At 42.9% G+C, this 144,179-nt stretch overlaps 1 protein-coding gene and 1 long non-coding RNA gene across 4 annotated transcripts; both read right to left on the reverse strand.

The window, feature by feature from the left end:
* Positions 1–28,006: 28,006 nt before the first annotated feature.
* On the reverse strand, positions 28,007–109,633 carry LOC146302845 (glutamate receptor 3-like). Its single transcript, XM_084697315.1, has 16 exons — positions 109,555–109,633; positions 108,823–108,981; positions 81,329–81,568; positions 68,619–68,806; positions 60,045–60,098; positions 59,243–59,404; positions 58,223–58,390; positions 57,809–57,913; positions 54,934–55,041; positions 52,794–53,000; positions 45,741–46,114; positions 44,874–45,072; positions 37,507–37,754; positions 36,419–36,533; positions 31,147–31,394; positions 28,007–30,810 (listed from the first exon to the last, which is right to left on the reverse strand). Exons 1-15 carry the CDS (start codon positions 109,631–109,633, stop codon positions 31,149–31,151), a joined length of 2,652 nt encoding a protein of 883 aa, XP_084553441.1. The 3' UTR covers positions 28,007–30,810; positions 31,147–31,148.
* Positions 109,634–137,133: 27,500 nt separating this feature from the next.
* On the reverse strand, positions 137,134–139,188 carry LOC146302846 (uncharacterized). 3 transcript variants are annotated; one of them, XR_014758133.1, is made up of 6 exons: positions 139,141–139,188; positions 138,265–138,315; positions 138,083–138,153; positions 137,638–137,815; positions 137,442–137,544; positions 137,134–137,247 (listed from the first exon to the last, which is right to left on the reverse strand). It is a non-coding gene; the product is annotated as an uncharacterized LOC146302846 (long non-coding RNA). The 3 variants fall into 3 exon arrangements; XR_014758131.1 differs by lacking the exon at positions 139,141–139,188 and adding an exon at positions 138,647–138,701 and having other exon boundaries at positions 138,083–138,145; XR_014758135.1 differs by lacking the exon at positions 139,141–139,188 and adding an exon at positions 138,647–138,700.
* Between the last annotated feature and the right edge of the window lie 4,991 nt (positions 139,189–144,179).

A 144,179-nucleotide genomic window follows, 5' to 3' on the forward strand; every position in this document is an offset into this window, starting at 1 on the left:
AGGTAGAGAGTTTCCGGCTAGATATAGTCGGCCTCGCCTCAACGCACAGCATAGGCTCCGGAACCAGTCTCCTTGAGAGGGGCTGGACTCTCTTCCACTCTGGAGTTGCCCTTGGTGAGAGGCGTCGAGCTGGGGTGGGAATACTTGTTTCCCCTCGGTTCGGCGCCTGTACATTGGGGTTCACCCCGGTGGACGAGAGGGTAGCCTCCCTCCGCCTTCGGGTGGGGGGACGGGTCCTCACTGTCGTTTGTGCTTATGCACCAAACGGCAGTTCAGAGTACCCACCCTTTTTGGAGTCTCTGGGGGGGGTGCTGGAAAGCGCTCCTCCCGGGGATTCCCTCGTCCTCCTGGGGGACTTCAATGCTCATGTGGGCAATGACAGTGAGACCTGGAGGGGCGTGATTGGGAGGAACGGCCCCCCCGATCTGAACCCGAGTGGTGTCTTGTTGTTGGACTTCTGTGCTAGACACGGCTTGTCCATAACGAACACCATGTTCAAGCATAAGGGTGTTCATATGTGCACCTGGCACCAGGACACCCGAGGTCTTAGTTCGATGATCGACTTTGTAGTCGTGTCGTCGGACTTGGGGCCGCATGTCTTGGACACTCGGGTGAAGAGAGGGGCGGAGCTGTCAACTGATCACCACCTGGTGGTGAGTTGGCTTTGATGGTGGGAGAAGACGCCGGTCAGGCCCAAACGTAATGTGAGGGTCTGCTGGGAACGGCTGGCGGAACCCTCTGTCAGAAGGAGCTTCAACTCCCACCTCCGGGAAAGCTTCGATCATGTCTCGGGGGGAGCCGGGGACATTGAGTCCGAATGGGCCATATTCCGGGTATCCATTGTTGAAGCGGCTGACTGGACCTGCGGCCGCAAGGCGGTCGGTGCATGTCGCGGTGGTAACCCTCGGACCCGGTGGTGGACTCCGGAGGTGAGGGATGCCGTCAAGCTGAAGAAGGAGGCCTATCGGACTTTATTGGTTGGTAGGACTCCTGAGGCAGCTGATGTGCACCGGCAGGCCAAGCGGTACGCGGCTTTGCCGGTCGCGGAGGCAAAAACCCGGGCATGGGAGGAGTTCGGCGAGGCCATGGAGAATGATTTCCGAACGGCTTCAAAAAGGTTCTGGACCACCATCCGGCGGCTCAGGAGGGGGAAGCAGTGCTCTGTCAACACTGTATACGGTGCGGATGGTGCGCTGCTGACCTCGACAGGGGACGTCCTGGATCGGTGGAAGGAATACTTCGAAGACCTCCTCAATTCCACGTGGAGGCAGAGTCTGGGGACATCGGGGGGGGCCCTTCTATCTCTGGGGCTGAGGTCGCCGAGGTGGTTAAAAAGCTCCGCGGTGGCAGGGCCCCTGGGGTGGATGAGGTCCGTCCGGAGTTCCTTAAGGCTCTGGATGTTGTCGGGCTGTCTTGGTTGACACGACTCTGCAACATCACATGGACATAGGGGACAGTGCCTCTGGACTGGCAGACCGGGGTGGTGGTTCCCCTCTTTAAAAAGTGGGACCGGAGGGTGTACTCCAACTTTAGGGGGATCACACTCCTCAGCCTCCCTGGGAAAGTCTATTCAGGGGTCCTGGAAAGGAGGGTCCGTCGGATTGTCAAACCTCGGATTCAGGAGGAGCAATGTGGTTTTCGTCCTGGCCGTGGAACAGTGGACCAGCTCTATACCCTCCGCGGAGTCCTGGAGGGTACATGGGAGTTCGCCCAACCAGTCTACACATGTTTTGTGGATTTGGAAAAGGCGTTCGACCGTGTCCCTCGGGGGCTCATGTGGGGGGTGCTCCGAGAGTATGGGGTACCGGATTCCCTGATCGGGGCTGTCCGGTCCCTGTACGACCGGTGCCAGAGTTTGGTCCGCATTGCCGGTAGTAAGTCGAACTTGTTTCCGGTGAGGGTTGGACTCCGCCAGGGCTGCCCTATGTCACCGATTCTGTTCATTACCTATATGGACAGAATTTCTAGGCGTAGCCAGGGTGTTGAGGGGGTCCGGTTTGGTGACCTCAGGATCGGGTCGGTGCTTTTTGCAGATGATGTGGTCCTGTTGGCTTCATCGGGCCGTGACCTTCAGCTCTTACTGGAGCGGTTCGCAACCGAATGTGAAGCGGCTGGGATGCGAATCAGCACCTCCAAATCTGAGGCCATGGTAATCGACCGGAAAAGGGTGGAGTGCCATCTCCGGGTCGGGGAGGAGATCCTGAACCAAGCGGAGGAGTTCAAGTATCTTGGGGTCTTGTTCACGAGTGAGGGAAGAATGGAGCGCGAGGTCGACAGGCGGATCGGTGTGGCGTCCGCAGTGATGCGGGCTCTGCATCGGTCCGTCGTGGTGAAGAAGGAGCTCAGTCAAAAGGCGAAGCTCTCTATTTACCAGTCGATCTACGTTCCCGGACACCCTGCGGAGAAAGCTCATTTCGGCCGCTTGTATTTGCGATCTCGTTCTTTCGGTCACTACCCATAGTTCATGACCACACTTATGGTCATGAACTATGGGTAGTGACCGAAAGAACGAGATCGCAAATACAAGCGGCCGAAATGAGCTTTCTCCGCAGGGTGTCCGGGCTCTCCCTTAGAGATAGGATGAGAAGCTCGGTCATCCGGGAGGGGCTCAGAGTAGAACCGCTGCTCCTCCGCGTCGAGAGGAGCCAGCTGAAGTGGCTCGGGCATCTGATTAGGATGCCTCCTGGACGCCTCCCTGGTGAGGTGTTCCGGGCACGTCCCACTGGGAAGAGGCCCCGGGGAAGACCCAGGACATGCTGGAGGGAGTATGTCTCTCGGCTGGCCTGGGAACGCCTCGGGGTCCCCCAGGAAGAGCTGGTGGAAGTGGCCGGGGAGAGGGAAGTCTGGGCCTCCCTGCTTAGGTCGCTGCCCCCGCGACCCAATCCCCGGACAAGCGGCAGATGATGGATGGATGGATGGATCTTACTATTGAGATAATAAACTATTATTGTGCATTTTAAGTTACTTGTTCTCCTTGAAACGTATCTATCATGCTATGGTGGTGAAAACTTTGATCTAGTCTGGTTGATGCGGCTAACTGATTATAAACATAGACTTTTGAAGTAGGTTTTAACTTAAGGCCTCTGAGTCACTTACAGTGGATCTCCACGCTCAGAAGGAATTTGCCGGAGCCTCTGAGTGATCGGTTTACATTTCCTACTAGGTTGGTGGTTAAATCCATATTATAGTAGAGATAAATGACTGATTAGTGAACATGCATACTTTAGGATCGATGCTCTGATCAAGCAGATTATTTTTACCTATGCCAGAGTTTCATGTAATCAACGGTTTAGCGCTCAAGGTTACAGGTAACGCACTTGTGTACATTTCTCAAATTAGAGTCAGATATTAACGAGTCAATTATCTCCCTGAGAATTGTGGTGCCCAAGCCGGTGACAAACACAAAGCGTCTCCGGCCTTCAATTCACCACCTACACCCCTATAATTAACACATGGGCGAAGGGTTCCTTCCTTCTTCTCCACAAAGAAAAATCCGGCACCCAACAAAGAGGAAGAGAGGCGGATGAGACCTGCAGCAAGGGAATTGGTGATGTACAACTCCATAGCCTTGGTCTAAGAGAAGACAGGGAATAGAGGCGGCCTTTAGGGGGCGAAGTTCAAGGACGGAGGGGAATTGCACAGGGACGGTGAGGAGGAAGAGAAGAGGCCCGAGACTTGCTGAACACTTCCTGTAAATCCATATATTCCTTCAGAATATCAGAGAGGTCAGCAATTGCCTGCACACTACAGTCTCGTCAGCAGAGGCAAGCTGCGCAGACCTCAGGCACTTGGTATGACACTGAGGGCTCCAGCCAGTGATAGAACCAGTGGGCCAGTCAATAGTTGGATTATGACATTGAAGCCATGACCAGCCAAGAACAACAGGCACATCAGGGGAAGACACTGGGAATAGTTGCAGGTACTCACAGTGATTGCCAGAGACCCGTAGCTCCACCTGAACAGTGATCTGGGTGATGCGGCTGATGGAGCACCCATCCAGTGCCCTGGCCACCACAGGCGTAGAGAGAGGGTGCGTGGGAATCCCAAGAAGCTCGACCAGATCCCGGTGGATAAAACTTTGTCAACGATCAATGATCACTTTGACGGAACAGGATTGAGACTTCCAGTATAATAGGCCGTAAAGAGGAGCACGGGCAGAGGGAGACCAGGGAGTCTGAACGTGAACCACCAGTATACCCTTGCCGACTGGTGAGCCTGACCTTTTAAGGACACATAGATGAAATGTCCAGTTTTGCCACAGTACAGACAGCTGCGACCGGCTTTGTCTCTCTTTGTGCCGGCGTCAGTGAAGCCCTCCCCAGTTAAATAGGTTCCATTTGCCATAGTTCGGCTGACCTCGGCATCTCTCGGGGGAATTCCTGGAAACTGAAGCGACTTCTGGGTTGCTGGTTCAGTGCCGTATCGGATGGCGGATGTTTACCAGAATGGAGCGCCTTTCTCTCTCGGTACCGTTCCCGCAGACGGCTGTCAATTCAGACAGCAAGGGATATAAGGGAGTCAAGAGATTCGGGGAGTTCCCGCGCTGCAAGCTCGTCCTTTATAATGTCGGATAATCCATGATGAAAGGCGTCGAAAAGTGAACTGGAATTCCATGCACTTTCTACGGCTAGCGTACGGAAATCAATCGTGCTACCCCACAAGAGCCTTGACAGAGCAAGAGGAGCGTCCTAGCTGCTTCTCTGCCTGATACAGGGGAATTTAATTTATTTAACCTTTCTCAATTCAGCTGTGAAAATCCTCATAGAAGTGGCAGATGGAGGATGGTTGCTCCCATATCACAGTAGCCCATGCCCTCGCCTTACCCAACATCAAAGTGACAAGATACGCTATTCTGGCGCGATCTGTCAGAAACGTGGATGGCTGGAGCTCGAAGATGAGGGAGCACTGCAAGAGGAATGAGCGACAAGTCCCAGGATCACCGTCGTAACGCTCCGGAGGAGGTCAGCGGGGTTCTTTGGCCGGGTCAGTTGGGTGGACAGGGGGGCTGGGATCAACAGGAGGAGATATGGGGTTCGGTCCAACAATCAACATCCATCATTGTTCCATTAGCTGGTTGAGTGCCCGGTCATGACGATCAGACATGGTCTGAAGTCCTTCCATGACTCCCTGAAGCAGTACTCCTTGTCTTCCGATGGTGGCTCCCTGGAGACAAACAGCATGGCGTAGCTGCTCTGAGTCTGCTGGGTCTGTCACGGCCAGTTTTAACTGTCGCGGCTCACGCACAGAGGTAGACTCAGATGCAGACTCAGACACAAGGGGGTGGCTTCCAAGAACAATAGGATTTATTTAAGGCAGAGAGTAGTCGGGACAGGCAGGTGGTCTGTACACAACTGGCACAGGACAAATATAACCCAACTGACTAAATACCCTACTAACAAGCAGACGAGACACACCTGGGGCCTGTACTATGAATCAAGATTTGGCGTTAGCGAGGTAACTTCAGGTTCAACCCAGGGTTTTCTGTACTACGACGGTGGATCACTTGTTACCGGGGTAGATCGCCATGGTAACACATGCTGAACAGCTAACCTGGTTGGGAGCAGGTTAAGTTGGAGATCAGAGATCAACCGGTATATAAACCCCGCCCACTAACTCATTCTTGACGATAATGTCGTCACCGTTCATAGAAGATCCTGTGGAGTTTGGTGCGCGGATAGTCAGAGGTGCGCTCAGAAGAAACAGAACATTTAGAGACAGACAAAACCCTTTCGCATTCCCTCATGAGTATCTTTCTGAAAGATATAGGTTCTTAGCAGAGGGAATTACGTGTATTGCCAGCTTCTTGAGCTGTATGTTGCCAATGTGACACATTAACACTGTGCACTCACAGTCCCACAGACTGTATGCTTAACGTTTTGTTATTTCGCTACGGGTACTTTTAAAGTGTGGGTGATGCAGTGAACCTGAGCAAGAACTCGGTCTGCCGCGCAATTTGCAACAGATTTTCTTTATTAATGGCTGTTGCCACCATATTCTGATTAATGTAGTGATGAAAAAGAGATTTCCAAAGTGCCCTTTGTAAAAACTTTTGACTCTAATATGTTGACAAAATGAAACAAGGTTTTTCACTCAATGTTCTGATTTCCGTTCTGGAAATGTATGCAAATTTTACAAAAAATCAAATTTTACAACTCATCGTCATTTGCTCATTTAAACATACATTTACAGGAAACTAGTAACGAAAACAATATTTGACCGAGCCGACTATTAGTTATCAACTGGGGAGGTTTCATGTTGATATATTATCCCTATTCACTGGAGTGTCTCCCCTTAACCCATTCTATTGTCCTTGGGTTGCTTTGAGCCATTTTCTAATCATTTCCATATCAGAAATGTGTTTTTTTCCCCAACCAAAACCTTTCAAACTAAAAAGAACAATGGATATCTGTACAAAGCTCTTCACAAGTGATACATAAATGATCATTTCACAACTTCAACTTCATTGAATTTTGATGTTTCATTAACTTTTTCTAGCATTTTTAATAATAAATAGGACATTGAAAGAGGTAAGTGGTGAAAACCCCCAGAAAAGATTCAAAGGCACAAGAAGAAAGCCACAAAAAGGTATTAAAAAGACCAAAACGTAGAACAAAGTTTAACAAATACATCCTCATGTGTTCTCCCTTCCCTAGGAACACAGAAAAATATGTCAGTGTAACCAAGTTTAGTGTCATTCATTCAGTCAATTACTATCTCTTCTCATATTCCAGTTTTTCTGTCTCCAGCCTTGTTTTTTTATTAAAAACCTCTTATAATCGAGCTCCAGGTTTTTTTTATACAGGGCCCCTCACATTGTCTGCTCCAACCTGAAACAAAAGAACATTGGGCCTCATTCACCAATGTCTTCCTAAGTTATTTCTTAAATTTGTTCTGAAGAAAGTTCCTAAGAAATATCTACGTGTAATTCATGAAGTGATTCATGCGTTCTTAAACCGCAGAATTGTTTGAAGGTGTGTTCTTAGAATGATGAATCCCAATATTTCGTAAGTTGAAAGATCGTGCCCCGTTGCTCCTATTTAGCATAGGTAAACGCCCTGTTCATTCCCATAAAAGGGCACGATATGGCAGGGCCGTGTGTACACTCAGAGAAATGTCAAAACAACGTGGTAAAGACGGTGAAGGCCTTGACAAAAAATAGAAAACCGTAATAATAATTCTGAAGTGGAGGTACAGCTGCAAGAAGTTAACGACAAACAACACATCATATTTAAAAGCGTCAGCTGTGGATACAAAGCAGTACATAAAACCTATGCATATGCAATTACTCATGCAGTGAATGCTGTATCTGGAGAAGTGTGCAGAACTGATAAAGTGGAAAAATAACTTTATTTTTAACTTTAATCTGAATTCTTAAGCAAAAAACATCAGTTGACTGTTACAAATATCCATGAGGACTGCTCTTGGTAGCCTAAAGCGTTCCAACAGGTAGCCTACTCGTCGCTCTCTGCAAATACATTGGTATAGTCAAGGAAGATGTGATCCCTCCTCAGGGAACGATCTGCAACATTTTGCAGCAGCAATAAATACACCATTGTGTGGTGTAGTCCTAGTGTAAGGAATAAGCCTACTTAGGGTCTATAAATACAGTGATAAGTCACTTATTATTTGATGGCAAAGTTCCCTGTTAACATAATTGATATAAATCGAAGGCAAAGCAAGTTTACAGTTTTTTGAATGACCCATCTCAGAGTAGCTTTATAGAATGTACGGTTACTGTATTGAAAAAGAAGAAGACATAACATAATTGCTGCAGTAAAGGCTTCATTTGCAACAGGACAAGAAATATGCAATATAGCTTCCATTTACAGTATTACCCTAGCTCTGGCCCTTCTCTGAGCGCCACCACACATTCTAACTCCTCTCCCTTGTCCCACTCCTCTCCCTTGGCCTGGTACTCGTCTTCCTCTCCCTTGTCCTGGTACTTGTCTTCCTCTCCCTTGTCCTGGTACTTGTCTTCCTCTTCCTTGTGCAGGCATTACTGTATTCTTACTTTCGTGTGTTGCTCTATATTGGTCTTTTTCCACACCAGATCAGCCCAACGAGGTCCTCTTTAATGTCTATACCAAAAGGTCATGCAATTGAAAGAACCTCAACAGTGTTTCCTAGTTGGGAATCAGCTGTGATGTACAGTATTTGCATAACTTCAGCTGTTTCTCAGTAGCAATGGAATAAAATACAGGGGATATATTTCTGTTTCAATTCACAATATAAACAGCTGTTCACTTTGACGTTAGCCAATAATTTAGGTTTTGAACATGATGTTATCTGTTTTGCTGACAGTGTGAAAGCATTAATAAATTGGGCAGTAAAAATCGATTGTTTTGGTCTTGGTTGAGCTTGTGTGTAAAAGAAGTTCAAGCATTTAAATGTGTATTTACTCTATGCATTTTGTGTCAAAGCAACAAGAAATGTGTTAATTGTACAGCCTACACCTAGACGGATGTTGTGCTCACTGTTTTAAGAGTTTAGGAAACTTGTTAAAGGTTTTGAGAAAACTGTGTCTTATGTTGAGACCACCACCATTACTTACCATAAGTCATCACAGACACTTCAATCACAGCCACACGTTCACACACTCTCACCATCTGTGTTGCAAGTGATAAATACAAGTCAAAAGTGTACTCCCAAAATGAGCAGGCAGACACAGTTTCCTGATCATCTAGGACCTCCACTTGAGAAAGTAAATGGTATATTGGATCAATATTCAGCAACCACATATGGCATACATACTGGCGTATGACTATGACTATTAGTTTCACTGTTACCTTTGTATGGCACAGTGGGACGACAGTCACTGCAGAGAACAGTAATACATTTCACTCCTACATTATTCATAAATAATTGTTGAATGAACATGGTCACATTACTTGATTACTTGAAACATACATATGCCTGGGCTTCGAACCTGCTGCCACCAGGGTCTGAGGAAATGCCCCCTTCCATTCCTTCCATCATGGGGTGACCCTGATACATATCCTAAAGAAGGGACTAGTTCAGGCAATTCAGCCTTGTACTTGTTGGCCTTAAAATATGCATAAGTACTGTCTTACCGTTTTGAATTATGGTTTTATTTTTTATTTGCTCCCACAATCGTTTGCCACTGCAGGGTTGCCACTGCAGGGTTGCAACTAAAATAATACAGCAACAAAAGTTTAACGTTGTGGAATGCACACGTGTAATTATGATCAAATTTTCAATAAGTCATTTAGCTTACGCATTTACAGCGTCTGCTATTTTCTGCCAGATTGGCAGCAGCGACTTTGTTGAATTTTGCCTATATTATGTCTGTATTCCTGATATGCTTGTATTACAATATTTCACGCAGGAGGAGTAGACAAAGTTTGTAAGATTATTGTCTGCTCCTCCAGCGTGAAATATGCGGCTCTTGTTTCGTCCATGTTTGCGATTGGACATACGATGCAAACACCGCCCCTTTATGTGAACGCGCACGTCTCTAGATTGGAAAGATCTGGGTTGAGTTAGAGAATTGATAACCGCCGTCGTAGTAATGATTATCGTGATTGCGACTGTTAGGCTTCGCGTAGCCGGGTAACTGAAAGTAATCCAGAGCATGTTGATCTTGATTCGTAGTACGGGGGTATTCCAGGTAGCGGGTTTAACAAACTCTGAGATTAACCCTGAACTCTGAGTTGAGTTACTCTAACATCATGTAACATGGGAAACTCCAAAAATTCGCTTCCAGAAAAGCTGATATGAATTTGCTAACTCAACTCCGAGTAGTCAACTCAGAGTTAAGCGCAGGCATGAGAACTATTAAAAGCCAACATCGATGGAGCTCCGATACTAGGATCCACCATGGCACCCGGCGACAAAAAACGTTGCATACTCCACCAAACTTCAGATACAAATTTTATTTTGTGTTTATGGTCGAGCACATATTCCGGGAAAAAAGCAACACGGCTGTAGCAGCATTTACAAGTGGCGTGGGAGACATTGCTGCCGAGTCAATGCATACATTTGAAGGCAATAGCCAGTCCATATGTTGAACATTTAACCCCACTGTCTGTTAATATTACAGGAGAAAAAGTGTTCAATGTTTTATTAAATGTAAAACATACTACGAACAGGTAACGCATATTTTGCTTAGGCTTAGGCTGTGATTGTAGCCTCGATGTCACCTTAGTTTGAATCATATTCGACATGATACTAAGTAAATATCAATTGGTGCCTATTTCAATTTGAAGTAGCAGTTTCCCCCAACAGAATGCTTTTCATCAAAAGATGATGATTAAGATGACGAAGAGACATTGACTGCTGCTGCAGAAATGGATGCAGATAATTATTTATGGTAGCTACTGGTAGTTTTCTCCCCATGTACTTTTATTTACAGGCTTGTGCGGAATTGTCAGTTACACTGACGTTGTGAGAATAATTAATATTTAATAAACGATGTGCACATTCTGATCCTGTTGAACAGAGCATGGATGCTGTATGTAGTGAGATGTTAATTTAATGGCAGGGGAATTTTGCATGTGGAACTGTGAAATGTAGCTAATGTAATCTCATGTATACCCAGTTACAAGTAAGTGAGTTGTACAAATTGCAGCTCATGAAGAAAGTGCCAAAAACTGAACAAGAGATGGTGTAGGCCTACTTAAGGTAGAAGAATAAAGGCTAATCTCAATATAGATTTACTGGAACACCAGTTATGAGAGGATGCATATAGGTGATGTTAGTTGTAGGAACAATAACCTACATTAATATTAATTGTTCAATTTGCTGAATTTATATTTTGTACTTCCTCACCTCATGCTTTCTATCTCTGGTTTACAATAATCATGGTAGAGTAGGCAGAAGAGTTAACTTCATTGATTGCATTCATTTGCAATATGATAAAATGATTATATTATTTAACCTTAATTTGACCATTCTTGCTCTGATTTAACCCAAAGAGTCAAATAACTGTAATTCCATTGTTATTGGAATTATTTGGTTAATGTTAATACACTGTTCAGTTTCCCATCTTCCTTCAAACCATAGGGGACTTAGTTTTGGTTGTTTGGCCAATATATTGACCCCCAACAATGTTGAAATAGATTTGCTGAAACAACAGTTACAGGACCGTAGCCTACATAATGTAAATTGTAGTGAATCATATGAATCATGTAAATTGTAGGAACAATGGCTGATAGAAATAGGCTACTGTACTCATTGTTAGATTTGTATTTATAGGCAATAAAGAAGACCAAATACAATTCAATTATTTGTCTTTATTTCAGTGCGAAAAGGCATTTGGTCAATTCTGAGTGCAAGTCCACTGCGAGTAACACTTGCGATGATGACCCAATAAGGGCTGAGAATGTTGCTAAAATAAATTACAGATTGTGACAGGAAACGGTAATGTTAACTTAAGTATTCATCAGGGAATTAAAGTAGGCTACATCAAACCGCAGTCTTAAAATCGTCTCCCAGCGTATAACTAAGCAAATTACATTTTGTTCGAGATCGCTCAACTGAACCAGGAAATGATATGCCGTGTCTGCCAACGCTATCAGGCTCATAAAGTGGGAGGGGATCGGTAGAAACCAGAGTTTGGCATGGAAAACCTGCTAGCGAGCAGGTTAGTTTCAAGGAGTAAGTTACCATTGAAACTTACCAAAAGGTTTCGTTACCTCTCTTTCTGGAATGTGGAACTCGGAGTATGCCTCTTTTCAGGGTTAAACAACTCAAAGTTTTCACTAAACCCGCTACTTGGAATACCCCCCAGGCCCCTGGAGGGGGCGAGGCAAAACAAAACAGGTCAACACACACACAGGATATGACACTCTATCTAACAGTGAATTGATTATCTGAAATGTCCATGTTTTTTTCAATTACTTGCATTTGGACTTGCCAATTTAAGGCTTTCAGGAATTAACTCTCACTGTGTCTTGCTACCCCTGCTCTCTTGTCCCACTATACCAATTGACCCTCTGACCTTTGAAGCTGCCACACAAACACACACAAACCCATCACACATCAAGAAACAACATAAATTCTAGCGCTTTCTCAACATGAAAGCGCATTGATGGTCAACAGAGATATTTATGGTTTCCGTTTCCATCTCTGTTTGACAGGTAAACTCTGGAGGGGAAGGTCATCTATTCCTTGTGTGTGGAAAGTAGGACATCAGATCTGTATCAACCTCAGGGTGCTGATTGCAAGCGTTGACACTACACAGCAGTAGATTTAATATTTCAGCGTGTAAGCATTTTCCTGTTTGTCAGCTAGAAAGCCCCCTGCTCACTATCAGGAAAACCATCTAAAGTGGTCAAAGTTAATTTGGTAATTTCGCAACTAACAAATGTCACTGGGTTAGCAACTACAATTGTACTGCAGAATGGCTCAAAACGTTACATAGCTGTTCTCAACTGAATAATTCCGTGCATGTGCAGCAAGACAGCTTTTGTGCACTAAAGGGACATTCCACTCAACTGTGAGGATAATTACAGTTTTTCTTAATTGCAAGGACACATTTCTTTAATGTGTACTGTGTTTCCTCCAAACTCTAAACACATATCTTCATACTTACTGTTTTGCCAAACCCTTGACTTTTGACCCAAAATCACAGTCGTCAAAACTGTATTATCTGTCGTAGTCTCGTAGAAAACCAAACTTTGCATTCAAAATACACACAAAGCCCTCAAATAAATTCATTCTGAATACCTTTTACACACTGCTGGGAGGAATAGAAAACACTATTATAGAAAGGTATTCATGAACCATTGACTATAACGTGTCCCTGAATTTTAGATATGTTCCACCTCATGATTTTGACATGATGTAAATCATAAAACTCACAAATACTGTAATTGTCCCTCTTACAGTCTATTTATATTGTATTTACGTTATTGCATTTGGAGCTCTTGTTACTGTAGTGTTCACAGTATACAGTTCAGTTGTTTCCAGTTGCTTAGGTAAATGGTATTTAAGGTGTGCTGTGATTGAGTTGGACCTGGTTAAGAGACAGATTCAGGGCTTAAATGTGATTTTCTGGATTTTCAAATATTGTAATGCTTGTAGGTCAGGATCTGAGATAAGGAGATTATGGCCAATATCGCTACAGTCACCGATACTGTAGCAATATTGTAGGTGTTGAAATAAATGCAAAGGTGTTACAATAAATAAAAACAAAGGAAGACAACCTTAGTTATTGTCCATTGTTTGGCAGCAGTGTGCTCGATCAAACCGAAGACAAAGATGACATGAGAAGCTACAGAGGATTCACAGCTTTTTTCAATTGCTTACGCACTAAAATTTAAACGTTCCCACAATTACCAAAACCTTACACCTAAGGAGCAAAACACCAGCCTAGATTTGCACAATTGTAAACACATTGTCAGCTTTACACTTTTTGCAAAACATTACACACAGAGATTTCCAACACAATATGACCTTATTCCGGAAGTCACAATGGGCGCGGCCATCCGGGTATTCTCATTTCCGGTTTAGATACTTTCCACTTTATAACGGTGCTAAAAGACAGTGTCTTAAACAGGCTCTGGTACTCATTTATGGCTAATAGAGATGTCCAGCGTCAACTGCAGTTTGTGGCTGCCATAACAGGTGGAGAAGACGGAATCAGACCCTGTATTATCATTGTTTTGGCCATGGAAAAAAGAGGTCCGAGTGTTGTGGGCCGACATAATTTGCATCGACCTCCAACCAAAGTTGAGGATCTGCGTCCCTGGCTGAAGGCGCTGAAAAAAAAAAAACACCGAAGTTTCCTTTTGTCTGCTCGTATCAATAAAGGGTGTAAAGTAACTATATTTTAGTATGTTTTAGTGATCTCAATTCATGAAATAGATACATGATTATAACCAAATGTATGGGCATGGCTGTGGGCAAAACAATTGCTGCAGTGCATCTAAGTTTAATATAAAGCTTTTGAAACAACGCAGCAATCAAATTATTTCATGCGTCTTTACAATTGCCATTAGATAGGAGGGAAGATGCATATTTTGTAAGTTTTAACACGTTGCATATCGCTTGTACCAAAGCCCCTCGATGAAAAAGTTGTTACTATTTATTATTACAGCACAATTTGTCACTCATAAATTTGCAGTTTATGGCTAAGCAGAGACCTGATGTAAAAACTAGAGCCTCAAGTAGATAAATAAGAAGCTAGCTAACGTTCTACTGCTCGCAGTGCTAGCTGGTCGGTTTTGAGGGGAAGTCTCAAATACATGTACTGACTGTAAAATGTATCCCACGAGTGAATCCTAGAGTACCTAAGCTTTCAAAAAAATTTAGCAAATGCCCTGCAGTGAAAACGTTAGAATATCTTATGTTTGTGGCTAATGTGATGCCTGCATATCGCAGCAGAGTGCAGGGCAGCGATCTGACCGGCAAACGAATTATATCAACAAAGTCGTTTTCAAGCCATCCAGTGAAAGGGTGTACGTGTAGACTTGTTGTAGCACACGAACATAGCACATCTTGCACAAATCCACCAAATGATTTAATATTTTAGCAGTTGGACTTCTCAACAGTTCTCCATTGAATTGAATGATATCCCCGGTAAAGCGGAAGTGCAAATACAACGGAAGTGCAAAAACATGAAAAAAGTGGGCAGGGCGGAATAAGGTGAATACACACTGCATTACATTTGAGACAGAAAATGATCATGATGTCATTTCCTTCAAAGCAAAGGCTTTCAAATGAACACACCCATTAACCAATTGGTTAAACAGTCACCAGGTGTACACACTCACTGGTGATTAATTGTAGACACACCTCAATCAGGTTTAAGCACTATAAAAAGAAGGGATGCACTAATCCAGATTTTAGGGGTTCGGCCGAATACCGAAATCCACTGGTTAAGATTCTGCCGAATCCAAAACCGAATACCGAATCCAACTCCCATCCTTTGTCCATTACAATTTTTTCTGATGGCTAAAACACATTTTTTGTAACTATTGGCTATTTTGCTAAACTCTACACACAAATAAAAAAAACCTTCACCAAATCGGCAACACATTGTAATTCTCTTGCAAAAGCTAATAAACCTTGCTTAACTCTTCAAACCTTCGTAAACATTTTATTTTTGTATCAAACAGTTGACACAAGCCATCCCATTAATAAGCACACAATGCGCTCATCCACAAAAAGCTGCTCATGACCCATGGCATCTGCCTCTAGCTCCATCACTCTCTGGACAAGACAAAACAAATGCAGCACATCAGGCCCATGCACAGCACTATGCACTTCCAGATTCAGTACCAATGATACTATAGCTTACCTGCACATAGTCATATTGCAGTTGTTTTACACGTTCACTGTTTCTTTAAAAAGGGACTCTGTAGATTTGTTTCATTCGGATTCTGTTGCGGGCATGTACACGAGATAATACAGAAATGCTCACATTGTGTATGTTTTGGGAGGTGTTGTCGTCCTCAATTATGAACTGCTGTATTTCTTGTAGCCTTATAGAATTATTTGCAATCACCATATTGACTATATGGGTCTCTTGTTCTGCAGTGAAACTTCTTCCTCTGCCCCCAGCATCTGGACATCTAGCAATTCTGTAAAGTAAAACAATTTCTGTATTTTTACATGTATGGTATTGTTGTGTTTCTCATTAGAGTATAGCAGTGCTACAAAACTTAGTGCAAAGTGATTGTACTAACCAATTCTCATTTCGAAATGTCCTTATGATGCATGCTACAGTGTAGCGGCTTAAGTTAGGCCGAACCCGTTGGCCAACTTCCCTCAGGGTCATTCCATGGTTGATTACATGGTCCACTATTGTAGCTCTGATGTCATCAGTAATCCTATTTCTTACTCTTCTTACCCTTCCTCTTCCCCCTCCTCGTCCTCCTCTTGCACCTCCTTGTCCTCTTCCTCTAACTTCACCTCCTTGTCCTGGTCGTCCTCTCCCTCTCGCTTCTTCACCTGCTTGTCCTCTTCCTCTAACTTCACCTCCTTGTCCTTGTCGCCCTCTCCCTCTCGCTTCTTCACCTCCACATCCTCTACCTCCTCTAATCCTCACTCTTCCTGCTCCCTCCATTGTACTCCACACGGACAGCTTACCTGTGGCTTATTTATAGGCTGATTGCAAAGTGAACTAATTATCTAAAACATTTTTCACATGTGACAGTGTGCCAGACAGTTGGCAAAATAGTGTAAATAATAGCAATACAAGTGTATAGTTTTGCTAGGAGTAATTTGGAAATTGAGTGTAAAGTAGTGAGTTGTGTTTACAGTTCCGCAAAAAGAGTGTTGTGCAGTGGATTGTACCTACAGTTTTGCAAAGTGTGTGTTACAAAATTGCAAACTGAGTGCAAAGCAGTGTTTGTGCTTTTAGTTTTGCAAACTCAGTGAGTGGTTTTGCTATGCGTATTAATCATTTTAGACATTGTGCTAAAATAATTATGTTTAGGGTTTAAGCATTCAGAAAAAACTGTAACACGGTAAACACATTAATGAAGTTAATAACGTCCAAAGCAATGTATTTTATTTAAAACATTTACTGTAAAAAAAGAATAGGCAACATTATGCCAGGAAAACAAGTGAGATGAACTATTTTGACAATTACCATATTCCTGTTTACCCTCAACATGTTTACATCTCAAGATCCAATCAATATCCCAAATATTAGCCTTTTAGATTTCTTGAATTTCTTTCGGATGTTTCATACGCAAATGTTTTAACGGGAGATATTATGTATTGTTTAGGGTCCTTGCCACAACGAGAAAAATTGGCATAGCAAATTGAACATGTAGCTCGACTTGAATCGCCTTCTTTTGACTGAAAGTTCTGCCAAACAACACTTTTTTTGCACACAAGTTCCATTTTCACTTTCTCTCAGCCTACTGCATTGAACGGTTTACCTACATAAACACCTTCCCGTAATCAACGGCGGCTGCATTTTGTTGACCAGCGTAGCGCTGGTGGAAACCGAACCCAGTCAAAAAGCCCAATATTTGGCCGAATCTGAAACCGAATCCTGGATTTGGTGCATCCCTAATAAAAAGGCAACAGGTTAGTTCACCTGTCTTAATTTTTTTTTATGATGTCAGAAGAAGAGGGAGAGTTTAAAGGAAAGGTGGAATCCGGAGAGAACAAAGGAAGAAGCTAAGGAAGAGGGAGAGGAAGAGGGAGACGAAGAGGGAGACCTGGAGGAAGGGTAGGACATACACAAAGAAGAAGACAACCAAATCTGTGTAACGAAATGTGTGCTACATTTGTGCACCATATAATAAACCACAGACTAACACTGAGGGAGGCTAACGTAAGCAGGTACACGGTGGCATCAATTGTTCGGACATTTCGTCAAGAGCACAGGTGAAAAACGTATCTTTTGTCAACAGAAAATACATAGCTTACTGCATATACTATATTAAGTTTTGGTATCTATTCCTGTATCATTTTACAGTAAGCTACATGTATTTTGTTTGGCCAACATAGGATTGAACGTCGAGAACACCAAGGAGGGAAGGGCCCCATAGTCACACAGGATCAAGAGAGAGAGATCATAAACCTCGTTTTGGCCAATAATGCAATCAGAATTAGAGAATTTCAAGCCCCCAGTGTCAATGATCACCACATTTTCAATAATGTCCAACACGTCTCTCTGTCAACAATAGCCTGTATCCTTAAAAAAAAGTTCTGATGAAACAAGTGCCATTTTAGAGAAATTCAGATAGGGTGGAAGTCCTGCGGCGTGAATATGTGGTGGTATGTTTTGTTCACCGACTGTAGTATTGTGTGTTGCACATATAACCTTTTTACTGTTCATGTAATTTTATTGTATAGCAGACCTACAATAAGTTGATCTACACAATGTGATCTTTTGCTGTATTTCAGAGAGTTTTGCAAATGAATGCGGAGAACGTCCCGCATGAGTTTATTTGAAGCTGGATTTAACCTGAGAACAGTGAGAAGAAGGGGAAGAAACTTCATTGGCCATAGGGCTATTGTCAATGTACAAGGTCAACGTGGGGGTAACATTACCCCTTTGTGCTGCCATTACACAGAATGGGGTCCTCCACCAACTTGGGTTCTTACAACTTAGACCTCATTCTTACATTTTACTGTAAAACAGATTACACAATATTATCACAGCAGCAAACCAAAGGGACCAGATGCAATACATTGTCGTCTGAGACAGTGTAGCTTTCCATTGTTTTGCTCGGTTCACAACTGGTTTCATCAACACCAACAATTTACAGTTCAATACCTTCCACCATACTCCCCCTTCCTAAACCCCATAGATGAGTTCTTCTCAGCATGGCGGTGGAAGGTTTATGATCTCCGGCCCTATGTCCAGATGGCCCTCATTCAAGGTATGGATGAAGCTTGTGATCAAATTGAAGCAGCATCCATACAAGGGTGGATTCGTCACTCCAAGAGTGCCTGGCAAATGAAAACATAGCCTGTGACGTTGAGGAGGCCCTGTGGCCTTTTTGGTACTGAACTGGAAATGTTAACTGGACATGCAATTTATGTTACAGTATTACTGTAAGCTTACAGTACAATGGTATGTTCAGTAATACTGTATGAAAACTGGAAAAAGTTTCAGTTAAAATGTTCAGTATTGACTGACTTGAGGACATGAAAATAAATACATATTTTCATTAATCTACACATTTAGTGTCATATGGTGTTGGTGAATATATTTTTACACTTTCTCTGTGTAAATGGTCTGATTCTGCTTTAAACAGAATCCATATGATTGGTTGGGTTTATGTTATGACAACAAAATACGTTTTTTATGAGACATTGTATAGTTTTGACAAAAGTGTTCCATTTTGCAAATGGGTTAGGGTTAGTGCTACTAGGGTGTTGTGCTACTTTGGTGTAGTGTTGTGCTAATTGTGTGAAGGGGTTTGAAAAACCGGGCCCTGTTTTCAAACTTGTGCTTGAGCAATTGAAAAAAAACTGGAATGAGATTGTTATGTCACCATACATTATATTTTTGGTCTTTGTGAAGCAGGCCATGACCCTAGCATGATGTCCTCTAAACAGCCTTCTTGTGCCAAGTTCCATAGCACTTCCTGTTTGGTGTTAAGCACAGGGTGACAGAACAAGTGGTGCCAGTTATCGGGAACTTCATGTAGCACAAATCGCAACGGCGTTTCTTCTCACGCACATCCAGGTCAGCAGTGATTATCTCTGGCAGGTGGGCAAAGATGCTGTCGGGAGTAGAAGATGCTCCAAAGTCAGCAAGCTCTTGAATGAGTAGCTCTCTGAAGGCAAGCTGTGTAATATGCCCCTGTTCTTAGCCACCTGCTGCTTAAGGATAAAGGCATTCAGAGCTGCAACGTCAACAAAATCATAGAAGAACGTCTTGTCTTGTCTTTCCTTGTCTTGCCGAGAACACTGTCGTAGGCTACCAGCGCGTCTGACAGGTCAGCAGCTCTTGTTTGCTCCTTACTCTCCTTCACAGCAGCAAGCCTGCAGATGTTATCCCCACCGAATGATTTACAGTGTGAAATTTTGTTTTAGGCCAATCTTAGCTTTTGAGACCATCTTTCATTCTCTGACAGGTTTCTTGCTGGCTGACAATAAATCCTGCAGGCCTCGACGATGCTAGAGGAAAGAGGTTGGATTTTGCAGAACCTGTCAAAACCTGCCCCACCTGCAGAACCTGGCTGGGTGTTGAGATGGCACCAGATACTACATTTACATTTATTCATTTAGCAAATGCTTTTATCCAAAGCGACTTCCAAGAGAGAGCTTTACAAAGTGCATAGGTCACTGATAATAACAACAAGATAGCCCCCAAAACAAAGAAGCACACATTATGAACAACCAAAAAATAAGTGCCAAAGGGAAGAACCATAAGATCATGGAGTTAAGCAAGTTACAATTAAACAACATGAATCTCTAAGTGCAAGTGTACCTGAAAAAAAAAAGAAAAAGATTAACTAAAATAGAATATTTTGCAGCGAATACAACAGTTTAAATCAGTTGCCACTAACCAACAAGAGCAATACGTCTCTGAGCAAGAGTCATTGTGATCCTTGAGGAAACTAGCATTGGGTTCAGCAAATATACTAACAGGAGGGGGAGTTGTAGACTCTGGGGGGTAGGAGGAGGAGCCATTGGTGTTCTGGTAAGGAAAAGGAGCTTCCTTGGAAATTGCTCCCAAATATCATAGTGAGAGTCCTGGTCATTGTTAGGGGTCCAAATAAGTTTGGTTAGAACACCCGTTTACAATGTTGAAATAGTCACCAGAATTGTGAATACACACAACAATTTAATTGTTCTGTCTATACAGTTAGATCAGTTCATATAACAAAAAAAGCATAACTTTAAAACAGGCCAGAACACTAATACAAAGTGGTGACCAAAGAGTAGTTTTTTTACTCACCAATCTACAAGAGCAGCCAGTATGTCCAGAAACATATCTTTATTGCTGGAGTATAAACTGTGATAACTCTCCAGCTCTTCAAAGTCACTCTCTTGTTTTTTCTTTTAGATGTTTGTGTTAGCTTTTTTTTGTAAGTTAGATGCACCAGACAACATCTAGCTTGTTCTCCTCGCTTACACTATCGAGCAGTGTCCGTGCCCGTGATGCCCATGCCTGTAATGCAAGTGATGAAGACTTTGGTAACAGTAGTCGATTTGGTATTAACTTAATTGGAGTTCCTGCACACCTCTGAAACTCGTTTTAAAGTTTGTATACAGAAATGACTTCGCATCCACATAGATTATCAGAGACAATTTTCGTTTTGGTAAAATATTGTTCTACTAAAATACTGTTCTATAGCTACATATTATCAAATAAAAGAGAAAGAGAAAGCTTGATGGTCTGGAGCTCTTCTGCTGGATCCAGAGACTTTCAAAATGAGAGGCACACTGAAAAAAAACATCTACCACAGCATTTTTCAGTGTTTCACAGCATGTGAGGCTGTGGTGGAAGCTCCAGGCTGTGTCACAACTAACCTAGACGAATAGAAAAAATCATGAAAATGCCAGCACTGTCTCCAGACAGTCTCAGTGGTTAAGGAGGTGTTGATGATTGAGGAAACGTCTAATATGTCAATATGTAATTGTCTGTTAGGGTATGCACATTTTAAAGTTAGTCAGACTTTCCTGGTGCATTCCCTCCCATCATATCAAACTGATTCCCCACTCAGGAAAGAGCCAACCACATAGTTCTTGGCTGTTCTACAAGACCACTCTGCTTCTCTCCCTACCTGCCAAGCTTCTGTTCTTTGTCCTCCTGGTGAGGAGTCTGCTAGAGGCAGTGAGCACACAGCCCTACCCCAGCTCAGAGCCATGCTGAATAAACTTCATGCTGTACCGCCTGGGGGTCAGAACACTGGAGCTCCGTGAGACCGCGGGTGGAGGGGGGGCAGCCTCCTCCTGGGCCTGGTCAGGGCTTTATGGGGCTGATGGGAAGTAAGAGGGGGTGGTACAAGCGAGTCGGGCAGATGCTCAGGAGACCAGGGTGATGGGTTGCAGAGAGAAAAAGAGAGGCTAGGAAAGGCTGGGCAGATGGAGGAAGAAGAGAGAGCATGCGAGCTGCAGTTTGTCAGCCCTCATGAAACCTCTGTATGTTCCTTCCCTGCGTAGATGTGGAGGCAGGGCAAGGTTGATGTATCTGTAAAGCCTCTTATTTGTGCCCTAATGAATACCATTACTTGACTCTAGGGAACTGTTAAGGATGGCTGTGACCTTTGTGGTGCTCATGATGAAGAGATGCTATCAGGTATCTGTCCTACTGAGTCTGTGACAGCTGCAAGAAGCTTGATGATAAGGAGGGGATGTTGAGTTACAGGTGGGGAATGCCTTACATCCTCATCACCTTGAATGTGAAAATACAAATTACAAACCAAACATCTTGTGTGAAAAGGCCAATGAAGTTCTCCAGGAGGAAAAAGGAAAGGATTCAGAGGTCCTGGCTAACGGTAGTTTGAAGTTGAATAACATTGTTTCCAATGGGAACACAATTGAAGGAAACAGGAAACACAATCTGTTGTAGGAAGTATGGCACGGATAGCTAAGTACTTGCTGTCCAAGCTGTTTTGAAGGAATCAATTTGCTAAAGCCTTGCGTTGCTGGATGAAGCTTTTGCTTGAGGTTTGTCACACCTTACTGTGTGTGATATAAGATGAAAAGTAAGGGTCCAGATGTGACCTGATTGGTAGTTTCTGATGGTTGGATGTAAAACAAACAGTGGTCCATTGTTCCCTCTCTTCTCCTTCAAGCTCCCCTTCTTCTTCTTGGGTTCTTCTGCTCTGTTGAACAAAGTGTAATAAAATGCCTTCTAACTGAAAGATAAATACCTTCATTTTGACGGTTACCCGTCTCTCCCTTTATCTTGGTCGTAAAGCAGCTTTCAAGTGGTTGCTTAGTGGTCCTATATACGTAATTGCAGGTTGCTTGTCCGTTCTGTCTCTTGCCCACACGCTCATTAAACATGCAGCACCTGAAAGGCCTCTGCCCACCCCATCTAAATAATTCACACACAGCACAATCTTCATTCCATTTACTTTTCATGGGGCATCCGTGCCCAGGAGAATGCAAGCCTTCTTAATGATCAACCCTACAACGTCGCCCTCATTCTTTTCCCGTTATTAATCTACATTAATGTGGCCGCTTGTAAAATACAACCTCTGTGTTTGTGTTCTTTCAGGTTTATTTTTATTTTTATGGACTCTGAATGAGCTCAAGTTAATTAGCATTGTTAGGATGTTATTTACTTAGCTGAACAGCGGCAGCGTTCACCACCATCCTCAGTGAATAATGGAGTCTTTTATTAGAGCACATGTATGACTTACAAGACAAATCCAAGGTCAGCTCATAGGATGATGGAGAAGCCTGCCAGCATGACTACACAAACTGCCCCAGCTGCCTCGTGTTAGGTGCTTCAGCAGTGACATTTTCAAATCGTCGAACACTATTGGCTGTACCAACACTATTAATAAAGACGTTGCTAAAACTTTGGACGGTTTCTCTGTTGTCCTTGTGACAGCATCTTCTCCGATAACCCTTATTTCGTCCCAAGTAAAGCCATTTAAACAAAGGTTCCATCTAGAAACGTTTCTTCAATTAAATGTACTGCCAAGAACAAAATAATGCTGTAATTTTTGGGGCTTCATGTCCCACAGGGACAACCAAAGAATCTGTTTGTAAGCCAAGACAAGACCACTTTTGCTCACAGTGTCAGATTGAGGACTGCTCATCTCTGTGCGGAGTCACCCGCCTGGGTGATGCACCACTCTCATTTCTCCCATAACGTTATTAAAGTTGGGGCCTTGAGGCTGCAGTTTTAGAAGAGGGTTATTATTTCAAGCTCCCCGACAAAATAAATCAAACCTTTATCAAAGTCCGAAGTCTCTATGAACTGTGTAATCAAATTGAACAGCGTTGCGGGCTAGTGTCGCGTTAGTATTCTATTAAATTGAGCTATTTCAGAAGGAGATGGCTTGAAAGTAACCCTCTCGCCAGTACATGGCTGTTAGAAGACAATTGCGCCTAGCCCCATCAATTTGGAGGTGTAAAGCAGTTCTTTCAAGGGATTCTTTTCTCTGAAGGTTCTTTCTCTCCATTACTTCCAAAAGGCCATCGATATCATGAGTTAATGACTGCAAAAGAATCTCACTCCGACATCTAGCACCTTTTCCTTGCTGGGTAGTGTCACGTCTGTGCATGTCCGCCGTTCTTCCGGAGGGCGACGCATATCTTAGGAAACCCCTTCACCTTTCACCTGTCACTGATTTCCTAAGGACAGGAAGGCCCTCCTCATTCACTCCATCATGGATTCTCATGAGCACATGTGAACTGAAGTAGGTGAGAACGCTGCTGCCGTGAATTACTGTTTCTTTTGTCTGATTTGGGGAAATACCTTTTTTTCGTTGGGGGATTATATCATGGACTATACTTAGTGCTCCGCTCTGGAAAGCTCACATTAGCCAGATAACTTTTATTTGTTTTTGTTTCCTTGTGGATTACCCTTTGTTGATTATATTGCCTGCTCTGTTCCGAGGAGAACCCAGGATCAATAAACTTGTTGAACATTTCACCTGCATTCTGCGCTTGTGCTTCAGACCTAGCCTGATAGGTAGTGCTCAGTAATTTCGTCCATTCACCAGTTGCTATGCCATCTTGCAAGTGTAGGGACTGAAAATTCAACTGAGAACTTTTACCTAAATACATATGACTATGTTACTTGGCATTCATAGAAGAAGATGAACATGTAAATTGGCAGTGATAGAAAAAAACCTTGTCAATCTTTCCTGATAGCATTTTGAATGTTCAGAGAGCAGTGAAATAGGCGTCTAGCTCTTTCTGAGGGTGTTTCTCCAACATTCAGAGAAAATGTATTCCCCAAACCTATTACTATTGCTGTATTACACATTGCTGTAATGCAATTTCTGAGCAACAATATCTCTCCCGCTGGTCTGTCTCTCTCCTTCTCTCTGCTCTCTCCATTTCATTCTTACCCCCATCTCTCTCTCTTTCTCTCCGGGCCTCTCTCTATCTTTTTCTGCATTTCTCGCTCAATCCATCTCACCCACTTTCTTCCTCTATTCTCCTCTTACTTTCTCACCGCTCTCTCTCAGGGGTCGGCGTAACGGTCTTCAGGCTGTGATTTGGTGAAAGCTTCTTGCAAGCCTCTGCTTTTCCATTGAGCCAGTCCCAGTTGAATAGCAACCCGTCAGGCAGTAGGGAGGATGAAGTGTTTCTGCTGTTATGGTCAATGAAGGAGATGACAGTGTATTTGAAAATATGCTGATGGCTCCACTTGAGGAAAAAAAGCAATCCTACTGAATTTCGAAGAGTCCTTGAGGCTGCTGCCAAGGTTTACCAATCTGGATTTTCATGGGATTTTGTGTCCTCTGTGATATCAGGTCATTATAGTGATACAGTTCATATGAGGATGATAAGGGGGGTAAACGTGTGTGAGCATTATTGTCATGCTGTCCTGTCTATCATATCAGGTAACTGTGGTGCCATTAGTCAGTTGAAATGCTTTCCCCTTTCAAAAACACACATTTAAAACCAGTGGGTGGTTGTGTTTTAGATATGATGGGGTGGTTGGAAAGAGGATAGGTAAAGGATAGGGTGGAAGGGAGGCAGAAGAAAAAGGAAGAGTAGGAGAAGATGAAGATGATGAAGAGGATAGAGATAGAGAGATGCATGTTGCTGGAGACTCTAGCAGACCGTACAAGTACTCTGTCTCTTTCTTTGTCATTAGGAGACAGGGTGTGTGGGGGTGTGTGCATTACATGCTATTTAAAGTAGACAGTCTTTGAACTTTTCATGCAAGCTCAAAAGAGTTTAGAGGTAGTTTTACATACCTGAGTTGGAAAACCTAGTCTTCTTTACCTTCATACTGCTAATTAGCTTCAGGAGACATGGCAGTGACTGTACTTCTCGTTCAAAGAGATACACTTCGATGCGACTGCTCTGCAGTGCCTATCTCACGGTAATGAGCAGGGCTGATAACCCCAGTTTGACTCATTCCCACTTTATTTTTTCATGCCGTCACATTTAGAAGAAAGATCAAAAAATGGGGTATGTGCTTTAAAGGTTTGTCAGATTCAGGAGAACACAGGCAGCGATCTGTAACTGCTGTGTATTAGGAGGAAAACATTGATTTGCTAGTGTGAGGTCGCCCATCCCTCCTACACACACACACACACACACACACACACACACACACACACACACACACATGCCATTGGTGAGTGGCTCAAATTGTGCATTTAGTTGGTGATAAATTAAGACGTAAAAATAAATAGGTCTTCATATTCATTCATGTTCATCAGACTCACGCTACGTACTAAGATTTTACGAATTTGTTTGAAGGAAACAAAGAACTTAATCTATATTCAGAATCAATTATACAGTATTTACAACAAGGAAAATTATTTTTTTCTGAGATCAGTTGTACTACGCCATTACAAGGCATGTTTGAAAAGACTGTTGTGGTTACCCCAGTCAGCATGCTAAGCGCTGTGTTGAAAAAGCAGATAACGAATGCTTAGTAACCTTGTCCAAGTAAAGGTCTACACCTTAGTGTCAAGTGCAGGTTTGATTTGCTTGGTTTCTTCTTCTCTACTGGCCCACTCGTACAGCCAGCCAGGATATGAGTCAGCTGCTAAATCAGTGGAAGAAGCAAAAAGGAACAAGTGAGTTGGAATCTGATTTTATTATTTCATCCTCGGAGAGAGAGCGATGGGGAAGAGGACAAGATGGAAGAAGTAGAGGTGAGAAGGAGGGGAGAGAGAATAGAGGAGGGGGGTAGTAAACCAAAAATCTCCTCTCCGGCAATCAAAGTACCCTCCCTGTGGCACCTCCTGCTCACATTCCGTGAGTTATCTCTCTCTCTCTCATGCACACATGCACACACATACAAACAGACACACACACACACACATGCACACACAGTCTGAAGCAGACAAAGAGACAGACACACACATACACACACAGGTGCATAAAAGTGTCTCCTGATAACCCTCCTGTGGCAAGGCCTACCTTGTATCGGCACTGTTGTCAGAAGCACAAGCAGCCCTGAGACATGTGAGAACAGGATCTCATCCCTCAGTTCAGCACATGCCTGCAGTGTGTGTGTTTCTCTTAAAGTAATCAGTAAGTAATGTTAATTTTGACCTGATACTATATTTTGTGTCTGTGTCTGACCATTTTTCTCTATGTTCTTTTTCTTTCTCTCTCTTCTTCTTTCTTGCCTTCTGCGTCTGCTGATCTCAGTCATTCCTTTCTGCAGCTTTTCTCCCCTCACTCTTTCTCTCTTTCTCTCTCTCTACCCCCCCCCCCCCCCCACACACACACACACACACACAGGCTATTATTGTAAACTTGGCAGATTCGGGTAGATAAAAGAGTCAATTTCCTTTCCTTCGCTGAACTGAACTAATTCCATTTAAGGCTCCCAGAGTCCTACATGCATGTCTAGAATGCTGTGCTGATCTGGCCCCTCAGCCACAGGCCTCCAGCCCCTTGACCCCTGTCCAGGTGTGACAAAGAAAGAAAAGGAAGAGGAGGGGACACACTAGATTGACAAAAAAGGAAACAAAACATTACAAAACAACATCCTTTTTATGCTTTGACAAATATAGTATGTTCTGTGTTTTCCATAGCCATAGCGGGGAATGCTCAGTTGGAACAGAACAAAGGATAAAACCATAAAACTGTTGGTTTGCTGCCATGTTTTGTGATCCAGGAGGTGCAACAACAAGCTGTGTGACTGGGGCGGGGAGTTTAACCGCACAATGAAGATGCAGCTCAATGCACTCACACTACATATACAGAATGGACAGGCTTCAGGAAAGAACCAAGATATTTTGTTCTCATGCCTTTGTGTCCATATGTGAAAATAATGTTGATTAATGCCTTTGAAATATTGATGATAAACTGACACTATTTTAACATTTGTTTTAGTGAAAACTGGGATGTTCCCACGATGCTTTGGCACAGTGTCATGGCTGGTTATCATGGTTGATACAGGCCACACTGGCCTGTTTTTTTGTGCTAGATTTTTGTAAGCAGTTAGTGGTTGAAATAATACATTATTGATATATCAAAGAAAAAATTGAAATAGGTTGAGAGAACTTGTGTGTGATTGAGAAAAAGATCAGTATCAGATGGCTGAAAATGAAGACATTGATGAAACCCCCAATCAATGGATAAAGAGAGAGAGAGAGAGAGACAGAGAGAGAGGAGGGGAGGAGAGAGAGAGAGGGAAAGAGAAGATGGTGCGATCCATCGATCCAAAGCTGACTCTTTTCCTATCCAACAGTTCAATATCAGACCATTCTCAGTCTGTTAGCAGTGGAGGTGTTTCTTGGCATACATGATACTACTCTGGGAAACATTTTTCCATGGATGTGTTTGTTTGAAGGAATGCTGCCAAATCTTTCAAGTAGCAGAAATAGGAGCACGTGGATGTACTTTCATTATTGTATGTATATTTTTTTATGTGCCACAATTGTGAGATGTAGGCCAGGATACAACAGGTACATATAATAATATACAATTAAAAACAGACACATCTTGTCTTCTGTACACGTTTATTTACAAAATGTATTAAAATTCTCTGTACAGCCCCTCACCAACGAGGGTCAGTTAATTAGTCGCACACATGCATTTCTTTTACTCTACTAAGATGCTGGGTGAATTTCTCTCAGCTGAGGTGAGGTTTTACAAAAAAAGGTAATTTGGCTGACCAAAGATCCTAACCAAGGGTTGCCTTCCTACTGCATACCTAATGTGACGTGAGAAGTAAAGCTTCTTAAGCAATAACCAATTACACATGCAATTTCTTTATAAAAACTTCGGAAAAAAAGATCACTCAGTTGTGTGAAACCTTCACATAAATAAATAGCCTTTCGGTAAATGTACAACGTTTCTTTACAATTTAGTTCTCTCTCCTCTCCTTTTTCTTCATTTTTTTTTGTATAAAACTATCTTTCTTTTTACGTGATTTTTATGGTCTTCCTAAAACCTATGGAATCACAGTCTTTTTAGAGAAAAGGAGTTGTTACAGCAATATGGAAATGTGCTAAGCTTTCAATACACTCCCTGTAATAACCTTGTAAAAATCTATTTTCCATAATTATATTTATTCATGTTATTAATTTTCATTTACCAAGTAAATTCACCAAACACTATAATGCTTATGAAAGAAAAATCAAAGCAAATAACAGCTCATTGTAAAATGTGCAATTGTTTAACAAAATGCCAAGGTAATTCAAAATACTACCATTTAAAAGCCATTACTGTTATCCTGTTATTGGATTGCAGTTAATCTACATTTAAATTCTGCTTGTTGTTTGGTTTAATTTCATGTACAGAAGTCTTTTGAAAACCTTCCATATTTTACACATCTTAAATCACAAACTTATTGTTTACCTAGAGGAAAAACCTGGGGCCTGTTCCATAAAGGCCGCTCAAAAAAGCTAGACCTAAAGTCCTAAACCAGACTTGAATAAGTTTAATTAGTCAAGCGGGGCTAAAGCGGTTCCATAAAGGCCAATTTCAGCTCACGCAATCCTACTAATTCAAGTCAGATTTAAGTAGTCAAGCAAATTGCGCGTGCACCCAATTCTTAAACAGCCCGAGAGGTTAAACATGGATCATACAATCCACCATGGCAAATGCAATGCACACGGCCACGTGACTTCTTCCAGATAGAACGTTCCCTTTAAATCGTGTACAATGACAACTCCCTCAACCACCGCTTCAATCCCCCAAAAAATGACACGCCATGATTGACGTCGTGAACGATAGGCTACATAGGAGGACCTTTTTAGACCTTTACTTCGTTGATTAAAAAACACCCTCTAAACTCATCTTAATCGACTTTTTTGACATTGTTTAAAATAAATAGCCTACTATTAATCAATATCCAGTACATGGTTTTTGTGTCGGGGAAACGGAAGGTGGATCGTTCGTTTTGCAATTGTAGGCTACTGTTAACAATTATACTGCTATGATAATTATACTCGGATAATTTAGATTGAGATATAGGCCTATGCCTGATGCCTAAACATTTGAAATCACAAACTAACATCCATACATTTAACGGCTATAGTGTGTAGCCTATCAAAGCATTGTTCATCATTGTTTAATGCATTAGGCTAAATGTAGCTATATGCTATTTAAGTTTATTTTCTATCAATGTTGAATATATTGAACTGATGAGAATAAGAAAAATGGGAATATAAGTGGTAAATCATCGTTTTCCAATTAGGGTCAGTGTTACAGGAACGTCTGCTTAAGCACCAAGTCACGCTAAGCCTGACAGTTAGTCTGACCCTGACCAGACTAGTTTCGCAGCATAAGTTGCCATAGTAACCGAGTTCGAACTTCGTTGAGCTAGCTTTATGGAACCGAATGAACTAGAAATTAGTCCGACTAACTGACATAAGTCTGGCTTATTCGGTAAACTACCTTTATGGAACAGGCCTCTGCTTGCTTTGCAGAGAGCATCAACCCTTTAAAACAAACAAACAAACAACATAAAACTGACGGCAGTATTGGAAGTGCAAAAAGTGGCTTATTCCAGTTTATGTGAAGCCAATTGTTGCATCTTATGATCTCTTTCACAAGACTTTGTACCATATTATGTTTTCAGATTCTCAGCAGCACCAGAGCTTAAAAGAACAACTCAACAACAATCCCTCTGTCTAACAGCAGTCCTATCAACAAATTATCAATTACAATAAGATTCCCCTGTCCTTTATAACAATAACAATATTACTGCCAGTATTTTACAACAATACAAAAACAGTCTCCTAACAGACTTTAATACATTGCTTTGAAGAGGACATAATAAACCTATTGTCAAACACATTTAACCAGTGAAAATATGTAATCAGAAGGAGAATGAAGGCTAATCTGATCACATTTTCTGGGCAGAAAACCAATTTATCGCTTGTCGTTTCAGATTCGTCTTCTGGTTCGGCACTTCCAAATGTGCTTAGGTTGCAAGTGATGGCTTTACTTCTCTATCTCTCTTTCATCGTATTTTCATCATCCACACATTTATGATAAATACTTATATAAACAGATTACAGTGTATGAGCACTCTTTTCCATGTGAGTTTCAGGCAAAAACAAACAACAAAATAAAAAGGGCTTCTGATGAGTTGCATTGTTCAGACTCTGGTGTTCGTATAAGGCACTGAAGGGAACCAATGCAAATCTTCACAAGACTAGTCCTGCCGTGTCATCGCTGCAGATTATCGTGCCATGTCCGACCAGTTAGGATTGGCCAGGAAGAGGATAACACTCTTCCCCTTTTAGGGATTTTGTTGTATCATGGGTTTATCAAAGCCGGGCAAGGATAAGTGAGTATCACTCCTCAGACCTGCGTAGTTAGAGAAAAAGCACACAGATGCAATGCTTATTATTGGCTGTTTTGATGTAATGTGTTAAACTTATCTCAATGTACTGTAGCTGATAATTTTGCAAACATGACACAAGGAAATGTTATTAAATATATATCACCATAATCATAGGCAAATCCTTATAATTATGGGGTCTTTAACAATAGTCATCTGAGATATCTCACCATTCCAGTTTAATCCTTTGTCTCTATTTTATTTCACAGATTTACTGAGCACACTGTGTCAGTTGTGTGCAACAATGGTGTACTATTTCAGTGGTTAAATGTTAGAAAAGTAGACTTTAAAGTGTTTCCTACCCTTATATTTTCACGCTCTCTGTTCCATAGACGTTGTAGCCTTCTCTGTATGTGGCAAAGTTCTGGGTGTTGGTTGTAGGAGTAGGCTTAAAGTTCTGGGCATTCTTTGCCAGTTTCAGCCGTTTGGTTTCGGCCCTTGATTTGTAACAAAACTCTATTAGGGCCACCATCATGGCCAGCCCCAGCCCTCCAACCAGGATATAGAAGACTCCAGCCACATTGCTGAGGCTCAGAGCACTAGTCTTGTCCTGAGAAGACCAAAGATCACAGTTAGAGGATTGCAGTGGAGAGACGGAAGTATAGCACAACCTAACCTCTAAAAACCTTAATAAAATCCAATCAAGTCATTTCTATCTATAACGCATGCTATACTTGCACTTAGAAATAATAAGATAAGACAAACCCTCCTTGATATATTAATGGGAAACCTTCTCTGTCAGTATAACTAGCAGATCTTATGTATCCTAAAGGCAAATTGTTTTGGGGTGAATACTAAAGGTTAGGGAAATACTACAGATTGACTCCAGAAGTCCTGCTTGTGGAGGTCTTCCTACGGTGGTCACAAAGTTGTGAGGAACCTCAGACAACCCGTAGTCACACCACTCTCCAGAGGGAGAGGCAAAGGGTCAAAAGTGTCGAATGTAGAGCCCTTTCTACCCTAAGTGAAAGTTACTTCCTGTGACCAGTAACGCAGAGGTCAATCCTTCTGGAACAAGCCTATCTTGAAAATCCCCTACAAATATTGATATGTACATATAACTTCCCTGTCATAATTGACATATTGTACAGCCAAATTCATAATATAATGATGATCTACTGCATATCAAAAATGAAAAAGCAGGTTTTAAAAAAAAACATGAGAACCCAAACCATTTTGCTGCTGCTTACTTACCAAACATTACAATAAAAAAATGTGTTCATGAGTGTAATACCATTTGCAATTTAACCCTATGAGTTTTGAAGAGGATTCGTATGGCATCAGTAGCTTTTATGCGGTTCCTCGAGGAGACAAACACTGGTCTGTAGCTCAGAGGGTTAAAATAGTTGTCTTATTTACATTCCTTAACTTCATGTGGTGTGGAAAACAAGAAATCCTTAATGCAACTCGTGACAAAGACAGACTTCAACACCCCGGAGTGTTTTAACAGCTCTCTGAAGATGAATCAAGACAACTCATCACAATAAGAAGCTTTGTTTGTTTACTGCACCACAGGAGGTTAAATAATCTAATAGACACATCTACATGCAAACTAGTAAAAACGCAAATAAATCAAATTTTAATTAGAAAGTTCAGTAAATATCAACAGCAGCATAATGGTTAGGATGTCATGAATGTCAAATGTGAAAATGAACACTTCATATAGCATAACAACTATTGTAGTTATAAGTAATCAACACAAAATACTGTTTTTGCACTTTTACAATTTCCCCATACTACATCTTTATCATTACAGATTCAGTTAAAAATAATTTAATTAGAATGGCATAATTTCATACTTTATGGCAAAATAATAAATATATAATAATATTAAAAAGAGCTTTTGGATTTGGGGAAACAGTGCTTAATCAATACAAGCCACTTGTTTTATTGAGTTACAGTTATGTGGCTGAATTTTGACTCCTAAATACACAGGAAAACGGGAGTATTAGATGATTTAGTAGTCCTGTCTTTGCATATGAACAGTACGTCAAAATGCAAGTTGGAATCAGTACAAAAGACCTGCAGCGACTGACCTTACTTCCAGAGTCCTTGGTTCCACATTCACCCTTATCGTACCACCATTTGTTTTTCAGCTTGTCTAAGATGCCTTGTTCACTGAGTTTCAATACTGCAAGGTTTACCGGAGTTCTTCACGAGGGAAATAACATAAATAACATTATATTATGTTATTTTATGTTATTCAACTTTTAAGCTAGTTCATACTTCACAAAGCGATACAGCAGGGCTCCTGGCTATGTCAACATCACAGAGAAAAAGCATTCTATCTATTACCTTTGTCCCCCTACTCTAGAAGCCAGGACCTACCCATATCGCTTTGAGTAATCGGCAGGCACTGTTAACACGGTGACCAGCAGGAGCACTCTGCTGGTCTTCTCAAACAAGCCAAATAAATAATTGTTAAGAGGGGACTTACTTAGGTGACAGTGACTCATCTGACTAGGACTGGACCCAACAAGAACCCCGTTCTTGATAAAGACACAAAACCTCAGTATTTGCTTTTAGCTAAAAGAAGTCCTAAATGTACAGCAACTAAATTGCCGTACTGCTTTGTAAAAGTTGACACATCCATGCACACTCTTACCCTGGGCAAAGAGATTACACTACTACAGCATCCTTGTAAACCACCTCATCTCCATTCAAGTAATCTATCACCTGGCCAAGAGGACATGCTGGTCCAACTTACATTTTGATGTAACTTTGAATTGGCCACAGTCACAGTTGACACATACCTAGCTTGATTTCACAAACACAACCCGAGTAGAGAAGTCCCAATGTGTTCCCTTTTCAACACCTGTAAGCACATTCTCATTAGGGTCATTGTCTTGGTGCTTCTGGATAGAAAAGAAGAGTTTTCTGATAAGAGAGCACTGTATCGATGAGAGACCTTCCTGATGCTAGTGAACAATGTCCCTCCAAGGGGAGATACATTAATTATGCACTGGGAGAAGATAACAGTGCTGTACTCTAAACCCCTCATAGCCTGCCACCGATAAGCAAACTGTTAAGACCAGGGCATTGTGTTGGTGCAGGGAGACATTGATTAACAATGCAATTATCTGTTAACATGCTTTGTGCTTGAAACTCAACCTAGGTACCAGTTTGTTGGTGCCTGAGGGGGAAAGAGAGGATGATGCGGGGGTTGAGGGGGGTAATAGTATGATGGGGGCCAGCTAGGTAAGAGGTTGAAACAAGTTTGCCCCCGGCAGGTTTTAAAGAAGGTAATCAAATTTCCTCTCCAGGGAAAAAAATTGCCCTACCAACCCCAACTGATAGAATTACTGTGTCAGTGGCCATGGGATTTACATATTTTTTGGTTCCAAGATTATTTCAATTTGATTGGCTTTCCACAGTGTTTATTCAACCATGCAAGAGTCTTAGCTACACCCCTTAAGGGAAGCATAGTGAGAAATCCAACAACAAGATCTCAGGAAACATACAGTACGTACCTGTGTGTCAACATAAATAGACGGCAGCACACAGTAAGACAGAGAGACAATCGTACCATCTTCATGCTCAACTAGGCTTTGTGACTATAAAACACACACCAATGTTAACATTGCACAGTAACGGCATAGATGATATACAGTTAGCTACCAATATGAAAACAGGAGTGCCGAGTGAGTGCCTGTTGCGGGAGTCAATAGAAGTGGTTCGGTCAATAGAAACAACAGTTCTTTGGTAAGGCATCACTTTAGCCACACCTCATGACACTTCTAGTTTCAACACCAGTGTGACCTGACCATTTAAGGCTATTCTTGATAACCCCATGATGTAATGATGCTACGACATCCAGTATGTCTTCAATCTTCTGCCGCTCATATATGGGCAAGCCAATTAGCAGACCTAAATTGATGCCTGCGTCATGAGAGTCATTTGTCATTAAATTAACCTTAACTGTGAAAGTATTTTATGTGCTTGTATTCCTCTTGTAAAATAGCACACAAAATGCTCCACCAAGCACAGTCTAAGTGATGCTCCACCAAAGCCTTCATGGTTCAAAGGAAGGTGCACACTTCGCACCATTAGATCCAGTAATGGGTGGGCTATTTGTCTTCAGGAACAGTGGAGAAGCACAGGAACATGATCTAACCTGACAGTCGTAATGTTGGTTGCAGGGTCACTGCTGGGGCATCATGGTTGTTAAACTTGCAATCAACGGTTAAATTGGAGAGAATAATATAATATTGCACACAATCAGAAGGACATATCTTTCTGTTACAAATGATCAAGTAAAAACACCAATTGAACCCCTTGTTGTTGTGTTTTACTGTCATTTATTATATTAGAGTTCTCACGTTTGCCTGCAATGCTTAGTCCCCTCAAGACTCCGCTGTTTGCCTCGCCTCCATGAGAATTGTAGCAGAGCAGCCATTTTGAGGTTTTCCTAAGATTTCTTCCATTTAGGCCCTAAAGCTTGTAGTTTGTCTAAGAAGCAACAACCAAGTAGTTATTATTATTGTTAAGGTCTGGTCTAATGTCTTATGACAAAGATGACCTGCACCACAATGTCTATATCCATCCTGTCGTAATTGATCTTTAAATAAAATTAAGATTGTTCTCACCAAAACTCTCACATAACCTAATATGTACGCAATAATTCTCCTCAAGAATGATTAATACCACAAGAAAACCTACTGATTAGTTGCATCATATTGGTACTGACACTTTAAGGATGTTGATACAGCATCTAAAAAGACGTCTAGCAACCTATCTGAATCATCCAAATCTGATGATAATATAACATAAGAAAATACACAAAATACAGCACAATTCCTCAATTGAAAACAAGACATTTCCTTCAGGAGAAAAATGTGTTCTCTGATATATCAATGTCTTGTTTTTGTAAACATTTGAGTTACAGACAAAAATGAAGGCTGCAAATAGCCATATTTATTTGCTATGACTCCAGCTCTAACTCACTTCAAACTGTTTCTACGCAATATCAATAAAAGCAAGTAAACCTGCCAGGATAGGTGCCCCACAGAAGTCAAAGCCAGAGTTAATTTCATCTCCGTCTTCTACCACTACCAGGCAGCCAAATGTCACATGTCCCTGGCTCAGATAAGCATCCAGTTCCTCTTCAGTAAAATAACTAGGTCTGCACCTCTTTGTCACACATCAGGAAACACTGATCTTTATCCTCCAGTGCTTCCTCATGTCCTTCTGTGAGCGGAAAATGTGAAGGTTCTGTGCTTGGCATAATTCTAAGATACCAAGTGTCATCATTTTCCCATTGCACTAATAAAATGTCAATTTTTAGAACTTTCTAAATATAACATCACATAATCTCTTCAGCTAATTATAACAAGTCAATCAAATGATCTGCCTGTTCTTCTAGTCAAGTCAGGGTTCTGTGGATCGAGTTGAGTTGTAAATAGCCTGGTCAAATGTATTATTTTATTGTCAACATCTGTCTCACTGCTTGAGTCCAGCAGCGGCAGGTTTTACTTGGGAGACTTTTAAATAGGGTTGTGGTAAGAGTAGTAGTAGTAACAGCCTTGCCGATTACTCTGCACTATGGTACCCGATCGTGGTGACATCACAGCTGACCTTGGAGTCACCTCCCCCGCTGCCGCACTCGCCCTTGTCGTACCACCATTTGTTTTTCAATTTGTCCAACAGGCCTTGCTCATTCAGTTTTAAAACTGCCAGGTTAACAGCATTTCTTGAAACGATAAAACATAACTTGTAAGAAAATGCACAGGTCCGTGAGAAATCTAATGCATGGTAATAATAACGTTAATCATAATAGTAGTAGTTCTAGCAGAAGTAATAGAGATAATATAATAATAGTGATCACATTAGATGGTACTTGATATGGGGCAGGGAGACTACTACCACTAGTTCTTGCGGGTTATAATAATATTAACAAGAGAATCTGTTATCAGAAAGGTCTAAGGAAGGACAAATTGTTTAAGAATTGAATGTATATATAAGGGTAAGGAAGTCTTATAACAACAAAGAAAGTGTTAGAGATTTTGGACAAGTGGCATGAAGGGTTACGTCGCTGAGAACTGAAGTGTGTAGGATGCGGACACTTGTCATTGAGAAGGAAAGTAACAACAACAACAAACACCATGCAATTAAGATCCGTCACAAGTGACAGCGCAGCTTTTAAAGGCTAAATTGAAAAACCATTGAACTGTTAAATTAAAAGTGACAACACGACAGGCAGGACGGACGGCACAGGCAGGACAGAGGGGAAGATCGAAGGAGAAAGAGGGAAAGAAAAAAGTTACAGAAAAAAAATAATTGCTTGTTATTTTAACCCTTGGATTAGAATAATCTACTGTCATAGAACAAAAGTCTCTCTCACACAACACATATACAGTACCAGTCAACAGTTTGGACACATTTTTTCCCATGGGAAAATGTGTCCAAACTGTTGCCTGGTACTGTATATAGCTGTATAGTATATGCATTGGGGACTTGGGGACCTTGTGAAGTAAATATATAACATTAAAACAACACTGTTTACGATTAAGCAACCTTGGTTTCCTAAAACAGAAAAAAAGAAATGTTACCTCCAGGCTTCCACAAACACAAGAGTAAGAGGAAAGGATGTGATAATAGGGAGACATCAGGGTAGGTGGAATACTACAACAACATGGAGGATATTGTTATATTATCCCACCCACCTTAATGCTGAGCCTTTGGGCGTCGCCACACCGTAGCCCTTGGAGTCCAGGTTCCCTCCCACCTTCATGGTGTCGCAAGGCTTGCGCTGTTCGATGTACTCGTTCATGGTGGACTCGAGGAGAAAGGCAAACTTGCCCTTTGACTTCCTGACCCGGGCAACGCCGTCTGGCGTGGTCTTAGCGAACACGGACGGCTCGGCTGATTTCATGTACGACCACATTTTCTCATACACTGCTATTTTGGATCGCTGTGCAGTCAGGGGAAGAGAGGGGGAAGAGGCAGAAAGTAGTTTAGACATAAAAAATGGATGTTGGTACAATGGATCTAGTTAATGTTTTTATACTTCATGATGATCCCGGCCTCAAAGATTTAATTCAGGATGCCGGGGGACATTGTGAAGTATTTATAGATATCATGTAAAGCGGCGTGATATCTTTTAATACTTCAAGAGAATATTGCTGGAAGGCTCCTGAAAACTTTCTGGGCCTGCGCGGAATCATGAAATATAAGAACTCACGCAATCCATTTTCACATCAGGGAAATTACATTTATGGTTTATAGTATATTTGGTGTTGATGTAGTATATATGATGTAGTATATACTTTAGGATACTAATGACAACAGATAGTGCTGAATGAGAATTGTACTTCGTTAGTTAAGTTCATTTTGACTGAGAGAGAGACCATGAGAGAGAGAGTATTTGAGAGTTAGCTTGTGTGAGAAAGACAAAGAGAGAGTGAGAAAGAAAAAAGAAAGAGAGACAGTGAACCAGAGTGAGAGAAAGATTCACAGAGAGTGAAAGAGAAATAGAGAGAGAGACTGGAAGAGAAAGAGAGGGAGAGAGAGTGTGTGTGTTCCCCTGTGCCTGAGGGGCAGACTAAGCTAGTCTGTGGAATCCAGGAGGAGGGGACCGGAGCGGAACACTATCTATGATTAGCATCAATTAAATTATTCAACACAGCTAGATTTATTTTGGCGTCCTTGTTTCCCAGTTTGGACAGATGGATCCTGATCCTGGTTCGGGTTAGTTAGGTGTGTACAGATGAGAACAGAAGCCCAGTACACATGAGTCAGGATGTGTTCAGCTTCGGAGCAAGAGGACCAAAGGGAGGCGGGCCTTCTGCCAACAGCCAATTGGTTCAAAAAGGATTTACTGTGCACTGCCAGCAGCCAATGGGGTCAGAGCATGCACAAGCTGTTGATATGGCAACATCAATAAGAGGCTTTGTTTCAGGTGTGTAACAGAGACTGTCACCTGGGGTTCTACCTGTAGGGGCAGAAACACGTTCACTTAAACCACTTAGGACCTCCGATTTGCCTGAAGGGATATCTGCTGAATCAACATATTGTCAATGTCATACATTCAAGATGAACACTACAAAGTTAAATTAAAGGCTCATATGAAACAGACATTATGCAGGTTGAAAACACTTTTGGGGTTCATTATGGTGAGTCGTCACAACATAGCATATGTTACAATACCCAAACACACACACAGGCCAGCTGACAGTCTTGCCTGGGCCCGGAAGGAGAATCTTAGATGCCCCCCCCCGCGCCCAGATCTCTCCTTTTCCATTACTCTTCCTGTCCCCTGTTCCAGTTCTGCCCCCCCCCTCCCTCCCCTGGGCCCAGGACAACAGTTCTGTTTGTCCCCCCCTATCGGTGGGCCTGCAAACACACACACACACACACACAGCTTTCTAACCCCATCTCCTTTTAGTAGCAGAGAAACCCATCAATTAAAACACATTCCCCCTGCAGCTGTGCTGCATGTAACCTCCCCCGGCACATTGCCTTTTATAAACAAAAACATCACCCTTGGCTTGACAGAACCGCTCTGCTGGCTTTCTACCCATGATCCAGAACAATTTGTTGAGAACCATCCATCTGGGCCCATCAGTGGAGGACTGGACATGGGAGGAGACGGCTACATAACACAAATTAAAAGTCTACGTGATAAATGTCCTTTGTGTTGATGAGAAAAGGCTTTACCTCCGGGATGGGCGTGTGTGTGTTGGGGGGAGGGAGGGGTGATGACCACTCTGGTATAACGCTAATGCACCTGGGATGGGGGGTGGGCTGCTTTCAGAAGCTCCATCTTCTTTTTTTTTTACGATCTTGTTAAATGTGTTTCATTTGCATGTGCCAAAAAGCTCTGGAAGGACGTCATTTGTGCTTGAGGACAATTTCCCCAAAGACTTAGGACTCATCTGCTCGGCAGTGAAAGAGAGAGAGTATATGTGGGGGGGAGGGAAATAGGATGGGGAGAGAGTGGAGAGAGTGAGCGAGAAAGAGAGAGGGGAGGGGGAAAAAGAGAAAGTCCCCCCCTTCAATGAACAGAAAAAATTATGGATTCCGTCATTGATTACAGTGGACAGTGAATGCCGTCTCACTGCTTCATGAAGTCAATTCATCAATATCAAAGCAGAGATGAAACGCCACCAAACCCTAGATAGGCTCATTCCACGTCTGCTCCAGTCTCCGCTGAAACATTCACAGTGAAGAAGGAAAGCGACGAAGGAGGAGAGAGAAATTACAACAGGGTGGGTCACAAAAAAAGAGAGAAAACAAAAAAAGTTTTAAAAAGAAAAAGTGAAAAAAGAAAGAATTGTGGACAATGCATTACTCTAAAGAACGCAAACTGAGGCCAGTTGAAAGTTACCTCCGGTGCTTCAATCCCCTTCAGACTGTCATCATTCACATCCGGCCATGAAGAAGTCATTTAAAATTCAATTATAGAATAATAAATGGAAAGATCCATCATTGGTAATGAAACGAACGTTTGTTGAGCAATTATGTCCAGCCTTAAATGTAGCTCTATACATGAGGCCTATTTAAACAATGGCAATTTCATTGCAGAAACATAATGAAATCTAAGTGGTCTCTTGAAGTCAATTAAAATAAAGGGAGAGTGGGTCACAACTGTTGTCCACGATGACTGGATAACCAGCACTGTTTGTAGCTGTGCTGAGGTCGCCGATCATAGGTGGGGTGTCTGGACTTCAGGTCTTACAAACAAGAAAAGACCTATGAAGCACACTTCATTTGTCATTAGGTTTAATAAACCTCTCTTAAGACAGTTTAGGATTTGAGTTAGAATTCTATTAAATTCACCTTCCCCTGACAAAGCTAATGACATGGGTTCACACATCACTCTTATATCTGCTGACTGGCTGTTGTCTGGCAGTTAGATCCAGTGTCAGAGCTCTGAGTGCCCCCTCCCCCACCACATACACAGTTAATTTGAGGTTCCATGTGTTCCTATTAGTTAAAAGCCAGTGTTGACCCCGGAATGACCTCTGGTGTCATTGCACGGATTATATTGTTGGAGGAGGAGGGACAGTATGGAGGGATGAAGGGGTTTTAAAGTTGATCCTGGAACAGTCAGTCTAACAGTGACAAAAACATACACACACACAAACATTGAAAATACATACACGCAAACACACATAACCAGAAAGATACACATACACACTATTCATACACACACCTGAGAGTTCTCTTAGTGGTTACTCATACCAAACTCAGTTTTTCCCAGTGTCCCTAGACATGTGTAGTGTGAAGATGAGAGGCAAGTTGTGAAGCTGACAGCTAAACCAGTATTCTTCTGAGGGACATGATGCAATTAGCAGTGTGGACAGACACAGTTTGTGGGTATGTATGAAGTGTGTGTGTGTGGTTGTCTGTCTGTGTATTTTCCAAAGGTCATTAATAAAGTCTCCTTTGAAGCTTTAACATTGGAGTGCAAGTCCCCTTTTTAGCTGTTGTTGTTGTTGTTTTTATAAAACCCACTGAAGTGGCCATTAAAATGTCTGGGGAAGGACGCATGATTAAAGCTCAAAGTCAAAAAGAATTGCCCTCTTCATTCTAAATGGCCACTTAATCTGTATCGATTAAGAGCTAGGGAGCTTTTCCTGGGAAGCTCTGCAGTCCACCAACCGGACGAAAATGCATTCCATGTGTCCACATCCGCTGGCATTATAGGGTACTTTCATCTTCCTCTTTCACTCTTTCACTCTTTCTCTTACTCTGTTGCTCTCTCTCTCTCTCTCTCTCTCTCCAGCCTCTGTCTCTCAGATCAGTGATGGAGGTCTATTTGAAAGCCCATCCTCAAACAGCCAGCAGCACTTCTTCTCCCTACTTCAACTTTTCTTCCACTTAGATTCAGGACATGTAATTTTTTTCTTCTTCTTCTTCAGGTTCAATTCCTACTTCCTGCTAGGACTACTTGTATCTCATGTATGCAGAAATGAAAGTTAGTGCCTCCGGGGGGGACGTGTAACTGTCAGTGAAAAGCTGCACTCGTCACAGCTCAGAATACCAATGGAGGTTGGATGCGGCAATCCGATCGAGCTCTGCCTCCCCGTCTCTCATTGGTGCTGATCGGCTGTTGGATGTGGCTCCTCTGAGAGGAGCTGTTTCCCCTTCAGTGGGTACCTCTATCTCCCTTCTTCCTGTCCTCTCTTCTGTCAGTCCCTGCCTTTATGCAAACATTCTCTAATCTTTGTAAGAGTCCCTCTGCACCCTGGAACACACTGGAACACCTTGAACTCAACACTGGTTCTCAATGTTCTGATACAGTCTATACATCTCCACAGTAACCTTCCCGAACATCTCCTTTGGTTCAAAACTGCATGTGTAGATTCACAGGCTTTCCTTACACAAGGTACCCACTCAGCTTTCTCAAAGGTCTCGTTATTATGCAAGAGAACAAATACACTTTACGTGTCATACAATCCCCCTACTTATATATCGCCATGCATCAGCTATAGTGTCTGGAGCACAGTAGCTGGGACGTGAAATTGATGTTCACGCTGGGTTAAGAGCAGTGGTGACTGAGCTCAAGCTGTTGTTTCTACTCATGCATGCACAACCTGCCATAGGAGGCGCCCTGCTCACGCTTCTATGCCTTCAGGATTCCATGCTGCTATGGTCCTAGATAAAAAGTATAAGCCAAAAAATTACAAATAAAACATGGAATGCATTTCCATTTGTGGTTCACTGACAGATACTTTGTTGTTTCATGGGGCATTTGGCAGGGGCCTGACTGTGTTGGCCAGTGTTAGTCTCCAGGCATCCCTCAGGGGTGATTACACATCATCCTGCTGTATCTCTACTACCAGAATTATTACTGTTGCAAGGGATTCAGCTTCCATGTCAATGCAAAGGTCATGCTTAATATATTGAGAGATTGCAGCTAATTATTCTCGATTCGTCAATGCAAACGTGATGGAGATGGAGAGGGCTGAAATGATGGATTTTGATGTTGAGGCTTTGTGACGTTGAGGAAGAACATAGAAGAAACTACACAAAGCTTGCAGCTCCTCCTTTCTCTCTCTCTCCCTCCTTCTTTCTCTCTTTCTATGTCTGTCTGTCTGTCTGCTTGTCTGCTTGTCTTCATGTCTGTATGTCTGTCTGTCTGTTTCTGTCCCTGTGAAGAGTCCCTGTAGGTAGGGGAGGTAGACAGGCAGCAGTCTGAAGAGGGAGGGCCCAGAGTTATTCCAGGGAAGAGCAGCCAACAGTGGGTACCGACATGGTGCCAAGAGCCTGGAGCCCCACAGCTCTCCACTGGGCACACCAGCGCAGGATCCCACGCCAGCTGTCCTATTTGGTGTGGGAGAAAGATGTTGGAGCTTTTCAACTGTAAAATTAGTTTGTTTTTGATATAATTTTTTTTGAAAGAATATGTTTTGCGTGACAGTGGTTTTTGAATTATTAAGAACGATATGTGTTGAAAGACTACACTTCATGTCACATTTTATATACAGCACAGTGCAAAAGTGCTAGGCTGCTGCACAAATACAGAAAACAAAAAATATAAATGTGTAAGACAATAGTAATGTAAAAAATTGTGTGAGCATAAGACTTCTGCACAGTACTGTAGATTACTCTGAAAACTGTTTTTAGATATAGAAGTCTGGAAATTCTCTATTCTTCTGCACCAACCTCACTGTGTTGAACAGGAGCAAACAGCGATGTACAGCATTATGAGGTTCTGCTTCAGTTGCAAGGCACCTTTTTTGAACCCCAGGTGAAATTATCCGATATCAAAGGCAGGGTTTCAGGCATAATGACATATGTCTGATTTAGCGTTTCCATCTGCTACCTGGGTCTAATTAAAGCAGAATGTATTTCCTGAAAAACAGATTTGAAATAGAGCTTGAACCTCCATTAATCAGTGAGTGTGTGTGTTTCTGTTCTTGCTTGTCAGCCCCTCTGCAAGTTTTAATTAAAAGTCCCTTGGTATAGCGGTTCACACATGTCATTTCCAGTTTGAAGGCTTAGGCGGTAACTAGGACACTCATTACAGGGAATATGTGGATTCTGGAAGGAGGCTCCCTCCCCTCCTGATGCTCCCAGCCAGACCTTTAGACACAGCGTGGCTGAGTTGACAAACCAACTACCTGGAAATTGATGTCCCTCAGCTTGGTGACAAACACACACAAAAGGCAGCAGTAGCATGTGAGAGTATGCTTGTTATATACTGCCTCAACTGTCCATTGTATATCCAGGTTTTCTTGTGATACCAGTGGGCAAGGGAATCTCTAACATGGGGAAAAGGTATTCATGGGTCCTTTGGGTTGGCCAGGGTCCACTCTTGTGGATGTATATTAGTCAGTTGTGTTTGAATGTGTCTGTGTTTGTAACTTGAATTTTTTTCACAGGGTCCAGGATTCCTTACAACTCCTCTGCAGCCAGCAGGGACCTAATTCTGAGCTATCACCAATGCTATTCTCCACCATTAACTCCCCCATTCGCTGCCCTATTGGAAGACTGTGGCTGGTCTTGAGAGGGGATGATGATAAGACTCCCTTTCAAGCCCCTGGTTAATTTATGACTTAATTGCACATCCAGTCCCTCATGCCAATGGACATATTGCTTATTCCTTCTCAAACGTTTGGTTTGACCCCGAGGGCTTTCCCTCATCAGGTACAATTTCCCTCTCCACAGTCAGCCAGCTAATTATATTTTGCAGGCTGACCCGTCTGAGTGCTGGGCTGATGTGGGAGCTTAGATTAGGCCTCTGTTTTTACCACCTCTCAAACATGGGCATGTCTTTAATGCTATTCCAACTGACAGGCGCACCCGCGTCAAGGTCGCACAGACACCAGCACGTTCATTCCATATTCATGTCATCGAGTTTCAAGTTGCACTTCACAAAGGCAATGGGCCTTTACACCTCAATTCAACCCCTTGAAATGCTGGATGCGTTGGTCGGAACGAAGACGAATAGCAATTTAGGGAAGTTCCTGAGAATGGAGTCGCTATACTATGTATATTTTTTACTAGAATGACTAACAACACAAGTATAATACCCACCGTCAGAGAAGAACACTGAGCCTCAGGGAGGCGCTCGAAAACTCACCCTAAAGAACTCTTTAGTGGAGCCTGAGTCCAGAGTCCCATAAGCAATTTCAGTCTGCTTGGCCAAGTCCTCAGCACTCTCTATGGGAGAAACCATCCTTTCCACCGTCAAGAAGGCAGCCAGGTTAGCCGTGTAGGACGAGATGATGATGAGGGTGAAGAACCACCACACACCCCCCACAATACGCCCCGACAACGACCTGGGGAGGAACGTGAGAAAGACAGAGAAAGAGGGTTTGTGAGACAAGGACATCCCTGTTAAAGGGACAACAAAAGCATGTACTCACTGCGGCCGTAATCTGTCATTTTTCGCAGGTTATTATTTTGACTGTCTAACACTGTTGGCCTCTAACATGCCCTCTTCAATCCATCAAACTGGATTTTACGAGAATTGGCAGATTCAAGCTGCATTTACTTTAAAAGAGACACAGGTCACTGAACATGGCTATTTATTAAAAGTCCCAGAGAGCTGCATCCCCGCCCACTCATCAGCAGTTAAGATGAGCCCAGAGGTTGAAGGTCATCCTCAGCCTTGTTATGTTCCCTGACACTGACCGCCTCAACCAATTATTGATCAAGCTATTCGGGCCATGGCAGTCTCATTCCGTTCAAAAGGGCAAACGTAATGAACCTTAAATACAGCTATAATGCTAAAGCTAGCCCAGTCTCACATGCAGAGCGGGCAAGAGAGGACAGTTTGATGAAGAGAAATAGATAGCTTGACCAACACTTTATGTCATAAAGATGTTATTGTTATTTAATTGCATCTAATTGGGCTGTGAACCTTTTACTAATTGGAGAGAGATAAACAATTAAATTCTACTCTACTGTACTCTGATATGCTAAACTCCATTCTGAGTGGACCCACCTTGGAGAAATATCACAGCCCTGCTGCATGAAGGCTCCCAAAGAGAACCAAAGGCTGTTGAAGATGCCAAAGTCGTTGGGGGGGTCCGGGGGGGTCTGGGGGTCTTTTGCCTCATCCTGCTCGTCAAGATTCCACTCATATGGGCTGAACCGGCTAACCAAGAACAGAACCACGCTCACACCAATGTAGGCAAACACGATGCACATCCAGATCTCGTAGGCCAGGGGGTCCAGGAAGGAGAACACCCCAGGTTTGGACTTCTGGGGCTTCTTGATCATGATGGAGATGCCCAGACTCATGAAGGGCTTGGAGAAGTCTATCACCTCCTCTCTCACCAGGGTGATGGTGAGGGGTGCGACAGCTATATCTGCTCTCTGGAAACAGGGACATGTAAAGTACATGTTTATTTTCTTGCCGTGACAAGCAAGAATGTGTTGTCTTCTTGTACCCTTGTATCATTGCAGCTGGAGATTGGTAAACCTACAGCTGTTGGGAGAAATACATATCTGTGGAACAACTTTGTTAAGTTAAGCGTCTTACATTTACATGCAGTAAAAAAACAAATATATATATATAAATAATAATCTGTGTTCTCAAAGCTTTTGAAGTGTGGCCTCAGAGGATAGTTACTAAAGGGAATAAAAAATATTTCAAATAGGACAGGAGTGTTTTTTATGCCATCTTCACAGAGACCAAAAAAAATAAAAACTCACACAAGGAGAGGGAGAGAAGGAAAAGCCCCAGGATGCTTTTAGTCACATAAGAAGCAAAACAAAAACAACTCCAATTTATACAGTTGGAAATGGAACTGTTCCCGTACTGAGCATAGTGGCTGACAAATCTGTCCACGAACGCAGTAGGGAGGGAGGGAGAGACGTAGAGAAGAGAGATATCCAACAATTCAAGGGGAAATGGAAGACAAATAGGTTCAGATGGTTGAGGCAGCTTGGATGCAATTCACCCAAATGAGATGGATGTTTGAGTTGTGTTTGGAAACAGTCCTCACGACTGCCATTGGGAGGCATACTAGAATGACCCAGGGAGCTGCCAAAAATCCACAAAACATTCCAGGTATTTTGAGTATTGAAAGATGGACTTTGTGGAATATGTATCTTTTGTCTAATTAGTTAAAAACTATGGCTTGGTCTAGATAAATCATAAATTAATGTGCACATAAATTACTAATTAAAAGTGATTTTTTGTTGATGTGGAAAATTCTTACCACAACACGAGTGATGCTTTCTGAATAGGACAGCAGAACATCTACCTAACAAAGAGCCAGATCTGTCCAGGGGAACAAATAAGTTTGTTCAACGGTAAAAAAAAGCCAGTGATTTAAACAGCAGCTGTAGAATTGTTCTCATGTAGAGAAGCTACAACCTCCGGCTATATAAACGACCCTCTCCAGCATCCTCCATCACTGCCTGCTCAGAGTCTGTGCCCTGCAGAGACAGAGCTGTGGCATCTGCATTACAATATGTTTAGACTTCCAAGATGTTACTCGTCTCTCTCTGTCCTCAGTTTTTAATCACTCATCTTCTAACCACATCTCCCACAACACACTCTCAAGAACCCATGGTGTTATTTTACATTTAGGACGATGGGTTGCTTTGTATAAAACAGAAGAAAAGAATGAATCACTCGTATATTAATAGTGTCTACAGCTAGAGCGCGTACGTGTTTAATTATGTAACAGCTTTTTCTTGCAAGCAATGTTTTGCGAAGGACACTTTGTGGTATAGTATTGTGTTGTTCTTTTAATCCATAAATTAGGAGAGGAACATGGGGATAGGGCTACACTGAGAGAAAGGGCTTCTAACAAGGTCACTCGGAGAAAACACACAAAAATAAAAGCAACAAAGGCATCTGTTTCTTTAACCTCGTCCACAGGGGAGCGAGCAGAGCTCAGAACAACCGCTTAATCCTGTAGCTGTCTCAGGCAGCACTCAATCAATGGTGCTGGGAAACAAAGCCATAAAGAGCACCTTCAAGGCTAACCTTTAAAAGACAACCAAAATTTGATTAATTTACTGGTCAAAAGGTCAAAGCCAATATAATCATTAACTCTTGCCCCACTAGCCTGTCTTCATACAAACCACCTGATGAAGACCTGATGGAGGCTGATTCCCTGTCCTCTATGATGAGGGAGGAGGGAGGGGGAGGGAAGGAAGGAGAGGAGAGGGTGGACCTTTCCCATTTTGAGGATAATTTGGTGACGTTAGGACATCAAACCAGGCAATCTTCCAGGCTGATGGTAAGGAAATTGAACAGATGAGCTAGGCTAACCCTCATGCATTTTTTATGTGGCCCCAGCACAGCTGCGGTTGCCTCGTAGAAAAAATATATAATTTGGGACAGTTGAGGCTTTTGAGAGATTTGGAGAGTTCTGACAGATCTCGCTTCATGGATGCTTCCAGAACATCTTCATGTATTTTGCATGTGTTAAGTCACATTCTGTGAGAATATCAGTAAGGCTGGTTAAGAGATTGGAATGGAACCCAGTGGTGAGAACGCACAGTTTTAAGTTTTGTAGACCATTATTGCAGCAATGCAAATTTGGATGTATTCTGGGCCTTACAATTGGGAAGATAATTCACTTTCCCAAACTCACCATTTAAAACACTGCTTCTGTTTTTATTATGGTTTTTAGTATCATTTGTAGCAAACAAACAGTATAATAGCCCTTTAAAACAGACAGAACACTACACACTTCAGGTCAAGTCAGAAGAAACCATTTAGAGGTCCAAACAGTATCTTACGAAACTGAAAAAGACTATTAGGGAACTTTCAAACCTTGCAGAGTTTTATAGATATATATATGCTACATTTTGTATAAATTTTTATCATTCTATTGTATTTCTGTAGAAGAAAGAAAAACGTGGGCTGGTTCAGTTGTCCTTGGTGTTTAATGACTTTTATTTTCTTCTGTATTGGCTGCAGTCAGGTGTGAATTATGTTACGAGCCATCAGTGCCAATCAGAGTTGGTAACTTATTGTTTATTGGAGGGGGCGCGAATGAGAAGGACGAGATGACCGATCGATATCGACAGGAGGAAGAGAGACTCTGAGAGTTGGGAGCTAGTTAATTTTTGCTGTTGGATTGTAGTTGGAAACAGGTGATTTTGTGACGTTGGTGTGGCCCTGCTGGGTGGGGGATGAACTGTGGTCGAGAGTGGTTTCACTGGGTAACGCTGGTTTTGCTGAGGTGGAGCTAGCGGCGTGGATGCAGGTGGACTGTTGCTAACTTCCCGCTGGACAGAGGGTTGAAGAGACTGCTCGGTTACAGCTTTCTGGGTTGCTGAGGAACAGTGATTAACAACAATTCTCATTAATACAATAAAAGCTCTAATAAGCGGGTAGATTTTTGTTTATTTATTTCAGTTAAGTATCTATTTCGGTTATAAAGACCATTTAAAAGGTTGAAGCTGCCTGTGTCTGTAATAAACCTGTTATAATGTGTTCAGTGGTGATGTTAATGTGTTTCATGTATCAAATAACAGTATTGCTATATAATAAGCTAACCAGGCTCTCTGCATCTTAGGCAGTCATAAGCCCAAATTGTGGCTACTGTTAATAAACATTAATTGTAGGCTACATCTTAGTAACCCTCACCAATTCCTCTCCCATGCTGCAAATCTATTAGGCAGTCCCCCCAGGATTTCGCTGGCCTTTTTTGTGGTAGCTAATATTCCTGATTTCGCGGGAGCTTTTCCAAAAAGTTGCGATGAAAGTTGCAGTGTTTTTTAGGTGTCTGTTGTGATGAAATTGCGGGACCAAGTGAAAGTTGCGATAAATAGTTGTGAATTTCCCTCTTTGTAATTTTAATTGAGTTATTGGTTGAAAATTAAGTAATTAACAAACATTCATTAAAGAATAAAACTAGGGTGACCAGACGTCCTCTTTTACCCAGACATGTCCTCTTTTCGAGACCTAAAAAATGCGTCCGGCAGGGATTCCAAAATTGTCAGGGATTTTGCCTTGTCGGATATTTGTGTTTCTCTGGACTACTTTGACACGACGAAGTGTTCTCTTTTTCACAACCTCAAATCTGGTCACCCTAATAAAACCATTGAGAAATGGTCCCTTAAATAACCTTACCAACATGCCAATTTTCATCATATCCAATTTTGTATCCTTATCCAACCAGGATTTATATTTGCATTGAAGGGAGGATTCTCCCTCTTTTTAACAAAAAAGATTCAAGCTAAATATATATCTGTATGCAATACCGCTTTCGGCCTCGACACAACTTTGGCGCTCTCACGCTTGACAGGCATAGACAGTAGAAGAAAGCACACACAGCGATTGACTGGTTGGGCAACCCTGGATAGAGAACTGTTAACGGCGTGTTTTTCGCCTGGAAGTCTCTGGAAATCTGGCACCTTATTGAACAAAATTAAAAAGAGTGAAAGAGTTCATAGACACCAGAATGAACGCGTTCACAGTATCGTTCCTCAGGCAGTAATATATAGTACGTTCACGTTCACCAAAATTATGAACAAGTTCGGGAACTTTCGTTCAATGAACGCCTTCAGACGCAGTATAGGGTAAGTTACTTCAAAAAAGTAATTTATTACTAATTACTTCATCCATATTGTATTTAAATTACTTTTGTAATTACTCTGTCTGAAAAGTAATTTGATTACTGAATAAGTAATGTAATGCATTACTTCTTACAATCCCTATAAACCTTGACTGGATAGACAACAGAAAGGAAAGTCTTTCAATAATTAAATACGGTAACACTTTAGATGAGCTCACCAAATTCATAATTTATTAACCAATTTGTTACCTATTAGTTAACGGTTTGTTCAACATTAGTTATTTATTGTTTATACAAAATGTATCATAAAGTATTTGTTCACACAGTTAGGGTTAGTGTTCGGGTTTAGGGCTAGGGTTTAGGTTTAGGGTTTAAGTTTTGGTTAGGGTTTAGCTTTACTAATGCTTTACTAATGATACATTTTGTATGAACAACAAATAACTAATGGTGAACGAACCATTAACTAGTAAGTAACAAATTGGTTAATTAATTATGAATTTGGTGAGCTCATCTAAAGTGTTACCTTAAATACAAGTCAAACCTTTTTAAATCATAGCCTACTAATACTAGACATTTTAGTAACACGTGAAACCTTCTTTCATCTTTAGTTACCAAACAATATGTGCATTACACACAAAGCTTAACTTGAAGTTAAACATGACATCACAGGATTCTACAGTAAGTAGCAGTAGCATCTCTTCCTGCAATCTAGTTTGTAATAATTTGTTTAAGCTCACCTTCAAACACTTTCTGCACTGGCGATGTAAAATCAAGTTTTGCCTGCTTAACAGGTGTTGCTGAGGTGTTATCTGTCGATTTCCTAGTCTGTGCAAACTTTCATGGCAATTAAAACCCTTTCTGATTCTGATGAACATGGATCACTGAAAACTGTTAGTCGATGCTGCCTTTGTGAGGTGCTTCAGTAGGTTACTTGTGCGTTTTGTTTTTTCTCCCCAGGACATAGCTTGGACTTGACATTAATGTTCTTGTTAACCTGTGACAAAAAGGTAAAGTATTTGGAATATTTCCATTTGGTAAAACAGCTAGAGCTACTTGCTTCCGCCGAGTCCGAAATCTACCACTTCAAACCGCTAGAGCTCGCGCTTATGCAGCAAAAACTCGCGTCTCCCGTGCAACTGCACAACAATTAACGATTTTAAAGAGGCGCGTTCACTTTTACCCTACCATACATTTAGATTTTAATTCAATATTGATTCATACAGAACTGTTTGACTAATTTATAGTAGGTATGTAAAGCAAGTACATTACAAGTAACTGTAATTAAATTACCTAAAGATGAACAGTAATCTCTTACTTTACTTTTTCAGTGGATAAGTAATTTAATTACAGTAACGCGTTACTTTATATTACACATACAGGATTACTATGGCTGTCAGTGCCATAGCTTACTGTTTCTGTTAGGCTACTGACTGGATCCAAAATGTTCAGACAGTGTTTCTTGTTAAAAAAAATAACGGCCCAGACGTGTCTCGGCCCACTGTGAATTCTCCCGGTGCTCCCGATGGCCAGTCCGCTAACTGCCCACAACGAAAGTTTTTTCCCAAAACGGTAGCTATAGCTTTAGTTAAGAAAGTGCAACCCACATGTTATTAGCCGACGTTTAGCTTTGATTTACCAAAATATTTTCGAAGAGGTACAGTATGTTTTCCTTAATTTTTCTGAATGTTGTCTGTTATGTTGCTGACTGGAAATCAGTAGTATATATCTATATTTATTAATAATAAATCATATAATAACCACATATTAAATTTCAATTGCAATATTCAAAATAATCGCAATTATCTTATTTTCCGAAATCGTTCAGCCCTAATCGTAGCCAAAGAGGCTCTTGAAAAGGCTCGTAGATTAACGAGAGCTCCAGAGCAGTCTTGGATCGCAAAGTGCATCTACGCAGAGACTCAGTAGAAACACACATAGGGCCTACATGGATACGATATGAAATAAAGAGAATTCTATATATTTTTTTATTATTTTCTATTATTTTTACAGAAGTTAAACTGAAACTGGGATATCTTTAAATGAACTGAGACTATGCCTTTAATGAAATGGTGTGCAAATTACGTAAGCATTTCATATGCATCACGCTGATTGTAAATTCATAACACCTGCTAGGTGTGCACATTGTGTGAACTATTTTTAACCACATATAAATTAAAAACGATCATAATAACTATGAAATAGTATATGTAGGCCTACAACGTTTTCTGTACCGACAGTAAATAATAATTATGGCATACCGTGATTACTCAATTCTTTTGCTTGAAGTTTATTGAACAAGGCCCATGTATTAGCTTAATAGCTGAGAAAATCCACCTTGTATTAGGTAGCCTGATATATCCCAACCGGGGATATTGCTACAAGCTATCCAACTTTCTAATGACGTCAATAAACGTTTTACAACCACTGTAATATGTTTGTGGTGACTTTTTTTTAAACCTCCATCGAATTGCAATGAGGTGTCTGATTTTAAGGGGTCGTATGCTACTCACCCCATAGACCAGTTCACCCACCATCCCGTTCCAGGTCTTGGTCTCAGGGTCTCTGGCTCCATATTTTCCATCCATGACTATGGACAGTTTGTATTTAATGCCCACATGCTTGGCGATCTCAGAGGCTAAGTCCACACAGTAGCCTTCGTATCTTTCATTGCCCTCCAGGTGCATGTGGTTTTTCTTGTACATCACATACGGAGCTTCCTGTTGGTTCAAACACATGCAGGTTTATTTGCACGCACATGCATGCATACGTACATACTCTGTCTCTTACTCTTTCTTGAAGACAAGCCATCACACCTACACACACGCCCCCCCTCCACACACTTTCATTCTCTCTCTCTCTCATACTTCTCTCATACACACAGTTCAGAAAAGTCAGCTGTACATGCCGGCATGCATGAACGTGTGGCACATCATAGATGCATGGGAACATACATGGGTTAAAGCAGCAGTACCAGACCCATGGTCCAGGGGTGCTGCTTCTACCCAGCTGTGTCTGCCAGTGGACAACAGGCCTCAGACTCCCAGCTGCCTCACAGAGGCCTGCCCTGGGCCCCTTACACAGAGGAGAGGGGGGGGCGTACCATTTAGGAAGAGCATGCTGAGCTATTCAGGGGAGGCAATCACAAAGGAGAAGGGGTGCAGAGGGAGGATCACTTGGAGCCGGGTGTCTTTAGCAGGCATGGTGTGGCACAGAGTGGGGTGGGTATGGGGGTGGGCATGTGGGTGGGGTCGAGGGTTCATGAAGTAAACGCCAGTGACGGGAGGGATCAGAGAGTGCCCGGAGATTCTCGACATCATAGTCATTATCATCATCAAAATCAAGCACATTGCACCAATGTAGCAGCAGGACTATGTCATTCCAAAAACAACCAAACAAAAAAATAGCTGATCAAAGCTTATTTCAAAGAGTGAAACTAACGCTACAAAAAGAACAGAAAATGACAACATGAAAGGTCAAAAGTAAACAAAGAAGGAAATAAAAAGCTATTCTTCAATAAATAAATAAAACTAAACAGGGAGAGTGTGGGCGTGCCAATTCTCTCAAAAAAACAGCGGTGTTGCTTGTCTGTTTCTTGTCTGTTTCACTCTATCTTCCTCTCTGAGCCTCATCATTACCAAACAAAAGAGCTTTCCCTGAGAGCAACAGAAGCCATGACAGCCACACACAGCCATGGGTGCATGACGGAGAGCAATGCCTTGGTTGTTCTGTGTTGAACTTACCCACCCCTCCCCAAACACACACATAAATACACACCACCAACCTCCCCCTTCTTGGTGCAATTGACGTTGTTTCCCCACCATCGATACATGTTAATACATGTTTATCTACCGATGCTAGTACTCATTTAGAAAACTGTTGTGGAGGAATGCCCATTTTCTATGCTTCCAAGACCCCACTGACTCATTTGGGGTTTATATTGTTGTATTTGCCATCTAGTGTGTATTTTAGGCCACAGTATTGCCAATTGAAGCTTATCAGGCTTTCGGATTCTTTCACCCAGAGAACTAAACTAAATGTGAGTGCTTAACCCATAGACTGGAGGCTAAAGTTAAACACAGAACACTCTGAGAAGCAATACAAAATAGATTGAAGGGGATGTCCGAAGCCACATCATTGTGTGCCTCTTTCAATGCTGTTTATTTTGTTTTGCCCCTTGAGAAGCCTTTGCATCTTCATCCTCATCAGCAGCATCCTCATCAGCATCATCCTCGCATGGTCATTCTCAGCTTAGTTTATCCATCCCAGGATGTCATTGACCATTTACTTGATGAGGACAGACGGACAAGACATACAGACAGGTCTACTTACGTATGCGTTTGAATGTTTTTTTTTTGGTTTTGTATTTGATGGAGTCAACCGGTTACCATATGTATACCAATATTGTGATGTCACTGCTACGACAGGCCACTGAAGTATGGAAAATCAAACTGCTTTGACACCCACACGGGTACAGTTGAAACACTCCCCCCAGGGAGGGTGGACTGTTCCAGCATGTAGTGAGTGGATGGAAAGCAACAGAAAACAGATGCTTCTACCCACCCAGGACAGAATGTATCAATCATAAGAATCAACACCATGACCTTGAGTGGCAGAATACGTGACACACTTAAAACGGCATTGAAAGTGTACCATAATAGTAGTGACCACAATCGTTCGGTTTTCCACAGAGGACGACTCGTTGGTGACCACCTGATCCATGATATTAACAAATCTGGTGAACTCGTTCCAGTAGCCAATCTGCAAAGAGAAAACACACCATTATCAACCATCCCTCTGCTTTCCCCCCTGAGACCTAGGTAATATACCTAGCATCATTCATCAACACATTTGGAATTGTCTGACGTGTTTGATTTGATCTCAGTGCATGAACTATGAAATTGGTTTTATTTATGTTTTTGCTTTGTGTGCCGAGTACTCTAAACCAACTGCACACCAAATATTTGCAAAACTGTATTTAAGTCAGGTCTGCATCTCAGCCTCCACCTCCATCACCTCTTCTTCCTCCTCCTCCTCCTCCTCTTTATGTATCCCCTTGATAGCACAAGTGGCTAGGTAGTTGGTCACAGACTATGATAGGGCTGTCTCTAAACATTAGCTGTAGCAATAGCTAGTTGTAGGGGCTGCATTGAGGCTGTATCATCGAGAGCCAGACACGGCTAGTTGAGCTGCAGTAGAATCTCTCCCTTAGAACTGATCAAAATGAGAAGCGCTTGTTTGCTGTGACAGGGTTTTTAAGATGAGCTGTATAGAGCAGATAGATAGTGCTGGCTTTTTGTCATCCTGGCTTGTAACATGGAAGCAGTGGCGTTGGTGAGCTCATTAAAACAGCCATGGATCTTCTGGCTCTCTCTCACCCCGTCAGAATGGTGGTGGACAAACAGAACACTGAAACAGCTACACAGTTTCCACTGCTGCTGGACATCTCTGGTGTGATATCATTTGAGAGCAGTTATAGTGCTGCTGTAATCACAGTGGAAACACGTAGCCCATTAGCGACGACGTGTTGTCTTCACATGAATGTATGCAGTGTCTTGGTGCAGATGCTTGTCTGTGTGTGTGTGTGAGTGTGTGTTTGTATGCTCAGCTCCTCCTGCCAGTGTGCAGTGCCACACAGAGGACTACATCAAACTCCTCCACATACAACTTCCCAGGTTTTACGTTAAATAATTGATACCGGGGCCTGTGAACTGCATACACACTCCATAATTCATCGTCATCAGCCTGTATCTCTTTGGTTTCCCTTTCTACACACTCCCACCTGCTCTCCCCAGTACTGTCTGGCACTGTCCTCAGCTTCCAAAGTAAGACCCGCCATGTCCAGGAGTTTGTTTGCTTATCTGAAATAAAGACTGGTTAAACTGGTTTGCTGCACAATAACTACCTGCTGCTCTGAAGTGTTTAGCGGTCCACATTGAACTTAGGTAGACAATAAGCCCTGCTCTAGATGGTGGTCTTTGAAGATAAATTGTTGGGCAGAAAAACGATGTACTAACTAGTGTGTGAAGGTTAGGACAGGGGCTGACTGACGGGATTGTAAGAGGTGGGAGTGTTGGGTAGGACAGAAAGTGAGGGCATGGGTTGTGTAGGGTAGCAGGGCAACAGTCTCTCCCGGTTTCTGCTAATCTTCTCCAGCCTCCTCCAGTCTCTCCGTTTCAGATTTTCACACTCCTTTTCTCTCTGGCTCTCTCACTCAGTCACTCTTCAGTTTCCTAACCCAGATTTTTAGGTTGCGGTAGGGTCTTGAATACAAATTCAGCAGTTATGTATAGTTGTGCTTAATCTCAGGAACTGAAATAATCCCCTTTCTCCAAAACCCATAGCCCCTCTAAGTGTTCTTGATGGTATCCTTTAAACACAGGGAACTTCATTTCATGAGAGAGCTATCTGCAGGAGTGCAGTTAGTGGTGGTGGAGTTGTACCGGTAGCTCATCACTCTTGATGGTCCTACATACACCTGGAGCGCAGGCTATATCCTCTCATCTCACTCTCTCTCCCTCTCTTCCCTCTCTTCTCTCCGAATATTTCATTCTCACTTGTTCTGTCCCTCTCTTTGCTGCTCTCATTCCCCATGTCTGTCCCTTTCAGTCTCTCTCTCCACCTCCAGCAGTGGTCCGAGTAAGGTGAAGGCATAGGCCAATTTTTTTCCGAGGGTGTGGATGTTCGAATGCTTCATGTTTTGGTTACCCGCAATGTTTTTGGGGCCATCTTGTTGTTTATGATCATTGATCTATGCACTTTTGTAAAGCTCTCTCTTGGAAGTCGCTTTGGATAAATTTAGCGTCTGCTAAATGAATAAATGTAAATGTTCTGCACTGTAATATGTTCAGGTTTGCAGTTACTTCATGCGCGTCACTAAATTTAAGCTTACGCTTTCTTTTCCCCGTAGGAAGATCCATGATAGAAACATGCTGGCCCATTGTTCTAGAGGCGCAATAATTGTGCTTGAGGGCGGAGTATGCGCTGATTGTCTGATGAGTGTCAGGTTTGATAAATACTACGCAAAATGGGGAAGCATAGCGGGCGCTATTACCCAACTCGCAAAAACACTACAGACGCGGCAAAAAAACAGACGCTCTCTCCCTCTCTCTTTCACACACATACACACACAGACCGATATATCCTTCCAAGCCCTATATATCTTCCTAGGAGAGGGAGAAGAAGTCTCGTCAGCTTGCATCGCCAGATCTGTTCTCTAGATTTTCCAGATGATCTGAACACATCCAAGTGACAGCTTGACATGTCTCATCAAATACAGAAGTCTGATATAAGGGAGCTAGTTTGCAGTATCTCAACTCACTGACAGCAGAACATAACGAGTTGAGGCCCCATGCCTGATAGCTACTGGCTAGCCCGGTTATGTTGACGACCGGAACATTCCGGATGACTGAAGGCTCAGAGCCTTGAGTAAATGGTAGTAATGCCCTGACCTACCACCCCAATCAGCACGGCTCCGTCTGTAAGTGGATGGATGACGGTCGTTTGTAGCTTGCCGGACGCCGCTTACCTTCCTGGGCCCACCTGCTTTCATTTCGTACACATCGATGGTATAGTTGGACCTGCGTCCATAGTTGTCAAACTGGATGTTCCCTGTCATGCCCTGGACTGTGACCTGCAATAGGAGAGAGGCCAGCACACGTGGGTTAAACAGTATTAAAATGTTTTTTTTCCTCAGTGTCAGATCTCAAGTTGCCTCACATAACTGACTGATCCATTGTTTTCATTTGCAGTCAGTGAAATACAAAAGAGAGATGTGGGTTTATGGTACTGAGGGGAATCTGGACTAAAGAGAGAGAAAGAGACAGAGAGAGGGAAAGACAGAGTACAAGATACACAAATGTGAACGGGAGATAGATATCCTGCTGCCCCAACATCTTCCTCTCTCTTGCCTCTCTCCCCACCCTTTCTCCTCTACCCTCACCATCTTGAGAGCCCTCTCAATATCGATCCCCTGGCTCCAAGGCACAGCAGGGTTGGCCAGGCAGTCCCCTGCGCTGCCACGTCGCGACACATCCACACGCTGCCGCCGCAAATACCTGAACGCCTCCGCTATGACCAGGATGGCATCGTGGCTCAAGGCCGACGTGTACTGTAAATGACAGGGAGAGAGGAAGAGAAAGAGAGGGGGAGAGAGAGAAGTGAGAGTCTTTTTTGGAACATTCTATTACTTCTTACTCAGTATATGTCAGTCAAAGATTGCCTTTGACTCAAAGAAATAGCATTGCAAAAAATGAGATTAATCAAGAAATGCAGGTCTGAACTAATACTGAACACATCCAACAGAGGGTGTGTGTGAAAGAAAGTAAGAGAAAGAGCATCAATTCACAGCTGTATTTCTTGCACTTTTCCCCCTGTCTCTCCATCCTACCTTGACCTCCAGGCCATTGAGGGAAGGACAGGGTATTCGTTAACCAGCACACCGTGACTACATCTAATTACCTGCCATTACACATCCATCTCATTCTTGATCATTGTTTAATTAGATGTAAATTAAGGCTACAACATAACCTTGCCTTGGACTGACTGTCAATATATTGATCGTAAGGAAGAAGGGAGGGTGACGTGGGGGCGAGGAATAATTAACGGAGTTCAACTGAGGGAGGGGGGAGAAAAGGAGATGAATGGATATAATCTTCAAAGGAAAAAGATGAGGTGTGTTTCCTTCCCATTCTCTTCTCTCTGTCCCTCCCTCTCGCTCTGCTGCCCATCCAATCTGGTCTCTCTCTTTTACAAACCCCGATTTCACGTCATCTCTCTCTCATACATACAGACACACAAATCAATCTCTCTCTCTTTTACAAACCCCCAGCTCTCTCTTTCCCAAATCTCTCTTTCACGTCCATGCCCCCCCTCTGCCTTTCTGTTTTCCATTCATTCTCTATCTCTCTCTCTCTACATTTTCTGTAAAGGTGTATTCCTGTCTGTCTCTCTCTCTCTGTACCTTCAGCGGGGTGTTCCTGGCCTCTGGGAACTCCCTCTCGTCCAGACGCTCCCAACGCTGCATGAACTGCTGGACCACCGGGTTCTCAGGGTTGATAATCTGGAACCCGGAGATGTTGGCTCCGCCCATGAACACTTTGTCCAGGCTCACGTTGGAGAATCCCTGGGATGAGATAGGGTGAGAGCAGTTGCAGACAATGATATCAAATGTTAAAATCTAAGGTGAATTTCTTTCTTGTTTGTATACGCTTGTGCTTGAATAGGTTGTCCTTTCCAAATAAATAAAAACAATGTTATGTCTTTACGCAGCTGGACAGATCTATCTTTGCTTTGATCCTATGTTTCTACCAAACCGAGCTTCTATTCATGATGTAGGAATATATTATAAGGTTTGTTCTCCCTCGTCCTCTCTCTCTCCCTCAACCCGTTGCTCTCTCATGTATACACCCACCCACACATTATGCTTGCTAAGGCCAGCAGATCTGCAAAAGTATTAAAGTCCAAAAAGCATCTATTCTCTGCCAAGAATGAATTTGATGTAAGGTCTGATAGGGAGATGTCTATTCGCTCAACAGACTCAAAAGACTACCACAGTACCCCTCCAATCCCTGTGGAGTATTAAAACACGTTCACATGAGAAATACCCCCCTCGTGTTCAGAGCACACATTTCCCAGCCTTGACTCCATACCCTCCTGATGGCGCAGATTCAGGTTGGATTCCCCCGTCTTCTGTTGACTTCCCCTCTGTCTGTCTCCCCCTCCCTCCACCCATCCTCTCCCTCTCCTAGCCGATCTTTACTCACCAGGTTAGCCAGAACGTAATGGTATCCACGGGCGTTCTTCCCCAGGGTCACCACCTGTGGGGGAGACGATCAATATGGTCAGCCAGCCGGGAGATGAGGGCCAGAACCCCAGATCATAGGCTTAGGCATCAATTCTGCCTAAATCTCCCAAGAGCTAACCATTAGCGATTAGCACACGGGTGTGCAATGTTTAGCAAGGGGTTCTAGTGAGAGTGGCAAGGATTTCCAGAGAGGGTGTTAGCAGTGTTTAGAAATATGAATATGTTAATTGCATGGGTTTATTCAATTCCAACAAAGTGAGTCACTCATGATGGTATCAATTTGAATCTAGCTTTCTTCGGATAATGCGAATTTTTGGGGCAACTGCTATTATCCGAATATACATGGCAGTGAATAAACCGAATCATATCCCAGTACAATACGTGGCGCTTTTGTCATTACAACTAGTGGTAATACAGCCCTTTTCGCTTGACCTCTTCACCACTACCAACAACAACAACATCAACATTTCAAGAAAGATGGCGAACGGAGTGCAAGGTGAAGCTACGTCCCTCTACATGATGACAATAGGAGTACTGAGAATGCAAACGGCGCTATTGACTTGAGTTGTTGTTTGTTTCTGCCGGGCCAGCTCCCAGCAGCGACAACTTATCATCTTTTTCGACTTCCAGGTCACGACCTGGGAGGGAGGGCGGCGGGATCTCAAGCATGCGCAAAGACGCAGAGTCCAGTTCATAGTTCCAAATAAGCCAGTAATTAGAATCCATATAAATGCAGTGACTGACAGAAGTTCACACTTATCAAAAATATTTGAAGCAGAGCTTTGTCTATTAGAGTATAGTGCTTTTATGTCCTTGCTAAATGAGAAATAAAAATGTATTTTTGGTAAAATGGAAAGAATGATTCAAAGGCAATACAACAGTACAGTACAGTAGATGTGTTGCTGAATTTCTTTAAAAAAAACTCACACCTTCCAATCTTAACAGCAGGTTCCAACCCACACACTGGCTTGAAATAGCAGGCCGTTTTCAGAATCACTCCATCACTCTTTTCAGCAACCATATGCTGTGCTTTTAATCTCTTCTTCTACTCTACTCCACTTTTCCTCTTCAAAACTTCATCCATCTCTTCCTCTCCTTTATCATTCTCTTCTACCTCTTTCTTTTGCTTTGTTTACATTACAGTCGATCAGAGGATTCTAACATGAGTATTCACAAATCATACTGTGTAAATCTATGTGTCAGACAAGCTGTAGCTGGTTCCACGACAAGTGTTTCCTGTGCTGAGTTGTATTTCCTGTTACAGACCCAGGCCTGTTTGCTGCTCTCAGGTCGGTTATTTACGAGCACTCTGCTCTCCCCGAGGTTAACAGATTTGGGCGGTTGCCATGATGAGATTGACAAACATGTCTCAGCTTTCATCTGTGTACTGCAAACATGACAGTCCAGGTCCATGTCAACAGACAGCATGGCTGACAGTGCTTCTGGCCACTGGCCCAGTAACGTAGCTGACAGTCCACGAAGCAGCTGCTGTACATTTCTGAATACTGGAGAGAACTTTACTTTCTCTCATCTTTCAACCATTTACTGGTTTGGAGTTTTTGATGTTCATCGCGCAGTAAGCAATCTTTTTCCGGTAATTATGTGAAGGAAAATGCTTCCAATCATCACCAGCTCACTGGAGATGGACATGCCAGGACATGAGTTCTGCATGAGACAACAAGAGGGATCTGGTCATCCGTCTCCTCCCATCCTCCTGTCTCACACTGTTCTTTCCTCACACACTCAGCTCCATCACCCCATTCCTCCTCCATGATTATGACACCCTGCACTCCCATTCATCAAATGCAACCATTCCTCGCCTCTGTGTTGAGGTGAAGGAAGGAGGGAGAGTTGTCAAGCTGCTCAGAAGGGCACAGTACAGGGCATTTAATTAGCAAAACACAATTTCAAATTCACAAATTCAGTGCTTGATAGGGAGCGCTAAAAAGCATGTTTTAAATGGAGCATTGATACTAAGAATGTCTGGCTTGGTAGCTGGCCAATGCATAAAGGGGTGCCTAATTCTGGAGAGGGGTACTGTGTGTAAGGGATGTCCGCCGACACCTCCTGTGGATAAAGGGTAATGTGAGTGTAGATATAGTGACATGGAGGAGAAAGGGTAATAGGTGAGATTTTCTGCAGCGCTGAAGCATTTGATGACAGGTAAGGAGGGCTAAAATGTTCTACAAAGCAGAAATGGGGTGAGTGATAGCTGTCATCATCCCTATGTGCTCCTTTGTTAAGAGAAAAAATATTACTTTTGCTTTGCATATTATAGTACTCACCTGTACACCTCATCATAAATAATCAAATTATTTTTAATGGGCATGGTTGCATTTGCCACAATTCTGGCCACGTGGGTGGCCCCAAACATGCACATTTTTTCATTTTGGTCCATGTGTTTCATATGGCCCATGTATTCGGCATGGTAGGGGATGGGATTTAGATTAGGACAGCCTTTTTAGAAGAGGAATATGCTTAACGCTGATTCGTCGGTCCTTCAGTGCATGCATAGGCCTATGTAATGACACAACTTACATAACAAAAAATGAGTATCAATTTGCCAAAGTTAGGCTGCTTACATGTCGTTTTCAGCAGCATGTAGTTGTGAATAGGATAAGACTTGGGTGATTTTGGCGGAAAAAGTTCCATGCATTGCATTTATGGGGAAAACCAAACTTGAAGTGAATTTCTATGCCTTGATTTTCTGTTTTCCCTTTCCTTTTGGTTTTGAAACAGAAAAACCGCAACAGAACTATTGATTTCTGTTGTTCTTTTTCCCGTTTTCCGTTCTGGTTTTAAAACAGAAAAACCAAAAAAACAAGTGTGTTTTTCGGTTTTTCCAATTTGGTTTTGAAACGGAAAAATGAAAGAACGAAGGGTACACGGATTAATATCATTAGTTTTAGTGTTTTGATCATTTTGGAAATCACGTTCAAAACAGAACTACCGTATTTTTCAGATATAAAGCCACGGTTTATTTCCCGATTTGAAATGTTTCTATTCTACGTTTTTATAACAAAACAACAGTAGAAACTTTTTTCATGAATGCTATTTAACCCGTTAAGGAGTAGCATTGCACATATGTGATCGTTCAAATGTGGGTTTCACAGCGTAGAGTAGCATAATGTGATTTCGAGCATTCCAACTGAATATTTTGCGATGGACAAAAACTATGCCACAAACGCTTTAGTATGGCTTCAAAATGTACGAATGAGAAGGCTAAGAAGTAACACTAGCATGGTAGTATTATGCTAGCTAACTTAGCCCGGAAGCTAACTAAAGCTAGCTAGCTATCGTTTTGGAAAAATACCTTACGCTTTGGGGACCGTCGGAAATATTTAGAATTCACGCGTCTAAAGGTAAATATTAGTTAATTCCCGGGCAATAAAAAACATACATTACGCTTGTAGCCTACATACTTTCGTTTTCGAAGTGTGTTACACAATGGCGTGCTGTAAGATCGCCTATACTCATGCATTGCTTGGTATCATTGTTCCCGTATCAAGTGCGGCATATATTCCAGTGTGGTTTATACCCATATTTACACACACAAAGATCCCATTCTGGTGAGGTGCGGCTTCTAGAAAATGCGTCCTTTTTCCCGAAAATACACACATGGTGCAAATGCTGGTCTAGCCCCATCACCTCCCATTGTCCATTAGAAAGTCCTTGACTATTGGCTTTTACACACTGTTGGACACCACACACACACACCTTCACCCCACACACTCATCTCCACCCCATGGTCTCTTCTGTTTCAGCCTCAGGTATCCTAACACCTGAACCAAGCCTGTCCTCTACCCCCTACAGTCCACAGCCCTGGCTGGAACTGCAACTTTGGAACCCGGGGCCTTAATGACAGAGTAACACAGCAAAACTGAGGCCAAAACACCCCAGCTCTGACGCCCAGGCCAAAACATACACACCAACATTTCCCCATTATGGTGTTAATTAGGCAGAGCAGACGGCTCTTAGAACAACTCTTGTCGTGGACAGACACACAGACCCTGCTGGCATAGCAAGCCTGGCTGGAGCTCCTAGGAAGCTGGCATGCTGCTCTTCCAAAGCCCCTTACTGGGACTGCAGTCCTACTGCCATATCAGCAGTTGCTGGAGAACTTCTGTTACTGAAGCTGCTACTCTTATCTGCCAGTGGTAAGAGACACACTAGATACATAGTAATTTCTGTGGTACATTAATTGTATCTTGTTGCATATATGGTGTGGAGGCCATTATGTAGCCTTGATTTCAAGCCGACAACAAGCACTTCTTCATTGAATCAACCAGCTTTAGAAAGTGATTTATTTGGGAGACCCAGGCTTGATTTTTGCGCCAGTTGTACACAAGTATTGTATTGTACAACACGAGTTTGTAGGCTTAATTCAATTCTGCCCTGTCCGTCATTGTGTGGATGTATGTGTGTGTGTGTGTTATAAGGAGAGTTGTGAAGCTTAGCATTGAATGAGACTGAGCAGAGGTTCACAGCCCTACGTCAGCCCCTTGACAATGGTAATATGATCTGGCTAATCTGCTTTGCCCTGAAATGGAGACAGGATATTTATACCAAAAGCAGAGTCCCACATGATTAAGTATTAACTTTAGACTTACTGGGATTTATTTATCTGCCCGTTGTACTTGCTCGCTTCTCTTCTGTGGAGAATACACACACGCGCATGCACGCTCACACACAGACAAGCACCCACACGCATGTGCACAAATGTATTGTCCACTTACGGAGGGAAATTGAAGGAAACATGCCCGCCCTTCCCTGTAACCTGCCTCCCTTTTATTTTCATTTACCCTGGCGTTTACATTGATCCTGAAGCTTGCCACGTCACCCCCCTTTTGTCCCCTGAAGAAAAGGAGCTTGCTCTCCTGGCTGGGAAGTTTCTCAGCCCTGATATGGATAGACAGTCTCCTTGACCTTGACTTCACCCTGTTTTAGACTACCAGGCAGCTCACAGAGCTTCATGCCCCTCATGTACAAACTACGGTGGCACATTTTCTCCTAATGTCCAAGAAGTGTTGGGCTATTTCCCCTCCAGAGCTGACCTTTCCACTGCAGGCAGGCAGGCAACCCCCCCCCACCCACCCACCCCAGAGGCGTATGGAAAAATCATGGAAAATGACGTTCCTTACAGTTTATGTCTTGATCTCTTATTTGTTAATAAAGTTATACATGCTTGACTAGTGGGCTACTAAAGTTGCAGTATACAGTTTGATGTTACATAGAAGATATACAGAGAAATTAGAAAAACAACCAGTTACTTGCTGATTAAGCTTTGGGCTTTGCAGCGAGTTTTTAACAATGCAGAAAGACGTCACCAAATTTCTTTGCAGAAGGAGATGGGACAGAAGGTTGGGAGAGAGAGCTGTGTGCCTGGTACATAGGGACCAGCTATCTCCATCTCTGCTTCAGTTCATGTTTCTGCTCCAGGGCTCTCCGTCTAAGTATTCCTGCTGGAATTGACTAATTAACTGACAACAGTGGCGCTCTCTGCCTGCTCCTTTCCCCTCCTCCCACCCCTCTTACCCGCGCTCTCTGCTCTCGCTCTCTTTTTTTCTTCTCCTTTCCTCTCCTTAAACCTCTCCTCTTCCTTCTCTCCTCCTCTCATCTCCCCTCCTTACACCTCTTCTCCTTACACCTCCTCTACCCTTGTTCTTTCCTCTCCTTCCACATCTCCTCTTCCCTCTCTCCTTACACTTCTTCCCTCTCCCTCTCTCCTTTACCTTCGCTGACTCCTCTCTCAGCCTCTTTACTTGACAGGCTGGATTTATCCTCTTGTGGATAAGAGAAGAAGTTGTGGCTCTCTTCCAAAAACTGAGCATTGTCGAAACACCCAACTCATATTCAACCCATTATATCTGTCCTTCCTGTGAAGTATGGAGCAGTTTGTCACTGGATCTCTCTGGGGGAAGGAATGCCAGCTCTCGACCCCTCCAACAAACAGCTAGGGTTTCCTTTGGTGGTATAAATACAGAAAATTTGCTCTAAACGATTATGGAGGGACTACCGTACCTACGGCTTGCAAGAAAATATGACAAAAAAGAAACATTCAATGTAACTGCTGCTTCTCAAGGAGGGGAGGGGAAAAGGGGGAAGAGAGGGGAGCAGATGAGAGGGGAGGAGGAATGGAAGAGTATGGAGGAGAGGAGGATGGGAGGAGGCAAGGAAAGGGGAGGGGAGCAAAAGAGTGGCGGAGAGGGGAGAGGAGAACAGGGGAGGAATAGTGTACTGCATGGCAATAAAAGAAAGTGTGAGATCACAGTTCTTAGCCCCTCCATAAGTACAGGAAGTTCATAGGTGACTTCCTCTTTAATGATAAAGCCTTAAGCCCTATTTAATTCTGTCGCCCGGATAGTAACTGTTCTTTGGGAGCACGCCAGGGATTCCACAAGCCTGTCCTCAGAGTTGTACTTAAAATAACTGGAACTTGCTCGCTCTTTCTCTTTTTATCTATTTATCTTTCTATGTTAATCTCTCTCTTAATGACAATCATCTGACTTGAAGAGAGGACAGGTTGATATAAAAGGTACCATCTTCTTAATTTTCATTTAGCCATCTTTAAATCATGCTCTCACTCTCTTCTCTCCGTAGTTTGGTCCAGATGGCCGCTCACCCTCACAGTTCCTTCTTCTTTCTCCTTTCCATTACTCCTTTGCCATATCCTTCTCTTTCTCACCTTCTCGACATCTTTGTACAGGGAAATCAGAGAGACTGGAAGTCAGCTTTATTAAAAAGATCAGAGTAATCTGAGATCATTGACTGGAAAATGAAGGTTTTTTCTATAACTGAGTATACCGTAATTTAGACTTGTTGAGACAAATGTTGTACAGGTGTCTTTAAACAAAAAATATCAATCAGAATCTGTGTTACTGTGTTAAGTAAACGAGGTTGGGTTTTAGTTATCATAGAGAGGAGACATATTCAAATTGAATATATACATTCAGAGATGGTCTGCAAGTATTTCACTCAGTCAGCAAAGATTTGTTGCACAAACAAACATCCTTTGGTCTTTAAAGGCAATGCTCTCTCCTTCCGCTCCTGCCTGGTCTCTCCCAGAGGCTTTTACCTCTTCCATTCACGTCCACTCTCTATCCTCCCCTTATGTATTTATTTTTCTTTCCCTGTCTCCCACTCTTTCTCAATGAAAACACACCCATCTGTGTGGTTTACAGTACATACATGTTCTCGGTCCTAGACACAGACAGGACCCATAGAAGACAGGCCCCACACAGCCTGGCGTTTGTGAGGAGAGAATAGCGGACCCTCAACTGCGAAAGCCGAAAGACATATTTGGAGCTTCTCCAACATGGCCGCCCTCCCAGCCTCCAGAGTCAGTACAGTGTTGTTCCAACAATATCCCCAGAGCCTTCCTTTACGGAAGAAAAATATATTTACCAATATATAACTTTAAATATATTGTAATATATTATTTTCTATTACATTTTCCAATATATTATTGTGGTGGAATCAACTCCCCACCTCCATCAGAGACACAGACTGTCTCTCCACCTTCAACAGAAGGCTCAAGACGCACTTATTCCGGGAGTACAACGGTACAGTCCGGTCAGCATTATGCTGAAAATAGAGTTCGACATTGTTGTTGTGCTACTACTTTTACTACTTTTTTTTTTTTTTTACTGCTGTGGTATAGTATTTGGCTCACAAATCAGTTTCTTTTTGTGTGTGCATGTCATTGCATGCGTGACTGTGTGTGTTTGTGCATACTATATATCCATGGAAACCCGTGTGTGTGAGCGTGTGTCTACACAGTGGTGCCCTTAAGGACAAGGGCCTGTGCCTTCTTCCCAGCGTGACACATTTGAAAAGAAAAAGATTAAGAGGACAAAGACAAATTCTTCTATAATAAAAACACTTCATTAACAGAACAGCAGATCTATTGGGAGAATCCACTCCATCACGCAGTTTTTAACACCCAGATTAAAACCTAGGCAACCACATTATTGGTAGTAAATCTGAAGAAAAGAAATCGATTAAAGTTACAGCCATTAACACGTCTCACAAGTGATTTGTAATGCATATTCTCAACCCTATTTAAAACCAGTAATGCTTAACCGTAACAGAATAAATACTCTGATTTTCTTAAATGTATTGGCAAAAGGACATTGGACAGTAAATTACAACTAAAGTAAACCTGCTTTAAACAATGACTGTAATAAAAAACAAATTATTAAAACATTGGTGCCTAAGAATGGTTGAGGTGGGATATTGTGAGAGAGACCGAGAGATTTGAATGCCAATGAGCAGAACCCGACTGAGAGTCTGATTGCCTTACAAGGAAGCACCCAGCAAACAGACAAACACACAACAGAGCTGTGCGTTCATGAGGGCGGGGTGGAAACACGCTACAACACTACTCTTCACGTTAGTTATCTTTCCTCTGTGGTGACTAGTGTACTTTGTAATATCCCCTAGAGATATGACTGCCACTCCAACAAGTCCTCCCCCCTCCTCTCTCACACCGCTACTTGGCCTTCCACCTGCTCCTCTCCTCTCCTTCCATCACCTGTTCCAGGATGGTGTTGATCCGGTCCACCTCGCAGTCGATGACGTAGCGTTTCTCTTGGCGGCGGTCCATCTCCTCTATGATGCGCTTGAATTCGGCCACGTCAGTGATACTGCCCACTGACCTGGCTGTCACCTGCCAGTTGTTGGCCACCGCCGCCTCCATGATGGCTTGTAGGATGGAGAACCCTGGAGAGAGCAGAGCCAGAGAAAGAGAAATGTCAGACTGGAGGGTCTTCCATCAGCTCTGAGAGAGACTCTGTCTAGATGGCGTGTGTGTGTGTGTGTCTGTGGATGTCCCTATGCACCGAGCAGACGGTTTAACCACAGAACAGAGAGAGACAAGTTAGAGTCCTTCTGTTTCCAGGTAATGAAACAGCATTGGCAGCATTAAACAGCACTGGGATGTAATCGTGCCTGGCTTCATTAATCCAGTGTGTTTAAGTTAACCACGTGTTCGTTCTGACACAGGGCTGAAACACATCTCCTGCCCCACTCGTCCTTGGAGAGTTGAGTCAACTCAATTAGAAACAATCAGAGGAAAAGAGAGGGAGGAGAGAGTGAGACAGAGAAAGAGAGACAGAGAGAGAAAGAGAGGCAGTGAGAGTCATAAATATGCAAAGTCCTCTAGACAGTGAGAGTCATTTTCATGATTAATTCACATGTGAAATATTTTCATTAAACAGACCTATTCGTGACACTATGGTCAAACTGTCCCGCAGAATAACACAGTCACAGCAATGATAGGAAGAACTGTGCATTTCTGAAAAGAAAAGAATTAACTCTGCCCTAATGTATAGCCCGAGCAAGAGAACGAGCTGGGTTAATGAAGATATGCCCCAGAACTCATGTCTCATCAAGCCCCAGACAACATAATCATTTTTTCTTCAGAAACATCGGCACAGAGAGCTTCGACGTTCCATTATGTGTCAGCTGACATTGTTCATATTGTCACTTCTCCTCTACCCCTCCTATAGAGAAATAAACTTGCAATTACTGCAGAATCCCACTGTTACAGTAATCTCCTTGGTGAAGACACGGGGCAGCAGGAAAAAAAAAACAGATTTCCTACGTGATTAATACCGTGGCAAAGAAAATAAAGATAGCGTCATTAGGAATTATGCAGATTGGGCCGTGCTGCAGCGCTGGCAGCAGTTGGCAGCGGGTCTCTCTTATTGTCTCCCAGAGAGCCGCTGTTCTTCCCTGCAGCCTTATCTCCGCAGACACGCCACTGGCAGCATACGAAGCAGCGTGGAGACCGACAACAAAAACCACAGACAGCGTGTACATATCTGACTGCGGCTTTCCCCTCCCCTCTCTGCCTCAAGTATCCTCGAGCCCACAGCCAAATGACCCGACAGCCTGCTGCTAACCCAGCAAGGCCAGTATTGACTATGCAGTCCCACCCCTCCCTCCTCCCTGCCACCACTAGGTTAGGGGCAGAGTGGGGGGCTGGCGTCATTGTGAGAAGGCCGGTGTGCTGTGGATCCCGACTTAGAGCACAATAGTCAGGTATACCGTGAAAATATTAACAGTTACTTGAGCATGGCTGCTTTCTCTCACCCCAGTAGTACAATACAAATAATAGATCAATACCAATCCAAAACACATCTTAATTATATATATTTTTTTTATCTACACCCAGTTTGGATACAGTATCTGCTAGCTCCAGATAACAGGAGACAGAATGGGCTGTCGAATAAAAGGATGAAACCATCCATTTTTATGCAACTGGCCCCATGTTGAAGACACACACCTGCACTCACAGAGACACGCAGACACAGCTAAGACATCTCTCATGGATAAACATGAACCTCCTCTACATCATAGTTGCAGAGAGCAGGATGTTTGAATTCTCTGTCAGAACGCCAAATGAAAGCTTACAAAACTGCTGCATGGCCAGCAACTGCCCATGGTACTGAAGAGTATATGTACTTCACTATTCTCCATTAGTTAAGACTGAGATGAGAAGGAGCAAAGCCAATCACACTCGAGATTTGTCAACATAATTCTTGAGGTGGAAAACTTTATCAAGGGTATCAATAAACTTCAGAATTTCACAATGGACATTTCTGTTGAGAACAGAGATCTTTTCCCAGTACATTTATAGTTGCCAGAGTATATATTAATGTGCTGCGATTACTAAAGCTGTGTGAAAGTTTGGCAATTTGAGACAGCAGATATAATTTAAATCTTCACGCAACAAAGCTCTGAAAATGTGGGCAGCTCAGAAGTGGCACCAAAATAATCAGTTCCCGGGAGTTAGAACGAAAGACGGAGAGAGAGAGAGAGAGAGAGAGAGAGAGAGAGAGAGAGAGAGAGAGAGAGAGAGAGAGAGAGAGCGAGAAAGAGAAGGAAAAAAGACAAAGAGAGAAACAGTCCACTTTAATCCTAACACATTCATCTCTGCTATCCTTTTCAATTACCTCAGTTGTTTCTTGGTACTGAGCTACGAGCAAGGCCTAAGATTACAACTGCCATTGTACCACTAATGTGAAACAACCAAAATAAAAGTTTTTCAGTCTGATTAGGATCACAAGGGTGGTGGTGGTTTGGGGGGGGGGCTTTTATTTTGAAAGTGCTGAATTGTACAGCTTTCTATCTCTGAGCCAGGCCTAGATCTGTATGTGGGAAAAATTGGATTCCTTTAAGATTCAGAGATGTCTATGCCTGCCTAGTTTTACATTTGTATGGAAATTAAGAGATAATAATCGGCTTCCTGGTAAATATTCTCTGTTGAATTGGATCAGCACTTCTTCCCTTTTCTCTATTTTTTAGTGGAAAGTCAAAGTGAAAATTCCTGTGTAGGTGTCAGAGAAGACAGAGGGTTTTAGGCTGAGTGAAGGCAGGAGGGAATCTGCCAGCTACTTCCTCATCCAGAACGGAGTTGAGCAAATCAAACAAACAAGCGATCAGAGGAATCAGGGTGTGTCTCCGCCCCCGCAGCCAGCCCACGCTACTGTCACAGCCGCTTGGCCCTAATTGACATTGAAAGTTAAATATGGGCCGTTCAACGGTTCACCGGCAGAATTTGCATTGCCATACATGGTAAATCATTAGTGATAAGGCCTTGTCCTTGCCAGGCCCGATTTATGGCACACTCTCTGTCTCTTTTTCTCTTTGCTATCTCTCTGCACTCTCTCTCTCTCTCTCTCTCTCTCTCTCTCTCTCTCTCTAACACACACACACACACACACACACACTCTCCCTCTCTTCGTCTCATTCTCTCGCTCTATTGCTCTCTCTTGGGCCGCTGGCCATCTACACCATTAGCTGATCAGGGATCTCACCCTGCCAGTCCAGCGAGGGAGAAATACACACACACACACTTCCTCACTCACACATCTGACGGAGCAACTCAGCTTTATTTCCTTAGAGAGAGACAGACTATATATCCTGCTTACCTCCTCACAAGGAGAGAGCCATGCAGCTGCATAGCATCTGAAAATGTAATACAGTCAACTACATAAATTCTAGAAGACAACAACAAGATTTCCTTATCAGCATCTATAAATCCCTGCTGAACCTGGACCGAAAGACACATTTGCGCATGCGTGTGTGCACATTAACACGTGCACACAAACACACTCTTTCTGATCTGCGGATCAAGCAGCTCTTTCTCTGATCACTCACCTCATTGTTCATCAGTCTGTAATAGCCAGATTTTAAAACAATGTCAAGTGTCGGAAGTTCATTGCACACGCACACGCACACCCAAATGCCCTCCATCCTTCTCTCTCTCGTTCCTGTCCTCTCTCTGTTTGTTTCTTGCTTTCTCTGTCAATAGTATTATTGACATAATTGATAAAGCTACATCATTGAGTGATCGCCCATTTGAAAACAAAACCAAGAAATAGTACATAACATTAGTATGTACCATAAGTATACAATAAATGACGAGAGTAGTCATAAGAAAGTAGAACATGAACCAGGCCAGAACAGTCTGTTCCAGGTTAAATAGCTAAATGTGAAGAACAAATTGGCTCCACAAACAGGCTGGATGAGTACATGGCAGGCACACCACTAAGAGTACAACCCACAATCATGACATCCTCATAGAAATACACATACAAGTTGATACAAAACACGTCTTATAAGAATTTTGTGTGCACTATGAATATATTTAATCACGCATCCATTGTTTTCAAAATAAAAGCCTTCACACGGAACTGACTGTGTTCTTTGTGAGGTATTCTTCATGCTAAGATTGTTGAGTTAGAGGTGACTGAGCGTTTGAGCAGGCTGTTAAATGCAGCAGCTCTGTCACTAATTGGACAACCCCATGGTGAATGAGAGGCTGTGGTTGGCTGTAACATCTGACCGGCTCGCCTTGGTTCCTGATTTGTTATTATGCCTGACAGGGCCTGGCCCAGACCCCTAATTGGGCCAATATGGGAATGGTAAATCTGACTACTGGTTGAAGGTGTAGGAAGAGGAGTTTAGAAAGTACAGATCATGATTATTAGCTGTGGGTATCTTGAAGAAAAACTTGCTTATGGTATTTTTATATTGTGTTGTTGTGGGCTTGTGCAGTTGGATCAAATTTGGAAAAGGATGTAAATCACAGTTTTTCCAGACGGTTCTTGATTATGGTTACCGTTGAGGGCCATCAGTGTCTCCAGTGTTTCCAGTTATCAGAATGTAATACTGACTGTGGTTTCCTGTAGATGATTTATCTCCATTACTCTCTGATGGACTTAAAACAAACACCCATCACATTTAATTCATTCAGCAGATGTTTTCATCCAAAGCAACCTCCAAAGATTAAGAAAAAGATTAAGGCTCGGAAGTGCATAGTTCTACAGCATTTCAGTGGTAAAAGAACGATAATTTTTACTTGCAACATTGCAAAGGAACCACGTCTCAGCTACCAGGCACAGTAAACATAAATAATACTACAGTGCTAATGAGTGTTTACTTCTGGGCTGTGTGTGTGTGTGTGTGTGTGTGTGTGTGTGTGTGGGTGTGGGTGTGGGTGTGGGGGTGTGTCTGCACTGCAGATCGAACAGTAGAGCTGGTAAAGCTGATTGAGTGGCTCAGTTGCATGGTTCTGGTGATTTGGCTGTCAGTTCTTCAGAGACTTCCAGACTGTGTCTGAATCCAAGAGGAACAATCAATCGATCAAACATTGAGATGACAAATTTACATGGCATATCTTCTACAAATAACGTAATCCAAATGCACTTCCAAGGCAACAAGATACAGTCTGGAAAAGTTTGACAAAATTCATAAACCCCTAACCAGATCTAGGATGAAAAACACTGAAATAGAAACGAAAGGCAGCACCAAATAGCAACAGAACAACAAACAAAGATCTGAACCAGTTAGTAGGTACAGGGTAACTGAGTGGGTCCAGGCAGCTATATCATCTCTCTGTAAAGCTCCAGTTTATCCTTCAGAACTCTCTTCCCACTGGCAGTACAAGATTCCATGCTTTTTACCTAAAGGCAGTAGAACACGTGTTTGTTTGTTTGTGTGTGTGTCTAAGCCTTTGATGTTGGGTTTACGGTTGAACCAAAACATTCCTGAAGTGAACGTGGTTCTAATCACAGAGACAGCAAATGTTCAATCATACACAAGCAGAGTCCAGCAAAGCGTATCTTTAAAAGAGCACACATGCAGATGAGAGGAGTGTAAAGAAGGGAGAGAAGAACAAGAGAAGAGAGGGGAGTAACTATTAGGAGTGGGGGAAAAGAGAGGACAGGAGAGAGAAGAGAGCCTAACACGAGAACCACTTATTGCTAAAAATGCCTACAGGGACAGAACCTGGACAAGAAACCAAAGCGCACCACAGATTATAAAAGTATATATTTTGTCCCATGTTTACCTCTCGAATCAAAGAAAACAAAACAACAGCAGCAAAAAAAAACATGGCCTTTTTCCCATTTGTAGTTTGGCGCTGAACAAATTGACTGAGTGGCCCTGCAACATACAGTAACATCAAAGCAATCAACCCCCATGCCTGATACTAGCAGCAAAGGGCAGGACATTCTGTCTTGTATAACGCTATAATGAAAGAAAGGCAGAATGCTAGGAGCTGCAATTTCATGGTTGCTAGAGCCAGTGAGGGAGAGGTGGTATTATGGCTGTAACCCAGCTCAAGTTAACAGAGACCAATACGAGGCCAGAGGGGTCTATTGTCTATCTATATTGGGTCTATTGTGAGTCTATTGGTAGTCTACTGCTACAGAGGTTTTGTGTGTCCAGTGGGTCTGTGAAGATGTGAGAGGATGTATTGTACCGCAGTGTGTTTTTGTGTGTCCATGCAGAAGGAGCTAGGGGCAGCTGATGTGCCATTCTTTCAAGTGTGATGTCACCCGAGCTGCAAGGCAACAAGCTGAACACTCTGATACAGAGGTGGTGCAGCACACAGGGGTGGGGCAGCCTCTGATGTGCTCATGCTGAGACAAATCAAATATATGAACATCCAACAGTTGGCTAATGACACAGATCAATGTGGGCTGGTGGAGCTACAGTACCTTCTGAAATGGACGGACTATCATATATGTCGGAAATCAAAAGACCTGTCAAGAAATTGTATTGTTTGACAGTTTGACAATCATGTCCATCATTGTTTTCTTCCTTTGATTGATTAGTTTGGCTGAACTGTTTACAACAGTGAGGATTACAGAGAAACAAATACCATTGGGAGAAACCCAATTTCAGATCCTCATCAGAGACACCATGGGAACTGCCGGGCAGGGTGGGGTGCAGGGAGAGAGAGAGGGAGAGCACTCAGCAGGAAGCAGGTCTTGTTAGAGTATTGCAGGAACAAAGTAAACCAACCGTCTCAGGACAGCCAATTAGAGGGATTGTTCGGGGGAGAGAGAGAAAAAGAAAGAGAGAGGGCGAGGAGGAGAGAGAGAAAGAAAGGGAGGGGGTGAGAGAGAGAGATAGTGAGAATGGGTGTTTACTTGAGCTAGCTGCCTTTCCCTGGCTCATCCTTCACCCTCCATCTCTCCATTTCTCCGTCTCTCTCTTTCTCTTTTACTGTTTCTCTCCACCCTGTAAATCCCGCCACCCTCTTTCACTCTCAATCTCTCTCCCTATCTCTCTCTTTCTCTCTCTCTCTCTTTCTCTCTCTTTCTTTCTCTTTCTCTCTCTCTCTCCAGATTGTTGGCAACTAAGAGGAGAGCTGCCTCTGGACATGTGTGGTCATCGTATAATCCCATTCACAAAACTGTTGGCCCTTACTGCCCTCCTCAGCTGCCAACTCATCCAGCCTAAATCCAGCTAGTTAAAAGGCGATACAGCTAAACAGGGCCCTGACTGCAGATAACAGTTTGTGTTTGATGGTAAACCAATGGATATTCATTTAGATATGTCGGGTGATGAGGGGGCAAGCCGAAATGAATTAGATTCTCCATCGTGTTCTGGGGGGAGTCTGATACCCTCGGATAAATATCCTTGGATATTTACCTGCCGACTGTCATGTTTTGCTCTTTTCATCAACAATGCCTCTACCCAATTACTGGATCAAGTCTGTATTGGCTCTCCGGCTCATTAAATATTGTTGATGTGAATCAAAATAAGAACTAAATATTGGTTTATTTCAAGAACACTGTTGGGTATAGCACATTCAATTCACCCTGACTTCTAAAACTAAAGTTGGTAGCTTTACAGCGTGCTGGAGGGTATTATGTGTCTATACCAGATTCTGTTAGGAGGTGCTAGAACAATCCCGTACTCTGCACACATATAAATGCTATCTCTCCCCAGAGACAGGAGACTTAGCCACAGGTTGGTAGGGTGTTTGAAGGACATGGGAAGATAACAGCAACAACCTCTGCTCCCCCTCATTAGAATGAAGGGAGCAGAGGTGTTACTGCTGATTAGAATCACCTCCATCTCTAAAGGAGGAGATACCTAACTAGATTGCTCCTCTCAAGGTTTCTTTCATTTTTTCTATTTGAGTTTTCCTGGGAGTTTTTGCTTGTCATCTTTGAGGGTTTTGGTTGGTTTTAGTTGCAGTTCTATGGGCGCATGTGAAGCCATCTGTGACATTGCTTGTAAAAAGGGTTTCGCAAATATAATGTGATTTGACTTGATCAGAAAGCTGGACTGCAGGTGGCTGAGAGGGTACAGGATGACCCCAATAACCTGCAGGCTATCAGCTATTGTTCCTAATATTCAGTTAGACTTCTGCAACCAAAGAAAATTCTAAGTAGCTCTAAACTAATCCACATTATTTTAATAATAAAAAAGTATTCAAATAGATTGATAACCTGTATCTTCAAAAATTCATGACTTGGTGCTATCATTTCATACACTGCAAAACTCTTAAGATGGAACTAAATGTTCTAGACCTCTTCACTCTTACAGTAGGTTTCCAGAGCTGATGAAAATGTACAAATGGTGTGTAAATTGCTCATGGAATCATTTACAGCATGTCACCAACATACAGCACTGTAAGTGCAACAGAACCATACTTAGGTATGACTATCGGAGACGGCACCTTGTTTCAAAGCAGGTGTTTGGACAGAGCAGAGTCATTAGAGCACTCAAGAGACTTGCAGCCGCGATTGGCATAATCAGGACTGTTGCTGTTGAAGGTCGACACTGGCAGACAGAGGACTTTGCTTCCACTCTTTTATATACTTTGATAAAAAGCTTTTAGTCGATAAAGGCCAGCGATGTCTGGATTAATCTTGACACACATCACCCATAATCAGAGCCTACAGACCAGGCCATGCAATATTGAGTGATGTTGTTTCAGCTAGCGCACGCTGCAGGGATCACAGAGAGGTCTAAAAGAGTACTTTGCATTTACCACACACTTACTGTAAGAAGCTCATTATTTCAGATGGAGCATTCAAACATATGGGTTGATGCAAAGTATCCGAGTTGCGATGATCGATAGCATTTAAACATTTCATAACCATTTTTACTTCACGAGATCTGATGCGACTAAAACGTATTTCTCGAATTACTGAACAGACTGACTTGAATCGATACTACATGTGTGTGTGTGTGTGTGCGTGTGGGCATGTGTGTGGGTGTGTGTAACAGCAGACCTCTTATTCAGTCATGGATTGTGAACATAACCAACATTTAGACAGAAAGATTGCAAACTGGCTCTGTGGTGGTGCTGTACACTGATGGAAAGAAGTGAAGGAAAAATAACCTCACAGACACAGTAGTTTTCTGAAGTGTGTGAAAACACACAGCCTTGTAATACTGTTTCAGAATGGTTGCTTGGCTTCAAAATGTGATACATTGTAGATAAAGTCAAGTTAGGAAAAGTCTACTACAGATTTGTATAGGAAAGTAATATTATATTTGTATGGTAGAGTAATAATGTTTTATTGTAATGTAATATTTATTGTCTGAAAGAGGCCTTTAGAGATGATCGATGGGAGAGAGGAGGCCATTGTTCTTACTCTGTCCTCACTGCCAGAGTGAAAGAGAATCCAGACACAGTTGATATGCAAACACACACATGCACAAACACACACACATCTTGTGTTTCTTTGCAGCAATCACACAACTAACTGGAGTCCTGCTCCGGTCTCACCCAGAAATGTCACTACCACCGTTCTCTTCAGAATGCCATTCACAAAATGTCAAAGGAAAACCAAAGAGAGCTTTCACACCATCGGAGGAGGCTAGCAGATCAGTCTGTATCACTTTCCCTCCCTTCTTCCTTTTCTCTCACTGTATATTATGTATTTCTGTGAATTTTTATTTTTCGCAGTTGAAGCCAAATTGGCTTCGTTTCGGACAGAAAAGCTCACACACAAAAAACTGAGAGAGAAAGATAGAGGCAGAGGGAAAGAGAGAGGGACAAGTGGGGTCGGTGGATAGCAAGAAACATTTTACAGAGACGGAAAAGTTGTAGAAAAACTGAAGGAAAGAGAGAGAACGAATGAAAGAGTGAGAAAGAGAGATGAGAGTGAGAAAACGATAACACATGTCAGGGTAAAGATAGGAAAAGAGAGGAAAAGAGAAAGAGAGAGGGGGTGGGCAGCATCTGAGCGAAAAGGAAGGTGGAAAGAGGAAAGTGTTTGAGATAGAGAGCCTCATAAATCAAGTGAAGGTGAGAGTGCTGAATCAGGGTTGATTGTGCCTGGGAGAGACAATAAGCCCTGTAATCATCCCCCTCTGTAGACCCGGTCCCACAATTATCTGCCCATACCTGACTGACGCAACACAAAGGCCAGGATCCATCTCACTCTGCCACACACACACACACACACACACACACACACACACACACACAAGGACACAAAGACTCATACATGAACATACAGCACACTAGGGACGGGAATCTTTTGGTACGTCCCGATTCTAATCGATTCTTGGGGTCACAATTCAATTAAAAATCTAATCAACTCGATTCACAATTTGTAATCTAATTTTGATTTAATATATGCTTACATTTGATTCCAGTTTGCTGTTTAGTGTTACCTGTTTCTATTTGACTGTTATAGGCAGTTAAGTATTGAAGAAAAAAAATCCCAATGCATCAAAACCTTGAAATGTATTGTTTTTCTTGCAGTTTAGTAAACTTCTTGCTTTATATATATATATATATATATGTATAAAAAAATGTGAATTGATATGAATCGCTAGAAGACTGAATCACGATTCAAATGCAAATCGATTTTTCTCCCACCCCTACAGCACATATACACACAAACACATAGACACACAAAAGACACACAATCTTCTTCTTAATATCCCTGATTTCTGTCAAATGTAGGCCTTTTATTCAGGCCAATCAACACTAATCATACACAGCTCTCTTCATTAAGGTTCATAACCTGAGTCATAACCTTTGCTTTCAAGACACTTTGACACACCACCCCCCATCCCCCCCCCCCCCCCCCCCCACACACACACACACACACACTCAACCTTGGCCGCAAATGTACCTTAATTTCAGGCTGGAACATCAGGTTGAACCTGCAGGCTGGCCCTCTTTAGATGAAAGCACTAAAGCCTAAAAGCTATCTCTGCACAGCCAATATGGCAGTCTAATGCATGTAGGGGACTGGTAATTAATCTAGTCTACTGACTGAATAAAAAGGTTGTGTGGAAGTGAACTGCTGATTCCTTTCTTTTTAGTTGAAACGCTGCCCTCCTCTTGGAACGGAAGGATTGCAAATCTGCCCCCAGTGTTGGTGTGTGCGTGTGTGTATGTGTGAGACACAGATTTTATTTACCGTTTACAGGTTTGCAAAAGCACTTGACATGAACATTCGGAGGAACATGTCTGTGTGTTTGTTCCTTGTTTGGGGACATCACTGTTTATTGGTTTCACTGACAAAGCAGAGAACACAAAGTCAAATATCTGTCTGGGGTAATTGGTTTTAAAGAGCATTCCAAATGATGAATTTGTATTTCCTTTGCTTTCATTGTCTGTTACTCTTTTGATGTTTTAAGATTATTTATTTTTTTCCACCCCCCCAAGTAAGTCAGGGTTGGCATATAAAGTATTTGCAATATGCTCAAATGCTATAATTAGTTTTCTTTTATCAACCAAGTTTCTCTGTAATGGGGGTGTTAGGTAGGGAATGCAAGGACAAATGGGGGGAATAGTCTTCCTTTCATTTTCCAGGGCACCAAAAACAACACAAAATGACGGACACCAGCACGTCTACCTTAACAGCACAAGGCATCAAGCTAAATCTACATGAAACGTCCTCTAACATCAGAAGAGAAAATGGATGAAAGACACCATCCAAATCCACCACTGTGTATTTCACTTGGATGTCTTGTCTATTCAAGTGAGAGATCATGATGCCCCATCCTTTAGTGGGGAGACAATTCTGAGTCAATAGCATTGATCTTTTTTTTATTTCAAAGCATTTTAAAGTGTTTGTTTTGCTTTGCAGTTGGCTCTTAAATGACTGGTATTTATTTTAGTTTTACACAACATATTTCACAGGTTTACCTTTCTGAGGAAGACGAAAGACCAAATATTCCAAGTTCACAAGCCCTCAACAGACAACAGAGCATGACATGTTCTGAAACAAGTGCACCCCAAGTTTTTGACTGTATTGATGAATGTTATTAGACTGTGGTGTGAAATAGTGAGTCAGGAGCTGGACTTCCTGATAGGCCGTAGATCTCTGACACACCTGTCTGTGATAAGCCAGGTATCAGACTCCCCCAGAACACGATGGAGAGCATCAATAAACTTATTTAACACTCCCCGCGGAGCCTGTGTCCTCGTCTAATCACATCTCCTGTTCCCCTTTCAGCAGTCAGGAGGGGTAAAGGTGTGAGGTGAGGAAAGGGAAGGGGAGGAGAGGAGAAGAGAGGAGATCAGAGAGGAGAAGAGAGAAGAAAAGATTGAGAGGAGGTGAGAAGAAAGCAGAGAAGTGAGGTAAAGCGGAAAGGAGAGGAGAAAGTAGGAGGGGAGGGAGGAGAAGAGAGGCGAAGAAAGGAGGAGAGAGGAAAGGAGAGGAGAAAGTATCACAGAGGAAACCCACTACTGTGAGTATACTAGAGGGTTACGACCTTTCCTTAATGAGCAAATAAATCCACAGACCTTCAGGGCAACACAGGCCCTTACAACAACAGTACAGTGTAGGAGGGGCTGTCAGCCACCGTACATCATTTCAAACTCATAGTGCTGTATATGTAAATCAGTCAGTCTGTCAGTCCTACATCCATCCAAGTTCTTAATATGTGTGTGTGTTTGCACGTGTGCGTCCATTGGCATGTGTAACGTCTGTGCGTGTGCGTTTTGTTCTGTATCCTCACCTCTGTCTGTGTCATACAGGTAGACAAACTTCTGCCACTTGTAGTGAGACAGCATGCTTAGCACTGCCCCCCGGAGGGCGGGCCTCATCTGGATGACAAACTGGACCTCGTTGTCGGTGGGGTAGGACGGCGTGACAAAGGAGGTGTGCAGGGCGCCGCAGAAGGACGTCAGTGTGTTCATTGACTTCTTGTCGTAGAAGCCGAAGATGGCATACACGCCCCTGGAGAACTGGGAGCAGACTGGAGGTGGGGGAGGGGTGGAGTAAGGTGGGGAGGAAGAGAAGAGAGAGAGGAGATGGGAGGGGAGAGATTGAGAGTGGTCAAACACATTCTGCATAACTGAGGCAACATGCTGTGTATTTGTGCGTGTGTGTGCAAGTGTGTGGTGAAACCCACACACACACACACACACAATACACATGTATTAGCAACACTGGAGACTGCTTGCTTCTTGTGGTAGAAAGATTCTATAACCACCATTTGGAGAATGAGACTTTCAGTTATACAAGGATTAATCTTGATTAGACTTCCATTTGCATGAAGTGACATATCTCCATGTGGGAAAATCCCACTCATATTTCCATGCCTGTCTGTCATGGTCTCTGGGAAAAGATCATTGACTGTTAGCTAAGAGTAACTCACATGCACACTGGCACTAATTTTTTTTACAATTCAGGTGTGCACACTTACAACTTCCTCTGTGTGTTTTTCTTTCTTTCTCACTGTTGCTCTCTCTTCTCTGGCTCTGCCTGGTTGTTATTATAAGATAATTAGGAAAGTGAAAGAGGTCACTGCTGTGTGTGTGCGTATGTGTGTGTGTGTGTGTGTGTGTGTGTGTGTGTGTGCGTGTGTGTGTGTGTGTGTGTGTGTGTGGAAGTGTCTACTTCCATTTTTGGAAGTAGAAGTGCGCTCTTCATATTACTAAGCAAGGTTGAGCCAGGTCCACTTTCTCTTAGAGGCCTCTTCATTCAGGCCAGAGCAGAACTGACACGCACAGCTGCTCTGGGTGACTGGGCCTGACAAACACTCTCACACTATTTATCTCTCTCTCTCTCTCTCTCTCTCTCTCTCTCTCTCTCTCTCTCTCTCTCTCTCTCTCTCTCTCTCTCTTCAGCTGTCCTTTGCTTCTTAGTTTAGCTTTCAATTAGCTCTTGCTTCTTTAACAGATATGTCTTCCCTTCCCTTCTCCATCCTTTCTTCATTTCTTTCTCTCCTATTAGTGACAGCATATCTGCTATGCTGAGCCTTTCACTTTCAGCCCACTGGTCTCTCTTTCTCTCTCTTGCTATCTGTTCCTCCTTTATGCTATCTGCTCCCAGGGATATCTCAGTGGATCCAGCCCCCTTCCTCTCACCCCCCCCCCTCTCTCTCTCTCTCTCTCTCTCTTCTCTCTCTCTCTCTCTCTCTCTCTCTCTCTCTCTCTCTCTCAGGCATACAGACACACACACACTAACTAACTAACTTGCCTCACATCTATATCTGCTCTCCTTTTGCGGTCCGTCTTCCTTCTTGCCATCTGCTAGTTCCACATACCCTCTCTTCAAGTGGAGCAGTCTCTGCCTCCTTCTCTCTCTCTCTGTTTTTTTTCTTTCTCTATCTACCCAGCCACCACTCTAAATGTTCTGCCCTCATCCGACTGTTTCCCCATTATATCACCCTGCTCCATGCCTGTGCCCGTTCAGAGTGTAGTAGACCAGACCAGACCGGCGAAGAGTTTCTACCCCAGGCCAGAGTGAGGCTGGCCCAGGATAGGAGACATGCTTAGTGGAGCAGCAGCACTCTCCATTTACCCAGCAACCAGCCTCTGCCACTGCTTTAGTCTCAAACACTACACGGCCACAACCCCAGCCTCCACCCCAGTTTTGTTCAGTGCTTCCAATCTTAACCCCAGCCCCAGCTCCACACTTACACCAGCTCCAACCCTTGCCCCAGCTCCACCTCTAACTCCAGCCCAGACCCAAGTCTCAGTTCTCATTCTCAGCTCTCAGTCATGTTTCATCTCCAGCTTGAAGCCTCCAAGTAAAAGGTAAATAGATCTGTGTGAGAGGAATCAGGGCAAGCCTGATAACAGTGGATCACTTACTGATTCTTTGTGTAAAACCTCACATTTCAATAATGTTTATTTTACTCACCAGCCATGTTCTCTGGGAGTAGATGAGCACCAACAGACACACACACACTCACATACACACACACATATATGAATATATAGAGCACACGTGGCATGCCTAAGGACACAGACCTCTCCTTCTCCCTCTCCTTTTCCATCACTCTCCCCCCGCCACCCCTCTCTCTCTCTCTTTCTCTCTCTCCTCCTCCTCCTGCTGGAGGGGTTCTTCAGTTAACTGGTCAAACACACAGCGCTGTTAGGCTTTTTGACTCACTCTTGTGCTTTTGTGTGTGTCTCTGAATTTATGAAAATGTGTATGTGGTTTGTGTTTGGTTGAGTGTGTGCATGTTTTTGTTAGTGTGCGTGTGCGTGTGCCTAGCCTTAAAGACCATTACAGAGACACCTAGCCAAAGAGATTCTTAGAGAGAAACCTAGCCTTAGAGACGGCAGCAGACAGACCTAGCCTTGGAGACAGCTACAGAGACCTTGCCTCAGACACAGCTACAGAGAGAGCCATTAGACCATTAGAGATTGTGAGAGGCAGAAAGAGCCAGAGCACCTTGGTCTCCTGTCCTGCAGGCTAACAGCAGCCTGACATCCAGTGGGTACTATTAGCGCGCCCATGCGCCACCAAGCTATCCAAACGTTCCAATGCTCATTTTCAACTCCAGGCGCTTCACAACAGCAAAGCCAGCAAGTGCCTGGGAGCATGCCTCCATGTGAGGCTTTTAGTTTAAGGCTCTTCCAAGCACTGTCTACTGTGTCATTTAAAACAATGGAACAGCATTGCCTTTGTTTGAACAAAAATTGCCAGTGAATCCAGGGCTTGGCCTGGCTGTTTCCTAAACAGCCCCCTCCTCCTCCTTGCTGCTCTCTAGTATCTGGGTCTGCATGTTCTCAGAGTTACTGGAGACAACGGGACTGTTCTAGGGCCCAGGGAACTGGGAATGAACGCTGTAAATGTCACTGGTGATTACATCTCTTTAGCTGTTGTCCTCCCCTCAACCCTTCCAGGCTGCCTCCTCCTTCTCTTGCTTACTCGTTCTCTCTCTTTCTTTCTGTCCTTCCATCTCTTTTGTCTTCTTTCACCACCCCTTTCCCTGTCCCTCACCCTCTCCTTGTGTTTTATCTGATGTAGGCCTACCCCCGTTTCTTTCCTTCTCTCTTTTCACCCCGCCCCCCTCTGTCCTCTGTCCTCTTCTGAAGCCGGCGATGCTGTCACGAGGAGATAGCTCATAAGTGCTTTGGGGGGACGAGTGATGTTGCATCAGCCCCTTGTCGTTTGTAGATGCGAAGCGCCGCAAAGCGTTTTACTCAAATACTCCCCCCCCCACAATTTTTTTGTTGTTGCTAAAGTCTCGCCCCCGCCGATGTCCATGACACTTAAGGAGACGAGTGCTTCTGCTTCTCTCATCCCCGCATCACTTGGCATTGGCGTGTGTGTCCTCCCACGCACTCTCATCCTCCCCCCCTCCCATATTAGGAACCATCATCCTAAATATAATTAGAGGGAACAACTAGCCCCCATTTGAGTTAAACAGCTGGAAGAACACAAAGGGCCCTGAGGAGATGTGGACAAACACTGTGCTGTGTGGTGTGAACCTGGTTTGGGGAGGAGGTCATAAATCAGGGTGCATCGTGGAAGCATGGATTCCTGTCTAAGGGAGATACTCATAAAACACTCCTGTATCAGACACACTCAGGTCTGGTAAAGGCAATCTTTCGGTTTGTTACTGCTGGAGCGAGCTGCTGTGTGCATGTATGAGAGTGTATGAGTTTGTGTGTGTGTGTGCGTGTGTAGTAGTGTGTAGTGTTATGATGGACGACTAAGACATCAGGAGGGTTGGCCGGGAGACCGTCCCCCACTATCCCCGCCAAGCCTAGTTAATCCAGACCCCCTTTTACCAGCTGAGAGAGGATGGAACCTCCAGCCCAGCCCAGCACAGCATCACTGGAGCTGGGGAAAATCTTATAATGCTACCCCCACACTGCAGCCCTGCACAGTACAACCTTCCAGCCCAACAAAGCCTCCCTGGAGCTGGGGCCAGGACTCCAGGACCCCCCCCCCCCCCCCCCTCTATCAATAGATCACACCCCCCTCCATCTCTCTCACCCCATCCTCCTCACCGCTCTCCACTGCTCACACAGAGCATTGCCTTCCTCTTTCCCTTCATCTCTCTCTCTCTCTTTCTCTCTCTCTCTCTCTCTCTCTCTCCCTACCCCCATCTTCTCCACCACCATTACCTTGGCAGTCATGTCTATCAGCCCAACAGAGTGCATCAGAGTTCTGACTCCCCCCGAAATAAATTCTGAAGAAAAGAAAGGAGGATAGCAATGAGGAAACGGCGTATCCCTTAAGCCCGGATAGTGACGCTTCACCGGTAGCAGATAGGGCGCTTTGCTTTGCGACTCTCAAATGATTCTGTTTGATGGGGCTTAATTGATACATGAGACGGGGAGTGCACGCGGCAGCAACCATCCCAGCCTTCCTACGTGACTACGACCACCCTGGCTGTTCCTAGACAGCGAGACCAACCGCCATCCAAGCAATTACCCGCTATCTGCTCCTTGATAGATAACGCACACAGGCATACATGCACACCCACACACACGCACGCACACACGCGCACACATACACACAGACACACGTACACACGTACACAGAAAAAAACAGAGAGCGGCAGAGATTTCAGCCCATAAGACAGAACAAACAACAAACAGAAGACCCAGGTCACCATTTGCTGCAATGCAGAGGGAGATATAGTTAGCAAGACTGGCTGAACACACACACAAATACTAGCATTGCTGGAGGATCTTTCCTCTCACCTCTTCCTAGATGTTTAGTGAGGAGCATTCAACACTGTATGTGTGTGTGTGTGTGTGTGTGTGTGTGTGTGGGGGGGGGGGTGGTCTTTGATGCATGCGTAGAGATGTGATGTTTTCTTGTGTAGGTTTCAAAATCTATGAAACATGTAGGGCTTATGATCTTGTGTAATTGGATTTCCAGAAAGCTGTTGACAAAGTCCCTCACAGGCACTAATCCCTACGATCAGCCTGCCAGGTCACATGTGTGCTCTCTTCAGATACTTTAGGGGGAGGAGAGAAGGGGTGTAGAGAAACACCAGGAGGAAGGTGGTGGTAGAAAGAGAAGGAAAGAGTTAGCCAGGGCTGGCCAATTGGTGAGGAGAGAGGAAAAAAGGAAAACGCAGGATAAAAAGGGATGGCTGAAAGGATATGTAGAGGGAGAGCGGGATGGATGGAGGTGGGTGGGAGGGATAGAGGAAAGAGGAAGGAGGAGGAAGAACGGAGGGGAGAAAGAAGCGTGTGGGGAGCACGGATCAAGGGGGGTGTATTGTGTTCTTGTATGAGCAGGGACCTCGATTGATGGCCTGCCAATGTACTTCAGCTGACATAGACACACACACAGGCAAGGACATACACAAACAGACACACACACGCTCACAAAATTACTACTTATTCACCATTCCAACGGCAAACCCCGGGAAGAAAGAGAGAGGCAGAGTGAAGGCTCATAGGAAATGGAGTCCATCATGATGCAACAACAAGCACCAGTCAATGTCAGCAGATGTCTGGAGAAATCTACACAATACACCACACCAGCGTTTCCCTACCATTGTTTTGCTCCCTCAAATCTACCTACCGCCCCCTAAAAGTATGACAAGATATATATTGGGCTAGGCCTATATTTATATATATGCAAAAACGGCAGTCACGCATAGAGGTTACATTCATTTGCGACTTAAGTTGCCTTAAGTTGCCCTTGTTATTTACTCCTCATCGCCTGTCGAGGAGTACTCTAGATCCACTATTACATTTGCTTGTTTTGTTTTGACTGGCTACATAATGATGTTGCTCGTCCACAAATGCCCTAATAAACGCATAGAATAGGGTTCGCTTCCTTTGTTAGGCTACCTGTTCGCGATGCCAAGTATCTCACACTGCCTTGCGGGATCTGTCACGTGACATCCAATTGGAGGCAATATTTTGGTCCATGAAAAAAATCCTAGGGGAAACACTGCACACAGCGAAGGAAGCTGATGTCAGCAGCAGTACTGGCAAAGGCACGCCCCAGTGCTTGGGGATGGAGGCCAGTGAAGGGGAGAGTGAAAGCAGTCTGACTGCACCAGGCAGAATGACTGACTGGTTTTGTTGTGGTTGTGAAGCCGCCACACAGCAGCCAGGAGAATAGCTGTGACAGCTGAACGTCTCCCTGTGTGTTTTCTTTCCAGTTCTCGTCCCTGACTTAAAAAAAACGATGAGCAAACTTTGTGGATAGACAAACCTCCATTTATTATCCCTGTCACTGTCACACTGCGACTGTCCACCTCTATGCGTACTACTCCAGGAGAACACACACGTGCAAACTTGTGCACACACATGCACGTGCACACGCACACACACACACAGCCAGGAGACAGTCTGTGTCCCAGCGAACTGAGGTTAATACTTTGCGACTGGAGCAGTCCTGTAGGGCTGCTGCAGAACAGTCCTGTTTACCAGGCGTGTTCTGATGCATTCACATGGCGACACACACACACATATACCCCCACCCCACGCTCACACACAAACAGCCCATAGTCTCAGGAATATCTCAGAACTATCCTGAAGTCATGACAGAATTTAAGAGTCCCTCGCTGATCCCCTTCTAGGTGCAGATGGTGGACAGTTGTGACCCCTGGTCAGTCCTGCTCCCTCTAATCTAATTAGACTCCTGGTCCTGTGGCTCTCACTGATGCTAACATCCATAACTCTTGATAACCAGAGAGAATCTCTCTCTCTCTCTCTCCTGTCTTCTCTCCCACTTTGTCTCACTTTCGCTCTCTTCTCCTATTGCTTTCTCACGGTTTTGTCTCTATCCTTCAGCTCTTCGACTGATTCTACCTTTCCCATGCTCTCTCTATCTCGGTCATGGATTTCAGAACAGGACGATAAATTGAGCCATGCAGAAGGAGAGAGGAGGTGAGGCTCTAACCTTGTAACCCTCCCTCAAAGAGATCACTTTCTCCTTCTATCAGCCTCCATCCCTCCAGCCTGGTTTAGTATGTAGAGTCTGTGTTCTTAGTGTCCTTGTGTGGATAGCTATCTGAGTAAATAGTTAAGATAAGATCCACTTTATCGTCCTGAAAGAGATTTGTCTTGAACATATTTGCTGTAAAAATGTAATAATATAGTGCATAGGGTACATATATACATACATACATACAACCACACTGTCCATGCACATACTGCCTTAAAGCAACTCATTTCACACTCTCCATCATACAACATACCTGTAGTCATCATAATGGTGTACATAACGTGGTTAGAGTAAAGTAGAGAGAGAAGAGACCTTTAATTCAGTGGTGTAAGTCGTCATCTGTGCGTGTTTTGACTGAAGATGGAGCATGCGTGTCTGAGATCTGCCCTGTAAGCAGCATAGAGAGCAGCCTGTAGCCGGCAGCAGTACTGCCTACAGGGTTTGAGCATATGTAACAGAGGTGGTTCATACAGCAGGCTTGTGTGATGAGTAACCATGTGTTAGACTTCCGCATACTCTGGCTTTACTACTCCCCACCCCTCCTCTCCTCTTCTCTCCTGACCTCCCTCTGCTCTCCTGTCCTCTGCCTCCTATAGAGAGTATAAAAAGTCCCCTCTCCAGGCTTGTCCTGTACTGTAAAGGACAACAGGGGAGGGGGAGAGAGCCTCTCCATTGAAGTCAGTGGATTCACTCCAAGAGGCCCTTTTCATTCTGCAGCTGTGCTGGATTACAGCACTCTCTCTCTCCTTATTATTTGCTGTCCCTCTGACTCTCTTCCATATCTATCTATTTCTCTCTCCATCACCTCTCTCTCTCTACCACCTCTCTCTCTCTTTCTCTCTACCACCTCTCTCTGTCTCGTTCTTCTTTTTCAGATAAGCTCCTTCTCGATCTGCGTACCACACCAGGACAAAAACAACACCGCCTCACCGCGGAGAGATGAAGGGGTAAGAAGAGGAGAGGAAGAGCAGGAACATGAAAGACAGAAACAGGAACTGCCCCCCCCCCCCCCCTCCGTCCACCCGGCGATGAAACGCTTCAATATTTCATTTCACAGTCACACACGTGGACACGCAAACACGCACAGATCAAGGGCCTGGGAGAAAACCGCCTACAGGTTCGGCTTAGCCATGTGTATAATGGTGAGAGACACACACATACACAGACACGGCATACGTGGAGCTCACCGTTTGAGGAGGAGAAAGGACAGAGGTATGTTTGAGAGAGCACACATCACACTGTGTTACTTCTAAACTGCCACCATCCATATGCAACAGGGAACACAACATGTGGAGGAACTAATCACTGACAAGCTTCAGGGGACGTGAAGGTGTTCTTCTCCTCTCCATCCCTCTCAGAACATTAATGGGACGGCAAACCATGGTTCTTTATAAACCAATTTGGATTCCTGTTCGAACCATAAAACTAGGGTTCTCTTACAGATTTGTAGAAGCATAAAGTGTCCTTTAATTGTCTCTGTGGTGTTCCTTTTGGGGTTTTTTGGTTCCCAGTTCTAGAGCAAATGTTCTCACTTTCCACAGAAGTTATTTTTAACTAATGCTAAATGACTAAATGTAAATGTAATCTCTAACAGCCAATCCATTGACTGTTGTAAAACTGTACACTACACAGTCACTCTGTATGTGCAAGGATTTAAAAGAAACAGTCACTTAAAATGAAAGCTTAAATATTTTGGCCCAGTTTCCCAACCATGGATTAAGCCAATTAAAAACTTTTTTCAATGGATATCTTCATTGAATATTTATTTTAGTTTATGACTAGGCGCAATCCATTTCTGGGAAAGTGGGTGGTTGTGTTTTAGATGTAGACTGAATTACAATATTATACAGAAAGAGGCACTGTAATAGAGACGCGGATATTGAATAGGACCGCACATGCATGTTAGGAGCAAAGGAAGGGTGATGCAATGGAGCGTGTTCAGTAAAGCTATACTGCAACAAGCCTCTTTCTTTACAAAACTACACACTAACATTCTGCCCAGAGCTGCCAATAAGAAGGCTGGCCAACCCTTTTCCTGGAGAGCCACCCTTCTGTATGTTTTCTTTCCAACTCTAACCCAGCACTCATAATAAAAAGGTCAAAAATACTGGGGAGAAGATATAAAAGTGTTGGACAGTCCTTGACTATAAATATAATACAAATATATACAAATATAATACAAAACTGATTTTGTGGCTGGGCATAGCCCTCCAGTCATTCAAGAATTCTCTAACTGGCCTCAACAAGCTGTTCATCTACGGCCAGTTGGTGATCAGGGTTAGGGAGATGCTAGGGAGCCCTGGAGACACTACCAGTTAGAAAGGTAACACCTTTCCTTCCCACCCCTCCATGTCTGCCAAACGAATGGATGTTAGGCCCTTCTTCACTCTAGACCAGGGGTGTCAAACTCATTTTCACAGAGGGCCACATCAGCATTGTGATTGCCCTCAAAGGGACAATGTAACGATGTTTGCTGATATAAAATCTGAGTTTTTAGCTGTAGCTTTTGTGAACATATTCTGCAGAAAATAAGTATATTAAAAGAGAAATGATATGATGTTTTTGGAGGCTTTTATATAGGCCTTAGTGGTCCCCTAATACTGTATCTGAAGTATCTTTCCCGAAATTCAGCCTTGGTGCATAGTTACAGCCACTACGAGCAGTCCCTCAATGAGCTTTCCTCAAAACGCGCTGTTTCTGTGTCTGTAGCTTTAAATGCTAATGAGGAGGAGAGGGGCGGCAACATGCGCTTATGTTTCCAACGGTTGTATCGCAATGGCTCGTAGCCCCCGTTGCTGTAAGATGCCTCGAATTTAGCCATTCTCATCTGATCACCCTGGTTTGCAGAGGTGCACACCTCGGCTCTTGTTTCGTCCGTGTTTGCGATTGGACATACGGTGCAAACACCGCCCATTTATGTGAACGCGCACGTCTCTAGATTGGAAAGATCTGGGTTGAGTTAAAGAATTGATAACCGGCATCCTAGTACTGCTTATCATGATTGCGATTGTTAGGCTTCGCGTAGCCGGGTAACTGAAAGTAATCCAGAGCATGTTGATCTTGCTTCGTAGTACAGGCCCCAGGTGTTACAGCGTTTGTATTCACACACACTTGATGCCATTTATCTTTACATTAGCAACAGTAACTCAGCTGTTAGCTGCAGAGCTAATGTAACAGCCACATTCTAAGGGTAGTAAGCTAGGTAACCATATACAGTAAAGCAACAAAATGATATAGCGTTAGTTAAGTTACTTGTCCAAGGTTTGTAGCTTGACCAAGGAGGTTTAGTAATGATCCATAATTTAATTTCAGCAAGGGCAGCTTTGTGTTGGCTCAAGTTGAGGAAACAGTAGTGGCTGGAATGTTTGGCGCAGACATACAAAACTTTGGGAAGTTGTGTCGGCGCATTTCTAGCGAAAATACAATTAAGATCCTGGTTGTGCAGAGCAGAGGCTCGGATGAAGGAACTAAATTTGGATTTATGCTTGCTGCTGGGCGGGCAAAGCAGAAAGAAGGGAGGTAACCTTCCTTGTATCTACGTCACTCGGAGGAGATTTTCAAACAGAGCAATTGAGCCTTCATTTTGTCAAAGGCGGAGAAGAACACCCAGGGCTTTTTTTTAGAGTAGACCTATCGAAAATGCTAGCCACTGGGGACCAAAGGCAGGCTAGGGGAACTCATATTAATGTTAAATAACCTCATAAAATGAAGTTTTCATGTCATGTCTCCTTTAAAGTATACTCATTTATAAGTATACTAAAAATGAATAGTACACTTTTAGTTCACTTTTGATATACTTTTAAGAAGTATGCTTGGAAACAGAAAATAGTATACATTTCTTCTGGAGTAAGATGTACGTTTTATTTTATTATACAGCAAAAACAGTCCAAATACTTTGAAAGTACATTACATTTTGGGCTACACAGCCGGCAGTTCTCGAATCGATTTCACGGTACTTTGATGGCTAGGCAGGGGTGAAAGTAAGCCGGTATACTGGCAATTGCTTGGGGCGCCGAGCTGGCTTGGGGCCCCAAGACAACGACTGGTTAAGAATAAAATAAAAACAAGTGACATTCAACTGTCATTCTAGCGGGAGCGGGCTGTGGGACAATTTTTTTTCTGCCCTAATCAACAAAGCACTTGTCTCTACCGATTGGGCACTCGCATGTGCTGTAGGCCTACCTGACTGCCTGACCCTCATCAAAAACAGATACAGGTGGGTTAAAGAGTGATTCTAGAGTGATAAGAAGTCCTAGTGAATGCTTGATAAGTAGACTATAATACAGTAAATAAACAAATAAATAATTAGGCTAACTGAAAATGTCACCTGTATCACCCCTGAGGCTACGTCACAGTGACCTAGCCTCGGCGCCGTCTCAAGTCGGACAAAAGTATAAAGTCGAGCGCACCTACTGTCAGCTGCTCGTGTGACGAAACTTCGACGGGTGGTCATTTTTCTCCAATTTGAAGCCACACTCGACTATTTCGTATCGTTAGGCTTCCCATTGCTTCGAAAGGTCGATTCTGCTTCTGAGCACGGCCTCGAGCGTAAAATCACTAGTTTGAGGGGCCCCTAAACGTGTAAATATATTAGTAGGCCTATATCATAGTAAATTAACATTTATTTAGTTCATTTCTTGAAGCCTACTGCTAGTAGCCTCAATTGAAAGTGCACTTTAAAGTGTTCCAAAGTATATGTGACGGGTATGTAACAGCTGTAGCCACGCTCCGCCACGACAAGGCTCGTTTGCCACTCACCGGGCTCGAACGCACGACCTCCGACTTGCCAAAAGTGACCGTAGTGGTACGCCAAAGAAAAGCTAGCTATTCGTTGACGCGGGTGGCCCATTACATACCCGAGGAAAGAGTTTCACCAGTTCACACCGGTTACATATACTTTTAGTTATTTTAGTAAGTAAGAAAGACTTTATTTATAAAGCACATTTCAGACAAGAATTGTAGCTCAAGGTGCTTTACATAAAATCAATAAAAACAATAAAAACAATAATACAAGTGATAAAAGTAATAATTAAAATAGCAACAATAATTTAACTAATAAAAGTAGTAAAACCCTTCTGAGATCAAATTACTTAAATGCTTCGGTAAAAAGGTAGGTTTCAAGCTGTCTTTCAAAAATGTCTGGCGTGTTTGCTTCCCTAATATTTATGGGTAATTTGTTCCATAGTTTTGGGGCGTAATTAGCAAAGGCGTGATGACCTTGAATTAGCAAAGGCGTGATGACCTGATCTTCTTATGACTGCTTCTGGTGACCTCTAATAGGCCTGCATTTGATGATCGCAGTGTTCTAACTGGTGTGTAGTTTATAAGGGAGTTAGCAATGTAGCTAGGTCCTTGTCCGTGTAGAGCTTTGTTTGTGAGGAAAAGGACCTTAAAGTCAATTCTGAAAGTGACAGGGAGCCAATGTAAAGTAGCTAGGACAGGACTAATGTGTTCTCTCCTTTTAGTTTTGGTTAATAATCTAGCTGCAGAATTTTGAATGAGCTGTAGTCTTTCAGTGGTTTTCTTGGGAAGACCAGCGAAAAGTGCGTTACAGTAGTCCAGCCGGCTGGATATAAAAACATTCATACATTCATTCATACAAAAAATTCAAATCTGAGTCCAGGATTACACCGAGACTCGTCACCTCTGGTTTAAAACGGGGTTAAGCCTCCTAGATTCTTAGTAAGCATCTCTCTTTTGGATTTGGGGCCGCATAATAGGACTTTTTGTCTTCATTTAATTTAAGAAAGTTATCATTCATCCATTTATGGAATTGATGGCCGTTGCATCGTTGGGTTCAGTGGATATATATAGTTGTGTGTCATCTGCATAGCTATGGAAATCTATGTTATGTTGCCGAGTGGTAAGATTTAAAGAGAAAAAAGTAATGGACCCAAGCAGCTTCCTTGAGCAACCCCATAGCAGTTCTCATGTTTCTTGGACCTATGGTCTCCTAAACTAACATAAAACTTCCTTCCTGTGATATATGGTTTTATCCAGTTCAATACACTATCCGTGAAACGAATAAGCTTTTCCAGTCTATTGATTAGGATGTTGTGATCAATGGTATCAAATGCTGCACTAAGATCTAGCAGAATAAGGATAGAGACTTTATTTGCATCAGAGTTTAGTCTGAGGTCGCTAATTATTTTGGTGAGAGCAGTTTCAGTACTGTGATATTTCCTGAAACCTGAATGAGAAACTTCCAGGATGTTATTTTCTTCAAGAAAATAATTTAATTGGACTAAAACTATATTTTCCAGTACTTTACTAATAAATGGAAGGTTTGATATTGGTCTGTAATTTGTAAGTAGACTTATCGAATTTGTGTTTCGTTAATAGGGGCTTTACAACAGATGTTTTGAAGGCATCTGGGAAGACACCAGTTCTAAGGGATGTGTTTATAATCTCTAGCACCAGACCTGAGACACTATCAAACACTCGCTTAAAGAATGTTGTGGGTATAAGATCAATATCTGAGGTTGTGGAGTTAGATTCGCTGACAATTTTGGAAAGTTTACTAAATGTGATACAGGTAAATGTGCTCATGGTTATGTTGCAGAATCTACTGATGTCAGTTTCGACCCCACTATTAATAATACTAGCTCTGATCAAAGTTATTTTGTTCTTGAAGAACAAAGCAAGCTTTAGGAAGTATACTTCATGAACTGAAAGTGCACTACACAGGTTACTTTAGAGTATTCAAAGGTGTACTTCAAATACACTATAAGTGTACTGTAACGTATAATAAATGACCTATGTCCTAACTGGACCAATTCAGTTTACTTAGTACAAAAATAGTATATAAATAAGTACACTGCTAGTATACTTTGAGTACCATGATAATAGTATGCTTTTTTAATACTTAAGTATACTTACAAATTAAACTTGAAGTATACTTCTTTTTTGGGCAGTCCCCCTTTTAATTCTGGGTTTGATATGATGCTAGATGTTGACTTCCACAGTTAAAGCGTGCGTGCTATACTGCTTTCTCGATGCGGGATGTCGTCACTTTGCCCGTAACATAACGAAATGCATTGTGAGAGACGTAGTTCATGGTCAATGCATGCTGTAAAGTAGCCTTATTTCAATACACCATTTAAGCCAATGACCTGGCGGGCCACATTTGTCCCGCGGGCCTTGAGTTTGACATAATAGTACAATAAGTGTCGTCAACGTACTGTATTAAACATGAGTGAACAACCATTATCTCCTCCCTAGATGTAAACAAGCAAACAAATCGGTGATCTACTGAGCTTGATGTTCTTGATGGTGTTTCATCTTCATACAGACGATGTGTCCACATGACCCACATACATCCCTGTGGTTGTGATCATGGTGATATTCCCCTCTCAATCAGAACAGAATCAAACAGGCGCCTGTTTTTCAGGGTGACAACTCAACTGCAGCAGTTTGAAGAGCTGGGTATTTGGACCTGAGGGTCTGTCAGAGATGTCAAAGAACATTTCCACTGAAACGTCATCGGCCAAGAACTGCTCATTCCGATCATATCCATCATTGTCAAGTCTATGTTGTCCTCCTATGTTCTGCAGAGGCATCCTCTTAAAGGGGCTGCATATACTATTTAGTTCACTTATTTATTTTAATAAATAAACTTATCTTATTACATCTACAGAGTTTGCATATTGAGAGCAAGTCCTTACCACAGTGCTGTGATGGATCATTTTTTCAGGCAAAGCAGCTCTCTCAAAGAGATTTTAATGAGAGATCAGCTCTGGAGCTGTTTTCACAACACTTTGTATTGCTTTATAGCATGTAAATATTGCAAATAGGACCAGCCCGATGACAGAAAAGGGGTTATATTCTGAAGATTAACATAGTTTACATAACCTCCCTTCCCTTTGGCATAACTGGTGTCAGTACTGTTCTTGTTTGCCCGGGATTGTATACCATCATTCATTAAACTATACACTTTCATCACTGATTCATTCACCTCCTGGTTCATCATTCAAGCCACGTGTTGGTTCATTCTCAATTCATCCTTTCATAAGGTATGTCTGTAACAGACAATGTGGACCAGCATGACATTATATAAGGGATACAATTTAGCAGTTGCTACAGTCTATTGCAGCTGTCATATTAGTCACGCTCCGAGCATGATATTTTTTGTGCCGCCTGAGGCTGAGAACGATGACATTGATGTTGTGCGCTAGTTTGTGTTGTAGTTCCGTAATGGCGGCGGAGAAAGATGCGAGCGAAGCCATTCGGTCCGTTGTGGCAACAGTGCCGAATATCTATCAAATAAAGCCGGAGCAAGTTTTGCAGAGTTTTGTTGGTGGCCATGATGTTGTGGCCCTCCTTCCCACGGGGTTCGGGAACAGTTTGATTTTCCCGCTACGGCAGCTAGCTCTGTTACAGTAGTGGTGAAGGAATTGGCTAAGGCGAACGCTAGCGATTGGTTATGGCAGATCAGAGTGGCTCTGGGCAGATCCAATAGTTTTAAACTTCAACAGAGTACCCGCCTACAAGGAAGTCAACGCTTGTCAATGGAGCAAGGCTAGACCATAGAGTTAATATAGCCTAACTAGAGACAGCTACTTCTGTCTTCCAAGATGGCGTCCCCATTAATCTATGAAAAGTGCTCAGTGGCGCAGTGAGGCAAGCGAGAGCTCCTAATGGACCGCGCCATATTTCCACACCGACTCGTCCAGTTTTACGCTGAAGCTTGTTCCTAGCTCCGGTACTCGTGCATGCTTGCAACTAGCTGTATACGTCATACTTTGCGACAACCAGTCGCGAGCTTGTGAGCTGGAGCTAAGGCATTGCAGAAAACTGTCAGAATGTGGTACAAGTCCGATCAAGAATCAGATAGCCTACATGTGAACTTTACGAAAATCAATACTATTAGTACTGTAGTATTATACGTGCAGGGCCTATACGTTGTACTTTATAACAACATAAACAATATTGACGTTATCAGACATGATTTATTCATCTTTGTCTTTGCCTCAGAATAACATGTCAATAATATATAATGACGTTCATTGTTTGTATCCGCGAGCACGTTTCCAGGCAACTTTTCTTGACGTAAGCAAATAAATGGGCTGCTAGTTTACCCATTTCGGATTGGTTTCAATCTTAGTAAAAATCAGGAAAAATTACTCGATGAAAAAGCTAGTAGTATGAGCCAGGTTCGAGAATCGAACAAAAATTATATATAATATAGATATTTTGACTGGAGTTAATAGAATAAAAACGACCGGACGAGTAGGGTAGAAAATTGGAAATGCAATACCACCTACATCCACCGGGGCTGTTGCCTCAAGCCGAGAGTCGAGGGGTGGGGGCTTGGGCCAGACTCTCTGTACAAATGAAATGTACGAGAGTCTGGTTAAGACCAGGTTAGTCAAAGCCTCTCCATCTGCGATCGTATTTCCAAAAACACAATTCAAATAAAGACCATAAATCATCAAAGGAGTAATTTATTTATAGAGCAATCAGCCATGTACACCGTAAGGGTTTCTACTGCGTAAATGATCCGACTGTTTGCAACACGAGAGTTTCTTCTATATTACAAAATTCGTAACTGACAAGGTCGCTGATAGCAGACTGATTATTCATTTAAGACTCCCATATTAATTTCATGAGCAAGATACCAAATTCTAGTCATTTCACGAGCTAACCAGTCCCCTCTCTGGTACTGGTACTTTGCGCCCAAAGTGTTCAATATTAACCATGGTTGTTTTTCACAGAACATGATGATCATAAAAGGATGTCTCTGTAGGGCTGGGAAACATAATGATCATGCATTTCCCCTGTGTTTCTCACCTGTAACAATGTTCTATCCTAATTACTGAGTCACTACATGTTGTTCTAGTGGTAAGAAATAACTTTTAACAACATTCAGAAAGAACACATTCAGTTTGAAAGGGCACCGCTTCTCACACAACACAAAGTTCCCAGATTCTGTCTGACCTATAAACAGGTTCTCACCAGAACTACAAGGATAAATGGTTTTACGTAGTCATTCATTTTTTTGGAGGCAGACAGACAGGCAGGGAATGTCAGGCAGGCAGTAAAGGCTGACAGGACTCAAGCTTTGTCAAAGCAGAGATAATGCACTGTAATGAGGCCCTTGAAAGAGCCCATTTCTGCAGCATCGCCAATCCAATGTGAATCTTGCGAGCATTATGGCTCGGTTGTGCTTGTGTATTCATCGTGTCCCTTACATCACTTTCTCTGTTTTTTCTCTCTTCCCCATCGCTCAGAAATCAACCTCCCACTGCATGCTCACACACACACAATCCCACACATACACTTAACGATAAACACACCGACTGACACAGGGAATCTAAACAATGAAGTGCCGATGATTCACTCCTGGTGCACCGTGGGGAGGTTGTTGGAGACTAGAACCCCAGTTATTGTCTTTATTCTCAGTTTTTTCTCAAAATGAAAGCGCGGGTTCCTATCGTAAGCCTTAATCTTGCTCAGGACAATAGAGCCAGAGGCTGTTGCTAACCATTTTTCTCTCTCGCTCTCTATTGCTCTTTCACCCTCTTCTCTCTCCATGTTTCTCACTTTTTCCCTCTCATTCTTCCTCTTTCTGTCTCTTCTCTCTCTCTCTTCTCTCTCCTAATCTCACCCTCCTTCTCCTGCGCACTCCTTTGCCCTCCACCCCGATCTAGACCAGAGCAGTCGGCCTTGATGAGGCAGGATCAGGATCAGGATGTGCTTCACCAACTCAAGTAGAGGATTACTGATTCCCTGATTACAGGTATTATTGCTCTGTCGTCTGAATGGCCACTAGCTGATTGGGTCTGCTCCGCCTGCTGGAGGCAACTGTGCCTGGCTTTGTCAGAAGAGATGGAATGAAAGAGGGAGAGAGAGGAGAGAAAATGCTGACTGACTCCAAGGCCAGAGATCTTTCTATCCGACAAGTTTTTGGGATTGTTCGTTCTTTTTCCTCCCTATTCTTTCTCGTTCTCTTTTCTCCCTCGGAGGCGAAGGCTAAATGTGTTCCTGAAATGGAAAATTATCTTCCACACAAACAGGCCGGCCTCAGTCTCCTTCAGAGCTGCCCTTTAGTCAGATAAAGAATGCGAGAGAGACAATAACTAGCTCGCTGGCATGCACGGACACGCGCACACATGTGCATGAAGACACACACATGCACACACACTTAAATACACACACACCCAGCCTCCCAGACCTCCACCCCACAGTACATGACAACGATGGCCATTGGTTTGGAATGTATCTGCGACACAGGACTCTTTCTCTTATAGTAAACAGTATGGAGTGTGACGTCAAGTGTGTTTAATGTTCTTTAGACTTCAGAGTCTGCCAACACACACACATACACACACCTACAGAGACCATTAATTTAGGTCTCCCTGCATGCAAGGTCTTCTCCACTGTGTTTGTTTTTGCTGTTTTAGTGGTCAGCTTGGCCCCCTGCTCCATCTCCACAACTGCAAGCTGATATCATCTTCAATTAAGCAACACAGACAAACCCTGTCGATGTGTGTGAGTTACAGCTGCACAAAGACACACAGATCACCACGGTGACAGAGGATATGGCTCGTACAGGAGTAGTGGTGCCAGGGGTCAGTCTCCGAGAAACAGAATCCCACTCAAGCTTGCTAAAGGCCAAGCTTTGATGTTAGAGGAAACGTTGCTAATTGTCCATAGTCGCTGGTATAGCGCCAGAAGAGCGTTGTGTGGACGCTGGTGACACTGGTAATCGTCAGTAATCGTCGTGATTGGCGGGGAACGCTGGTCCCCCAAAAAAGTTTTGAACATGCACAAAAGTTCTCACGGAGATCAGCGTTCTTCAACGTTTAATTTTAAAAGCTGGACACACTGAAGAAAGTTTGTGGAACGTTTGACTAACGTTGCACGCATTTGGCTATCGTTATTCAGTCGTTACTAGTCGTTACCCTAGCGTTACTTGGTTGTTATTCATATTTTGCTTTGTTTTCATAGTTTGCTTTCATCACATGTCGTTGCGACCCAGTGACACGTCATCACACGATAATAGTTTTCATGGGTGTCTTACTTGGTCGCTGTTACACGCTCCTCATGCGTCAGCCCCTCGCTTGTCATGCATTATAGTCACACATTAGTCATACGCCAGATGTGTCCACCTTGCCCTAGAATGCTCAAAAAATTGAACAATTGGAACTTTCAGAGAACGTTGACCAGAACGTCATGGTGTGACGAGGCCTTAAAGTATTCAGTCACTGTATTGGAAAAGGTATGCCCAAGTGCATGTGTGAATGATCAATTGTGCCTGATGTGTATTTTACAGTGTCCAAACTGTAAAGCGTCAAGGATAAAACCTATGGTCCACTCTCCACCAATATGCCAAACCGTCCAACCAGTTCTCAACCTTGATTGGCTGAACAAACCTATGTTGTATCTCTGACTTGTACTGGTGAGTGTTAAATAATACAGACAGACAGACCGCACCCCCCTCCCCCCTCCCAGAGCACAACCCAGACACACAGAGAACAGTTAATGGAAATCAATAGGGAATTTTGAAACTTTCAACAACAGGAAAGTCACGTCAAGGTAGACAAGTTCATCAACATTAGGATCTCAGGCAAAGAAAAAGACACACACACTCAAGCTCATTCATTGTGGACCAGAAAATACTGTGTATTTAGAAGGTGTCGTTATGCTCACATTTTCCGATAGTTTAGGTTAAACTCACAACAATGAGCCAAAAAGCATGAGGAAGAGGTGTAGAAAAGAGGGAAGAGGAGGAAAAAAGCCAACTGTGTTTTCTCCAAACCACATTGGCATCTTCAAAGACAAACAAACACAGCCGACAGTAGCAACTTCTCCCCGCGTCAACTTCTTAAAAGAGGAAATCTTTGATATTTAAATAAACAATTCATGATGTAGAAACTACCTTGGCGTAGTGGTGGCCCATGATTCCCCCCTTAGAATCCCATCATGGCCTCTTTCTGTGCACCAAGTGGGTCTAGAAACCACTGCAGCGCTTCTTGTCAAATCTCTCACTCTGGTTCTTTCCAAATCTCTCACTCTGAGTTTTGGCCTTTGAATATGCCATAGCTTTTAGACAAAATAAGACCCAAAAACTAAAGCATCTAACTCATTAATGTTTGCCATAAAACTTTTTTACCGACTTTATCTACCTGGTCTATTTAGGTGGGACTTGAACCTCTGACCCTCTACGCAGACACTCCTTAACATCTAACATTAGCCAAATGTGAGTATTGTTCCTAACCCTTTCCTGCTTCACACCTACACTTCTGTGTTGTTCTTCTCCTATCTCAGCTCTCCCTCCCTCCGGCTCCTTAGGAATCCCAGGAACGTAACCTCATCCCTGTCCTTTACGCTCCTCTGACTCCAGCCTCAACCATGTCCCCCAACTGGGCTCAAAACCAGCCCAGCCAGCCAGTCAGCCCACTGCTGCATTTCCCGGAAACATGACATCACCCTCGGCCCCCACGTTTCATATTTCTCTCCCTTTTTCTGCATAGTCATGATCTTCCACCCAGATCTGCACAGTCATTCTACTTGGATCAGCTGATCTTAGCTTTTATTTAATGTCTCGTTCTGCATCCTTGGTGTTCCATATCGTCATATGTCGTCATATGTCAACCTACATTGTAAATGTAGGTAGACAGCCCCTGGAACAATGCTTTTCTGCGCAATGGTACAGTGTACGTGTGTACTCATAAAAGGGTCTCCATCTGGGCCTCAAACCCAGCTGGGACATTGTTGAATGACCCAGTGATTCCCCTTTCTGCGGCCTGAAGAGCTTGCTCCCTCACACATAGTCACACTCTGTCATGCACTACATGCACACACACACATTTCTCACAGTTTCTCTTGAACCATCGTTCTTTCTATTGGTCAGATTCCACTCTACCCTTTTTCTTTCACCATCTCCCATAACAGTTAACCTCAAGCTCCTTAAACCACCGCCTCCTTCTTCCCTTCATCTTTCTTCCTTCCTCCCCTACCATCTTCCTCATTCTCACTCTTTGTTGTTGTTCAGGTCACACCTATCCGTCAGGGTCCTAGCCTGTGATCCCAAAGGAGAAAAGAGGAGAGGAGAGGAGGAGGAGAGTGGAGAGGTGACAGGTGAGAGGGGAGATGAAAGGAGAGAAGAGTAGGGGAGAACAGAGGAGAGAAGGAGGGGAGATGAGAAAGGACAGTGGGGGCATAAAGCAGGAAATTAGTTCTCAGTCCTCTGAGAAGTCATTATTGTTCTACGTGGAAAGACCAAGTATAAACTATGTTTCTGATCAGATACTTCCTTCACCATCAATTCCACATCCTTCCAACACCTTCTGTCCTCCATATCTCCAATCTATCATATCAAACTAACAGAAATACAGACAGACAATTTTTCATATACTGAATCAGTGAGTCATTTCAGTATCAGACCAGTAGCCTCATATCATGTCACCCACCTCTCTTTCACATGCATATCATCCCTGATCTCTGGTCGGGTCCCATACATCTCACCCACTCCGGGTGTATCCAGTCACGGTGATGCACTCAGACACCGTATCATGCAAGCTGTGTTCACATCACAGCAGGCTCACGCAGGCCTGTCCATCTCCCATCCTCTCATCCTCTCTCACTGCCAGCCAACCGTCCTGTTCAGTCAGAGGAGTGTTAATATGCTGCCCCCCCCCCCCCTCACGCGCCCACGGTGACCCACTCCACCACACCAGCCAGCCAGCTCCTCTCTGCCCTATCCTCCCGCCTGGCAATGGATGAAAGGTGAACACAATTGCGGCGCATCTTGTTATATATATTTTTTTAATCATTTCCTGACTGAGGGGAGTTCTAGCCACAATCTAGCCATGCTAATGACACAGACCAGTTTCGGCTTGGGAATGTTGCTGAGTGGCTTGGCTTTCCAGTACGGCCGTCTGCCAGGTTATTGTTCAGTAAGAAGTTGCAGCTCCATGGAGCGGCCTATGGAGGAGGGCTGGGTCTGTGTGAAAGCCTGGCAGAGGGGACACACACCATTAGCTTAATGACAGCATGAGGTATGTGCAAGCGTGTTGTCGGGAGATGAGAAGGTGAGATGAAAGCACCAAGCATCGCAAATTACCTCCTCTAACTCTTGAATCAAGGTGAGGTAAGCTTCAGAATGGATAGACAAGGAAAGAAAAATAAAGGACTACGGTAGAAGGATAACGACAGGGAGAGAGAGAGCAAAGGAGAGATGAGAAAGAGGGAGAGAGATAGAAGTAGAAAAGAGAATGAAAAATCTAAAGACAAAAGAGTGGTGTGTTTTCTCCCCTCAGGTGGAGAGAGAAAAAGTACAACACATTAAAAGAGCGAGCAGAGGGCCAGAAGGGCCATTAGTGTGGCCAGCCACCGTCATCGTCACAACACTGAGGTCTTTCTTTATGGCTTACTTCTCACTGGCAGACACCCTGAGCTTTGAACCCGTTTGTGTGCCTGTATTCAAGCGTGTGTGGTTGTTTGCGTGCATACGTGTGTCTGTGAGTGAGTGCCAGGGTACCTGACTTCCAGCCCCCTCGTCCATTACAGAGCCAGCCAAGGTAATTACGGATTTCTCCATTTCTGATGTCACTTCAAAGTAGCAGCAGCATTGCGGCCCCCACCGTTCGGCAAGCTGAGGCAGTACAAAGAGGAGCCTCCAGGATTAAGCCAAGACGCATTGTTTTGCTGCCAGTCACTAATTCAATTAATACTGCGAACAAAGACTTTAAACAGACTCAAAAGAATCTCTTCTAAATTAACTGTCGACTGTCTGTGTGTGGGAAGGGGGGGTTGCAAGTTCATGCAAAAAAAATTGAGTTCATTTTTTAAAAGGGGCATTCTAAGATTTAAAACTTTGCTATTTTTTTTACGACACAACAAAAACACAGAACCAAAGAAAGATTTAGCAAACTTTTATGGTCCTGTAGATAAAAAGACAGAGCAGTTTTATGTTTCAAGGATCTACTTTCTTCTGTCTGATGCTGCGTCGCTTCAATCACCAGGCGTCTCCTTTATAAAACTGTGCATAGGATTCTTTCTAAAAGTGTAGGTGCGCCCAAAAGCCTAAAATAGTGTACGTCCCCCAAAAAATCTGATTTATAAAACCGCTCGTACACAGACTTGTAAGCATGTTCCCTTTATAAATCACAGATTACCCACAAGTGTGCGTACGTGAATCAGCATTTTACCCCGCCCTGAACCTGAGCTAATCCAGTATATTAATGGCCCTGGCATGCGATTGTTCTTACGTTACGTTACGTTCAATCATGGCATCAGGAGGGAAAACAACGAAAAGGCGCAACTTCTCAGACACTGACATTGACATACATAGGCGAGGTGGAGAAGCAAAAAACACATTAGGCCTATTTGGTGGCCACAGCAGGGGGATCACCAATAAATAAATAAAACAATTTGAGGTAACAATTTGAAAACAAAAGCGTATTTATGAACAGTAGCCTATTAAAATTTGAACTGATAACGAGGACGTAGTGTAGCAATTGCACGGGAGTTTAATGGCTGTATTTCCAGTTTTTGACATATGATATATGCACAGTATTAAACAAATGTATATAGTTATAGGCTACACTGTGTTTTTGTATCTTAAGGTAGGATATGTGATGTTATCCTGTATTCCATGCAGTTGAGGCATCTCCCCCTCCTGCACTACCGTAGTGGACAATCTGATGGTCAGACAGCACTGAATTTTTATGTAAAATCGTTCTTCCCACATTCTAGTAATCGTTCTTCCCACATTTACTTTCTGCAGTCTGACTACAGTACGATCATCTGTGTCACCAATTCCCACTGTCTCTAAAATGTGCGTAGACCTACGGATGGGTCACAGTTTGTGTGGAAGACCGCACATTCTCCTGTCCAGCTAGTTTTTTTAAATCACAACCTTTGCGTGGGAAGAGGCTTACGCACATTTTCAGCCCCATTTTGTGCGTACGCAACGTTTAGAAATGAGACCCCAGAGCAGGGTTCAAATTATTTCTTTTCTAGAATCATATTTCTCTTTAGGGCCAGAGAGAGCAAAACATTTTGCAAGAGGACACTAAATTGTGCTGTCACTCAAATTCTTCACAGCGAAACTGCAAGCCATCACGTCGTGTGACATTTTTATCAAAGAAATGAAAGCTCGAGTCAACTTAGACTTACTCCACACATTGTATGTAAAGTGCCAGTTGGCTGAATTCTTGACTGTATTTGCTGAGACTGGTTGTGTTATCCACTGCTGACACAGGTCTTCAAAGTCCTCTGTTTGTGTGTGTGTGTGGGGGGGGGGGTCCAGTATGTTTCCTCTGCATTTGTGTCTACACTCTAGACACTCTAATATGGCCTGAACATGCCTACAGTAGCATGCAGAAAACTGGCCAATGTTGGCAGGCCAATGTTGGTAGGCAGGCAATGTTGGTCTAGTCACCCTATCAAGCCTACTAGGCAGCCCATTGGCCCATTCATATTTACATGCCTAGCAGGAAGCCTATTGGCCCATTCACCCTAACATGCCTAGCATGCTCCACCATGCATGTGGATCTACAGCACACTCAGGAAGAAATAAAGTTTTGCCATACAAAACTGAACCAATTCCATATGAGAGCAGAGGTGGAGGCTTGGAGGAGAACACTAGCATATCCCTTTGCTTTGTTGGAGAATCCTCCCTGTGTTCAAACTCTAGTGTCACTCAGCCTTTGGAAGATGTTTGTCTCTTGTGTGTGTGTGTGTCCATGCACTCAGACGGAGCTGACCGCTGTACGCTAGCGTGACGAGATTTCCAGGACGCTATCTGTAGACAGTATCCTCTGCTTTAAGAGGCCTCAGACTAGAAATAATGTCATTGTCACTATTGTCAAACAATAGAGCACAGAAACTAGAAACTCCAGGAGAGCTTGACAACCATTATGCCACATTAAGAACATACTCCTTCAGCAGATCATTTCATCCAAAGCGACGTACAGATGGGGATTTGAACTTGCAACCTCTTGATCTGCAGTCAAATGCTCCGCCACTGAAACCTCCCCCTTGAAGTTTGGACCAGCATTCGTTATGTTGAAGTCCACCAGGCGAGGCTATGTTTAGCGCAAGCTGTTTATCATCGGTGTTTAGTATGAGCACACACCGGAGAGCTGTACAGTGGAAAGGGGCTCATTCACAGCTGATCACAAAACACAAACAGATCAAAGGAAGCAAGGCGTTCCAGTCCGACGACGTAATGGCAGTTGACAACTTCATAGTGGATCCCCAGCTCTGCTGCAGCACCTTTTCCTCTGGTCGGAATCTCATCCCTGCTTCATCAAAGGCAGCCATGTTTCTCAGAGAGAGTACCTGAGACAGGCCTGACACTCAGATAGCTGTGGAGTTGTGTGAGAGAAAGGGGGGGTGGAGAGAAAGAGAGAGAGAGAGGGGAGAGAGAGAGAGAGAGAGAGAGAGAGAGAGAGAGAGAGAGAGAGAGAGAGAGAAGAAGAGAGAGAGAGAGAGAGAGAGAGAGAGAGAGAGAGAGAGAGAGAGAGAGAGAGAGAGAGAGAGAGAGAGAGAAAGAGAGAGAAATGGGGCCAAGGCTCCCACCGGAGATCCTTCCATATCCCTTCTTTACTCCCTCTATTTCTTTTCCCACATTCTCGCTCAGTCTCTCTCTCACGCTCACTCTTTTTTGCGCACTCTTTCCCTCTGGTTCCCTCATACTCTCTCTCTTACTCTTTCTCCCTCGTCCTTTGCATCCGCAATTATTTTTATTCCAATATCTAGCCTCTCTCTTTCCCCCCTGCTTCCCTGCTCCCTCAACATGCGTGAAATTGCACGCTGTTATCTTTTATTTATTTACTCATTTGCTTATTGTTTCCATAGGTATCGAGGCGAGACGCGAAGGGGGAAGGGTCTTGTTGAGGAACAGTCAAAGCTGCTGCATGCGATACCGGGAAGGGGTGGCTTTACGGAGAACCGCTAGTGCCGGGTGTGAAATGGGGAGGGAGGGCTTAGCATCTTCTCTCTCACCTCCCAGAGCCCCTTCCCCCAACCCCTACTTGACACTGCCCAGCTGATTGGCCGGTGATGGTCAAGGGGGTATGGATTTTTTCCTCCCTTTTTCTTATGAAAGCACGGGCCAGGCACTATGAGGTGTGGGTGCTAATGAGCTGACTCTGCAGGGCTTCTAGACGTGAGGAGAGTCAGAGTAGACACACTCAAGAAGCATCACTTCCACACACACACTCACATACACACACAAACCAGGTCCACTTTGGACCATGACACACAAACACACAGCCAAACATACTGTACACACACACATTCCATCTGCTAGTGTTCCCTGCACCTTACCTCCCCTCTCCTTACTTAGAACCATCCTACACAAACACATACCTGGACCAGCACACACACACTCACACACACATAACACCATCAGCCTGTATTGCCTTCACCTCAGCTCCCCTCTCCCTCCCACCCGCGCTTGTCAAGACTGCTGATGTTCAGCAACAAGGCCAGGGGGACCGAGGGTCTGAGCACACGGTCATTTACCACATCGACCCCCCCCCCACACACACACACACACTGCAAACCATAGCACTGTGGATGGACACTGGAGATCCCCAGTCACCATAGCAGCAGTAAGAACCTGGAGAATCAAACCTTATTGATGGTGCAGAACCTGCATTGATCGCTATCCAGTGCCGCAGTGATTTAGGGGCCAAAAGCTTCGAGGTGGATGAATGATGCGTCTGATCAAAGCTGAGACTGGGAGATTAAAACCGCTATTGTACCTCAGCGCCTGGCAGTGTGCTGTTAGCACTGCCTCGCAGAAGAGAGCAGGCACAAACCTCCCACTCGGAGTCCTTGACACCACCGCTGTTGTGTAACTGCTGATGTTCTGCGCTCCACAGAAGGTTCCACGGAAGGGCCGGAAGAGCCCACCGACTTTCAGCACGTTACCAAGGGAACTTGATGTTCGAATGCACAAAAAATGATGCTATATGTAAAACAAAAAGTACTTATACTCAAAGCGGCCAATTTGATCATTAAGCTTTTTGTACTTCAAACAAATGGTGTCATTATATTTGTGTGGTTTGTTGTTTAACAATTATACCCCTGTGGTAAAGCACAGCAGAGTGCCCAGAGGTATCGTGCAGTGTCCTAACCAAGAACTATGATGGCCTAAACACACACATGTACATTCACATCGAGGGGCTGGCCCATTGAGCTGGTTATCACCCAAAGGTTTGGGCTGACTGGGAATTTGTCATGTAAGTGCTGGAAGAATGGTTGAATTGTGTGCTGTTGCAACAGAAATCTAGGAGGAGAAAGAGGAGGTGAATGTGTGCTTTCCACTGATTTATTGAGACCGTGAACGTGTCCTGTTGAAACAGTGTTTAAACTCTTGGGACTCACACGCATGTGTAACGGAGAAGCTGTTGGAAGATTCGAGGTTGTCTACGTTGTAGTTGAGATGGAACGGTTTCTCCGTCGTGTTCTGGTTGGTGTTGTAAAGCTGAACAGCGAACCGGAACGCGCTGTGCTCCTGCACCGTAGACCGCATAAAGAGTCCGCCTTTGGAAAAAAGGCAGATGATTAAACACAAGCGTTCAAGCACCACCAGACATTAATCAGAGGTTTCTTAATCAATCGCAAGTATGGAGAAAAAACACGTTTTTGGCGTCCCTGCGAAAGTTGTGGGAGACGTTGTGTTCAGTTGCACGTCTTCAGACATCATTATAACAATCCATAATGCTGTTTTGATATGCTCTTGTATTAAAAAAAGTACGACACATTGTTTTTCCCTTTGACATAATCTTCCCCAATTACTTAAAAGCAGTTTACAGAATCATAAATTGCAAATACCTTCGACTAAATGTCCGATTATAATAATCCATAACACGGAATGCATAGGCTACTTTTGTGTAGCCCTCTTGAGTTTCGTATCTTTTCAATTCTCGTTGTTATAATTACTTGAAATTAATAACTACAGTCCCAGGCCAAATTCCAGTTCGCCGCTTTCACCCATGGAAGCTAGGCTGCCCACACACCGGATAACCTAAAACAATGTCCCGAAGACGCTATAACGTTTCCAATTGTAAGAAAAAGAACTGATTGCGTGACAAATAACAACAGCGATTCACTCACCTATATTAATCTGGTTGGGAAATCCCCCGAATGATCTACCAAAAAGCCACAATAAAAACAAAACCATGTTCTGTGCCATTTTCTGTGTATTCAACTCCTCAGAAACAGGCTCCGTCTAAGCAGCAAATTCATATGCAACCCGAGATTGACAAAAATCCCTAAAATATACGATGGTGGCTCACAGTGCAGCAATTAGGCTCATTCAGGTGCAGACCGGGTTACAGAGCAATTTTCTTGAACTGCGAAGAGTAAGGGGAGAAAAAGAAAGATGAGGACGAGAGAGAGAGAGAGAGAGAGAGAGAGAGAGAGAGAGGGAGAGAGAGAGAGAGAGTGCTGGCGCGAAAGAGAGAGAGAAAAAACAGGGACTTATCCCAAAGATGGTGGAGGAGAAACGGGAAGAGCTTATTGAGAAAACGGACTACTCCGATTGGACCAGAGGCGACGGGGCGATATTGATCAAACTTGATCTGACGTTGAATTAAAAAGCTTCCCCATGCACAAGACGGCTTGCCCGATAGAGTACGACTCCTGCAGCCAAGTGCTGCGCTCGTCAACATTACTGTTGGCGCAATCGATAAGAAGCACATCAATCTCAGACTGCCAGTGAATCAGATTCGCCCATAACACTTCCAGCTGCTGCATCTCCTTAGACAGTGTGCACGGAGGGTGATAGAACGCGTCCAATCAAGGAAAACAACACAAGTGGTGTGTTCCATTGAATGTTATATGAAATGTTGTTCAAAACTGTCAGTGTGATGGAAATCAATTAAATGTGACCTTTCATCTTTGTAAAATGTACATATCTAAGAGACAGTAAAACTCTGGTATAGCCGCACAAAGATATTTTGAGTTGTTTAGATACATAACTAGGAAGTACTAAAGTAAAAATAAATATTTGTAGCCAATGGTCATCAACTCACCTAAAAAAATTGGGTAATCTCGCCATCACTACAGAAGTAGCAGCGTATGGAGCTGTCCATGGTGCTGATGTCGGTTTGCGTAGCAAAATGTAACGATCCAGTAAACTCACAATTCAGCATTTCACCTGACTCTTAGTGGTTAGTTCGTTGTTGCTTACATTTATAAAATACAAATCAATTAATGCATTATAACTGTAGCAAGTATCTATATTTTGCATCGTAAGTTTTCTTTTAGAAAAACGTACTTTAGTTTTTCCAGTTAGTGTTTACTAGAAGTCTTCACAAGTAATTTTTTTCCTTCACCGATGCAGCGTCGCGGCAGTTTAGCCAAACTGAGAACAATTAAAGGATTACTGCCTCGTTTATCACTGGCGGCAAAGCTTTTCCAAAATTGACTTTTTAATTGCATTGCAAATGGGCAAGTCTTCAGCTATTGATACTGTAATAGGCTGGGCTCCCTATTCACCAGTGGCAAATTATTTTGGAAACTACCCTAATGTAAAACATTACAGGGCCAACATGATCTTAATTTTTAGTTCATATATTCCCTCTCTTCTTATTCTGTCTCTTACCCTCTCTCCCTTTCTACCCCCCCCCCTCTCTCTCTCTCTCTCTCTCTCTCTCTCTCTCTCTCTCTCTCTTGGTATTTCTCTCCCCCACTCTCTTTCTTTGTCAAACATCTCTTCTCCTGTTTCAAGTTTCAGAAGTGGGTGACCTCATACTTATGATGTAACCAGAGCAGATTGTAGTGCTGAACCGGACACCTCCTGTGACAAGGTTTCAGATCACCTTTCTCCTCGCAGACAACCTTCTGTCTGCCTAGAACAGTGGTCTTCACTATTTTTTTCATGAAAGCGACAATGATAGGACAAAGTCAGTAGGAGTAGGTTACTGGAGGGTATCAAAAGTTACATCCAGTCATGAATAGAATCGATACATTTTCAGTCCATATATAAGATGGAAATAAATGTAGCTAAGCTAACGTTGTTGTTATAATGTGCGTATGAAGTGCCAGATTGAGCCGGTCACTGAGCCCTCCCTAGCTCTACAGCGCCTCGCATTTTTCAGATGTAAAAATGGAACTGCAGCGCGCTCTCATAGAGAGCAATTGGGACATATTTCTGGCTGCCCCACCTATTTTCACGTTAGGTCAAATGACCGTATTATTTACTGCCATGCGAGCCACTAATTAAAGCTTGGGGAGCCACAGGAGACTCGCAAGCCGCGCAAAAGTAACGCTGGTCTAGAAGCAAAGGGTGAAGCAAGAAGAAGGCTTCCTTCTTTGGAGACTCCTTGGGGTCTGTTAGAGTCTGCAGTCAACAAAAACGAACCAAACCTCCATGCACAGCCAGATACACACTCCCACAGTGTGTTGTGCTGTCACTCTTGATCCTTTACAGAACCTCTGGCTTCTAGAAGTTGCTAAGGACCATTCACCACAAGGTCAGCTAATTTCAGATGGAACGATTCTCTAATCTATGCTGCGTACATTGGTCATTAAATATTTGAATGTGCTGGAGGTGTAGAATAGCTCAATCAATCGCTTTGTCAATCAAATCATGATGTGAACTGCCGTTGCTGTCTGCAGAAAGGGGATCCCCTTCCGTTGAGGTCAGAGGTGGCGCCAATGCTCACAACTTACCCTGCTGTCACGCACACCCAGGGGGAAACTCTGGAACCACAGCAGTGATTCAATTTCTAGTTTTTCAAATCACATGCACACACAATTGCATACCTAGATACACATGCACACATTTCAGGAGACAGGAGATGAGGGTTGGGGTTCAAATGATGTAATGACAGAGGTCTTAAAACCCAAGGTCAGATTGCAGGTCCTGGAAAAACATTAAATGAAAATGCGCAAATTGTTATCTCAAATGTGTGTCTTTTTTAACCCTTGTGACTCTGAAGGCCCTATCATGCACTCAGCGCAATCGACTTTTTGTCAACGACGCAAGTATTATTCCTAGTTTGCACTGGACTCAAAGCGGACTTTTCCCTCCACAGACGCACGTCGGTAAATTAGGGAATTACCTTGCACTCCCAGGGGCGGTTCAGCAAAAGAAGGAGGCGTGTTCTGGTGCAAACGTTCCCTGGTGCTATTTTGCAGTTTCAGAAAAAACATTCCGCCACAGACCAGGAAAAACGTAGTCCAAAGTCAATGGAGCGTTATTCAGATGCTATTTTAATGGTGCACGCTTGGCCCGTGCGCACTGCTGGCGAGCCCAGGGTCTGCTTCCTGCGAAGCTACTACATTGTTTTGATTTATTGTATGGCTGTGTTACATTTCTTTCATGTCAATGATTAAAAATATTTTCATGAGAAATCTCTATGTATGTGAACTTGATTTGTAACAATTTTGGCAATTTCCTCCCACGCCTGTTTAACCGAAGCTGATTTGGATGGGTTTCTTTTCCCATCCCAATCAGAATCAAAATTCGGTTTATTCTCCATGTATGTTACACAAACACGGAATTTACTGTGGCAGGAAGGTGCAAACAATAAACATATATGGGTCTTAAATTAAGTAAAAAAGTACAATGGTTAAACTCATTCTAAGAACTAAACCATTAAAAACTAGAGAGGGTACAATTTCTGGGGAAATTGATAGGGCCTTTCTGGGGAAATTGTAGGGTGTGCTTGCTTGCGTTGGTTGCAGGGGTCCGTATCTAAATTACAGTGCGTTCACACTGCAGCAACGCCATGCAAGCGATAACATGTTTTCCATTAATTTTCTATGGAGACAGGCGAATCGCTTGTGTGGTGCATTGTGGGTAGCGACGCAACAGAGTTGACATTTTCTCAACGTTATGCAAATGAGGAGCGATTTTCGCTAGCGATGGCCAATCGCAGTGTTTTCTTGTTTCTTGTAACGTAGCAACCATGGTAAACATTTCTAGCTTTCAGTTTTTAAGATGGAGAAGCTAATCGCCTGTGTGGCTGCATATCCAGTCCTGTACGATACGTCCCTGTATTTGTACAAAGACATTAATAAAAAGAATGAGGCCTGGCCCAGGTTTGCCGACGTTGTTGGTGCTCCTGGTGGGTTTTCTGTACTTTCAAATTCAGTCTCTCGTCACAGTACGTAACTTTGTTCTAGCTAGTTACTGTACAGTAGTAGCCCGGCTGAAACTCCCTGGTCGTATCGACAGATTGGCAGAGACTTTGAGTAATGTAATAAAACGTTTTTACACATGTCAACGTGTATGTTTATGAAACAGTTTTGTATTTTGAGTATCAGTTGTACTTTGATCGATGTTGCGAGTACAAAAACCCAAGTCTGCACAATTGGCCATGACAACTACAACAGTGATTTTAGAGAACTACATTCTACATAATCAGTTTGAAACGTCCCCCCAGCGTGATGAACTGTGGGAAGGCGAGCAATGGCAAGCGATTCGCGTCGCTGCAGTGTGAACGCGGGGTTTAAAACTGATATTTCTGTATATTTAATATAAAAATGCATAGCCTACTTATTTATATAGATTACATCTATTTAAAAGCATATTTTTTTCTGCTCATTTACAACTCAAAATACGAAGGGTGAAGAGTAGAATGAAATAGTTGTCTTTTCATTTCCCCTGCAATAGGGAATGGTGATCAGCAACCTCATAGTTGAATCAAAACTAATACATTTGGCAGACCGGTGAGAAAATTGACCTAATCTCTATGACTTAAACGTCATTGTAAGTTTTTCCCTTCTCGTGGTATTTTCAGGCATTTAGCCTACTCATATTGCATTCATTCATGAATAATAATAAAAACCTTTTGAAGCTTATTTTAACAACCACGTTACCAGCAGTAGCTATATCAGATGGAATCGCGATTCAAATAGTAATAGGCTAACTGAAAAAAATGCCCCCAAAAAACGTAAATAGGCCTAAGCTTGACATTTGTTTAGGGGAAAACCACTCATTCATAAACATGTCAGTGGTAACAATCATTGTCAGTAACAAGGCAAAATGCGATATAGCCCTGCTGTGTGGAGAAGGTGCCCCTGTAAATTGTAGGCTACTACTACTACTAGACTGTCTCGGTAGCAATTGCGTTGGTTGAATTCAATTTAATGTTACTTCCGTTGTATGGTCTAGGCTGAAATGAATTCTTTTCATGAACAGATTGACAAAGTTTAGGCTGTGGCAATGGAGTTCAGGTTAGTAGTCACTAGTACTGTAAACAGCTGTGGAGATGTTTTTGTTAGCTACTTGACTAGGCTACAGCGTTGCAGTGAGCTACACTGGTTTGAAACCAAAGGTGATGATAATTTCACCCACAAATCGTTTACTTGTAATCTAATGTCATAATAAATCCTAGAACAAAATGTATTTGTGAGGAATGTTAATTTTAACGATTGAAAACAGATGCATCATAGACCGATGTGTTGCCCGGGCAACAGAGGCTAATGTCATGATGCTATTGCTTCAGTGAAATAGTAGACTACTGTTTTCGAAAGTAGATGTACTTCCTTAATAATATTAGCTTATATTGTACATTACACATTACAATTTTCTACAACGTTTCTGCAGCCGCCTTGCAGTAAAGCAGTTATCTCCCAGAAGTTAACGAGCTGCAAAACTAATGTTCTGCTAGAGATAGTCACGCGAGTTTTCGTGACGTTAGTGGCGTCAGTGACTGTGGCTAGCAAGTTAGCCACCGTTAGCTTCACTTTTCCCCATAAAAACTTAATTTCTACTTAAACCGCGCAACGGAACGTAAATCCCAATACAAGCAACTCAATCGCTACCAAGACGAAACGTTTGACACCTAGTTTGTCTATGTTGTCCAAATATTAACAAAGTTTTAGGGGGGCAAAAAGAATAATAATAATATATATGTGAGATAACAATGGTTGTGCCCTTGCCGAAGGCAAAGCACACCCAAATATAACAATTATATAATTATATATAACATAATTATATGTTATATAACATATATAAAAATTAGACTAAGAATTTGAATGAGCAGCATGACTGGCCAACTTAGTGCAATGAGAAAACTTCTGCCTTTCCCATACAATGTCACTTCTGTATCTTTTAAGGCCATGACGAGAACGTCTGTCTCGTCGGCAGTGAACCGCTCCTGGCAGGCATCTGGCAAATCCGCCGCTATAATAGCAATCCGCCATGGAACAAGCGCTGCTCTTAAAGGGAACGTGAGATGACGCTCTGATTGGTTTATTGCACGTTACGCCCAAATCACACCCACACTACTTCAGACCAACCCATTTTAAGTTTGCGCCAGGCGCAAAGTCATTTATCCCGCCGGTATAATAGCAACAGCGCTGGAGTCCCGCCCACAAAGTTACTTGCGCTTTGCATTTTGAAGGCCCCGTCACACCATAACGTTCTGGTCGACGTTCTATGACGCTAAAGGAAACGTTGCTAATCGTCCATAGCCGCTGGTATAGCGCTGGTATAGCGCCAGAAGAGCGTTGTGTGGACGCTGGTGACACTGGTAATCGGCGGAAATCGGCGGTGATCGGCGGAGAACGCTGGTCTAAAAAATAAGTTTTTAACATGCACAAAAGTTCTCATGGAGACCAGCGTTCTTCAACATTGAATTTTAAACACGCTGAAGAACGTTTGTGGAATGTTTGACTAACGTTGCACGAGTTTGGCTATCGTTAGTCAGTCGTTACCCTAGTGTTACTTGGTTGTTATTCCTCGTTTGCTTCGTTTTCATTGTTTGCTTCCGTCACACGGCGTCTCGACCCAGTGACATGTCATCACATGCTAAAGGTTTTCAGGTAGGGTTACCAACTTTCTCAACCCCAAATGAGGGACACTTTCTTCCAGGTGCGCACACACATGCGTGCGCACTAACAGTTGACCAACAATAACAGAAATCGCAAGCTTTCATTGGCCATAACCCTACAAATTTCAGTGTAATTTGGGCAAACCACTAATAGCTATTCGCTTGGATGTATTGTTCATAGTAATAGTCAAGACAATTATTACAAGTTTCTTCTTTTGACACACAATAACGCTCACCTCACCAGTGGCCAGTTCACACTCCATACTGTCACCAACAAGCAACAACCGTGTCCCATAGCAATGTATGCGTGGGTTTTTGCGCGTTTACAGTAGCCTATTGTCCGGTGAGGCTGTGATTGGAATAAGGGACTGGAGCTGTACCTGATGGGACAAATCTAAATCACCCTTAATTCGGGATCTCCCAGACAATTCGGGATGGTTGGCAACCCAGTTTTCAGGGGTGTCTTACATGGTCGCTGTTACACACTCCTCATGCGTCAGTCCCACGCTAGTCATGCGTTATAGTCACATGTTGTCACACGCCAGATGTGTCCACCTTGCCCTAGAACGCTCAAAATTGAACAATTTGAAATTTCACAGAACGTTGACCAGAACGTTATGTTGTGACGGGGCCTTGATACTTGCGTTTCAGATTGTTAAAATAGGGCCCTTTACGTCATTTCTGCAATAGAGAACATGTTTCTCTGTCACAAAGTAGACAATTGCTCTCATTGTGAATTCATTGTTCACACATATTGGTAATTACAGCAAAGGATCAAGTACATGCACCCCCCTATTTTGACGATCTGAAACGCAAGTATCAAAACACAAAGCGCAAGTAACTTTGTGGGCGACTTTGCGCCTGGCGCAAATCTAAAAAGGGTTGGTCTGAAGTAGCTACATTACTAATGGGTGTGGTTTCGGCGTAACGTGCAATAAACCAATCAGAGCATCATCTCACATTCCCTTTAAGAGCAGCGCTTGTTCCATGGCGAATTGCTATTATAACGGCGGATTTGCCAGGCGCACGCCAGGAGCGGTTCTCAGGAGACCGACGTTCTCGTCAGAGCCGTAAATGATAGAGAAATGACATTTTATGGGAAAGGCAGAGCAGTTTTCTCATTGCACTAAATTGCCCGCTCATGCTGTTCATTTAACTTATTATACTTATTTTTACATATATTTAATTTTTTTAATTGGTATATTTTTAAATTGTTTAGCTCTTAGAATTAGTTTAACTAATGTACTTTTGTACTTAATTTATACCCGTTTATTGTTTGCACCTTCCTGCTGATGAAGAAAGTGTTTTGTCCGTCTCTTCATAAACGGAGTGACTAAGTTCAGTTGAGTTCTGGATTTTAATAAGTATTTATCAATCTGCAGATTGGGAGAGAAAACCAGACCTCTGACAATAAATGACAACACAACACCAGGCTTAGGTCTCAATCAAGTCTCTCTCTGCTCTGAAGGACAGAGGACCATCTTTTATAGGGCACAAGAATGTAAACATAGATAGTGACAGTCAGGCAGAAATGACGTTACAACCGTCTCAGAGAAAGAGATTCACAGCTCCCAACACATAGTTGGAGCTCTCCTTGTAGTCATGACAAGGACCATTTAGCCAGTACTTTCTCCTGATCTCAAACATCTATTAACCCTGACACATAGACACAATCTACTCTTATTAATAGCAAGCTTACATGAGAACATACTAACTAGTATCCAATGACTAGTTCTCTTGATTAGTGAATAATGTAAGCACACAGGAAATCTAAATTTCTTCCACACTGCCACAGTAAATCGCGTATTTGTGTAACATACGCTTCAAGGCGACTAAACCGAATTCTGATTCTGATGGGCATGGGAGAAGAAACCTAACCAAATTAGTTAAAAAGTCATGGGAGGAAATTGCCACAGTTGTTACAAATAAAGTGGTAACACTTTACAATAAGGGTGCATGAATTATCATTCATTAATGCATTAACTAATGCATGAATCATCATCAGTTAATACATAACTCAGAAAGTACTTAATGATGCACTGATCATGAACACATCATTTGGTAATAGGGAGTCACATATGATTTACTATTAATTAAATCTGGAATCATGTATCAATTCCTATTGACATTAACACATTAACTGATAGGTGAGTTAACTACTTTAGTTAATCGTGCAAACTATGACTGTTAGTTAACTGTGTGAACCAAAACCCTGAGTTAACAGGGTAATTCATGTGTTAATTACTACAATGGCGGTATCCATGGATTGAGACGGTAATTAATCATTTGTTAATAGTAATGTGACTCCTCAAGTAAAGTCACAACATGAGTTACATTCACTAATCATTAACTAATTATTCACTCAACAAATACTTACTGTTTTTTCAGAGAGACAACTTTTAAATAAACTATATTATGAGTTGGAATCCTGCATTACAGTCAAAATAACTTTTTGACGAATGGATGACTACCATGCCGTTTGCAAAACGTTTTATTTCATTCGAACAACACATGCAAGGCCACCTTTCTAAGAAGAAGTCCACTCGAAGTATCGATCAGATCTTCCAAATGCCTGGCTGCAAAAGATCCTGGATTCTGGACCGAATCATGACGGTGAACTCCTATGTTAACTTTCCACCAGTGTCGATTTCTTTAAGACTGAAAAGGAAGCTCAGCTTCCCCAAAAAATATCAAAAAAAGGTATGGTAAAATATTTACTATAGTGTTAAAATTTTAAATGTGTTAGAACACGTTCATCTCGAAGACGAATTACTTCAGAATCAGCTGCGTATAGTAGCAGGTCGACTAACTAATTTCCTTCTCATACATTCCCGTAGCGTCACAGTGCATTTCCCTGTTGAAGCCCAGCTTCAATGGACATCATGAAGCTTCTCTGAAGAGATTTTTCAGTGTTTCAAAACTATACACTCATTGGATAAAATGCTGCGATTATGTCCCGCCATGGACGCTCAGCGTCTCTGGAGGTGAATAGAGGAGTGGGCTGGCCTGGACGCTGGGCTTCTGCGTGATGATTGGAGGGTGTGTCGAAAGACTGCATCTCCTTTTCGTTGACAGCTATTTTGTACTATAAAAACTCGCCGAACCTACAAATTCAGTCTCATCGCGGATTTTTAAACTGTAGTAGAGACAAACTGCTGCAACCTATTTTTGTTTTTTTGCTTGGCGAAATTGCTAGCCACATTCATTTTAGTATATACTGTTTTTGATCATTTCGATAATCACCTCAGCGTCTCTAAATAGATAGGTTCGACCCTGTCAGCTGGCTGACTAGCTAGCTAGTCTAGGTTTAGCTTGTCTGGTCTAGCTAGTCTGGGTAAAAAAGCATTGTTAAGTTTGTACTATGAGTGAGGTCAGTCAGCTCCACGTAGTTTGCCTTTACCATTCAAATGCTTCATTATTCTCTGTTAGCTTTCACCCTTTTCAAGTTGATGTATAATGCTGAGCTTAGGGGATAGTGGAAAGTCAACATTCGAAGATAGAAGTTCACCGTCATGAATCGGTCCAGAATCCAGGATCTGTTGCAGCCAGACATTTTCTATGGAAGCTCTGGTCGATTTTTCGAGTGGACTTCTTCTTAGAAAGGTGGCCTTGCATGTGTTGTTCGAATGAAATAAAACGTTTTGCAAACGGCATGGTAGTGATCCATTCGTCAAAAAGTTATTTTGACTGTAATGCAGGATTCCAACTCACAATAGAGTTTATTTAAAAGTTGTCTCTCTGAAAAAACTGTAAGTATTTGTTGAGTGAATAATTAGTTAATGATTAGTGAATGTAACTCATGTTGTGACTTTACTTGAGGAGGCACATTACTATTAACAAATGATTAATTACCGTCTCAATCCATGGATACCGCCATTGTAGTAATTAACACATGCATTACCCTGTTAACTCAGGGTTTTGGTTCACACAGTTAACTAACAGTCATAGTTTGCACGATTAACTAAAGTAGTTAACTCACCTATCAGTTAATGTGTTAATGTCAATAGGGATTGATACATGATTCCAGATTTAATTAATAGTAAATCATATGTGACTCCCTATTACCAAATGATGTGTTCATGATCAGTGAATCATTAAGTACTTTCTGAGTTATGTATTAACTGATGATGATTCATGCATTAGTTAATGCATTAATGAATGATAATTCATGCACCCTTATTGTAAAGTGTTACCAATAAAGTTCACATACATAGAAATTTCTTATGAAAATCTTTTTATAATCATTAAAGAAATGTAACACGCCATAAATCAAAACAATGTAATGTAGCTTTGCAGAAAGAAGACTCTGGCCTCGCCAGCAGTGCACACGGACCAAGCTTGCGCCCTTAAAATAGCATCTGAATAATGCGCCATTGACCTTAGACCACGTTTTTCCTGGTCAGTAGCGGAATTGTTTTTCGGAAACTGCAAGATAGCACCAGGGAACGTTTGCGCCGGAACACGCCTCCTTTTTCGCTGAACCGCCCACGGGAGCGCAAAGTCATTTCGATGTGCGTCTGTGGAGGGAAAAGTTGCCTTTGCGTCGAGTGCAAACTAGGAAGGACACTTGCATCGTTGACTAAGTCAATTGCGCTGGGTGCAAGATAGGGCCCTCTGTAAATAAAGACATTAACAACATGTATGTTTGAAAATGAGAAGGTACAGTGGATGTGGAAGGTTCAGCAGAAGATCAATGATCAGACGTGCAACCAGGAATTCTACAGTATTTCGGTGGTCAGTCAAAAAGTCAAAAAACAGTGGTATGCACGGTATCAATTAGAAAACACAATTAAGCCTGAGTACAATAACATCAAAACCTTGTCTCTTTTGAACTTCACGGTTTATGCTACACAGCCAGCATTTTGAAATGAAACCTTACATTTGTCCCTTATCAGCTTCCTTACAGCTGGAGCCCAAGGATAGTCCTTTTGAAGTTCCTGTTATCAGTGATGCTAATAGTGATGAACTTCTTCCATTATAATAAAGAAGGTACTTTCATTCACACTGTGGCACCATTCTAACTTAACCTCAGCAGGATTTTAATTTTGTGGCAAAAAAGAAAAAAACATCAGATAAAAATCTTTCCGATAGATAATTATAGAATAATATGGTGATCACAGCTTTACAAAAAATAAAATACTATAAGGCGTTTGAGAAGAGATCCAATTAAATAAAGAGAGGAATTAAATTATACTGGTAATCTAATAACACTTATTATATAAGGATATTTCTATTTACAATCTTATTGTTGTAAATGGTTCTGTATGGCAAACCTTTTGTCTTTAAAGCACAAAAAGAGAAACAGCAGCTGAGATAATTGATCTTAGCCGTGGCGGGTGACTCCCACAGCTGATCCAATGTGCAGACAAACACACTGGCAGGAAAACTTAATTGAACACTGATGACTGCAATCTAGCAAGAATCATGAGCTGTTTAATAGCTCAGAGAGGTGAACTAATTGAGGGCAGATGGAATTTACATTTCAAGAGTTATCCGCACCAAACAAACCAAAATCGTCAATCAGTCTTCACAATCTGTTCTTCACCGCTGGAAACGCCTATCACTGGGATATTTGAGAGCAGGACTCCATCAACGCTCGTCTTCTGCTGGAGTGGCTCACATATGATTGGTGCGTCTTGCCACCCGGTGCTCCTCCAACACAAGTCTCCTTCACTTCCATACCCCCTGGTCACACAGCAACTGCTGTGTACTGTACATCCTGCCATTCCTAGAGACATTCGTGCTGAAAGGAATGTGGGGTGTAATGACAGCATCTCCATTGATGTCGCTGAGGGGCTGTGGTTAGACCCATCTCAGATAGATAGGTCTCAGTGGCGTCTGGAGGCCTCCACTTGAAGCCCATCAGTCTTGGCCAGATGTTCGAGTCTGATAAGAGACTCTGTCAGCCTCTCGAGGCTCAATCCTTTATCCTGGGAGAGAAGGAAAAGAGAGGGGGAGGGAGGGAGGGAGGGAGAGAGAGAGAGAGAGAGAGAGAGAGAGAGAGAGAGAGAGAGAAGGAGGGCAGAGGAAGGGAGCAAGAGAACAAGCAGGAGATGGGTTGTTCCTACAGAGGAGATGAACACGGGATCAGTGCACCCAGGGGGAGGCGGTTGAAGTGGCGTTGTTGAAGGATGTCACACAGCCGGAACAGCTGGAGCAGTGGTTGGTTTGTTTAGTAAAAACACATTGTAAGTTTCATGGCAAGTGGTTTATTCATGCATGCTGTCAGCAGTGGAAATGTGTTGTGGATTTGTGTGAGAGCAACAGTGCTTTCTTGTGGGCAAAAATGTGGTTAAGGAATTTGAGGTGTGAAGTTAAGGGAAAGAGATGGAAAGACAAAGAGAGGGAAGGACCAGAGCAGAGCGTAGATCTGAGGAGAGGAGCGGATTGAAGGAAATAAGGGAAGAAAAGTGACGTAGGACAGCTGTGGCTCCCATTCCTTGATCAGGGTCGCCATAGGTTTCAATGGTCTCCCTCTCCTGCACCTGCACCCAAATCACCTGAGTAACTCCCCCCTCTTTGGTCACAAACGTGTATGAATACTATTTTGGTGCTTCACTGTGAAGTCTTGTTGTTGCGCAGCCTGCAATTCAGAGAGTTTATTTTCTCGCTAGAATATTCTGTCTACCAACCCAGTTTTAATCTCGACCTTGTCTCTACTCTTCCCTTTTGACTGCCTAAAATCTGTGCTGCTGATCCCTTCCTGTCCCACGTAACTGCTCGTTGCTTTGCACAAACCTGCCTGCTCTCATCCAACCCATGCCTGTGACCTGACCACCCCCTTGGAAATTAATTTTGGCCATTTACCGACCCTGCCAGCCTGACTACTTCCGTTACAATTGAAAATCCAGACTTGGCTTGCTGCTTTACTGGCTTTAGTCTCTGTTCATTAAAAGAGGAGAAAAACATGCAAAAGGAAAGAGAGGATATAAAAGAAAAGGGATGATCGAAAAGGAGAAGGGAAGAGGAGAGGAGAAAGGAGAAGAGGAAAAGGGAAGAGTAGAGAAGAGTAGAAGGAAAGAGGAGTGGAGAGGAGAAAGGTCCTCTTGAGGTATCATAGAGATGAATATGTGACACACTTGCAGAATGAAACCATCTCACTATTGAATTACCCAGCGTGCCTGTCTGTACGTGTGTACACGGCATCACAATCCCATCATACGATTTGGCTGGCGAGCAAACGCTCTTTGGCCCTCACTGTGACAGAGTTGCTGTTATCAGCTGCTGAGGCTGACACACTTCACACCCCCCCACCACCACCCCCAGCAAGGAACATGTGACTATGGCTGCTGCCACACATACACTCACTCATCCATGAAGTCATGCCACACTACAAGCTTGGACTCTACAATTCCAAGGTCCCCCAATTGCACGCGCCCTAGGAACAAGCACTCTACAGCATCCCCCATCAACATCAACATTGACAGCACTCTTGCCGCACACTCCTCACCATCATCACACTGGCATCCCCCACAACAGTGCCAGCGCCCTCCACCCACCCCCACCAACAGCACCCAGACGATAACCCCCCCCCCCCCCCTCCAACACCTACCACCATCACACAAACATCATTCTGAACAGCACCAATTTCCCCATATCACCATCACCTTTGACAGCACCCATATCTCCATCAACCTTGCCCCCCACCACCATCACACTGGCACCACAATTGACAGCTCTTATGCCCCCCAACCCCCCCCACAAACATCCACAACGTCCATGACATCCTGAAGCTCTGCCTACCAAGCACTGTGTTGTTGAGTGCTTGCATGTCTAATTGAGAGGAAAAACAAACACGGTTTCTATGGATAATGGGAGAGGTGAGGCGCAATGCCGTTATTAGACAGCCACCCTTTCAGACAATTACCGGTGTTTTTCCATTGTGACATGTCGTTAGCGGATGCCATCCATGGATCCTCTAGGCCCATTACCAGAGCACCCATTGCATCCTCAGTGAGAATCAACACGCTAATACAAACCAGGAAATGCATAAAACAAACAACTTGTCTATGATACAAAACGAGGGGAAGTAATTCGTTAATTTGATGTAGGAAGCTCCGGTGGTTGTTTGACTATCGTGAAAAAAATGACATTGTCAAAACCTGGGTTAATGTATTTGTCAACAAGCTGGGTTGCAGCAGTGTTCTAATAAGTGTGTTATTTACATGAGTTGGGTAGAGAATAGGTGGTGAATATGTTCTGGCTTAGGGACTTTTCATGAGATTAATATGAATCATCGTTCATAGACAGCCTAGGCCTTAGAATAACAACTTACTGTAGGTAACCTTGATATGTTTAAGCGACGAGGCATTCTTTCTGATAGGCTCCTATGGTCTGAATAATGTACTGCTCATCAATAAAGCAGAGCTGGAATTAATGATGAAACATTCAATAGGCAGAAGGGTGAATACTGCATGTTATAAATGAGTGTATAGATCGGTCATCTACTGTAGTCTTGGATGCTAGCTTGTGTGTGTGTATGTGTGTGTGTGTTTGTGTGTGTGTGTAAGAGAGAGAGGAAGATAGTATGTTTGTGTGCCTGTGTGAGAGGGAGAGTGTGGGTGCATGCGTGAATATGTGTGTGTGTGTGTGAGCTTGTGTGTGAGTGATGGCAGAGTGTAAGTCTTGCTATTTGCCAATGCTCACATAGCTGCAGTGCTACTCTGGTTATCCCCTCATTGTAAAGGAGTTGTACTGTACCTGCAATTAATTTTGCAGAGCCTGGAGCATAGCTAATTACTCTAGTCAAAGCCACATCCTTTCGATGCTAAATAACCAGCCTGTATAATAGGACTACGGAAAGCAATAAATGGGCTTGCTGCATCCTGCTCTGCCAATCAATACAAAATTGGATTTTCAGCATTATGTCAAGTCAGCAGTTAGAAAAATAAAGCTATAATTTTGCTAATGCCATGCCCATCGTAGGTAGAATTGAACAATAGTTGAACGGTGCCAATGCAAATTACAAGTACAGTACAGTTGAAAACTATTCTTTTTCTAATGTCATCATATGTTTTGCCTGTAACTGATGATGACTACAACAACAACAATTACAGCAGCAGGAGATTGCCCTGCTTCCTGTCCTATGAGGAACCAAACTGCAGTATGATAATACAAGTGGTTATGGTGTCGGCTCCTCTGCATGGCCTTAGACAAGCACGGCAGAGTCAGCCTGAGAAAATAAACCACTATCATCTTCAAGTACGAATCACCATAGAAACATCACCTTGAAATGCAGAGCGTGACATAAAACAGTATTTCAAATATGTATTTGCATATGCCCGTGTCAAGGGGCTGTCAATGCAAGCCACGGGTGTTGGGGGTGGGGGATGGCAGAGTGGGGAATTTAGCGAGTGTTTGGTTCATCAGGCAGCTATTGTTATAATGACATTAGGACTTGTGCAAGGCCAGCACAGGCAGATAAACAACACCTGCAGGGCATCAGCCCCTTCAGATGAATCCTCACCTGCCTCTCTGATCCCCAGAGAACACACTGGCGCAGACATGCCGAGATCTCATGAAAAAAGGCAATGCAAATAACAAATGGAAATGGAATTCTGTAAGGCACTATGCCGGTGTAAGCTACAGGTAAGATCAAGAGATGGATGCAACCTGATGATACCTGCAATCTGTTAGGATTTGGCAATATACACAGCAACTCAATGAGTTTGTCCTTGGATGACATCAGTATCAGAATTGTGTAGCTCCTTTCCGCACTGGTACTTCTGTTTACTTTTTAAATCCATCTTCACATAGCTTTCATCCTTGGAATGAAACAGAATGTTACTTGATAGATTTGTCACACCATTGCGAACAGTATTGTACTATTCTATTGTACTATTTCACACAGCATCACTGGAAACTAGAGATACCATTTCTGATGGGAAGAAGTGAAGTGTGCTTGAGTTTGGCCAAGCTGTCCCTTGCTTTCTAACTCCAGTCTCTTACTATGTATTGACATCAACTGTCAAACTGAAGTCGACACTGCTGATGCTAGCTTGCTAGCTCGCTCCTATGTTCCCCAAGTTGTTTTCTGAAGTCTTCAAACATCAAAGCTAGAGATGCCAAAAAGTACCCAAGCTTTCGGTGTTGACAGGACCAGGTGCTTGTTCGCAATCATGTGACTATTATGACACACTGCAGCAATGCCTTTAATATTTCGTAAACCATGTAGCAGAACCTTCCACAAAACTGTACCAAAGCAATTGTGAACAAGAGGCACATTTAGACACCTGTCGAGTCTATGAACAGTTAGGGGGGTATGATAATAAAAAACATTATACAGTATATGAACAATAACAAAAGAAAGGGTTTTATTTATCTCAGTATCATCATTATGTACCCTTGTGTTGTCGATTGTGAAAAACGTTGTCAAATCTAGCACAAGAATCCCAGCTGAGGCTGTCAGTGTGGAAATAGTTGCCTGGGTGTGAGTGGTGTGGAGGTGGAAACAGATGTTCTCTGTCTGACTGCGTAGTAGGGCTCAGGGTTTTATTGGGGTGTCCTTGCCTTCGGCGAGCACAAACCATTGTTATCTCACATATATATTTATTTATTTATTTATTTATTATTTTTGCCCCCCCCCCCCCCTAAGAATCAGTCAATATTTGGACTACACAGACAACGCCTGTGTCAAAATGTTCGTCTTGGTCTCGATTGCGTTGCTTGTATTGGGATTTACGTTCCGTTGCACAGTTTAGGAGGTTGCAACGTTTTTCTGGCGACAATGTGCCTTTTGTCGACGAAGGATAATCTGTGCAAGCTACGTCACCACGTCAACACACGTTAGCCACGACGCATGGATACAACATGATAGAGACTTTCTCGCTCGCAAATTGGAGCTTGGATTACGAGTGAAAAATAAATAAAAAATAAATAACAAAATCACAACCATCTGGCTTTGTAGAGAAAGCGATTTCGAGTGGAACTGCAATCTCGGATTTTTGATTTAGGTTGTGAAAGTCTTTGAAATTTGAGCGAGTGCGGGTCGCCCGTGAGACCGCCTAGTCTTTTAGGCGGCAGCCATGCCAGAAAGCGTCATGGTAGTATTTTCATAGCTAATTTTATAGTTCAATTTTACATGAAAAAACAGAAAGAGGGAAATGTTATGACAATATGACTATTGTGAAAACAGCAAGGTGGTGAGATTTTAATGTAGGTTGCTGTAAAAACTTTGATTTGTTTGCTACGTGAGAGCCCCGTCAGCCTCCAATTGACAATTGTGGCAGCAACAACAGTGTTGTCGATCTGCGTCTGGTGAGTATTTTCTTAATTTTGTACCAAGGTCAATTCTACATCCAAATGGACTGCAGTATTTTAAAGATATGGCGATTGCGAAGACAGCCAGCGGGTCAGCATATTTTTGTTATTTGTGTCAAACTTGGAATTTGAGTGAGACTCCGTCTTGTTTTGACGTTAGCCTCAGAGTCACAGACTCGGCTCGCCCACTGGCGTGTGTAGTAGTAGGCTACGGTACTGTCTTTAATGCCACAGCTATGGCTAAACTTTATTAACTACTTACTAACCGAGAGTGAGGTCATGCCGGGAAATATCAAACTGAGGCTGGAACGTATCGACCAAGCGACAGCGAGGTTCATACGGCAAAGTCGAGGTTTGATATTTCCCGGCATGACCGAACGGTCGAGGTTAGTAAGTAGTTTATTTATGGCATTTTTAGCTTCTTTTCATTTTGTAAACAAAAATAAATGGTATCTCTAGGCTAATTGTAGCTAGCTCTCAAGTCTTCTCACGCTGTGTTTCATGTGTTGCCTAGCAACTCATTACTTTTGATAGAAAGCGGACAACATGGTTCTGCTAAAATGGCTTTAATTTCAACACAAAATAACGACACAAGTGATTGAAAGAGTCTAGTCTTCATCCTCACTTTCGATGACAAATCTTTTGAGCATCATCTGGATAGCAAAACTCAGCAGCTGACTCGTCACTCTTTTTGAAGATGACGTCAGAGGGCAATACGGAGCCGTATTGACCGCTGAGAGGAGGGCAATACGCGTCTGGCATGACTACCCATTAGCCAATCAGAAAGGTTGTACCGTTGTTGCCATATAATAATGTCTTATTACACGGCTGTTCTTAATGCTGTCGAATGCTCCATTCACTGGAATGGGGCTTCCCAACGTTCTGCGGTGAACAATTTTCTCATATTTGACCGTTGCTATGCATATTTGACCGCTGTCAAGCGAAGTGGCCTTTTTGCCTCGGATTTACGTCTTTCGTAGCACTCCGCAAGTAGTCCGGTAACTTTTCAACCCCAGCGTACTCTGTTGCTTAGCGCTGTCAGTTGATTTACAGCCTAAATAATGTTCAAAGTCTATGAAGTTCAACGTCTTTGGCAAACTATTTCTCTGCTGATCAACAATACGAATGGTAACAAATACATTGTAAAAAGACACACTGTGTTAAATTATTATTGTTGGCAAGTAGCCGTGTAATAAGCGGGATAATGTATAGAACGCCGGTCATTATTGGGGAAATAAGCCCCTTCAGGGCGAAACAAAACCCCTCCGCTTCGCGTCGGGGTGCTGTTCGCCCTGTTGGGTCTACTATACATTATCCCTTACAAAAGAAACGTTTCAAGTTTCAAGTCTTTTATTTGTCAGGTACACAGAACAACACAAGGTTAGACTGGGCATTGAAATTCTTAAGACAAGACAACGCAAGCACCTGGCATAACATAACATACAAGTACACGGAACAAAATGTACATCTGTGCTGAGCTTAAATAAGTGAAACTTCCTAAATATACAGATAGCAATAAATAATTGACTATACTAACCCTAATACTAAAACTTCCTAAATTACAGATAACAATAAATAGTACGCTATACTAACCCTAATGCACAAAAAACCTGTTTCAACCCTATAACCTATTCTAACCTAAGTGGAGTACAGTGCAATAGTGCAAATTTGCAGATCACTGATGTCAATGACCAAACAGGAGCCTGGTGGCGAGGTACAGCGAGGATCGTTCTAATTTCCTGCGCTTTCAAACAATCAGTGGAGTGTGGATAGCAACGGCAGCTAGCTTGCCTCTAGCAATCTGCTTTTGTATTAGCCATGTCCCCCTAAATTAATATCAAACTTATTTATGTTTTGGGGGGCTTATTTTCAGTTAGCAGACAGTACTATTTGAATCGCAATTCCATCTGAAATACTGCCAGTGACAACGTTGTTACAGTGACTTGTTTCAAAGGGGGTTCCTTGTTTCAAAGGGTGTTGTTAATGAATTATGCAATATGAGTAGGCTAAATGCTTGAAAATATCACAAGAAGGGAAAACGGACCCACCTGCAACTGAAGCAAGCAAGCACACCCTACAATTTCCCCAGAAATTGTACCCCCTCTAGCTCCATAAGTAGCTTGGTCTGCAGGAAACTGACCAAGAGTTGTGTACTGTACACCTCATCTTTAGATAGTCCAAAGACTTTCAAACTAAACAGATTTTGATGTTTGGATTGTGATGTGGAAGAGTTGGTCCACACTCTGCTTAGATTGTTATTCTGGATGGTTCAAATCAAGTACAGTATGGTATAGCTTTCAGTGTCCCCTTGGAATATCAAGTTTACAGTGTCGAGATGTTTACTTTTACAACTTTGAAGCACCCTAAAGAGGATTCATGTTTTGTAGGTGACTGACTGTAGTACTTCTCCCCTCACATTTACCGAACACCATTTTCTCTTAAGACTCATTAATCTTTTACATACGCTCGCTCTGTCCTGTGAAGGTGAAGCTCTCTGGAAGTGTCATCCATTTGATCCAACTTACACTGACAGAAGCAATTATGTCTTTCTCACATGTACTTTATAAGTGTGTGTCTTCGCTAGGAATGCTATTCATTCCCATTTGCGCGGACCAGCTCTGCCCCTGTTGGAACTCTCGACAACAAAGCAACTCATTTCTCTGAACAGAGAGGTTGTGATTGTTGGCGACAGCTCCAGTGAAGACAACAGGAGCTGGGGGGGAATTCCACACCAGATAGAGTCAGATTGATCTTCGGGAGACCAGGCGAATCACCCAGTCTGTCACCTTGGTGAACGGTTGAGTTTTATTCCCCTTGATTGCTCATCTAATAAAACTGGTCTAGGGTGGAATATTCTTCATACAATGAGAAGAGCAGCAGCATCCAGAGAGAGGCCAACAGACTACGTGCCTGGGGTCTTTAATGTCTACCGTATCAAAAAAAACAAGTCATATCAATAGAAGAAGAAGAAGAAATAGAAGGAGAAAAACTTTGAGAAGACAAATCAGAGGAAATTAGACAGATATAAAGCAGAATAAGAAGAAAAAGAAGACAAACTATGAGGAGAAGCGAATGGCAACAGCACAAGACAGCAGGCGAGTGTTGCGTGAACTTGATCATCCCAGCATTGTGTCAAAGCCTTTGGTTTAAAGAGGGACAAGGAATATCTCAACAATAACAAATAGCTGTGTGCCACATGATCCATCACTGTTGGCCCTCCCTTGTCACCAGGTCCTTATAGATCATGATGAGTCGCTTAAACAGAAGAATGTTCAGAGAATGTGGCGCACTTAGACTTAAGCCCTTTGTCTGGCATTTTTAAAGGTTAAGCTTTCTGGAAAGGTCAGACTCATTTCATATTTTTTTCCTTACACAGAAGGAGACCGGCTAATCACTGTGGAGATGTTTCTTACTAAGATTAGATCCCAACTTGGAAGTGGTTATGAAGAAACACAGCAACATCTCATACGGGGGAGTGTGGGTGTGTTTGTGTGCACAGTTTGTGTGTCAGTGTGTGTTTGGGTATGTGTATCAGTGTGTGTGTGTGTGTCGTTGTGTGTGTCAGTGTGATCATGGCTCATGTCCAACAGAGCTAAAACATGCGGAGGATCCACAGACCATAATTCTGTTTAATCATTCAAATGTCAAAAATCCAAAAATTATTAAACCATTTTCAAAGGTCAAACTTGTTGTGCTGTTGTATTCTACGAGACCTCCATTTCTCCAGAGACAGGGGCATTAAGGTTTCAATGGTCATTATAATTCAACCATGCACATTCTAATTAAAAACTATACAGTGGCTATTATTAATGATGAAAATAATACCTTTAATTCCCACAGCTGAGCAGTAAGACTTTACAGTCTTTTTTGGAGATTGTTATGGAAATGTTACAATACCAGCACAGTGGCCTTGAGTCCTCCCTAGCCTGCTAGATCTCCCCTGTCTCATCTTAAAATAATAAAAACGTTGTATTCTTTCTTCTGGTCTGAAAAGCCTTCGTTTTTCAACACAAAACTATATCCCACAGAAGGAGACCAGCTTTTCACTGTTGGATAAGTTTCTTGCAAAGATTAGATTCGAACATATGTCTTATTCACTGTTATGGACCAACAAGATTACTTTCTCTACATAGATCTCCTGGTGTCTGGGTGCTGACAAATCTAAGCCTTGCAGTGGTTCAGTCACTGACAGCCTCATGCAAGGCTACCTCAAGCCTTTTTCTAAATCCAGAAACTGTATGAATTGTACAACATCTCCCTAAGACTCAAGGATATGGCTGTGACTCAACACCCAGTCAGACGGGGGAATGAGACAAGATCTGCATGTCTGAGAAACTGGGATAATGCCATGATAATAATGATAACAGTGATGCTGCTCATAGTGCAGTATCCATGACAAACAGCATGTGGCAAATATGTAGCCAATCGACTGTAGAAAGGATGTGGCCTATCAGACAGCATGTTGGAATGCTGTGGCCCATCAGACAGCTTGTGGGAATGCTGTGGCCTATCAGACAGGATGTGGGAGGGATGGACAATACGGACCAGTCAGCAAATAATGACTGACACCTCCACACTCAGCATCTAATCTAGTCGACATTTGACACATTTATTTCTCTTTCTTTCATTCTTTCTCTCTTTTTCTCTCCCTTTATGTCCAATGTAGCATGAAGGACATAAGGTGACTGCTATATCTCCCTCTTTATTCTCTTTCTCTAGAGTGTCATTCAATAATCTCATTTTCTGAAGGTATTAGGATTTTAGCAAGGATTTGATCATATATTTTACAAACCACAACAAACAACCACAAGACCGACTACAAAAAACCCATCGGACACACCTAAACCACTAGATTCTGTCATCCATACTTAAATAATAGGTTTTCAACGAGCTCAACACTCCACCCTCAGTGGACGCATAATACTCCATATCTGTACTAACAGCACTCTGAGACTTTTGGCCCAGTGACAGAGTTCATTTGTCACTTATCTGTGTGTGTTTGTGTATGTGAGCATGTGGCCAACTTTACCTAGAACAGAGGGGAAAGACTTAAGACAAACAGAGCTATAAAGTGTGTCAGGAAAATGGAGATGAATGGAAAAAGGAAGGAGACAGGAACGTAGGAACACACAGACAGTATACACTTTTACACAAACACTCATACACACTCCCTCCCAAACTCCCAAACACACATACTCTTTCACAGACTGTGCACACATGAAGTACATGAAATGACTAAATGTAAAAATGACTAAATGTAAATTTAAGTACAGACTTAGAGACACACACACAAAACACCCTTGGGGTTTTGTACACAGAATTTGGGTGTAGGCTGTGAATCGAAAGGCCAGAGACGCTTGGTGTTTGTCCCTGGCTTGGGAACCACAATTCACCTTTGGTTAGATTCTCAGGGAGATAATTGACTCGTTAATATCTGACTCCAATTTTTGACAATGTGCACAAGTGCGTTACCTGTAACCTTGAGCGCTAAACAGTTAATGACATGAAACTCTGACGTAGGTAAAAATCATCTGCTTGATCAGAGCACCGACCCTAAAGTATGCGTGTTCACTAATCAGTCGTTTATCTATACTATAATATGGATTTTAACCATAGTAGACCTAGTAGGATATGTAATCGATCACTCAGAGGCTCCGGTAAATTCCTTCGGAACGTGGAGATCCACTGTAAGTGACTCAGAGGCCTTAAGTTAAAACCTACTCCAAAAGTCTATGTTTATAATCAGTTAGCCGCATCAACCAGACAAGATCAAAGTTTTCACCGCCGTAGCTTGATAGATACGTTTCAAGGAGAACGAGTAACTTTAAAATGCACACATTAATAGTTTATTATCTAAATAGCAAGATAATCAATACAATGATAATGAAATATCATCCAATACAAAACATACCTTCAGAGCAATGGTTAACGAAGGTATTCACAATGAGGACTAGGCGCCTAACGCACCGGAGCTGTATCGTAAACAGAACTCGAAGAGATTGGTAAAACTTCTTCCTATATACACCCAAACCTGACTAAAATGGGGACACCGGTCGTATGACTGAAAAGTTGTCAAACGCATACAAATTCAAATTGGATCATTAATCAAGGCTGCAGTAGAACTAAGTAGTGTCCTTGCAAGACAAGGGAATATGTTAAACACATGTTGGTCTGCTGCAAGCACAAACTATGTAAACCCTGTACATGTACATGTTACAGTATTAAAATGATTACTAGCATTTAATACATACAATAAGAAACAAAAGCATATCAAACATGACAGTTAAAGCTGTTTAGAACCTTATTTTTAAGAACACAACTTTTAATGATAATTTCAGAGTCTTCCTCTGTCCACCTTCCTCTTCAACTGTTGAGACCACCTCTCCAGAGGTGTGTCATTAAGGTGTGATTGTCATTTTACCATTCATGCAAATCAACAACTGTCCCAGACGAGTGTCTGGGTGACCAGTGACAAAGGGGCTGCCAAAACAGCCCTACATGGGCACATTTCAGTGTAATAATTATGGTTATGACCAACATAATGCAATCATAAATATGCATTATGGGGGCAGCACCAATTGTCTTTCTCTCTCTCTCTGTCTCTCTCTCCCTGTCTCTCTGTCCCTCTGTTTCTCTCTGTCTCTCTCTCTTTCTGTCCACTCTCCCTCTCTTTATTCTCCCCATTCTTTGTCTTTCTCTCCTCCAATACACTGTCCTTCTGTGAGAGGATTGTGCCCCCCCCCCACACACACACATATCCACACACACACACACACTTCTGAGGGGTCACACTGATTTAATTAAGAAGATAATTATGTTGCCCTCACACCAACAACAGATAACAGCCCTAGTGTGATGGAACATGGCCAAGCTAAAGAAGAAAACACTCTGAATTCTGCAATGAACCCTTTAATTTTCCATATAAATGCAAGGTCTCTAGTAATTCTTGTGTGCCGGTCCTGTACACTGTCTGGTACAGTGGATGGTCAGTATTCTTGCCGTCAAACTGCTTTGAAATAGCTATGAAAAAGAACAGTTGGACCACACGTGTGGGCAGCTCAGAAGGGGGGCCCAGAGGGACTCAACTGGATACAGAGGTGATCCATCACACAATCTCCTGACTCAACTCTCTGACCCCTGAGGCATCCATCAGTAACACTCACATTTCTGCAAGGCTCTGATGGCAGGCGAGACAGCCAGACTAAGAGTCAACTGAAAGGCACGACGGCCACGGGAACATAGATTCTAAATGTGCGGAAAGAGGCACAGCTGTTGTCACCACAACGTGGTCTTGATAATGAATGGTCCCCCCCTAGCTTTTCGTTGGCGTAGCTGGTAGTGGTTGGGCTTGGGAAGTCAGGTGGGGTGTTCGATCCCAGTGAGGGGCAAACATCGGCCTGAATACCTCTGACGGAGCAAGACCACGTCTGTTACTGTCAGAGAAATTTAGGATGTAACGTTACATTCTGTAAATACTGGTGCTTAGCATTCCTTGTCAGTAGAGAACCCTCTCCCCACATGACCTATAGATGACACTAGGCTTGCATAAACAAACTGACCTAGGTTGACCATTATCATACTAAAGGTGCAATAAATGTGTTTAACCGTATCTCTGTTGAGTGAATCATATGGTCAAGCCTAGGGTCAGAGAACTCTGTAAGTTTCCACGTGCATGCGCACTCTACCTCTTGGATCGATCACATTGACAGCTGATATTCTTCTCACCAATATGTTTAAATGGTCTTACATGAAAACTTGGGAACCAGACAAACTTGTATTGCGATCATATTTTGTCTCCTTGCCGGCAAGCATTACATTTACATTTTACTTTTAGTCATTTAGCAGACGCTCTTATCCAGAGCGACTTCCAGTAAGTACACAGACATTCCCCTGAGGCAAGTAGGTGAAGTGCCTTGCCCAAGGACACAATTTAATTTTGCACGGCAGCGAATCGAACCGGCAACTTTCTGAATTACATTGACAAGAAACAGTTTGAAAGAGACACTGGGCATTTTACTGTAGGAATCATGCTCTTTATCTGTGATTTTTGCGGATTGATAATTGGAGATGGGAATTCCATTGAGTTCTTGAGTCAGAATCCTTTGTGGGAATATTTAGTTGGAATTCTCCATCCAAAAGGGGATTCTGGGTTGCCTCGGTAGTTCACTGGATAAGTGAGTGTACTATGTCGGCAGAAGCCTTACTGCAGCGGCCCTCAAATTTGGCTTTTGGCCTTTGTTGCCCTCTCTCTCTCCCTGCCTTCCCTGTCTCACTTCAAAAAACTGTCTGACAATGCATGATAAATGCCCAAAAATGTATTTTACAAAAAGAGGGTTTTGCCAATCCTGCATATTTGTTATCCTGATTTTAACATGCAACATCACCTAAGGCTCTTAAATTATGAAGGTAGGGCGCTTACACTATGAACTGCCCAATTAAAATATCTTTTCACAAGGTTAAACCTGTAATTTGTATTGTGTTTCAAATGCAAATTGTCACTTTATAAAATAGAATTTTCCCCCTATTTTGACGATATAAAACGCAAGTATCAAAACGCAAAGCGTAAGTAACTTTGTGGGCGTGACTTCAGCTTGGTTGTTATTTTGCCGGCGGGATAAATTACTTTGCGCCTGGCGCAAATCTAAAAAGGGTTGGTCTGAAGTAGCTACATTGCTAATGGGTGTGGTTTTGGCGTAACGTGCAATAAACCAATCAGAGCATCATCTCACATTCCCTTTAAGAGCAGCGCTTGTTCCATGGCGAATTGCTATTATAACGGCGGATTTGCCAGGCGCACGCCAGGAGCGGTTCACAGGAGGAGACCGACGTTCTCGTCAGAGCCGTAAAAGATAAAGAAATTACATTGTATGGGAAAGGCAGAGCAGTTTTCTCATTGCACTAAATTGCCCGCTCATGCTGTTCATTCAAATTGTTATTCATATTTTTACATATATTTTATTTTTTCAATTGTTATAGCCTATTTTTAAATTGTTTAGTTCTTAGAATTAGTTTAACTAATGTACTTTTTTACTTAATTTATACCCGTTTATTGTTTGCACCTTCCTGCCACAGTAAATCGCGTATTCCCAGCTAACACAGTTACGTTGCCGCAACGTCACTCGTTGACCAAACATACGTTGCCGCAACGTCTTTGGCGACGTTGCGGGACCGTGCATCTGTGGGGCGCCAGTAGGTTGCCGCAACGTCATCTTGTGACGTTGCCAGTCCGTAACCGCAACGTCGTGGCAACGTTATTTTCCGACGTTGCCAGTCCGTAACCGCAACCTCCTACCAACGTAATTTTCCGACGTTGCCAGTCCGTAACTGCGACGTCGTCGCAACGTTATTTTCCGACGTTGCCAGTCGGTAACCGCGACCTCCTAGCAACGTTGTTTTGTGACGTTGCAAGTCCGTAACCGCAACCTCCTACCAACGTAATTTTCCGACGTTGCCAGTCCGTAACTGCGACGTTAATTAGTAACCTATATTTCTCAGTTCTTTTGCGTATATTGGGGCGGTTCATATGCAGACCTCTTTTGCCCCAAATGCTACTTGTTCTTGTATAATAGTCTACATAGCCAACTTCAGGAGGACTATGTTTGTGTGGTGTGTTGCCTAACTCAAGCTAATCATAAACAAGGCAGCATTTCCATGTAACATTCAGTCATTTTATTTCAAACAAAGTGCCAGTGAATACAGTGAATGAAACAGTGAATGAACATCTTCTGCCAGTCCCCGCTACAGGTCCTGTCTGTTGGCCCTGACAATGAAGCACAAAATAAGTTAGTGTCCTATCAACACAATTGCAGGTACGAAAGGGGCTATACAAGTCATTAAAAAAAAATCACATCTAGAATAATATACATCATCAAAAAAATATTATGGGATTCTAGTTTTTGGTCACATAGCCATGTGAAAGGTTGGATTGGGAAGCTGCCATCATCATTCATTCACCTGGCTTGTTTTGAATGGGCTGCCGGGGTGTGTTTGAGTGTCTACGCTGTGAGGAGCTCCACAGCCTTCTCTCCTAGTCCTGTCTTCCACTTCATCACAGAATCTGCAATTAGAAGTCATGAACTTATTGTTAGCACCAATTTGAACGTTGAACACTACGTGTAAGCCATAGTTCACAACATCTCAAAACACCTACCACTCTTTCGGAACTCCAGCACCTTAAGGCGCTCCTCAAGGTCTTGGGGTACAGCCTGTGTTTGGGCCACCTGTAGGTCCATCACTGGCACCTCTGCAGCATGTTTGCCCTGTCGTCGCCTGAATAGGAGAGCCTCTCGCTGGTTCTCCTCCAATGTCTCCATCTTCTGGAACATAACCTGTAATGTGTGTCAGTAAAGACAAGTAAAACAAGTTTACAAGAGTTAACATGATTGGCATACACTGTGGTTCTTCTAGATTAGCTGTAACATTGATGTAAATAACACATGTTACCTTGAATGGCTGTATACAAAGCATTTGTAAGACAACATTTGTTGTTTTGACAAATATGTATCCCCCTGCCACGATCAGAACAACTTAAGTATGCCTTACAATGAGTTGGCAATGCTATTGAGAAGCTTTGAGTGTCTTATATTTGCACTTGCCTGGCTGCCAGCTGTTTTCCTGGACCCCATATGGGTTCTCCTCTACCAGACCAGAGTTGACACCTAGGAGTCTGGTGATGCAAAAGTTTTAAGTCATGCTTTTGCTTCAAAACATAGCCTTTAAGGTTGCCATGGTTCATACAATTATTGTCACTGTTAAAAACGGTCATTCATTACTTTACCATAATTTCCCAGGGACACAGTGCTAGGCCGTGTGACGGTGGTAGGATACTCTGTACAGAAATGAAAGTGGAATGTAGTTTAAGTACATAGTTTTAGCATTTTGATATAAATATAAAAAGATCAGCATCGCACGTGTGATCGTTCGAAAGCAGGGCCCCAAACAGCGTAGCGTCGCACATGTGTGATTCTGAAAATTACAACCTACTATTTTCCAACAATGTGACAAATGCTATACTATAGCCTATAGTATGGCTTCAAAATTTACAATTAGTAGGCTAACAAGTAACACTAGCAGGTTGGAGCATTGCTACGAGTATTATGCTAGGTTGCTATACGGAAGCTAATAACAGCTACCTAGCTGCCGTTTTGGGAAAAACTCACTCGTGGAAGCGTCGGAAAAACTCACGCATCTTCAGGTCAAAACGAATAAACGTATCCAAAAACAGATGGCATGTACAAAGAATTAGTGACATGATACTTTTATAGACGCCATTGCTGTGCCGACTGATCAAAACGTGATCAGTCACGCGCTAGCTCAAGTCTTCCGGGGCTTAATAAACTATTTTCGGACAAGGTTTTTTCTAGTTCTGAACGTTTATATTTACTGATTCTTTTGTGGGTGATTTGTGAGACGCTAAACTTTGTATGTATTTTCAGTATTTAACTTTCTGGAGGGTTTAGCATAACTCTACAGTACATTATACTAGCTGTACTACTAGCTAGTAGCTAGCGAAATCCTAACGTAAACAATGTTAATCTGAAACAGATAACCAGGCTTAATAGCCTAAATTTCAAACCTATACGTAATAGCATCCTCCATCCGATTTCAGAAAATATGTTTATATATTTAAATCTATTTCTGTAAAGAAACTCACCTTTGAAGTAGCTAATTTCCAGTTGAAATCCATGCGTTCAGTTGCAAACTCTTCTCTGAAATCCCATTTTCAGAGATGCGTTGAAATGGGCATGCGCAAAGTTGTTGCTCTGGGGCAGACTGAGCAAACCTAGGTTTGCTAAGGAAGAATTGTAATATTCTGTGATGACTCATGTCTTTGGAAATACAACTTGAGAATCGCTTGCCTTTTGGTCACATTTAACAATTTTGTATTACAAAATTATTGCAGCTCAGATTTGCATTGTGTGTCATACAGCTTTGGTGTGCTGGACAAAGAATGTTTGCTTAATCATGTTACACATCACACATTGATTGCTTTTGTACATCTATAGAATGAAATACTTATATTTTAATATAGGCCTAAGGCTAAGAATATAAGAATTATATTCAAAATTCAGTCTTTTATTTATTAAAGCTATGTTCCTGCATATGAGAAAATTGATGACCATGCTGGGGCTGAGCTGCACATGAATTACATACATTGTCTACATTTATACGTGCTGGGTGCTACATTTAATATTGTGTGATTGAAATTCATGTAGACTATGGCTAAATTACAAAAGTGTCTGAGAGCAATCCAGTGTGATCTCTCCATGATAAACCACTGCACTCGAGATCCGTTGTCCTGCGACCAAAGAGCAACTTAACCCATGGTACCAAAATGAATGTATCCAACCGACCAAGGTACAATGTCGCGGCAACGTTGCCCACGGACCTAAAAATGACGTTACCAGCCGACCAAGGTAGGACGTTGCCGCAACGTTGTCCATGGGACCAAAAAATAACGTAACCAGCCGACCAAGGTACAACGTCGCGGCAACGTTGCCCACGGACCTAAAAATGACGTTACCAGCCGACCAAGGTACAACGTCGCGACAACGTTGCCCACGGACCTCAAAATGACGTTACCAGCCGACCTAGGTACGACGTCGCGGCAACGTTGCCCACGGACCTAAAAATAACGTAACCAGCCGACCAAGGTACGACGTCGCGGCAACGTTGCCCACGGACCTAAAAATGACGTTACCAGCCGACCAAGGGACGACGTCGCGGCAACGTTGCCCACGGACCTAAAAATGACGTTACCAGCCGACCAAGGGACGACGTCGCGGCAACGTTGCCCACAGGTCTAAAAATAACGTAACCAGCCGACCAAGGTACGACGTCGTAGCAACGTTGTCCATGGGACCAACTGGCAACATTCCCTTTATAACGTTGCCACAACGTTGCCACAACGTTGCCAGAAGGTAACGTCGCGGGTTACCAACTGAGCACCTACTGGCAACGTTGCCGCAACGTCATGTGTTAGCTGGGTTTGTGTAACATTAGCTTCAAGGCGAATAAACCGAATTCTGATTCTGATGGGCATGGGAGAAGAAACCTAACCAAATTAGCTTCGGTTAAACAGTCATGGGAGGAAATTGCCACAGTTGTTACAAATAAAGTTCACATACATAGAAATTTCTTATGAAAATCTTTTTATAATTATTGAAGAAATGTAACACGCCATAAATCAAAACAATGTAACGTAGCTTCGCAGAAAGAAGACCTTGGCCTCGCCAGCAGTGCGCACGGACCAAGTTGGCGCCCTTAAAATAGCATCTGAATAATGCGCCATTGACTTTAAACCACGTTTTTCCTGGTCAGTGACGGAATTGTTTTTCGTAAACTGCAAGATAGCACCAGGGAACGTTTGCGCCTGAAGACGCCTCCTTTTTCGCTGAACCGCCCACAGGAGCGCAAAGTAATTTCGATGTGCGTCTGTGGAGGGAAAAGTCGGCTTGCGTCGAGTGAAAACTAGGAATGACACTTGCGTCGTTGACTAAGTCAATTGCGCTGGGTGCAAGATAGGGCCCTTTGTCTCTTTGTATTATCTTAGTTTTTTTTACTGTTTTTATCTTAGTTTTTAATCAAGATCAAGTATTTTATTTGACATTCGCACTGCATCCTTATAATTATGATCATAGAGTTAACCTTAGAAACACAGTTATTCCATTGTGCTTTTTACACTTGCTGAGAAGAACTGTGTTTGACGGTGCACCCTGAAAGAATAGGACCAAGTTTGAACTTTTCACAGGTCTATTTGTGGAACTCTATTATGATCGGGGCACATCTGGTCCTGCTCGGTACCTCACTCGCCCTGCATCTCTCTCGCTGAGAGTAGTATAAAACAGCCCTGGTTGTTGTGGAGCTTCAGGCTGCTGAGATCCTGCAGGGTCTCGGTCTCTCAGTGCCTGCTCGTCTGCTGGAGATCACGGCTCATTGACATCTGCTTGTCTGGAACGCACGTCATGCCGACTCCTGGGATAAGGCTGCTGGCGCTCTCACACCCTGTTTTTTCTCCCACCGCTAGTCTCCCCTACTCCCCCACCATCCTTCTTTCTTTTCTGTTTTGCTCTGTTTATCTTTTTATTTCTCTCCATCCTACCTCTAATCTCTTTCACTGTCTCTCACACACATTTTTTCTCAATATATTTAATATTTTCTCTCTCTCTTTCTCCCTGTCTTACATTTTTTTCTCTCTCAATGTAATTACTCTTTCTCTTTCTACCTTCCTCCCTCTCTCCCTCTTTTTCATATTTTATTCCTCTCTCCCCCCTTCCCCCCTCCCTGCCTCCCTCCCTCCCCACAACCATCACACCCCTGCATACAGATCAAGTAGAGTCAAGGAAATGTTAAGGTTACCATTCACTCTTCCATTCACTTTCTGAATACTGCAGGACAGAGGGGGGTAATTGATTGCTACTTAATTTGCAATTACTGCACTTTGATACAATGTCCTCGCCTTGTTCTTTAATGAAGTCGGACCTATGAAATAAAGTTTCACTCTGTGTTACATTTTCATCCTAAAAATCACCAGACAGGCTTTTAAAATACTTGTTCCTAAGTCAAGTTCGAGGATATATTTTTTTAAAATATAATTTTATGGTGATAATTTTGTTGAAGTAACAGAGCAAGGCTGTCACAAAGCTTGCCTAACACTCTCTTTCACTGTCCTACTAACAGCAGATTAGGGTGTTTCAGTGTCAGAATCCACCCATTAAACAGACAGTTAGTTTTATCTTCCAAGTCCACAGCTTTTAAACCACTTAGAGGAATTTAGGCACTGCCGTGAAAGGGATTCCAACTCAAACTCTCACTACAGTATGCTGCTTGTTTGAAATGGAAAACAGTAGACAAATCAAAAGAGGAGAAGGGGACCATGTCAGAGAACATTTACATTTCCTGGTCTGTGAAGTGTTTGTCGACCTCAAACAGAAAATGACAGTGTGCGCTGACTTGACATGACAATCATCGTTTGATTCATATTCTTGTTTGACAGTGAAGTTTGTATATCCTTTTATTGTTATTACATAAAACATTAAATAAAAAACATTTACAGTCCTTTCTGCTACAACTCTTCCAGGATTTGAACTGCATATTTTTGCATACTGGATGGAATAAAAAATAAAAAGTTTTTTTTTATAAAAACAACACCTGAATAGCTGGAGATATGCAAAAATTCACTGTGGGCAAGGCAGAGCAGAGCAGGAAAGAGGGAGGGAAGGAGCAGGTCTAAAAGTAGCTATTCTTTCTCCTGCCTCCCCAGGTCTGGGTTGACAGGAGAGCTGGTGAGGAGAGATGACTGTTCTCAGGAAACAAGAGTCTAATGTGGGGCTCCATGGAGATTGGTCGTAGCATGTGGGTCTCCTGCTGGCTGCTAGCTGTCACACATGCTGACACCACTCTGCTGGAGACCAGGAGGCATCACACACGCACACACACACATGCATGCACACATGTGCTTGCACACGCACGCATGCATACACGCACACACAGATGTACACACATGTTCACACACACACACACACACAGAGCTTCGTCTGTAAGGATTTCTGTTTTGCTACCTGTGGGATTAACCCTAAGGATGATAACATTGCTGCCTGTATGGGTGCCTCTGTTGATGCTTTCTAGTTGTCCTGTATAGATACTTGCAAGGTTACATGTTTGAATGCCAACGGGATCACCTCTAAGGCTTCTTGCATGGATGCCTGTCCGGAGCATTTACGTTGCGTCTCGTCTCGTTTTCGTCACGTGATAAAGGTTTGTTAGCGATGATATTTAATCATAATTTTTGTTGACGAAAGCAACACTATTGCTGTCTTGTCTCTGACACCTATAGCGTCCCGCATGGATGCCAGTAAGGTTTCCAAAGAAAGATATCCTGGAGAAATGGGCCCAGATCTAGAGAACAGGAGACAGCTATTCATCTCCATTAGGACAGTGGTAAAGAGGAGGTCATCTCTCTCAGGCTGTCCACAGAAGGATCCATACACAGCAGGAATGGCTGCCTGTGTGACAGGAACATTGAACATGAGGAATGGATGGGTATTGGCAGACACTGTCTCTTAAGGTTGGTATTGACACATCAACAGGGGGGCTATGTGGGGTGTGTTCCTCCAAATTCGGCTGATGCTTCAGTTGGAGTTGATGGCATAGCGAAATCTGTATTTATTTCTTTATTATGTGTTAGATTGTGTTAGATTTAAATATGGATATTGTGGGTTGACTGGAATGTGCTTTTGTGTCCACTTTCTATGTTACTTAATGGTTGATATACTTTAAACTTTCATACTCCCTCAACATTAATTACAGCAGCGGGGAAATGAGAGAGGATCTGAAATGACTAACCGTCTCCTTATCTCTCAAGTTTCCTTGTCTTTATCTTTTTCTTTTTTAGAACTTCCAGACAAGGGAGGCATCTGATAATGCGGATGACGTTCATGCCCTGGTTGTCACAGTTCCTTTTAACTGTGATGATGAAAGGTTTATGCAGCCTTGCATTTCTTTTTTTGATGGATTATATAATGATAATCAGATATGTCCGCTCCCCTTCTGAAGAATAACCACAGTCTATAATGGAAGACAATGTATTGTCAGACAGAGCTTGTTACCCAATGTTGCAGCACATTCAGATTGTTCCTGATAAGTACTCTGGGAGACATTTAAGGGGAAAGATAGCTAAACTGACATTGAACA

Source organism: Hypomesus nipponensis, chromosome 1 (genome assembly GCF_054491055.1).
Source record: "Hypomesus nipponensis isolate SF chromosome 1, ASM5449105v1, whole genome shotgun sequence".
Taxonomy (NCBI): domain Eukaryota; kingdom Metazoa; phylum Chordata; class Actinopteri; order Osmeriformes; family Osmeridae; genus Hypomesus; species Hypomesus nipponensis.

What these genes read in the sequence shown, in the direction of transcription:
- LOC146302845 (XM_084697315.1), bottom strand. Translation starts at nt 109,633, where the DNA reads ATGGCACAGAACATGGTTTTGTTTTTATTGTGGCTTTTTGGTAGATCA. An exon ending in CCTGTATGACACAGACAGAG is followed by an intron (nt 68,807 to 81,328) that starts GTGAGGATACAG and finishes TGCTCTCTCCAG; the next exon opens with GGTTCTCCATCCTACAAGCC. An exon ending in ATTACGTTCTGGCTAACCTG is followed by an intron (nt 59,405 to 60,044) that starts GTGAGTAAAGAT and finishes ATCTCATCCCAG; the next exon opens with GGATTCTCCAACGTGAGCCT.